General features: G+C 38.7%; 1 long non-coding RNA gene and 2 pseudogenes across 1 annotated transcript; 1 reads left to right on the top strand and 2 right to left on the bottom strand.

The window, feature by feature from the left end:
• Positions 1-35,629: 35,629 nt before the first annotated feature.
• LOC143668354 (uncharacterized) lies at positions 35,630-122,560 on the bottom strand. Its single transcript, XR_013168413.1, has 4 exons — positions 122,286-122,560; positions 120,052-120,221; positions 36,795-36,922; positions 35,630-36,135 (listed from the first exon to the last, which is right to left on the bottom strand). It is a non-coding gene; the product is annotated as an uncharacterized LOC143668354 (long non-coding RNA).
• LOC143668352 (matrin-3 pseudogene) lies at positions 110,633-113,892 on the bottom strand (annotated as a pseudogene).
• A 5,684-nt stretch (positions 122,561-128,244) lies between the features above and the next one.
• On the top strand, positions 128,245-128,790 carry LOC143667967 (ER membrane protein complex subunit 4 pseudogene; annotated as a pseudogene).
• Positions 128,791-144,179: the final 15,389 nt, after the last annotated feature.

The following is a 144,179-nucleotide window of genomic DNA, read 5'->3' as shown; positions in this document are numbered from 1 at the left end:
TGTGAGAATGCAAGATTTGTTCAATCATCATCAAGAAACATGGCAATTGGAACACAGCTCTACATTTTCAGGCAGTTCCCTCCAGCCTCTCCACTACATCTTGAACAACAAGGTGATATCTACTTAATGTGTAAGAATACAATGATATAGCTTTCACAATGAGACTCTGTGAATGTGAAAACCTTGTGTCTGATGCTCCTTTTATCTACTATATCAACAGAAGAGTAGAACATATGGAATAAAAATGAATAATAAGGGGAACAAATGTTAAAATAAATTTAGTTTGAAATGCTAGTGGTAAATGAAAGTGAGGGGTAAGGGGTATGGTATGTATAATCTTTTTTTTTTCTTCTTATCATTTTATTTCTTTTTCTGTTGTCTTTTGATTTCTTTTTCTAAATTGATGCAAATGTTCTAAGAAATGATGAATATGCAACTATGTGATGATTAAGAATTACTGATTGTATATGTAGAATGGAATGATATCTTAATGTTTTGTTTGTTGTTAATTTTTTTTAATTAATAAAAAATGCTTTAAAAAAAGAATGTAAGATTTGAGAGTTGGCTCAACTCTTTCTAATGACAAGTCTAGGATAAGTCTATGGATACAGATGTCTGAGTCAAGAGGAGGGAGAGTTTCTGAGGTGAGGAGCTCAAAGTACTGCACAGTTAGGACATAGAACGGACCGTCCTCAGGAGCACTGTCAGCACTGATCACTGGGAACGAGCCAAGAAATTCACATTGAGTATTCAGTTCCTACCTTCCCTGAGCCCCAGAGAGACCATCACTTCCAGTGTCAGAGCTTTTGTTCAATGAGTATCTTTAAGGAAGGCAGTGGAGAAAGGCAAACTATTGGAGGTGCAGGATTTCCTAGAGAGACCCTTTTTCAGGGTGGTATGTAACAAACCATTGTGTCAATAGCTTAAATATTTCCTATCTTTCAATTCGCATGCCATCACAGATTCTCTTGGATTAGTTGACCTTCCTGTTAAATCTCTCAGTCAGGAGAACTCCACCCTTATTTGTTTTCTCTCCTTTTTTCTTATGTATTGCCACATTCTATTCCTATCTCCTAATTTTCTTGCTGACCCAGGCTTTGAAGAATGAGAAACGCAATGGTATTAATTAGAAGGAAGCAACTTGATGTAGTGGAAAGGACACATGCCTTAAATTATGTTTAGAATGTCCCCATTCCCTTCTTCATTCAGTTAATTCCTAAACTCATCCTTAAATTTGGCTTAAATATCTATTTCTGCCCTCCACCAGAACTTCTTCAGAACAACCACCCCTCATCCTATGCTTTCAGAGCACCCTATTCTCCTTCACGACTCTTGTCACAGTTGTAATTAAACAAAAATAAATTAATTAGTAGCTTAAAGTCTATCTCAGTTGTTCTTGTGAAAACAAAGACCATCTCTGTGTCCCTAGCTCCTGGCATAGTGCCTTACAAAAGAATGTGCTCAATAAATATCTGTAGAGGAATGAATAAATATATATTGAACTGACAAGACAACTCCATTCTAATCCTAGATCTGTTCCTACTTAGCTCTGTGATCTTGGAAAAGTCACTCTAGCTCTCTGGGCAAAAAAAGTCTTTGCTCATTATAATACTGTATGATTTCTGATTTCACAGCATGTCAGCTAAATCCAGCTTAGCATCTTGAAACCCCAACTTTATATCTGCACTAACAAAAACTGTTCTCCTGGAACTTCCTAACATAGCTTATTTCTAGATAAATTAATTTCCTCTGTGTGTCAGTAATCTATTGATGAGTAACAAATCATTCTCACATTTAGTGGCTTGAACCAATCATTTTTAATCTCAAAGTAAGAAGAAAAAAGGTAATAAAGATCAGAGCAGAAATCAATGAAATAGAAAATAGGAAAGCAAGGCAATAAGGTAGTGGTTCAGACAGATGTTTGAGGAAAAAATACCATAGGCAGAGTGTACTGCTAGTCTGAGGATCCTACTATGGCATGTCCTCCATATGGTAAAAGAACAGCAGGAGGCCCTGAGTGGCTGGAGCAGAGCAAGCAAGGAGAGATTTGACACTTGGATATCACCAATAGTTGGGAGGCTTATTTGCCTTATTTGTGGGCATCCAGATTATATTGGGCTCCTTGGACAACATGAGGGCTTCAGCTTTTCCTCCGAGTGAGATGAAGAACCATTAGAGGGTTTCAAGCAGAGAAGTGGCATGATTCAAAGCTTCAGTCCCCTTCTTCTATGTGAATTCTAGTTTGTTCCTCTAGTTATGCAGGTTTGTATTTTCTTAAATTATGAAATAGAGAAATCTAACTTAATATGAACAGAGATAGGCTATTTGGGTAGTTTTTAATTTCATGTTTATAGATTGAGAGTTTTCACTTTCAGTTCCCAGGGACTTGAGACAGACAGGGGTGACTGCTCTATTCCAGTCAGTTTTCTGGTTGTGTACCTACCTTCCCTGAGCTGGACTGAGGCACAGATGGTTAGATAGCTCAAGGAAGATGATGGGATGATGATGGTGGTGATGGTGATGATAGGTAGATGATACATAGATAGATGATATGAAATAGGAAGGGGAGGAGAGGATGAAATCTTCCTCTTCTAGGCAGTATATAAGAAGGATTGGTTGATTTTTTCTTTCTTCGTGTATCACAAATATAGAGTTCAGAAATTGCATGGTTGTGCACATGTTATCTTAATTCTACCCCAATTAGAATTAAACTGGAATCATCAGCTATATTCTAGTTTAACAAAATAGTAATTGAGTTTCTTTTTATCTCCCAAAGAAGTTGGGAAAACTAGAGAGATTTGACACTTGCATATCACCAATAGTTGGGAGGCTTATTTGCTGAGTAATGAGAGTAGCTGACAAAACTGAACTTTGGCCTTTTCGTATAGGACCCTTTCTTTCCTGAATGCTTAATAATGCCTGGATCATTTCTTTTGTATTCTGGCTTCATGCAAACACAAATTATACTTTTGTTGTCTTCGCTGAAACCCATGAAACAGAAGAGGGGAAATCTGAGTCCCAAAGAAGGTAGTTTCAGCAGACCTGCCTCTTGCATTTGTGTGATGGAAACTGAGAACACATGTATTTTCTAACCTGATTTTATGAAGTATCACCTGTGGGCAATCAGCACAGACACATGATATGAACAGGCAAAGCTACTTCTTTAAAATCATACACTTTAGAACTGGAAGCCATCTGTGAGATCATCTAATCCTCCCTTATTGTACAAATGCAGAGAGTAAGTAAAGCCCAGAAAGAAGTGCCTGCTCACACCTGGTTCCTATGTACCAACTATAGGAACCACGTGGCATGAGAGAAATAATGTAGGCTTTGTGGAGGTTTGTATGAGAATTACGGCTCTACCGCTTATGAACTGTTATGTTCTTGGGCAAATTACATGATCTTTGCAAATTACATGATCTCTTTGAGCCTTACTCCCCTCAATAAATAGTAGTTGCTGCCAATACTGAACAGAATAAAATCCATCTCAAGTACTCAATGTAACTACAAAATTTTAAATTTCAACCAACAATAAACTTGTTTCAAGCAATATTCAATATAATCAAATTCTGCTATAATTCAGCATAACATTTATATAAAAGTACTGTGCTTTTTGAACTAACTATAGTTAGTTCAAAAATAAATAAGAACAAGATATAGCTCCTGCTTTTAAGGAAGCTGCTGTGTATTTGTACGCTGTGTCGTGTCACTGGAGAGGAGCGGACAGAGTTCTCTGGGTCCGAAGATGAGTTTCCTATGGATGAGGGGCTCAGAGAAATCTTCATTTGAGATGATTCTTGGAGGGTTTTATAAAAGAGACTGGGGACATTTATTATGTAGTGGACCCCTCGGGCATAGGCACAAACATAGGGTATATTTATATTTAATAAGCTCCTCCACTTAAATAGGCAGGGAAACGTAAAGGGGAAAGCTTGAAAGATAATAACAATTGCTAACTGTGCCAGTTTTGAAAGGATTATGTACACTAGAAAAGCCATGTTTGTTATTTTTTTGCCTGGGTAGGCACCAGGAATCGAACCCAGGTCTCTGGCATGGCAGGCAAGAACTCTGCCTGCTGAGCCACATGGCCCACCCCCAGCCATTTCTTTTAATCCTTATTCAGCACCGTAGGTTGGAAGCTTGATTAGATTATCTCCACGGAGATGTGATGCATGCAGTTGTGGGTATTAACCTTTGATTAGAGGGAGAGGTGACTTCATCCATTCCAGGTGGTCTTGATTAGTTAACTGGAATCCTTTAAAAGAGGAAACATTTTGGAGAAAGCTGAGAGCCACGAGAGCCCACACAGCCAGGAACCTTTGGAGGTGAAGAAGGAAAATGCCCCTGGGGGAGCTTCAAGAAACAAGAAGCCTAGAGAGAAAACGAGCAGATGTCACCATGTTCACCATGTTCCTTCCCAGTTGAAAGAGAAACCCTGAACATCATCGGCTTCCTTGAACCAAGGTATCTTTTCCTGGATGCCTTCCTTAGAGTGCACATTTCTATAGACTTGCTTTAATTTGGACATTTTCACAGCCTTAGATTCTGTAAACTTGCAACTTAAATGCCCCTTTTAAGAAGCCATTCTGTTTCTGGCAGCTTGCAAAGTAGAACACTAGCACTTATGGAACCCTGGCTACAGGCTGCGTACTTCTCATGTATTCATTATTTTGGTCATCATTGAACTCCATGAGGTAGATTATTATTATCTCCATTTTATAGATAAGGGACTGAGGCGGGAGGTTAAGTGTATTATTGCTTTAGAGACCTCACAGCTAGCAGGTGGTGGAGGCAGAATGGGACCCCCATCATCTGACTCCAGAATCCAGGCTCCAGTTTTGACATTAGACTATGAGCCGGACCTTCTCCATTGGCCCCTCCAAATCCACTCTCCTCCTTCTTCACCCTCTTCCGGTCCCAGGAGATGGGACTCTACCAATGGGCTCCATTGCCCTCTGACTTCCAGCTGGAATAACAAAAGCAAATTGCAGACTGGGTCTCAGGTTTGCAGGGGCTCCGCTGCTCTACCGGAGACCACAGCGACCAGTCTCAGCTACAACTATGGGTCTTGCTTTTTTTCCTGTCTCCTTCCTTTGCCCTGGGGCGGCTATTGCTAGCCTTAGGGTGCTTCACCACTCCCCTTAGTCTCTATAACCACGTTTCTATCTTTGAAAGTAGTCCTCTTTATTCCCCTTTTGAGATATCAGCTATTTCTTGCCAGGACCCTGATCAGTAGAGACACTCTTATCAATTAGCAATTGCATTTAGCAATTTAAACAAGCAAGGAGTAAATTTTTCTTGCAACAAGTCTGGAGTAAGATGTTTAAGGCTTTTGCGGCAGTTCATCAATGCCATCAGGGTGAGGTTCTATCCATTCTGTTTTGCCAACCTTAATCAGTGACTTTTTCCCCTAGCTGACAAGATGACCACCACACCTCTAGACAACATGCCTGTGTTTCAGAATGGAGGAGGTGGGGAGGGTGAAGGGGAAAAGGGAAACTCTCCCCAAGAGTTTCAGTTCTCATTAGCCAGAACTATATCTCATGTTTCCACCTTCAGCTGCAAGAGAGGCTGGAAAATAGAGTACTTTAATGTTTCCGTCTCAGCTCCCATTACTAGTAGGGTTTGAATGTTGTTGGATGACAGGGGTAAGGAAGGAGTATATGGGGATGTTATTCAGATGCAGAGTACTAGATCACCTCTGTAAGGGTGGACCTTATGACACTTCCTAGAGCAAAGGATGACACAGGCAAGGAAGTTCAAAAAGGTGATATGTGAACCAACCTATAGTGCCTGCCACAGGCTGTACAGATAGATAGATTCTTGAGGGGTTTTGCGTAAGGGAATCACCTAAGAACTATTCTTTAGAAAGATAAACATGATGGGTGGGCCACTGTGGCTCAGCAGGCAGAGTTCTCGCCTACCATGGCAGAGACCCAGTTCCCGGTGCCTGCCCATGCGAAATAAAAAGAAAAGAGGGAAAAAAAAGCGATAAACGTGATGCACCAGGGATAGGCAGATTAGGGTAAGGGAACACTGGAACTACTTTGAAATCCTTGGCAGGAGACAGATTGTCCAGGTTTACACAGTCCTCCTTGACCCTTGCCTTCTGTAGATCTTCCATCATGCATCATGACAAGGGCCTCCAGTGCCCTGGCTGCTGACAGCTACGCCAGAACCACTGGTCCCAGTACGATCTTGGATCACGTTCTTGTTGGCTCATTGTCGCTGTAACTTCTCTTCTCACTGTCCTTCCTCCTGTTGCCAGCATCAGACCTGAGACTTAACAGGGATATAATATATAGAGTAATGGCTAAACTCTGCAGTCAAACTGCCTGGGTTTAAATATGAGCTCGTGACCCTGTGTAGGTTACATAAACTCTTTCCATTCAGTTTTCTCATCTGTAAAAATGAGAATGAAAATAATACTTGTTTCATAAGATGTGAAGATTGAATGAGATAAATAATGAGAAAGCTTAGGTACTGTGAAAATATTAATCAGCTTTCTATGATTCTGTCCTCTAGCTGAGACTTTGACTTCTTATTAACCATGAGATAGGATTTCCTACTGCTCTGCTGAATCAGTAAACATTGGTTCTGGGTCTTTTGTAATTTTTGTGTAGAGGCATAATACATATAGACAATAAAGTGAATAGCTTGATGAATTTTCACAAACTAAACACACCCATGTAAATTTGCACCTCAATCAAGAATCAGCAACCCAGAAGCACATTCATGACCCCTTCTTTCACTAGCCCCACTCTTGGGTATCCTGGTTTTACAGCATAGATTAGTTTTACTTATTTTTGTGTTTTCTATAAATGGAATCACACAATATGTATTTTATATGGATGGAACTATATGGACTCTTTTGATCTGGCTTCTTTCCTTCAATATTGTATTTGTAAGATTCATCTATATTGTTGCATGTAGTTGTGGTTTATTCATTTTCATTGTGGTGTAGTATTCTATTATATTGATATCCCAAAAGGTACTATACATCTGGATAGTTTCAGTTTGGGGGGCTTTTATGAATAGTACATGTCTTTTGATGAATAGATGTGTTTTTCTGTTGGTGGTATACCAGAGAACGGTATTTGGGAGTTCATATGATAACTATACATTCTGCTTCAGTAGATACTGCCAAATAGTTTCCCAAGGTAATTATAACCAATTTATATTTCCAGTAGGAGTATATGAGAGTTCCAGTTGCTACACACCCTTGTCAACTCTTGGTATTTTCTGTCTTTTTCATTTTAGCCATTCTGGTGAGTACATAGTGGCATCTTATGGAGGTTTTCTTTTGCTGATAGAAGCTGGGCACCTTTCCATGTCTTTTTTTGGCCATTTGAATCTCTTCTTTGGTGAAATGTATGCTCAAGTCTTTTGCCCATTTTAAAATTGGGTTGCCTATATTTTTCATATTAATTTATGGGTGTTATTTATGTTATGTGTACAAGTCCTTCATAAGAGATAGCTAATTTCTGGTGGTTCTAAATGTATTGTTTATTGTCTTAAATTTGAACACAAAGGAAAAAAAGAAGCCATGTGTTGGGGCAGACCAACAGCCCCCCCTAAAGTCCCAGCTGACAGTCAGCCTCAGCTTCTAGAGAAAAGATGTTTCAAGACAATGCCAGCACCCAGCCATCAAGTCATGCCCCGGGCAACATGAAGTAGAGAGAAGTCATCCCAGCTGTTCCTTATTTGAACCCATGAGCATAATAAAATGATTGCTTTATATAGCCAAGTTTTGGGGTGGTTTCTTGGAATACACAGTGTCCAACCTAGCTATGTGAACCAATAAATTCTCTTTTTCTCTGCTTAAAAAAAAGATTTATTGGAAATATTTTCTCCCATTCTGAGACTTGCTTTTTACTCTCTTGATGAACAGCAGATGTTTTAAATTTTATTGTTGTCCAATGTATAACTTTTCTTTCTTCATGCTTGCTACTGTTTGTATTTTTTGGAAAAAAAAATGTTTGCTCTTCCAATATCACAAAGATGTTCACCTATACTTTCTTCTAAACATTTTATAGTTTTATCTTTCACAGTTAGATCTGCAACTGATCTGAATTGAATTTTCTGTATGATTTGAGATTAGAGTTCTGGTACATTTTTTGTCATATGGCTATGAGAGGATGCTTTTTCAAAAAGATTATGAACTTCAATGTCACCTTTCTCATAAATCAAGTGACTATATATATGTGGTTCAATTTTTTAATTAAAAAATTTATTTTTATTAGAACAGTTGTAAGTTTACTGAGAAATCGTACAAGAAGTATAAAGTTGCCATATACCAGTGTGGTTTGATTTTTGGACTTCATATACTGTTCCGTTGGTCAGTTTGTCTATCTTTGTACTAAACTTGTATAATCTTAATTATTATATCTTTATAATGAGTCTTGATATGTGAAAATCCTCCAGCTTTCTTTTTCTTTATGATTGCTTCAGTTATTTTCAGCCCTTTCCATTTTAATATGAATTTTAGAATCAGATTGTGAATGTCCACAAAACAATGCTTGGATTTTTATTAGGATCATGATGACTCTATACACTAATTTGTGAAAAATTATCCTTAGGTTATGGAGTCTTCCAATCCATGAATGTGGTATATTGCTTCATTTATTTAGATCCTCTTTAATGCCACTCAAACTTTGGTTATCAGTGTAGAAATCCTATACAGATTTCATTAAAATTTATTCCTAGCTATATTGACTTTTTATTGCTAGTAAAAAAGTATTGTCTTTAAAAATTGTTTTCTATTAGTTTGTTGCTAATGTGTAGATATGTAATTGATTTTTTTATATTGACCAGATATAACTGATAACATACAATCTAGTGATCTTGTAAATTCACTAATGTATGATATTTGTGAAAATTTTTTTGTAGGTCCTTCATTAGTTTAAGGAAATTCCCTTCTATTCCTAGTCTTCTAAGATTTTGTTTAAAGTCATGAATGTTTTTACTGCATTTCTCAATGTTTCCACTTCTGTTTTGACTCAATTTTAGAACCCAGTACTACTTTCATTTCCCAGGGCTTGGCTCTACCCCACATTCACAAAAAATCCACTAACAAAAACTGGACAAGCAAGGACCTCAACTGACAGTAAACATGGAAAGAAGTAGATGAATGTGAAAGAACATGATCCTCTTTAATATGAAATATTTTTTGTACAGTCTCCAATGTGTTGGAATGAGATAGAAACAGACTTTTCAATTTTTAAATTTCTGCCACCCTTTGGCAAACACAAAAAAATAAAACCTCATACCTTTGTTTAATATTTATATTATAGAAATAACAAGCTATTTTCCAAATATAAAATTTAATATTGATTATACTTTTTTCAAATTACATTCACAAAATTCCTCCATATCCAAAGTCTCATACATCCTCCCTAGAAGGGGACCCTTCCCCAACACTCTCTTCTAATTGAAAATCATTAAAATTATCATCCATATAACACCACTACATGGTAGAGAGGCAGATCAGCTGGTTGTATCCTTAATGAAATATGGCTGGCCAAAGTTGCTGTGGACCCTGTGCAATATGTTCTTTGAATTTTACTAATATTTAAACAGTTCTATACTGCACAATCATGCCATTCTTTGGACTTTGGCCTTGAATTTAAATGAGCTCTAGTGCCCTCTAGTGAACATGAGAGCATGTACAAAGAGTACAGCTTTAAGTTTTCTGTTCATTCTAAGGACTACTTTGTGAACCTCTGTTCCATTGATCAAAGGCAGACTTAAAGTCTTGGAGCCAGACAGAGCTGTGCCACTTATAAGCCCTTTTACTTTAGAGTCCTTATCCAATAAATGGTGATAATAATAGTACCCACTTTACTAAGGTTGTTGAGGCATAATAGAATTTTTATTCTATTGGTACATAGTAGTATGCAATAAATGGTGTCTGGGGTTATTATCAATAAACTTAACAGTAAACTGAAAGTGTAGAGACGGGTATATGGGATGTAGTATCCTCAAACAACCTGCCTACAAGTACTAGTACCCTTTCCTCTGCCAATTACATTCTATCTCCTTCCTGATCTCTTAAGGCAACCACTCAACTCAATTGTTTGTTTTCAGATTTGCCACCATGTTTTAATAACAAGTCTACGTGACTTTCTCTTTTTCTTTTTTTTTCAGATGTAGGTAGTATCTATTGACTTTCCATTATGACAGGTGAAAATATTGGTCTCTTACAGTATTCCTCCCAATACTTTCCCCCACACTTCTCATCCCTCATTCTCAAAATATAGCTATATTTGAATTTTGGATTAAATAGTATAATGTCAACATTATTGACTTATTTTCTTAATTTTTGGTGATAGTTTCATTTTATGCTTACTGGGCTTTCTACATACCCATAACAAAGTCACCCCACAACTTTTCTGCATACCTCTAGCTAAGTCAGCCCACAACTCTTTGTTGGACTCTTCAGAATGTACTGAGAAATGCAGGTGCTCTATTTCATTTTCTCTGAGCTACGTCTTCTGCAACCTCCTGTGCTCCTGCTCCAATCTGACCTGATTGCTCTCTAGGCTAACGTTCTATGATCTCCCTTCACCCTCTTCATAGGTATTCCCGTTACCTTTCTCCTGTGTAATTGCCTGCTGTTTTTTGGTTTACTCTTTCGTTTTGGTGAAGCACATCCTCCAATAACTTCTTGAAAAAAGGTACGTGAAAAAGCGACTTTTTGAGACCCTGCATGTTTGAAATATTATTTTAAGCTCATATTTGGTTGTAAGTTTGGTAAGGTGTTATGTTTTAAGTGGGCAATTCTTTTCCTTCCGAATTTTAAAGGCATTGTTCCACTGTCTTCTAGTTTCCAGCGTTGCTATTGAGAAGTTTAATAACATTACGCTTTCCTATACAGATATTGTGTATACCTGTTTTATTTTCTCTCTGGAACCTTATAGTATCTTTCCTCTGACAATAATATTCTGAAATTTCACATGATTTACCTTGTTAAGGGTCTTTTTTCAATCACCAATCTGGGAAACCAGGGGATCTTTTAATCTTGTATTCTTCAATTTTCATAAATTGTCTTCATTTATTTGATAATTTCCTCTGTCCATCATTTGGAACTCCTGTTATTTGTACATTGTATTTCCTTGACTGCTGCTATAATTTTTTTTTTTAACTTTCTTGCTTATTTTCCATCTATTTTTGTTTTACTATCTAGGATATTTCTTCAACTTTACATTCTATCCCTTCTTTTAAGATTATAGTTTTTGCTATATTTTTAATTTCCTAGAGTCCTTCTTACTGATCATTTAAAAATAGGATTCTACTTTTGTTTTATGAGTACAATATCTTCTTCCTCTGAGGATGTTAATGACAGTTAATTTGAAGTTTTTATGTTTTCTCAGAATTCATTTTTTCTCTTTATTTTCTCCTCAGTCTTTTTCTGTTAGTGTCAAGTGATGCTTGTCTGTCTGCTCATATTTATGAGTAGATTAGATAAGGCTTGTCAACTGTTGGGTGTTGCTTTGGCCGATTTTCTTGAAGTGTTTTTTTAAAAAATGTTTTTATTAATAGAGCAACATAGAAACATGCAAACATTCTTAACATGCAAACATTCCATACATGGTATACAATCGGTGGTCACAATACCATCAAATATTTGTGTATTCATCACTGTGATCATATTTTTGAACATTTGCATCACTCCAGAAAAAGAAATAAAAAAGAAAAAACTCATACATCCCATACCCCTTACCCCTCCCTCTCTTCGACCACTAGTATTTCCATCAACCTAATTTATTTTAACCTTTGTTCCCCCTATTTTTTTAATTAAAAAAAAATTTTTTTAAGCATAACAACATGCAAACACAAACATTTTTACCATATGATCATTCCATTCTTGGTATATAAACAATAACTCACAATATCATCACTATAGCTGAATATTCATCACCACAATCACCTCTCAGAACATTTGCATCATTTGTTTACTTTTTATCCATATTTTTTATTCATATGTCCATACCCTAGTTGAAAGGAGCATCAAACACAAGGTTTACACAATCACACAGTCACATTGTAAAAGCCATATCATTATACAATCATCTTCAAGGAACATGGCTACTGAAACACAGCTCTATGGTTCAGGTACTTCCCTCCAGCCACTCCAATGCACCATAGACTAAAAAGGGATATCTATATAATGTGTAAGAATAACCTCCAGGATAACCTCTCAACCTGTTTGAAATCTCTCAGCTACTGACAGTTTATTTTGTCTCATTTCACTCTTCCCCCTTTTGGTCAAGAAGATTTTCTTAATCCCTTGCTGCTGAGTGCCATCTCATCCCAGGATTTCTGTCCCACATTGCCCGGTGATCCAAGTCCCACATAGAGGGGAAGGGCAGTGAATACACTTGCTGTGTTGGCTTAGAGAGAGAGATGCCAAATTTGAACAACAAAAGAGGTTCTCTGGGGATGACTCTTAGGCTGAATTTTAAGTAGGCTTAGCCTATCCTTTCAGGAATAAGTTTCATAAGGGTGAACCCCATGATCAAAGGTCTCAGCCTATTGATTTGGTTGTCCCCACTGCTTCCTAGAATATCAGAAATTTTTCTTGGACTGTTTTGTTGAGGAATTGCAACTGTCAAAATCTTTAGGTCTTTCCTCACAGACTGATCAGACTCCTCAAAGAAGAATTTCCCAGTTACCTGTCTAGAACTAGAATTGTTATTGGGTACTGGAGGGAAGGTCGTTCTTGTTGTAAAGTGGAGGAGAACTAAGCTGAATTGTGTTTTATTTATTTGTAGAAAGCAGAACACGTAAGTGATGGACATGGCTATTTAGCTGAGGAGATTTCCAAACACAGTTTCTCATGGCTGCTAATAGTAAAATAGGGGGATAAAAAGATAATCAGAGTAGAATTGTTAAGTAGAAAGGAAACAGCATTTGATTTGGAAAATTCTCAATGTATCCAGACAATAGCTCTAGAAATAAGAGCAAGGGTGTGGCTGGACAACAATTTGCTGAAGAGATTAAGTGTTCTGACTTATGGGTCCAATCAACCATTTCAGCAGGAATATTACCATATTTGACTGAAGGGGACAAAGACTGGAATAGATGAAGGAAAATTGTCAGACTTCTGGGAGTCTGACAGACATGAAATAGGCTGATAGGTTTACTTGAGTGAGAACATGTGTTATCTTTCCAGAAAAGGAAAGAATGGATTGGCCCTAGAGGTTGGGGCTGCCACCTTGAACTGAGAGGACAGGGCCCTCAGCCCCACTCCACCATGAGCTAAGAGCCCTTAAATCTGATGAAATGTGTCAGTACTTGGTTGCAAACTTGCTTTAGACCACTAATTGCTTTATTCCTTCCATTTTCTCCCTTTTAGAATGGGAATGTCTACCCAATGCCTATCTTGCCACTGCATTTTGGACACAGATGGCTTGTTTTATAGTTTTAACAATCCACAAATGGAGTAGAGTTTTACAACAAGGTAGATTATACCTAGAGTCTTACTCATACCTGATTTAGATGATTTAGAAAATGAGATTAGAGACTTTTTTGAGTTGATTATATTTACATGAAACTTTGGATGTAGAATTGATGCTGGAATGGGTTAAGATTTAGGGGGCGTTGGATGGGATGAATATATTTTACATGTGGGAAAGACATGAATTTTAGGAACCAGAGGATGAACAGTTATAAGAGGGGGTTGAATTGTATTCCCGAAGACACAAGTTGAATACCTCAAACCTGTGACTACGGCCTTATTTGGAAATAGTCTTTGCAGACGTAATCAAGTTAAGATGAAGTCATGCTGCAAGAGGGTGGGTCCTAATCCGATATAACTGGTGTCCTTATGAAAAGGGGAGAAGAGAGGCACAGTGAAGATAAAGGCAGAGACTGGAGCTGATGCAACTACAAGTCATGGAACCACAAGAATGGCAAGTCCCATCCAGAAGCTATGAGGAAGCAAGGTACTGGCACAAAAGAGTCCCATTGATCAATGGAGTCTAATCGAGAGAATGGAGACAAGCCACCAAACCCATGGTCAAACGATCTTTATCAAGCCCCACAAATTCACTGAACGGGGACAGAATAGTGTTGTTGTTATTGTTGTTGTTGTTTTAATTTTTTACTAACTAAAAAAAATTACAAGAAACACAAACATTGCCAACACATACACTCAGCAATTCACAATATCATCACATAGTTGCATATTCATCATCATGATCATTTCCCAGAACTTTAGCATCAATTCAGAAAAAGAAATAAAAAGACAACAGAAAAATATAGCAAAAAGAAAAAAAAAAATTTTACAGGCCATACCCCTTACTGATCCCTTTCATTGATCACCAGCATTTCAAACTAAATCTATTTTAACATTTGTTCCCCCTATTTTTTATTTTTATTCCATATGTTCCTCTCATCTGTTGACAAGGTAGATAAAAGGAGCATCAGACACAAGGTTTTCACAATCACACAGTCACATTGTGAAAGCTATATCATTATACAATCATCATCAAGAAACATGGAACACAGCTCTACATTTTCAGGCAGTTCCCTCCAGCCTCTCCATTACATCTTGGATAACAAAGTGATATCTACTTAATGCATAAGAATAACCTCCAGGATAACCTCTCGACTCTGTTTGGAATCTCTCAGCCATTGACACTTGGTCTCATTTCACTCTTCCCCCTTTTGGTCAAGAAGGTTTTTTCAATCCCTTGATGCTGGGTCTCAGCTCATTCTAGAGTTTTTCACAATTCCTTGATGCTGAATCTCGGCTCATTCTGGGATTTCTGTCCCATGCTGCCAGGAAGATCCACACCCCTGGTAGTCATGTCCCACGTAGACAGGGGGAGGGTGGTGAGTCTGCTTGCTGTGTTGGCTGGAGAGAGAGGCCACATCTGAGCAACAAGAGAGGTTCTCTTGGGGGTGACTCTTAGGCTTAATTTTAAGTAGGCTTGACCTATCCCCTGTGGGGTTAAGTTTCATATGAACAAACCCCAAGACTGGGGGCTCAGCCTATAGCTTTGATTGTCCACACTGCTAGTGAGAATATCAAGAATTCAACTTGGGGAAGTTGAATTTTCCCCTGTTCTCACCATTCCCTGAAGGGGATTTTGCAAATACTTTTCCACTCACTGATCAAATCACTCTGGGATTCATCAGGGCATCACCTGGACAAACCAACAAAATCTCATGTCCTATACAAAGTTCCATGTACTTAAGGTGTTCAATCAACTATCTACATAAGTTATATTAGGAGATGCACTAGTCAAAGTATTGATTTGTACCAAATAAACATTTTTTGCTTTAGTCTCACACATTAGTTGAAATTTTAAAATGTTAAGTGCCATCTATTTTCAGCACACTGCAGTAATGACATCTTTTGTTCTTCCTCATGCAAAAACATTTTTTAAATCTGTACATTTAGTCACTATCATTATACACTCTAGGCATTCCTAGATTACACCATCTTGATCTTTATCATCTATCTTTCTTTGTGATTTCATTTATGCCCCAGCCCCCCTCCCTCTATCATTCTCATATGCAGCTTCATTCAGTCTTTTAACATAATTGTATTACAGTTAGGTAATACTGTGTGTCCATTTCTGAGTTTTTATATTCAGTCCTGTTGCACAATCTGTATCCCTTCAGCTCCAATTACCCAATATCTTACCCTATTTCTATCTCCTGATGGTCTCTGTTACCAAGGAAATATTCCAAGTTTATTCACTAATGTCAGTTCATATCAGTGAGACCATACAGTATTTGTCCTTTTGTTTCTGGCTAATCACACTCAGCATAATGTCCTTAAGGTCCATTCATGTTGTTATATACTTCATAACTTTATTCTGACTTACAGCTGCATAATATTCCATCTTATGTAAATGTCACAGTTTGTTTAGCCAACTGTCTGTTGATGGACATTTTGGCTGTTTCCATCTCTTGGTAATTGTTAATAATGCTGCTATAAACATTGGTGTGTAAATGTCCATTTGTGTCCTTGGCCTCGTGTCCTTTGAGTAGAGACAGCATATAGATGGGTCCTGTTTTCTAATCCATTCTGCCAGACTATGTCTTTTGATTGGAGAGTTTAATCCATTAACATTCAGTGTTATTATTGCATGGGTAGTACTTTCTTCTACTATTTTGCTTTCTGGATTTTATATGTCATATCTAATTTTCCTTCTTTTTACCTTTACTCATAGTCTTCCTTTCTACACTCTTCTCCACACCTCTCTCTTCTGTCTTCGTATCTGTCTCTAGTGTTCCCTTTAGTATTTCTTGCAGAGCTGGTCTCTTGGTCACAAATTCTGTCAGTGATTTTTTTGTCTGAAAATGTTTTAATTTCTCCCTCATTTTTTTTTTTTTTTTTTTTTTTTTTTTTTAAAGGAAAGACAGAGAGAAGGAAGGAAGGATAGAAGGAAGGAAGGAAGGAAGAAAGGGAAACATTTTTAAACATTTTCTTGTTTTTATTGTATTCTGTTTCTCCGTTTTTGTTACATGGGCTGGGGCCGGGAATCGAACCGAGGTCCTCCGGCATAGCAGGCAAGCACTTTGCCCGCTGAGCCACCGCGGCCCGCCTCTCCCTCATTTTTGAAGGACAATTTTGCTTGATATAGAATTCTTGGTTGGCAGTTTTTCTCTTTTAATAATTTAAATATATTATCCCACTGTCTTCTTGCCTCCATGGTTTCTGCTGAGAGATCTATGCATAGTCTTATTGGGCTTCCCTTGTATGTGATGGATTGCTCTTCTCTTGATGCTTTCAAGATCCTCTCTTTCTCTTTGACCTCTGAAATTCTGATTATTAAATGTCTTGGTGTATGTCTATTTGGATCTATTCTCTTTGGGGTACGCTGCACTTCTTGGATCTGTAATTTTAAGTCTTTCATAAGAGTTGGGAAATTTTCAGTGATAATTTCCTCCATTAGTTTTTCTCCTCCTTTTCCCTTCTCTTCTCCTTCTGGGACACCCACAACATGTATATTTGTGTGCTTCATGTTGTCTTTTGATTCCCTGAGTCCCTGCTCATATTTTTCCATTTTTTTCCCTATAGTTTCTGTTTCTTGTCGGATTTCAGATGTTCTGTCCTCCAGTTCAGAAATCCTATGTTCTGTCTCTCAAAATCTACCATTGTAGGTTTCCATTGTTTTTTCATCTCTTCTACTGTGTCTTTCATTCCCATAAGTTCTGTGATTTGTTTTTTCAGACTTTCAGTTTCTTCTTTTTGTTCTTTCCTTACCTTCTTTATATCCTCCCTCAATTCATTGATTTGGTTTTTGATGAGGTTTTCCATGTCTGTTCGTACATTCTGAATTAATTGTTTCAGCTCCTGTATGTCATTTGAATTGTTGGTTTGTTCCTTTGACTGGGCCATATCTTCAATTTTCCTAGTGTGATTTGTTATTTTTTGCTGGCGTCTAGGCATTTAATTACCTTAATTAGTTTATTCTGGAGATTGTTTTCACTTCTCTTATCTAGGGTTTTCTTGCTGGATGAATTTGTTGTCTATCTGTTCTATGACATTCTGTTCAGCTTTATCTGGACCTTTAGCTTAAGTTTTGTTTAACAGAGGAGAATTTTTCAGTTCTTGTTTTCTTGTTTCTTGCCCTGCTTGTGTGGTGCCTTTCCCCCACACACACTTAGGAGGGTCTACTTAGAGATTATAGACCCCAGCCAGATTTTCCCAGACCAAACTAGCCTCCTATCAGGAGGAAAGAGTCACCTGCATTGGTTTTCCCTGAGGATGAGACCCAGCAGGTTGAAAGACTTTCCTGTGAAGTCTCTGGACTCTGTTTTTCTTATCCTGCCCTGTGTGTGGCACTTGTCTGACTGCAGGTCCCACCAGGATAAGATGATGTGGTACCTTTAACTTTGTCAGACTCTCCCTGCTAGGGGCATGGTGGAGACAGAGGAGAAGTTGTAGGCTGGTTTTAATGGCTACAAATTACCAAGGCCTGGTGTCTGAATTCCTTGGTGGAGGGATTCCACCTGGGTGGGGCTTCACCCCTCCCTTGGGGAAGGCACCGACTCCAGATAAGCCCCCAAAAGGGCTCACTTCTGCCTATGCCTGGGACAGTTGCAGCCTGAAAAGTCCTGCCGCTGTATCCAGAGGCAGTCAAGCCTTTGTAGATACACAGCCACAAAAACCTCTGTTTCCTTCTTTTTTTTTTCACCTTTTTCTGTCAGCCCTACCCCCTTGGCGCCGGGGCAAAAATGAACAACCTCCATTTTGATCAGGTTCACCTAAGCTGGGGGCCTATTTTTAGTAGTCAGAATTTGTTAATTAGTCCCACAATTGGCATTTGATTGTGCCCAGTCCCTGCTGCTGGTAATGTCCTTTCCTTTCCCCTCTGGGAAGCAGCCTGTGGGGGAGGGGCGCTGGCTGCTGCAGCTTTGGAAACTCACGGGGGGTGCTCACACCTGGTCCAGCTGGTCCAGACTGGGGTACGCTGTGTGTCTGGTCACTGACGTGGCCCCAGGAGCTGTTCTGTACTGTTTCTGGTTATTTAGTAGTTGTTCTGGAGGACAAACTAAAATGTGCACATTGTTAAGACGCCATCTTGACCCAGAAGCCAGAATAGTGTTTTTAATAAATGGGCCTGCGACAACTGGATATCAATAGTCAAAAAAAATGAAAGAGGACCTCTACCTACACCCTATTCAACAATTAATTCAAAGTGGATCAAAGACCTAAAGTACCATAAAACTCCTCCAAGAAAATATAGGGAAATATCTTCAAGACCTAGTGGCAGGAGGTAGCTTCTTAAATTTTATACCCAAAGCACAAGCAACAAAAGTAAACATAGGTAAATGGGAACTCCTTAAAATCAAATGATTCTCTGCCTCAAAGGACTTTGTCAAAAAGGCAAAAAGGCAGCCAACTCAATGGGAGAAAATATTTGGAAACCACATATTGGATAAGGGTTTGATATTTAGTATGTAAAAAAGAAATCATACAGAGTAGTGCAACGGTGGCTCAGTGGTGGAATTCTCACTTGCCATGCTGGACACCTGGGTTTGATTCCTGGAGCTTGCCCATGCCAAAAAAAAAAAAAAAAAAAAAAAACCCAAAAAACAAGAAATCATACAACTCAACAACAAAAGAACAAACAACCCAATTATAAAATGGGCAAAAGATGAATAGACATTTTTCCGGACAGCAAATTCAAATGGCTAAAAAAAACCCATGGAGATGTTCATCTTATTAGTTATAAGGGAACTTTTTATTACTAATATGAGTTATATTATAACTTGTAAATTGTAATGTACTATAATGAGATGCCATCTTACACCTGTAAGAATGGCTGCTACTAAACAAACAGGAAACTACAAATGTTTAGAGGATGTGGAGAAATTGGAACATTTAATCATTGTTGATGGGAATGTAAAATGGTACAACCACTGTGGAAGACAGTTTGGTGGTTCCTCAGAAAACTAAATATCGAATTGTTCTACCAGGAATTCACTACTCGGTATATACCTGAAGAGCTGAAAACAGTGACACCAACAGACATTTGAACAACAATGCTCATAGCGACATTATTCACAATGGCCAAAAGATGGAAACATTCCAAGCACCCATCAACAGATGAGTGGATTAACAAAATGTGGTGTATATATATATATATATATATATATGATACAACTCAACAACAAAATCATATACATATATATACATCATATATATATATGATGGAGTATTATGTAGCAATAAGATAAAATGAGGTCCTGAAGCATACGACAAGATGGATAAACCTTAAAGACAGAATGCTGAGAGAAATAAGCCAGACACACAACGATAAACACTGTATGATTTCACTAATATGATCCTGGTAAAGGTAAACTCAGAGTCTCATAATGTAGAATATAGGGGATCTAGAGATACACAAGGAGCTAGAGAAGGGTGAATGGTCTCCTGATGTGGTTGAACTCAAATGTATAAGAATGGCGAGAGATAGTGGTTGTTCATTATTGGGTTTATAAGTAGTACTGCCATTTTGAATGTGAATATGGTTGAAAGGGGTTGTATAGAGCCGTGTATCTCATGGATTAGCAGTATAATTATAAATAAGTTCTTGCATGAACTACTTCAAAAGTATGAATCTCGTACAAAGAATCAATAATAGAGGGATATGGGGGGAAACTACTATAGCATGCTATGGCCTATATTTAACAGGAAGACATCACCAGTACACAGCAATACTAGGGGTAAATATTGGGGGGGGAGGAACTAGAGTTATGGGGAAGTTGGCATTTTCTCTTTGGTAAAGGTGTGTTTATCAGTTATTTTTGTTTTTAGAGCAATGAAAATCATCTAAAATTGAGAGTGATGATGATTGTACTGGTAAGTGAAAATACTGTGAGACATGGATGTTTTATTTTGGACATTATCTGTGATGCCCAATGGATGGAGGTTGCAGAAGGGTACAATGACTGAGAAGCAGAAAGACAAAATGTGGTGTAAAAGTATGATGGAATATTGTGTGGCTACAGAAAGAAACAAAGCTGTGAGGCACACCATGAGGTGAATGAACGTTGAGGACACTATGTTGTGCGAAATAAGCCAGAAGGGCAAATACTGTACGGTCTTTTTTAAAGAATACTTGGAAAACTGGGGCCTAGATTGTAAGCTCTTATAGCAGACACATTTATTCCGGAACTTTAAGTGCTATTTCTAGAGTCTGAAATGCTGTGCTATATGTATATAAACTGGCGTTTCCCTGGAACTTTGGGTACCTGTGTGACACCTAAGACTCAAAGTTGGAGTTCTGCAGCTCCAAAAGTCAGCGTTGCTACATACAACAGCTAAAGAAATGCAAAAAGAGATCAGGCTTCAATTAGAAACAGGAATGAAGCCGATCTGGTGGGGTCTAAGGTAAAGCAGAGCAGAGGGTAAAGGATGACAGTGTCTGTGTTTTAGAACTTCACCTACTATGTGAGATCAAAGGAAGAGAGCTTTATTTTGTCCGAAATCTAAATTTTCTGTAGCACACAGTCTAACTCAACCTGTCTGGATAGTTCATCTAAACAACCCAAACACAAAATGGAAGCCCAGAGTGGAAATGAGGGTTTGTAATTCTGTATAGTTTAATACCCGAATATATTCCAGAGTATGTTGGGCATATTCTTTGATGAGGGTGTGTTCATCGGTTATTCTTCTCTTTGGAGCAGTGAAAGCTGTGAGTTTTATGTCCCTGGATCTTGATCTGTTCTGTTTTGTTTTGCCTCTGTAGTTTTTTTTCACCCCTTTCCTTGCCTCTATCTTCTTTTGCTCTTCTGAGATGAAGGTCACCCCCGAGGGGGCTTTTCCAAGCCAGGACTTCTCAGCCAAAACAGGGCCAGGGACTCACAAAGGGGATGCAGACCAGCTCCAAAGAGCTCTAGGGAGAGGATCAGCAAAGATGCCAAAAAGCCTTTTTGACAACTCCCCAAAGCTGAGCTTTCTTGCTCAGCAGATGGCACCGCTCCCTTCAGCACACTGTGGCCTGCAGACCTCAGGAGGCCCTGAGTCTTGACATCTCCACCACCTCCACCCCTGTCGGGGATGGTGTTGAAACAATGGCCACGGCGTCTCTGTCCAGGTTGGCTGAAACAGCAGCTCAGAGCCAGAGACTGGTGAGCCGAATTCACTAATCAAAAGCCATGGTCAGTGCTCAGCGGTGCCTCGCCCTGTTCACATCCCTTTCCATCTGCAGCAGCCAGTCAGGAACTGGACCCAGAGGCGGCCCACCTCGAGAGTAGAGAGAAAGGGGTGGGCGCTGGCAGCTGCTGTGGCATCAGGTACCACTCATCCTTCATTACTGTCGTTTCTTAGCCCTTTTCTCCTGCTCTTCCCTGGATGCTGTATAGCACCGCCCTGGCTTCTAGAGCCTCTGAACGGTTGTTTCGGACACTTTCTGCCTGTTCACAAGCTGTTTTGGTGGAAGTGAGCCCTACAACTCCCTATTCCGCATCGTTCCCAGGAGCTCCCCTGCTGACGTCTGTATTTTGAACTTCTAGCCTCTAGAACTGTGACAGAATAAATTTCTCTTGTTTTAAGCTGCCAGTTTGTGGTATTTTTTTAACAGTAGTCTTAGGAAACTAATACACCATCTTAACAGTTTTTGAATCTTCTGATACATGAACATGGGCTACTTTCCATTTATTTAGGTCTTCTTTAATTTTGTTCATCAATATTTTATAGTTTTTAGAGTATAATTTTTATACTTTTGTTAAATTTGTTCCTGAGCACTTTATTTTTGCCATTGCAAATGGAAGTTTCTTAATTTTCACGTTCAGATTTCATTGCAAATCTATAGACTTTTTTCTTATTGAAAACTTTTTTAAATTTTTATTTTGAAATAATTGCAAACTTAAATGACAGTTGCAAAAATAATACAAAGTCCATACAGAGAACTCCAAGATACCCTATCTAAATACCCAGATCTATTGGTTTTTAACATTTGACCATATTTGTCATTTCTCACTCTTCTTTTCTCTCCCACCCTTCCTTCCTTCTTTCCTTCCTTCCTTCTCCCCTCCCTCTCTTCCTCCGTCCCTCCACTTACTTGTTTTCTAAACACTTATTTATTTTCTAAACATTTGAGAGTACTGTATTATACACCATGCTTCTTGAGCACTTGATATTCTATGCACATTTCATAAGAACAAGGATATTCACTTATGTAACCACCTTAAGTACAGTTATCAAGCTCAAGAAATTTAACATTTATATAAAGCTAGCAGTCTATATTCCAATTTTTTCACATATCCCGATATATCCTTTTGGGCCCTTTCTCCTCCATTATTAGTTCTAGTCCAGGATAATGTATTGCATTTAATTTTCATCTTCTCTTTAGTGAATCTTTTTATTAAAAATTGTGGAAACATATTTACAACATAAACTTTCTTACCTTAGCCACTCCCAAGTATACCACTCAGTTGGATTAATCACATTCACAATTTGCGATACAGATTGCTTTTTTTTGTATGCTGTACGGTGGGGGCCACATTTCATTATTTTTCCATGTGACTATGTTATTGCAGCGCCATTCGTTGAATTTTTTCTTTTACAGATTACTCTTAAATATGAATTTGAATACCTTCCCTCTGATATACAATCTCCACTTACCATGGACTGCTGCTTACTTTACTTCTCCATTTCACTCATTTTTACCTACTTGATACCTGAGGACATTTGAGTTTTTGAGCCTGGTTGAAAGCATTTAAAAGGTTAATTTTTATAGATGGTTAGTAAGGAGAATTAGCAGGCACTTTTAGGTTCCTTAAGCACTCCATTGGGAATTATTTGGGCTTTCTCCTCAATTTCTCCATATAGAGTTTAACATATTCAAAAGTGAGTAGACACTTATCCAGTGTACGGATAGAGGAATACATGAAAAAAAATAGGACGAGAATATGGAGAAAAATGCCCCTACATAAACCATGGGCAATATTTATAGTACTACTTTAATAATCTTTCATCAATTGTAACAAATGTAACTACTGTTTAAAAAAATAACAAAGAAAGTGTTAGGCTTCAATTGTAACAAATTTTCCACACCAAAGCTAGTGGTCTGGGGAGGGGTGGGGGCAGTGCATGAGAATCCTGTATTTTATGCATGCCTGTTCTATAAACCCACAACTTCTCTAGTAAAAAAACTGAAGAAAAAAAAAAAAGAGAGAGAAAGTGAGCTACAGCCCTTGGCCTTATATGATTTAGGTTACCCTAGGCCTAGATTTCTAAGATAGAGAAGGATGATGTGATGCATATTGTTCTCATCTCCTGACTCTGAACATTGTCAAAATTTAGGTTACTCTCAGCAAAGATGAGCAAATATGAACAATTCCAATATTGGTGAAGATGGGTTAAAAATGGTAATTTAATGTACTATTGATGGGACTGTAAAATAGTGCAGGCTTTCTGAAAATCAGTTTTGCAATGATTATTTTATTGTATTCTTTATTACAATAAAGATTCTAATCTTTAACTTTTTAATTTCTCTTTTATAGATCTACCATAAAATACTTATTCAGACAAAGATTTACTTATATAAATCTCATTAGTATAATTTGAAAGTACAACAACATTGAATTCAATTAAATATTCCATAGTAACTAAATAAACTGTGGATATCCATTCAGTGAAATAAAATACAGATATCACAAATAGTGGTTTTAAAGAACATTAAATTTCATAATAAAATGCTCAAAATGTAATATTAAACAAATAAAGCAGCAATCAGAATTACAGATGTCTTATTATTCCAGTGTTGGCAAAATATAGTTAACTTCATAGAATATAAATAAAGCCATCAAAAAACTAATATTGATTATCTCTAGGTGATGAAATTGTGAGTGAATTTTTATATGCTCTTTGTATCTTTCTTTAGTTTCCAGATTTTCACAAAGAACATGTGACTTTTTTTTAATTTCAAAACACCAGGATACCATTTCTTTTAAGAGTTATTTTCACTGTTGTACCTTGAAGAACCATTTTTTTTCTTTACTGTAAGAAAGCAAACATTATAAGTTTTTTTTCTTAAATCAAAGAAGAAAACAAAACATGGACTATAGTTTTCCTTCCCAGAGAATCTCTAACGGCAGTTCTGAAAGAAGAAAGAGAAAAGGAGAGAAAGAGAAAAAAAAAGAGAGAGAAAAGGGGAGAAGGAGTGGGAGGAGGAAGGAAGAAAGGAAGAGAGGTTGCATGCATGATGAGCAATTTTGCACACAGTATGAAAAGCTTACTTAAGATTTTTTAAAATTAATTTTATTTTAAAATGTCAAAAACAGGGTGCATGGGTGGTTCAGTGGTAGAATGCTCGCCTTGCATGTGGGAGATCCAGCTTTGATTCCCGGACCATACACATAAAAAAAAAAAATGTCAAAACCTTTACATTTTCCAAACCTTTACAGTCAGCTGTATACGCACCAAGCAGCAACACCCCTTACCCCTTTTCCTTTAGTCCTGGTAACCTCGAATCTACTTTCTGTCTCTATGAACTTATTGCCTCTAGAAATTTATGTAAGTGAAATCATTCAATATTTGTCCTTATGCACCTTGCTTATGTCACTCAGCATAACGTTTTCAAGGTTCACCCCCCCAGCAATAAAACTTTACTCCTTACAGCCAAATTATATTTCATTGTGTGTATGGCCTTTATTTTTTTAACCATTTATTTGCTGAAGGACACCTGGATTGTTTCCACTATTTGGCTTTTGTGAATAATGGTATAGAAGTATCTCTCCGTGTGAGTCTCTGTTTTCAGTGTGTTTGGGTGTATACCTAGGAGGGGGATTGCCAGGTCATATGGTAATTCCATATTTAACTTTTTGAGAAAAACAGCTTACTTAAAAAAATTTAGTTAGAGAAGTTGTGGGTTCATAGACAAATCATGCATAAAATACAGGATACCCATACACTGCCCCACCCACAAGCAACTTGCATTGATGTGGATCATTTGTTACAATTGCTGATAGCACTTTTTATAAGTATACTTTTTTTAACAGTAGTTACCGTTTTTATAATTGATGAAAAGTTATTAAATAGTACTATTAACTGTTATCCATTGTTTGCATTAGGTGTATTTTTCCCGTATATCACCCTATAATTAACATCTTGCATTCATATCACGTATAAATAAAGTATAATTTATGAAAGAACATTTGTGTATTTGTAGTATTAACTATAGTCTACCATCTACAATAGAGTTTACTATGTTAAACAGTCCTATGTTTTAATCCTTTAATTTTTATTCTAGTAACATATTCGACCTAAATATTCTCATTTTAACCACATTCACCTATATAATTCAGTGGTGTTAATTACACTCAGAATAATATGTTACCTTCACCACCATCCTTTTCCAAGCCTTTACAATCAGCCTAAATAGAAATTTTGTACAAATTAAGCATTTACTCCCCATTCTCTAACCCCAATCTATCTCCTGATAGCCTATATCTAGATTCTGGCTCTATGAGTTTGCTTATTGCAATGAGTTTGTATTAGCAAAGCCATACAATATCTGCCCTTTTCTGTCTGGCTTATTCACTCAGCATATTGTCCTCCAGCTTCATCCATGTTCATTCCTTCTTACTGCTGGGTAACATTCCATTGGTTGTACATGTCCCTTACATTCTTAGTTACATTTATTCCTAGATATTTGATTCTTTTAGTTGTAAAAGATTATAATAGATTCTTCCATTGTAAATGGAATTTGTTTCTTAATTTCATCAGATTACTCATTACTAGCATATGGAAACACGACTGATTTTTGCGTGTTGATCTTGTATCCCACCACTTTGCTGAACTCATTTATTAGCTCTAATAGCTTTGTTGTAGATTTTTTGAGACTTTCTACATATAGGATCATGTCGTATATGACTTTTCTTAAACTTTTTTTATTGTATAATATAACATACATACAAAGCAAAGAAAGAAAAGAGCCATAGTTTTCAAAGCACACTTTAACAAGTAGTTACAGGACAGATCCCAGAGTTTGTCATGGGTTACCATACCATCATCTCAGATTTTTCTTTCTAGCTGCTCCAGAACATTGAAGACTAGAAGGAATAGACACTTTTTATCATGACAATCGACTTTGTGTGTGTGTGTGTAAAAAATAACATATACAAAAAAGCAGTAAATTTCAAAGCACAGCACAACAATTCATATATGACTTTTATAAACAGAAAAAATAAAGATTATTTTTTAATTGCTGGTAATTCTCTAGACTGCTAGGCAATGCCCCATTTCCCCTCAAGGTAGTTGTGACCCAGCTATAATTAGTGTAAGAAATTATTTCTGGTTTAGTAGCAAAGATAAAGAGATGTTCTTTGTCTGGGCATTGTTTTTCTTCAAAGGTATAAATGTTCAATAGAGGTGACCTGCTTACAGAAAACGTTTCCATTGTCTAAAGAGATCAGTGCAAGAGGGAAATAGTGCCAGAGAGCTTGTCATGCAATACAGAACAGTTCAACACCAGCTTAGGGCAGCTTAGATCCTTACTTTTCAATTCTATCTTTCTAGAATTTTAGACGTGGCAAGAAACACTTTGATCCAGAGTTACAGAGCTCCAAACAAGAGACATTCCCAAATCACCTCTACTTGTCTTGCTTTGGCTCTTCTCTTATGAGAGAAAAATCAGGGGAAAATAATACAGATTAAAGTAAATTTAATAATATTTAAAGCATTCCTTTCTTGACCTTTTCATCTTTATATTCCGGACGCGTGAATCTACTCTTTTTGTTTTCCTCTTTAAAAATAAGCTTACCTATTGTACATGTATATAATAATCTAATGATAGAATCTTAGAACTGGAAGGAATCTTAGAAATCTTCCAGTATAACTTCCTCTCAATTTACAGGCAAGTGTGAATCGAGAAAAAGAAATGAGCCTGTTCAACTATTTTCTCCAACTGTCTATATGTGATTAACCTAGTCATCTATGTGGTTTCTCCAGCTAATAATTCCCCAGATTAGTGATTTCCAAACTTTTTGAGCTGTGAAATATTTGTCTTCCCCTCCTAAATGGGTTATACAACTTGTTTTTAAAATGTTTCTAAATGAAATGAAATGAAAATAACCAGCTATTCATACTCTTTGACTCATTAATTCCAAATATAGAAAAGTATGCTAGGGAAATAATCAGAAATGCCTCAATGACTCATGAATATAAAAATTGATCATGAAGTTATTTAGAGTAGGGAAAAGATGAAAAACACGTAGGGTATTTGCTGTGTACTTAGTAACTATGCTAAGCATTTAATATGCATTATCTTATTTAATTCTCACAACAACCATATGAGTTAGGTGCTGTTTTTAGTCATCTTATGAATCAAACAGGGGGAATTAAAACTCAGAAAAGTTCCTTAACTTTTCCAAGATCACATAACCAGAAGTGTTAGGGCTGGTTATCAAGGTGTGTGGGTTCTTATCCATTATGCTATGACACTCTGAAAATAGATACGGAATGGTATGTCACTGATTTTTTTTTTTTAATCATGTTTTGAAGTATGTATAATGATATAGGAACATACGTGCAACCTATTTTTGTGGTTGTTGGAAGAAAAAAAAGCAGTTAACCAAGCAAAATAACCAGAATGATCCTAATTATGTTTTTTAAAAATGTTTGTCTTAAAATACTTGGGAACCAGATAGATGCTAAAGGGTTTAATATCCTATATAAAGAAATCATACAATTCAACAACAAAAAAACAAGCAACCTAATTAAAAGGTAGGTAAAGAACTTGAATAGACATTTCTCGAAGGAAGATATACAAACAACCAATAAGCACGGGAAAAGATGCTCAACATTATTAGCCATTAGGGAAATGCAAATCAAGGCCACAATGACATACCACTTCACACCCGCTAGAACGGCTACTATTTAAAAAACATAAAATAAGGGGTGCACCTATAGTTCTGTGGTAGAATTTTCACCTGCATTGCAGGAGACCTGGGTTCAATTACTGACCCATGCACCACCACCTCCCCACACAAAAACAAACAAACAGCATAAAATAACAAGTACAGGTGGGGACGTGGAGAATTAGGAATGCTGATACATTGTCGGTCAGAATGTAAATTGTGCAGCCACTGTGGAAGACAGTTTGGCAATTCCTCAGCAAATTACGTATAGGATGCCATATGATCTCGCATTCCTACTACTAGGTATATACCCAAAAGAATTGAACACAGGGATTTGAACAGATATTTGTATACTGATATTCATAGTAGCATTATTCACAATTGTCAAAAGATGGAAGCAACCTAGTGTCTTTCAACAGAAGAATGGACAAACAAAACATGGTGTATAAATACAATGGAATATTATTCAGCCATAAAAAATAACAAAATTCTTATACATACTACAATATGGATGAACCCTGAAGATATCATGTTGATTCAAGTAAGCCAACACAAAAGGACATATAGTGTATGATCTCACTATATGAAATCATTAGAATATGCAAATGTAAATGTCAGAAATTAGAGTACAGTTACCAAAGGCTGGGGTTGGGGTGGCAAATGGGGAGTTAATGCTTAATTGGCAGAGTTTCTCCTTAGGGTGATGGAAAAGTTTTGGTAATGGATGGTAGTGATGGTAGCACAACATTCTGAATGTTAACACCACTGAATTTTATACTTGAAAGTGGTTAAAATGATTAATTTTAGGTTGTATGCATGTTACCAGAATAGAGCTGTACAGCACAAAGAGTGAGCCCTAGTGTAGGCTATGGACTACAGTTAACAATTTAATTATAACAATACTGTTTCACGAATTGTAACAAAAGTAACACACTAATGCAAAATGTTAATAGGACAACCTGTGGGTGGGCAGTTGGGAACTCTGTACTTTCTGCATGATATTTCTATAAATCTACAATTACTCTAATAAAAAAAAATTTAGAGAAAAGTTATAAAAGGAAAAATGATTGTTTATCTCAGCACAGAAAAGACTAGAAGGAAATACACCAAATTTTTAATAATGGTTGTCTGAGGAGTAGAAGAATGGATGATTTTAACTTTGTAATTTTCTCATTTTTCTAAAGGTTTTAAGATTATCCACATGAATTTATGTTATTAAAAGCTTATTATTAAAATATGTTAAATATGTGATTAAAAAGTGATTTGAGAATTCTAGTGCACTGTCTGAAAGGACAAGGCCCTTTAATGTTAAAACGCTTAGCCTGTGTGCCCACAAGTCGGGGCATTGTTATGGGTAGGAGTGAGGACCTGCTGGTTTTCCTGTTGTGCCGGTGCCTCCTTGCCCAGAAGTGGCTCCTCCTTCATTGCTTCTGTTGATAGGTTGTAGACCTTTATCTCTCAAAGCCAAAAGGTATGGGCTCAAGGGGGACTTGGAAGAAACACTAAAAATTCCAGAAGCTTTTTCCCTTTAGCAAAATAGGATTGGGGTTTGGCCTCTCCTAAATTAGATGCATTCTCTTTGTTTTATGTTTTTACAGATAGTTCAATTACTGCTCCTGTTCTTTCTCTGACTTCAAACCATTGTTGAAGTACATTCTATAGCAAGAGATTACTTTTTCTCTAGCAGCATCAGCGTACTCTGAGGGTTTGTTAAAGCACAAAATGCCAGTCACCAATCTGACTCAATAGGCCTGGTCAGGCCTAAGAATTTTTATTTCTAACAAGTTTATGGGTGAAGCTGCTGGTATAGGGACCGCACTTTCGAGAACCACCAGTATATATATTAGGTCAGTACATGAGAGCAAAAGAGGGTGGGGGCTGGCACCATGGGATCAACAATTATATCCTGACCAAAAGGGGGAAAAGAAGTATAATTAATAAAGTATCAGTGGCAGAGAGAGTTCAAGTAGAGTCTAGAGGCTACTCTGGAGGTTGCTCTTACGCAAGCTTCAAGTCGAACTTGCTACCTATCATAACCTGCCAACCCCCAACCAGGACCATTCCAGCCAATCCTAAAGAACACCTAGGCCAATATATAAGATTCCACAAGGGTTCCAGGCACTAGAGCAACTCTCCAGAAATTTACAACCTCCAGATGGGTCCCTGATCCAGATAAGTCCTGAACCTAGCCCAGCCTCTCCAGAACATCAGATAGTTCCATCTCCTTACCCCATATTAGTGATAGACCCTTCCAATATAAAAAATTTAGAATTTCCATAGCCCAAACACCCCTAAAGAGAGGGATGGAAAGATCAAAGGTGATGGTGGAATTTTAATTGAAGATATGACTTAGCAAATGAATATGAATGCGGAATCATTAGATTGATATCTCTTTTAGTCTCCAGTATTTTACAGCAGCTAGAAATAAAAACCTAAAATTGTGAAATTGTAACCCATGTTAAAGTCTGAAATATGTTCTACAACTGTGGTGCTGTGCTTTGAAATTTATAGCTTTTTTGTATATATGTTATTTTTCACAAGAAAAGAAGGAAAAAAGTCTATTGTGATGATAAAAAAGTATTTAAACCTCTAGCCTCCTCTATTCTGGAGCTGCTAGAAGGAAAAACATGAGAAGACTGCACGGTTAGCCCATGACAAACTCTGGGATCTGTCCTACAGCCACTTGTTGAAGAGTGCTTTGAAAACTTTTGCTTTTTTATTTTTTTGCTTTTTATATATGTTATACTATACAATAAAAAAAGCTATTAAAAAAAAGAGAGAGTTGCGGGAGATCACAGGATGTTGACAGAAAAGGCACAAAAGAGAATCAACACTTAAGGGATCTCTTTTAATTTGAGCCTTTCATGCAAAGTGAAGCTAGATGGGGTAAAGTCAAGGTTGAGAAGCGATGAAGAGTTAAGAACTTAGGCTGACCACTAGTACAGGCCCGAGTTTGAATTCTCTCTGCCTGATCTTGCTGTGTAACTTCAGGCACGTTATTTAACCTCTCTAAGCCTCAGTTTCTCTAAGTGTAAGACAGAGATACTTCATGGGGGATCTGGGAGAATTGACTGTGTATGGAGCAGTGCTATCAGCTCAAGTGAGTTTTTTTAGGCACTCACGCAGTATGGTAGAAGCTCTTTTATTTTTTTCTCATGAGAAAGGGAACTCACAGGAACAAGCGGCAAGTGAGGGCAGAGTATGGGAGCATGCAGGCTCCTTTCATCTTAGTCCCTAATGCAAAGGAGTGCCTCCCCCTCACCCTTCACCATTCGCTGGCTATTTAGGAGTTACAATCTAATCTCCGAAACCAGAGAAAGTAACAGGTGAGTTTTCTACACCTTTTTATCATGATTATTCATTTAGTTTTTAACCAATCATGGATTAGGGTAAGTTGAATCCTGAATTTACACATCTGACTCCCTTTCTATAGAGGGAATCAACTGAATAAGCTTTATGCCCTAAGCACCTATCATTTTCTAGTAAACTTAATCCTTCATTATCATGTGCTAAAGTAGTTTCAGAGAAATGTGGGCCAGGTTAGGAAGTCAAAACTTGCTATTTTGTTCAAGACTTGAACAAAGGGACTCCCATACTTCCTAATTTGAATGAGAGAGAAGTCCACCATCCCTTATAACTGGAATAGTACAAATAACAATGCATGATCCAAAATAGTGCTCTCCAATTATTAGCTCTTGTTATTGGTTACCTGGTCCTATCATACATGACAGCAATCCCTTGGAAGAATTTTCACTAAATGAGATGTGTGGATTTGGACATTCTGAGTTCTGCTGCTATGTACATTGCCTAGTGATTACGGATTCGACACGTTTAATATGTGATGTGAGTGTAACTGTCTAGAGAGGTGGAGTGGAGCCCAGGGAGGAGCAGGGGGATCACGGTTCTAGTCTGGGTCTCGGTTTCCTTATCTATGAATTGAAGTGAGTTGGAGTAGAGAATTTCTAAGACCACCTCTACCTCTACGACACTGGTTTCTCATTGCCAGAGCAACTCTATGAATTTAGGCTTTTTTTCTCTTAAACACAAGGTGGCAGTAGAAGACAAGGCTCTTGGCTGCCATTTTCTAAAACCAATAGGCTGAGCTGGCATTCTCTAAATTGCACTAGATTATAAAATACAGTGTTCATACAGTTTAAGATCACTTAAATTCTTGATGTTCTCTATAAGACTGAAGTTTGATGTCCTTAGACTTATGCTTATATCAGTATAATCGGAATTTTCCTACCCTTCCTCTATATCCACTGAAGGCATAGAGCCACCTCCCAACACTCCATCTTCCTCCCTCGTCTCAATTCCATTCAACCCACAACACCCTTCTCCAAGGCCCTTTCCATCACTGTGGCAGATTTTCACCAAATACTTGCCAAGTTCTCTCCTGTGATAGCCTGGAGGCCTGGAAAACAGGGTGGCAGCTGTGTTTTTCCAGGATCTGGGAGGATTGAAGGTGTGGAGTCTTGGTAGTACACACCCAGGGAAGCACATTTTAAATTTGACACCCATGTATTGCTATTCTATTCAAATGTGCTCTAGTCACAGGCAATGGTAGGAGAGGAAGATCTGGCAGGTGGAATAGTGATCCTTAGTTGGGGATAGGAAGGAGTGAGGAGGAGGTGGGAGACAGACCTGTGAAGGGAAATGGGAAACAGTGAGCAGAGGAAGGGGAAACAGTGAGCAGAGGAAGGGGAAACAGTGAGCAGAGGAAGGGGAAACAGTGAGCAGAGGAAGGGGAAACAGTGAGCAGAGGAAGGGAGCCTCTGCTCAGAACCTGGAGTAGGTAGTTCTGAGGCTCACAGGGGGCAGAAGCCAAGGGCTTGGGTGACCAGTAGATCTGTGACCATTAGGAGAGGAATTTTAAGCTGAGGCTAAAGGGAGCTGGCATGAGGCCTATAGAAAGATGATCCTTCTGCAGGGATTTGGGGACTACTGAGCCAGAGCTGGCCGAATTAAGTATTATAGCTGAAAGTTGAATGAAAGGCCTAAAAAAGAGAGTTAAGGGTGAAGTTAAAGGACTGGCATGTAGACTAGAAGTAAATTGACATGTAAATACCAAGAAGTTGCATAATGGTTTGAATCTATGCTATATGATGGTGAACAACTTGAAACTGTGTCTATAATATCCTCGAAACTGCATTCAGCTCATTTCCTGAGATTCACTCCCATCTTGGTAAAGAATAACTAGTTGTGAATTTATACAGATTCTTTGAGTATCCCGTATTTGACTGGAAGGTGAGAAAACAAGAGGCAGCCGTGAACAGCGTCTTGGTTTTCAGAGCAGGCATCCTCCCCTTTGTTTCTTTTCTTCTTTCTTGAGAGAATATAGTCAAGGAAAGCCACAGCAGGAAACCAATGTGTCTGGAATGGGCCATTTTCTCAAAATTCTTTGACTTTCCTAGGCTCTCCCACTTCTGCATAGTTTTTGAGAATCAAGGGACAAAGAGAAAAAGACTTAATTTTTTCAATTTGGTGGCCTTTTTTGGTAGCCACTATCCAAACTACCTCCAAAATGAGTTGGAATAGGGAGGGGGGAAGAAAATCCAATCTGGTTCCAAGGGCCTTGGAGTGAGGGCAGGACACTGCAATGGATATGGAACCACATGTTTCTCTGACAACTTGAGGAGGTGTTCCCATGGAGGAACAGGTAGCAGAACATTTGGTGAAGGCTTGACCACAGACCTGAAGTATTACTAGTAGCTGGGGAGAGCTTTATGGAGGAACTGGGGTGGAAAATGGTTAATATTTTGCTAAAATACAGGGAAGAGAGAAGGTGTGTTGGAGCATAATTCACTTATTTGGTAATGTCATGAAAGTATCAAAGACAGGGAAAGTGCCCACATCTGCCAGAACAAAATTCTATACAACGCTTTGGTGTTTTACAATATGACATCCCCCCTCAGGCCCAGCGGCAGTGTTAGCTTAGGCAATGCTAAGTTCCCAGCTTCCATTTGGGTTGCTGGAGCAGGTTGACTTCTTGTGTCCTTGACTTCAAAGGGCCCTCTGTGGAATTGTTTTACTATCAGGCTTTTTATGATGACAACTGAAAGTTTAACATATATGCTTTAAGTTTTGAAAGGAAGAGAATTCCAGCTTTAAAAAAAGCTGTTCAAGCTGACTGGGGGAGAAGGGGAAGCTGGTTGCTGGTTCTAATTCTATTGTTTTGGGGAAAAAATAATACTTCTATCTCATTGATCACATTTACAGGTATTATGCTTCAAGAGGGAAAGGAGAGCTGGGTAATTGCTGAAGTAAAGCCTTTTAAGAAAATAACTTCATTGTCATTAGCAAATATCCATAGAGATAAAATCTGTCCTTACCTGTTACAAAAATTTGGAGGACTTGAGACTTTGGTTTCTCTTATCTGGGACAGACGTTGATTATTTAAAAAAATGAAAAACTACCGTATAGTCATTAACTGAACATTAAAAATGTTCTGCTTTTACAGTTCCTGGAAAGGGCAGAACCCTAGAGTTTATGGAGGACCAGTGACCAACATTTAAAACCAAGTAAGGCTAAAGAGAAACAAGGAGCAGTTTAAGTAACTTAAAAAAAAATTCTAAGAGCCATTCACTGGCTATATATTTAAATGAAAAATATGAAGCATAGTAAAATACTGCAGCCACTTTGGAAAACAGTTTGGCAGTTCCTCAGAAGGCTAAACAGGGTACCATATGACCCAGCAATTCTACTCTAGATATATATGCAAGAGAAATGAAAACATCGGTCTACACAAAAACTTGTACAGGAATGTTTATAGCAGCATAATAGCAAAAAGAAGAAACAAATGCCCATCAACTAATGAATGAATAAATAAAATGTGGTATATTCATATATATTAGGATTCTCCAGAGAAACAGAACCATATATATATGGTTGCATCCTGCACTGTAGACTAAGAGGGGAAGCGGGTTATGGTCCTTCTTAGAAGTTACCACAGGTTCTTCCCTCTTCCCTCACTCACTGAGGCTGAGGATGACTACTATTACTGCTATTACTATTGCTCAGATTTATACCCTATTCTCTATTCTTGTTTCTGCCATTCAATCCTTCTTCTTTTCCAGCCTGGTCAATTGCAATAGCTTTGGAACAAGTTTTCTGGGCTCTAATCTTGTCCCTCTGTGAAAGTGATATTTCGAAAGCCCAAATCATATCATGTCCCTGATCGTTAGGTCCCTGTGTTGAGACCAGATGAAGACACAGGCTGAGCATGCTGTGGCATGAAGGACTGGGGTTCTCTTGCAAGGTTGTCACACTTTGATCTGAGCCCCTATCCACGAACCTGGAGAAGTCCCTGCACCAAACGACCTGAGTCAGCTGTCAATCTGTCATAATAGCATCTGCTCATAATATATGAAAAGAAGTGTGTGTGTGTATTTTTAAAGGGTAACCAACTAATAGATGTCTGCAACAAAAAAGTCACAGAAATCCAGAACCCCAGTGTGTATTCCCAGTTTCAGCCCTGGGGAAAATCCAGTTCAGACAGACTGCTGATATAACATCTTTTGGTCAAGAGCTGCCATCCCAGTGATGCTCTCAACTCTACCTGCTCGATTTATTCCTGCAGTTTCTTTGGCAGTGTTCAATAAGTGCACTTCAGCAAGGTCTCCAATCCTGGTTCTGTAAGTTCCTGGTCCTTGATCTTCACATGAATTTCAGCTGCACCTCCAATTCCAGCCCCACATCCAGGAAAAACAGGAGACATCTATGATGAAAGTTTTACAGGGAGGCTTGGGAACTCCCTCGGAGCTAACCAATGTGGAAAGTTTGCTTTTCAATCAAATTTTCATCCTAGGTAAAATTCAGTGATAAGTTATTTGCATTCATGCTTGAGGAAAGCCCTTCCTACCTTTTGCAACTTCTGTTCATCTCACTATCATGAAAACTGTCTTCAAATTGGCACCCTGGTGTTACATAACAGACTTGATAACTTTCTCATCCCCAATCTTAGTTCCCAAAGGATCATTTTAAGGGCAGCAATAAGGTTTCTTCTGAAGTGACAGCTACCTGTCTCCTCTGTTATAAAAGGACTCTGAGCTTTGATAAATTAAAAATGGTAGCCATGGTGACAGGGTGGGAGAAGCCAGTGTGTTTGTCCACCCTGCACCACACCTTTATTATCCAGGAACTGACAAATCACCCCAGTGCACTGGCAGTGGGTACTGAAAGGGTGTAGGCAAATTACTTGGGACTATTAGAGATAGAGAGGACAACTCCCTTCCCTCCCCATCCCAGGCAATAAATAAAGCTGCATCCCAGATATTAACCCTGCAAGCCCAACGAACTGTTCTCAACTCTCTTAATAAGCCCTGAATAGGGGACTTTTCAGAATTCCTGTTTTGCCAACCTGTAATTTTTTCATTTGACGTGCTAGACAGAGATCTGATTTAGGATTCTTATCCATGCAAGTGAAACTTAAAGAATTTCTCTTGGGTGGGTTTCTGACTTACTAGAGAATCCTTCTTGGGTTGTTTTGGACATTAGGTTATCAGTCAGTGGCTGCAGAACTTCTTGAAAATTTCTTCAATATCATGGGGTCTGTCTTGCTAATTTTCAGATCAGTGAAGTCCTATGTGGGCTAACAAAGAGAGGAAAAAAGACCAGACGTTTGTGGATTAAGACTCTGGGCCAAAACTTGTCACCATATGACCTTGGGCCACTCATTTATCCAAGGTTTCTTGGCCCTGCCATGTGTAAAAGGAGATGGAATGAATTACCTATCAGCTGACTCACTGGGATAGAACAAGTGATGCAGCTGGGAATGGTACATGATGTCTTTTCATTTCCAAAGTAAAGCCATGCATTAACTGTGATAACTTTATTTAATTCCTATTTTTTAATCCCAAAAGGACAGCTTTTAAAATGAGAGAAATTTATTTTGGTTATAAATACTTAAATAATTTGAGTGTCTGCTCAAAAATAATTCTTAGAAATTTCAAGACGATTATTTTAGTAATACATGTATATCCATGTTTCTAGTAAAAAAAGTGAGAACTAAACTTAAGAATCATCAAATACCAAATTATCTCAACTTCTGATAAATATTAGGAAAAATCTGTGAACCCGTTAGAGGTATTTTTGGTATTTTGGCATATTTAACTCAAATGTCAAAAATCTTCCTGGCGGTAGGCCCCTGAGAATAGGGGCTCCATTTTATTCCGTTGTATGGTTTCCTCCACTGCCTATCAGCATCTTTCAAATAGTAGGAGCTCAGTAACTTGTGGTTGTGGTTGAATGAGAGCCTTTTTCTGATGATTTTAAAAGGGTGAAAAAAAGCAGACTGAGTTCTCAATAAGGCACAAGGTTTTCTCTCTCCTCCCCTCTCCTCTTCTCCTCTTCCCTTCCCTTCCCACCACTCACCTCCCCTCCTCTCCTTCCTTCCTTCTTTCCTCCTTTCTCCCTTTCTTTGTATGTTACATAATCTGCATGATATAGAAGGATAAAACAATGACTCTTCAAAAGGAAAAAAACCTCACTCTTCACATTTTGTAGGACTTTATGGGGCCTGCTTGAAAATGAACATAATCCTTGTGCTGTAACAAGTGTGGGACCAGGCCTCCAAGCTTCTTCCTATGTACTCTTTCATTGCCTAGTGAACATGGTGATTGATAGATGTCAGGGAATAAAATTCTTGAAAGCTACATTAAAGTTCTTTTATTGAAAGTGACTTAACCCCAATTAAGCCAAAAGAACATATTCCATGGATCACGAGGGGAAGGGCAGGGGCACACCAGACCCCAGAGATTACTGGAATTAATAACAAGAATGGAGCGAGAAACTCTCTGTCTCCCAACACTGCACTTCTCTCTGCCTGTTGTTAAGATTCAAGCCACATGGCTGGGGACATAGCCAGTGACTGCTAGGAATACAGCACAGCCTTGCCCTTTGAGAGGAACTGAGAACTATGCTCTAGTTCTAAGGCCAGAAATCTCAGAAGAGGCTTCTGATTGGACCTGCTCTGCCCTCAGGGAAGGCTTCTGTTTGGCCCTGCTTGGGTCAGGTGCCCACCAAGTGTGCAGAGAAACACTGAAGTTGATGGCACCCTAGAAACATGACTGGATAGACAGGGTGCCTTTCCCAGAAGAAGGGCGATACTAGATAAACAATCAAATGCATCCCCTGGGACCAACGAGTAGTTATAAAAAACGTGGACTGAAAGAGAGCAGTTACTGACCAAGAAGCCCTAGTTTATTCTCAAATTTTCAGAGGGTGCATTTAACTTTGGTAACTTCAACTCTGTGCACTTGGATATATAGAAAAAAAGAAAATAAATAGACAAAATAGAAAAATAGCAGTATAAACAGAACGATTAATTCAGCCTGACGTTGTACTCATTGAGCATAGGTCTTAGGGTGAGAATGAGTGGATAGCATGAATCTCAGTCGGTCTCACCCCCATAAAACAAGCATCTCTTACTCTGAGTGAGTGTACTGGTAGAAAATATATATTTTTTCATTGAACTTGGCACTTAGATGAAAGCCAACTCCTTTATCTAGGGTTAAACCAAAAAGCAAAGATCAGTTTCAATGCTGGAGGGACACTGGCTGTGTTGGGTTTACAAAAAGAAAAGTTGTTAAAGTAATATCTTCCTAGGAAACTTTTCAGGGCAGTTTTGACTACATGTGATTTTTACCATATACTCTGATTTTAGAATTTAATCCCCACATAATTGTAAGATAGGAATCATGCAGCTAATTCTTAAATCCCATAAGGATCCATCCAGAGTGGTGCTGAAGACACGAGAAACATGGGACAGATCCCGTTCAAAGCAAACCTTTCATCTTCAGATAACTCTGATAGTTAAAACGGCGTTCCCTATATATTGAGTCAAAATCTGAGTTCCTGTAATTTACACCCTTTGATATCATATCTGCTTCCCAGGGCCACACGGAACTCATCTAATCCCTCCTCCTCTTGGCAGCATTTCAAGCCTTTGAAGAGATCAGTCATGTCTCTACAAGTCTCCTTTTCATCTCTTCCTGCCTTATTTTCACCAACTGCACTGGTGGTGGGGATGATGATGATGTTAGCAATACTAGTAATAATAGCTAATATTTATTGGGTGCATAGTATACACCACATGTTATTCTAAGCATTTTATATATGTTAATTCATATAAATCTCATAGTGATCCCATGAGGTAATTATTATCCCCGTTTTACAGATAGGGGAACTGGGGCACAGAGAGGTTAAGTAAGTGACCAAGATTACACAGCTAGTAAGTGGCAGAGCCTAACTTTGAACCCAGGTGGTTTGGTCCCCGAGCCTTTCCTCTTTGCACCATTGCTAGATGACACTCCCCTGAGTGTGATCCAGGTTGTCCCTGTCCCTTTTCGAATGCCATCCAGAAGGGGACACAGTCCTACAGGTGCTGTCTGCCTGTGGTCTGCGTTTTCCTACTTAGTAAACTTCTGTTAACGCCACCCAAGTCTGCACTAACTGGAGTTCATCAACTTTCCTTACCAATGTGATTATGCTCGTCCCATGTTCCATGTGTGGAATTAATGCAGATCAAGTCAATTAGGCCAACTGAGTTGGGGGGTGGGGGTAGGGAAAGAAAAGGAAAAAAGAGGTGGGGGTGGCATAGGGGAGGGAAATATCGATTCACAAATAGGATAACCTAAATGTAGGTATGACTAAAAGCAAGGCTTGAACAATTTCCTCTGAAACTGATTTCTTTATTTGTTTTTCACTTCTGATTCCCTGGTGACAGTGCCATTCGCAGCCCCCTCATGTAGTTCTCAGGACTCTATCCTTCTGGATTTGAATTTTTCCAGAAAAGAACAATCATCCTTTTCTCAGCATTCTGCGAAAGGCCAGTCTAGACTGGCTTAGAGGAATGTGGTATGTTGGCCACTCAGTCAGGTCATACATTTTCACTGCAGCTACCTGGGCTGTGAGAGTGAGAAAGAGAGGATTCCCCACTAAGGGAATATGGGCCCAGTTAGCAGGAGATGATCAGGAATGGATGTTGGATAGGCAAAACTTGGATCCAGAGCTCTCGAGGGTTTTAAAATCTTAATATATTTATTTTTATTTTTTTGGGGGTGTATAGTCCGGGAATTATATATATTTGTATTTTGAAGTATAGAATCACAGAACATTGCAAAAATAGTAAATTGTTCCTTCACCCAGTTCCTCCACCCCTATGGCTATATCTTACATAATTATAGTACAATACCAAAACCAAGAATTTGACATTGGTACAATGTGTGTCAGTTACATCATTTTATCCTATGCATAAAACTCTGTAACCATGACTGCAATCGATGTGCAGGACTATTCCGTCCTACCTCAAAGTTCTCCCTTTACAACCCCCATTCCTCTATGTCCCACCATCCTTAAGACCCTGGCAACTGCTGAAAAACAGTTTCTATCTCTATAATTTTGTCTACTGAGAACATTATATAAATGGAATCATAAAGTATGTGACATTTTGAGACTGGCTTTTTTCACTCAGCGTAATACCCTTGAGATCCATCCAAGTTGTTGTAAGTATCATTAGTTTGTTCCTTTTTATAACTGAGCAGGGCTCCATGGTACGGGTGTACCACAGTTTGATTAGCCATTCACCGATGGTCAGGGGCATTTGGGTTGTTAGCAGTTTGGGGATATTTGGGATAATGCTACTGTTCTAGTTTGCCAGCTGCCAGAATGCAATACACCAGAAACAGAATGGCTTTTAAGAAGGGTAATTTAATAAGTTGCTAGTTTAGAATTGTAAGGCTGAGAAAATGTCCCAATTAAAACAAGTCTATAGAAATGTCCAATCTAAGGCATCTAGGGAAAGATACCTTGGTTCAAGAAGGCTGGTGATGTTCAGGGTTTCTCTTTCAAATGGAAGTGCACATGGCAAACACAGTCAGAGTTTCTCTTTCATCTGGAAAGGCACATGGCAAACATAGTCAGGGCTTCTCTCTCAGCTAGAAGGGCACATGGTGAACATGACACCATCTGCTAGCTTTCTCTCCTGACTTCCTGTTTCATGAAACTCCCTGGGAAGCGTTTTTCTTCTTCATCTCCAAAGGTTGCTGGCTGGTGGACTCTGCTTTTTGTGGCTATGTCGTTCTCTGCTCTCTCATAATCTCCCACTTTCTCCAAAATGTTTCCTCTTTTATAGGATTCCAGTAAACTAATCAATACCCACCCAAAAGAGAAAGTGGGAACATGCCTCCACTTAATCCGGTTTAACAACCGCTCTTGATTAAATCACATCTCTTTGGGGGGTGATCTAATTACAGTTTCAAACATACAATACTGAATAGGGATTAGAAGAAACGACTGTCTTTACAAAATGGGATTAGGATTAAAACATAGCTTTTCTAGGGTACATATATCTTTTCAAACCGGCACAGCTGCTATGATCAAACAAATCTTTCTACAAACCTGTTTTCGTTTCCTTGGGATAAATGTCCAGGAATGTGACTGTTTGGTCATAGGGTAAGTGCGTGCTTAGTTTTTAAAAAGAAATTGTCAAATGTTTTGCAGAATGACTGTACTATTTTACATTCCCAGCAGCAATTATGAGAGATTCAGTTTCTCTGTATTCTTGCCAGCATTTGGTATTGCTACTTTAAAAATTTTAACAGTTCTAATAGGCATGTCACATTTCGTTGTGATCTTAATTTGCATTTTCCTCATGGCCCATGGTGTTGAACATCTTTTTGTGTGTTTATTTGCCATCTGAATATCCTCTTTGGTAAAAATGTCTGTAAATGTCCTTTGCCTATTTTCTAATTGAATCGTTTCCTTTTTTCACTGTTAAATTTTGAGAGTTCTTTCAGTGGGTCTTTAAATGTTCTTAAATGTCATTCTTCCTGGCCCACGAATTATTCCTATTTAGCTCTAAATCCATTCTTACATCAAAACTTCTTCAACATGGACATTCTTTCCTTATATCATATTTCAGAATATTCTGATGTGTCTTCCCACTTATTCCGCTATTTCCTATGGTCAAGGCTTCAGAATGAGAAACCTGAACTTTGATGTCTCGAGTTCCTCCTGACTGCTTTGTGAGCTAAAACCAAGCTCTGAGAATTGTACCTCTTCCCTGAACCCACATGCCTCAGGATGCAAAAAATAAATGCTAGTAGGTTCCTGTGCATTGTCCCTCTGTGCACCAGCCAATTTGTAATGCATCTCCTATCCCCGAAGGCAAAGAGTAAAAGGGAAAGGGCAGGAACTTGAAAAATGTGACTCCGTGAAAACAGTGGCCCCTTTGAACATCACCAAGGTGCAGCCACAGAAAGGAAATAAGAGAATGTGGGAGAGAGCCCTCCAGGAAGAAGTCTTGGATACACTGCACACCAGGGAGGACAAAAGGTTTCCCTGACGCACTTCGAATCCCTGGCAGGTTATTTTTAACTGCCACATTGTAAAGTAAATGTTTGCACTTTGATAAGTGTCCTGTCCACTGGCTTGTTCTAAACTCTGGCCTGGGAGTTCGCCCTAAGAGCCTAGGAACGATATGTGAGAGAGAAACTAGGCAAGTGAAATATAATAATCATTTAGCTGCCAGCCCTGATATTCATGACAGATCAAACAAGCAACTTGCATTGTGTTCCACTGCTTGCATCATCTGGTCATGAGTTGTCAGTGGAATTTATGGAATGGATTGTTCCCTTGGAGTCACCCAATATCCGTGAACAATGGGAGTACACATTCTAAGTTTTATATAAGAGCTAATAAGGAATGTTCCAGCCACCCAGCCAGAAGCAGGGTGTCTGGCTACCTGCCTACCTGCCCTCCTTCACTCTCCTCCTTTTCTTCCTCCACATTGTTCTCCTCCTTCCCTCCTCTCTTTAAGGAAGAAAGAAGGGATAGGAAGGAAAGAAAAAGGAAGATCAATCCATCATGCAAAGGTCAATACAAGAGATGGGATATCAAATAAGGAAAATAATGGGTACACTCTTTTTTTTCACTGCATATGGTATTTATTTCTTTTTTGGTTTTCTCAGTGAAAGCCCTACTAGAAAAGGACATTGAAATATGAGGTAATTATTATGAGGTTTTACTTTATTAATATATTGAAATTTAGGAGCTGAGAAAGTACCCTTCTCCACCAGTAACATTTCAGGATTTTTTTTTTTTTTAGTTGCATGTAACAGGAAACCCAACTCAAACTGGATTAAACAAAAAAAGAGATTTATTTGCTCAGCACCAGAAAGTTCAGAAGTAGTGATTTCAGTGTTGGCTTGATTTAGTAACTGCCAGACATGTTCTCTCCTCTCTAGCTTCTGTGGTATCAGTTTCATTCTAAGGCTAGCTCCATGTTCATCTCCAGAAAGCCACCAATTCCTTCCCAAAGCTACTGAAAAGGAGTCCTGCCCCTAATGCTGGCTGGATCTCCCATGACCAACTTCTCTGGACAGAGAGATTTCATCGGCTGATTGTCACAGGCTGACTGACTGAGGCTTGTCTTTCTTGACCCAATCCCTGCATCAATGGTGGTGGAATTGCCCTATTAGCATAGACAACATGACTGCTTCACAGGGAAGGAAATGTGGGGTGCATATTGGGGTAACAACCCTAATGCCACTACTGCATCACCTAAAAACCTCTTTCTAATTCCTGTACGAATGATTAAAATTCCTTGAAGAAGGCTTCGAACTACTCATTCTGACAAAATTTAAATGGTAACAGTGAATTTCTTTATACTAAAATGTGTTGATGGCATACATTTTTACAGTCACAAAAGTCGGATGAGCTAAGAAGTGATTTGATTTCTCTTTAACTGAATTAAACTAACTCATGAAACACAATTTCTACATAGAAAAAATGGAGATCTTTCTTATTTAAGATAAATTCAATCTCTGTACTTTGGGTTTAAAATCTAGTCATTTTTGAGAAATTCTTAGTCAACTAAAGGTTCTTCTCCTCCACCCTTTCTTTTGACTTTCTCCCTGAGGCTGATCTCAGTTCCTGGGGTAAGATATAATCTTGACATTAAAGGGATGGAAAACTGTGCCATCCTCCTTGCGAGTTTGCTTCTTTTGAGATGGCTTTGGTTTTTGACATTTGTCCTCACAGCTGTCATTGCTGATTCCATGGTCTGTACCTGGCTTTGGATCCTAGGTTAATACAACATATGGATTATTTCAGCCCATCAGCTTTCCTTCAGTCAAATACTTGCTCTGTTTAATGGGAGAAAGGTATGGGAGAAACCTTGGGTAAACTACAGATGCTCTTCTGTACTGCTCCAATGCCAAAAGAAGCATGGAGGGGATAGTGATGGGTGTATCTCAGATAGTTCTCTCCCCAGCCCTACCTTGTGGCCACTTCTACTCTACTGTAGCCACTAAAGCTGGCATAGAAGTCTCTGGAAAAATATTTCCTCACAGCATTCTCGATTGGAAGTGGAGGCATAAGTCCCCCTGCTCTGGGATCCCCAAACCCATCTGAGGATTTCTATCACCCCTGAAATCAGAGTTCAGACTATCCATCAGGGGCTCTGACCAACAACTTACTCACTTTCACTTTTTCCCAAATTTCTTGTTTATCCTCCAGACCAAAAGATTTAAAAATTCTCCTTTCTTCCTTGTGTGAGGAGGGGGACTTAGACAATTTTGCATTCTTTTGAATCTATTAGTTATGGTGTAAACTTTCCTACTTAGTAGTTTTGTAGTTTTAGTCTCACTTTAACTGTTGTCATGGGATTTGGAACTACTTTCTCAGCTCTAGCAGTGGACTTGGATAAATAAAAAAGAAAAATTGCTAAGAATTTCCCTGGAGTATATTTAATCAGCCTGAAATAGTGATTCTTTATCTTTCTGGTGCAGTAGGAGTCATGCAGTTGGTATGGCTTTCCAATATCTATTTTCAACACCATCCTACTTAGAAGGTAACATGTACAAGAAACTTTTTACAGTGTATCCATGAAATTTCAGGATTTCCAGAAGATTAATCAAATGGTGACCACTGAAGCACTGAACATGGAAAATACAATCCAAAGAGATAACCTAATAAAATGAGAGATAGTTCCATGTCCTAACATCAACATCATAAAAAGATTCAACTATATTCACTTTACAAATAAAACAAATATAACTCATCCTTTGGAGACGTTTGTGAGAATTTTACAATACTGCACAAATAATATAATGGTTCTGTGCAGTATAAAGTAGCAGCTAAGAACACAGTCTTTGCAGTCATAGACTTCAGTTTAAATCTCAGCTCAGCCACTTTCTTAAACCTGAACAAGATACTTAATCTGATCTAATCTGTGATAATGATTGGAAGAATTGGAACCTCAGTTTCCTCATCTATAAAGTATAATCTTGTTTTCTTCATGGGGTCGCTGTAAGGATTAAATGTAGATCCTGCAGAGTGTTCAACTTAGCACGTAGTAAAAGATTACCAAATGACAGCATGCCCTGTATACAGTCCTTAGCTAGCCATCCAATTTAGCCAGCATTTGGAAAATATCTAAAAGATAATTACCCCCTACTCCATTTCATAAAGAGAATCCTGAAAGCTATGTTGAAAGGCAATCACATAAGAAGACCAAGTCATCCTGGATTTAAAATGACAATGATATTGAAACCAACTCATGTTCTGTCTGCTGACTTGCTCTTGAAAGCTTCCTTCTTTTGCAGTAAGTAGCTAGCAAAGTATGAACTCTTCAATCCTCAATTCCACTGAAAGTAAAATAATTTCCACAAATTTGAGAGTCACTGCAGTTCTTTTCCAATATGCAGTGAGAATTAGGGCCAGGATTATTATTTTTCTCAAAAAGCAGGTCTTGATGAGCTATAGTTTTGTGTTGTTTTGTTTATTGACAACCTTATAATAGCTTTGCTTCACCACTTTTTCTTACTATGAGGATGCATATATTTGGTTTTTAAAATTTCTTTCTTTCTTTCTTTCTTTTTTTAGTTTTGAGGATGCATATATTTGGTTAGAAAAGTGGGAAGCCCATCTAGAAAAGGAAAAAGCATAATTAGTAAACAGAAATGAACCCTTAAAAACCCTAAGGGGTGCCTATTGATTTCCCAGAGAAATTCAGTGGCAGATGTTGTACTGGGACCCAGAACCGATACTTCATCCCTCTAATGCCCGTTTCCAACCTGCTACCTCTTTGTTGCTAAGATGCCAGCTGCTCCAGAAAGTCAGCAGCTTGGAGGCTGTGGGTGGAGGACAGGGATGAAGAGTCTCTGGCCACCTGTTAGACATAGCCTTTGAAAATACTGCCATGTGTAAGTCAAGAATGAGCTCACAACTGGCGCAGAATGTTGAAAATTGACACATTCTGCAAATGTTTTGTATGAGTAAAAAAAGTAATAAGATATAGAACCACCTCCCTCTCTCCTAAACCAAATAAGGTGTTTAGATGTGGAAAATAATAAACAAATATTACATGCACTTAGTTTTTTTCAAAGAAATTTGCACACCAAAATGGGAAATTAAGGGAGTACTACTTTAGCCGAGTTCTTTCTTTTGCAACGGCAGAACATACTCCTGTATCTAGAGGTAGTGTCTTAGAGTACAGCAATGGATATCTGGAGAACTAAATTCCAATCTCTGCTCTGCAATGATTCAGCTCTATGACCCTGGGAAAGATAAATAAAATCTTGGTATATCATTTTACCCCTGTAAAGTTATGGAATGAAATTCGGAGGCCCATGTGCTGGTTTGAAAGGATGTATGGACCCTAGAAAAGCCATGTTTTAATCAAAATCCCATTTCATAAAGTCAGAATAATCCCTATTCGATACTGTAAGTTTGAAATTGTAATCAGGTCATCTCCCTGGAGATGTGGTTTAATCAAGAGTGGTTGTTAAGGTGGATTAGGTGATGACATGTCTCCACCCATTTGGGTGGGTCTTGATAAGTTTCTGGAGTCCTATCAAAGAGGAAACATTTGGGAGAATTAAGGAGATTTGGAGAAAGCAGAGAAAGCTGCAGCACCACGAAGCAGAGTGTCCATGAGCCAGTGACCTTTGGAGATGAAGAAGGAAAATGCCTCCCAGGGAATTTCATGAGGCCGGAAGCCGGGATAAAAAGCTAGCAGATGAGATGAGAAGACAGTGGGATAATATATTTAAATTATTAAAAAAGAAAAACTGCCAACCAGAATTCTATATCCAGCAAAATTGTCCTTCAAAAATGAGGGAGAAATTAAAACATTTTCAGACAAAAAATCACTGACAGAATTTGTGACCAAGAGACCAGCTGTGCAAGAAATACTAAAGGGAACACTAGAGACAGATACGAAGACAGAAGAAAGAGGTGTGGAGAAGAGTGTAGAAAGGAAGACTATGAGTAAAGGTAAAAAGAAGGAAAATTAGATATGACATATAAAATCCAGAAAGCAAAATAGTAGAAGAAAGTACTACCCATGCAATAATAACACTGAATGTTAATGGATTAAACTCTCCAATCAAAAGACATAGTCTGGCAGAATGGATTAGAAAACAGGACCCATCTATATGCTGTCTCTACTCAAAGGACACGAGGCCAAGGACACAAATGGACATTTACACACCAATGTTTATAGCAGCATTATTAACAATTACCAAGAGATGGAAACAGCCAAAATGTCCATCAACAGACAGTTGGCTAAACAAACTGTGACATTTACATAAGATGGAATATTATGCAGCTGTAAGTCAGAATAAAGTTATGAAGTATATAACAACATGAATGGACCTTAAGGACATTATGCTGAGTGTGATTAGCCAGAAACAAAAGGACAAATACTGTATGGTCTCACTGATATGAACTGACATTAGTGAATAAACTTGGAATATTTCCTTGGTAACAGAGACCATCAGGAGATAGAAATAGGGTAAGATATTGGGTAATTGGAGCTGAAGGGATACAGATTATGCAACAGGACTGAATATAAAAACTCAGAAATGGACACACAGTATTACCTAACTGTAATACAATTATGTTAAAAGACTGAATGAAGCTGCATATGAGAATGATAGAGGGAGGGGGGCTGGGGCATAAATGAAATCACAAAGAAAGATAGATGATAAAGATCAAGATGGTGTAATCTAGGAATGCCTAGAGTGTATAATGATAGTGACTAAATGTACAGATTTAAAAAATGTTTTTGCATGAGGAAGAACAAAAGAACGTCATTACTGCAGTGTGCTGAAAAGAGATGGTACTTAACATTTTAAAATTTCAACCAATGTGTGAGACTAAAGCAAAAAATGTTTATTTGGTACAAATCAATACTTTGACTAGTGCATTTCCTAATATAACTTATGTAGATAGTTGATTGAACACCTTAAGTACATGGAACTTTGTATAGGACATGAGATTTTGTTGGTTTGTCCAGGTGATGCCCTGATGAATCCCAGAGTGATTTGATCAGTGAATGGAAAAGTATTTGCAAAATCCCCTTCGGGGAATGGTGAGAGCGTGGGAAAACTCAACTTCCCCAAGTTGAATTCTTGATATTCTCACAAGCAGTGTGGACAACCAAAGCTATAGGCTGAGCCCCCAGTCTTGGGGTTTGTTCATATGAAACTTAACCCCACAGGGGATAGGTCAAGCCTACTTAAAATTAAGCCTAAGAGTCACCCCCAAGAGAACCTCTCTTGTTGCTCAGATGTGGCCTCTCTCTCCAGCCAACACAGCAAGCAGACTCACCACCCTCCCCCTGTCTATGTGGGACATGACTACCAGGGGTGTGGATCTTCCTGGCAGCGTGGGACAGAAATCCCAGAATAAGCCGAGATTCAGCATCAAGGAATTGAGAAAAACTCTAGAATGAGCTGAGACCCAGCATCAAGGGATTGAGAAAACCTTCTTGACCAAAAGGGGGAAGAGTGAAATGAGACAAAGTGTCAATGGCTGAGAGATTTCAAACAGAGTCGAGAGGTTATCCTGGAGGTTATTCTTATGCATTGAGTAGATATCACCTTGTTATCCAAGATGTAATGGAGAGGCTGGAGGGAACTGTCTGAAAATGTAGAGCTGTGTTCCAGTAGCCATGTTTCTTGATGATGATTGTATAATGATATAGCTTTCACAATGTGACTGTGTGATTGTGAAAACCTTGTGTCTGATACTCCTTTTATCTACCTTGTCAACAGATGAGAGGAACATATGGAATAAAAATAAAAAATAGGGGGAACAAATGTTAAAATAGATTTAGTTTGAAATGCTAGTGATCAATGAAAGGGATCAGTAAGGGGTATGGCCTGTAAAATTTTTTTTTCTTTTTGTTATAGTTTTCTGTTGTCTTTTTATTTCTTTTTCTGAATGGATGCTAATGTTCTGGGAAATGATCATGATGATGAATATGCAACTATGTGATGATATTGTGAATTGCTGAGTGTATGTGTTGGGAATGTTTGTTTCTTGTAATTTTTTTTAATCAATAAAAAATTTTAAAAAAGAAAAAAAATAGCTAGCAGATGAAGCCGAGTTCGCCATGTGCCCTTCCAGCTGAGAAAGAAGCCCTGACTGTGTTCGCCATGTGCCTTCTCACTTGAGAGAGAAACCCTGAATTTCATCAGCCTTCTTGAAACAAGGTGTCTTTCCCTGGATGGATGCCTTTGATCGGATATTTCTATTGACTTGTTTTAATTGGGACATTTTCTCAGCCTTAGAACTGTAAACTAGCAACTTATTAAATTCCCCTTTTCAAAAACCATTCTGTTTGTGGTATATTGCATTCTGGCAGCTAGCAAACCAGAACAGCCTAGGATCCCGGTAAAGAAGATTATGCACGGAAAGACTTGGTCCAGTGCTTGGCATGTAGTAGATGTACCATAATGTTCATGACCTCCCTTTCTGGACTGGCTGGTTTGTGTGCAGAGTGCAGAGTTCCAGGATTTTAAAGCTGGGTGGAGACTTTGGGGTTATTACATTTCTTTCATCTGTCTTTGCATGTCTTCACTCTGTCCCATTATACATTGATTTTAGAGACTCATCTCTCATAAGGTAGCCTTATTTTCCTGCATTTCCCAAGTTGTTTGGCAGTGAATGGATGCTTATTGGAGCCACCAAGTTAAAGTATGAGTACTTAACATAGTCACAGTACCTATTGTCTGTTAAGTTGTCTATCGTCCCCTTGACTGAGAATTTCTTGACAAAGACTCTCACTTTATGTCTACATCCCTGGGACCTAGCACAATGGCGAGTATAAAGCAGATGCTCAATAAAAATGTTTGTTGTTGTCATTGGCAACTGAAACCTAAAGAAAGATGTAGCCCAATCCAGTTGGATTTTCAAAAAAATATTTGCTGTGGTAACATATATACAACTCAATTTCCCATTTTAACTAGTTTTAAGTATACAATTCAGTGGTATTAATTGCATTCACAATGTTGTGCAACCATCACCACTAACCATCACCCAAGCTCTTTTATCACTCCAAACAAACTCTGTACTCATTAAGCAATAACTCATCATTCTCCTCTCCTGCCAGTCCTTGGTAATATCTAATCCTCTTTCTGTCTCCATGAATTTTGCCTCCTCCAGATATTTCATATATGTGAGAACATATGTTATTTATCCTTTGGTGTCTGACTTATTTCACTGAACTTAATAACTTCGAGATTAATCCACACTGCAGCAAGTATCAGAGCTTCATTCCTTTTTATGGCTGAATAATATTCCATTGTTATGGATGCACCACCTCTTGTTTAATCAATCATCTTTTGGCTATTGTGAAAAATACTGCTATGAACATTGGTGTATCACCATCTGTTTGAGTTCTGTTTTCAATTCTGTAGGAGTGAAATTTCTGGGTCATATAGTATTTCTGTATTTAACTTTTTGAGGAACTGCTAACTGTTTTCCACAATAGTTGCACCATTTTACATTCCTGCCAGCGGTGTGTGAGGGTTGTGTCAGTGATTCTGGCTCCTCCATGCATTAGCTCCTGCCTGCTGTGGTCCCACCATGTGGCCCTCCTGCCCTGGGGTGGTGGTAGCTTCTTACTTAGTTGTTCTGGGTGGGCCCTTGTTTGGCTAGTCAGCTCATCCATCAGCTATGTAAGCAATTCCCTCAATTATATTCCCTTTGTATTAAATAATTAAAATAATTACTATTTGCCTACTTGGACTCTGACGTATGCATCACTCCAACTTTCCCATGATTTTCAAGCAGTTAACCCATCAATATTTATTGAGTACTGCCTCTATGCCACAAGGATACTGTGCACTGAGGATAAAAGAGTGAGTAAGATATGTCCCTGCTCTGGAGAGGCCTTCAATCTGATTGGAGACAGACATGTAAGCAAAGAACCATGAGATAGTGAAGCAAATACAAGTAAAGGTAAGTTTTTTCACAGTGTTGTGAATGTGGAGGGAGAAATGATTAACTGAGGATGTAGGGAGAGTCAGGAAGGAAGAGCTGTAAAGAGGAGGTAGTTTGACAGAGTGTTGAGATTATAGGTTCTGAAAACTTCTTGGTTCAAATCCTACCTCCAACATGTGTTAGCTGTGTGACAGGAGATGAGGGTTTTTGTGTTTTACCTCATTAGGCCTGTTTCCTTATTGGTCAAATGTGGATAATAATAGCAACTACATTATAGGATTGTGAAAAGATTGAATGATTTAATAGATAAAGCATTTAAAACAGTGCCTAGCTCATTCAAGCCCTCAAAAATATTAGCTGTTATTGTGATTATTGTTGTTTGAACAGCTGAGAGAAGTATGGGTTCAGCTATTAAAGATAGTTCTTTGCACACTGTAGGTGCTCAACAGATATTGGTCAACTTAATGAGTGAACAGATTGAATAAATGAGTGAATGAATGAATGAATTTACCACGTAAATGATGAGGGATGGGAAGTAAGAAGAGCATTCCAGGTGCTGGGTGGAAGCATAGTTTATGGAACACCACAAGTCTGATTGCTTCGGACATATGTGTCAGTCTCTTCTGGGTTTAATTCATGTGAGTTTTCCACTGTGAACTCAACACTGATTGCACTGACCAAATCAAACTTCAGGCCCGCAAAGCCAGATTGTCTCCTTGCACTTTCTAATGGTTATTCTTTTCAAATTAAATAAGATTTCAAGGAGGGCAGTCCTGAATGGGGCTATGCTAAGAATAGGGTTGCTAGATTTAGTATATAAAAGTACAAGAACAATGCAATATTTGAGACATACTTGTACTAAAACATCATCTGTTGTTTATCTGAAATTCAAATGTGACTGGAAATCCTGTGTTTTATCTGGCAACCTGAGCAAGGACTCATGACAGCTGATTGGGAGGAGCCTGTGTGATCTGGGCCTGCAGGAGGAATGATGGCAGCAAGAAGGGGCTGGGGAGGCAGATGGTACCAGCCTGGCTGTACGTAGAGCAGTTAGGCTGCTGTGCTTCTCAGCCCTAGCTACATGGTAGTTGTAAAAACAAAAGTTTAGGGGCGGGCAGTGGTGGCGCAGTGGCAGAGTTCTCACCTGTCATGCCAGAGACCTGGATTCGATTCCCAGTGCCTGACCATGCAAAAATACAAACAAAAAACAAAAGTTTGGGGTGCACGGGTGCACGGGTGGTTCAGTGGTAGAATGCTTGCCTTCCATGCAGGAGACCCGGGTTCAATTCCTGGACCATGCACCCCCCCAAAAATAAATTAATAAAAACAAAAGTTTGGCCATGTAATGGACTGTTTGTGTGTGAACATTTGTCAAAAAAAATATTTAAAACAAACAAAACAAAAACACAAAAGTTTGGGAAATGGGTGATGATTATGGTGTAACACAACATTGTGACCAAAGATAACAGCACTGAATTATATATTTGAATGCGGTTAAAAGGGGAAATTTTAGCTTTTATATATATTACTAGAATATTTTTTAAATCCATGGTATTGTACAACAAAAACAATAAATTGTATAACTATAGCTAATATTACAATTATAGAAATGTACTTTCACCTGTTGTAACAAATGTACCACACCAAGGCAAGGTGTTAACAACGGGATGCTATATATGGGGAGTCTGTATTTTATGCATGATTGTTCTATGAACCCACAACTTCTCTAATTAAAACACCACCACCAAAAACAAACTCTGCCCAAACTCTACTCCAAATCCTGGGGTTGTGGTCAGGCATCAGGGTTTATAAAAGCCTCACAGGATAGAGAACCATTGCAGTTAAAGAAATAAAAAAGAGATGGTGTTCAGGGAAGCCAGAGACTGACCAGTAGAGTCCTATTAGAAGGTAATTTCCTCATCAAAAAGGTTTACAGATCCAGAAACTTTGGGTACCCAGAGCTACCAAGTTCAAGGGAGTGGACCCATGTTATTCAGCCGCATAAAGCATTGATGCATAAACCTACCTGTCAAAGTATTTATGTGTAATGATAAATATAACTGCCAGGTACACAAGGTGTTTGAATCAACTGCCCAGCCTTTTCTCTCTCTAAATGGGAATCAATTGAATCCACAGGGAATCAGAGCCAGGACAGTCAAAGGATCATAAGGATAAAGCAACAAGGTCTTCTATACCGATGCATTTAACTCTTCCATGGGATTCCAGCCAGGAAAATTAGCTCTTCAGATCTAATCATATCATATCCCTTTGATCCTTGGTTTATCATATCCCTTTGCAGACCAGGCGGGAAACCCACTAACATATTCTTTCTCCTTGCTAGCCTCTTTTTTAACCTCCACACTGATCACCCCTTTTGTTTCTTAATCATCCGTTGTAACACAGGTAATCAAGTCAAAGCATTAGCTATGCTGATATAATCACAATCTCCTGGAATTGTAGCCTGGTCACCTCTGTTAGAATTGAGTTTTACTGAAACTTTTCAGAAGTCACATACAGATTAATATAAAATGGGTAGTTTTGTTAAATGGCTGATCTCATTCACTGCACAATAACTACTTCATTAAAGTCTCAGGAAATTGCTTTCACAGTTATGAGGGTACTTTTCTGATGTCCCCATATATTGTGTATAGCAATCAGGTTATACACAATACCCCACCTTGCCCCCTCCCTACTGCCATGCCCCAAAATACAACTGATAATTATTTACTCAATGTTAGTGATGTACTGGCTCAACATGTATTTTGTACCACCCCATTCCCACACTGTTATGAAGTTAGGTTTTGTATTCTACGTATCTGGTGGATTGTATGAAAGAGGGAGTGGAGGAAAACTAACACAAAAACCCACTTCCGAGGTCCAACATTGAGAACCCTCTGTAATGGCTTCATGGTGGGCTCAGGTGCAGCTTCAACATCTGTCCTGTTAAGAGGAGGGAGGGCCCCTCTCAGGAGATGGCTGTGAACCTCCACAAGGAGAGTCTGCTCTCTCAGCACTTCCTAAAGCTTCTGCAGGTGTTTGTTTGTTTTCAGATTTAATTTCTTTTTTAATATTTTTATTGCAAAATCTTCACAACCTACAGTCCACCCATAGTATACAATCAGTGACTCATAATATCATAGGTGTGTATTCACCACCATAATCCTTTTTAGAACATTTGCATCACTTTAGAAGAAGAAATTTTAAAAATCCTCTTACACCCCATACCCCTTATCCCTCCCTCTCATTGACCACTAGTATTTCCATCTGCTCAATTGTTAGCCCTTTATCCCCCATTATTTATTTATTACCCTTATTTTTTTACTCATCTATCAGACACAAGGTTTTCACAATCATGCAGTCATGTTGTAAAAGTTATATCTTTATACAATCATCTTCAAGAATCAAGGCTACTGGGGCAGGCCACGGTGATTCACTGGTAGAGTTCTTGCCTGCTATGCTGGAAACTCGGGTTCGATTCCCGGTGCATGCCCATGTTAAAATAAATAAATAAATAAATAAATAAATAAATAAATAAATAAATAAATGAATGAATAACGCTTCCCTTCCCCTTAAAAAAAAAAAAAGAATCAAGGCTACTGGAACACAGCTTTACAGTTTTGGGTACTCCCCTCCAGCCAATCCAATACAATACAAACTAAAAAGGGATATCTATATAATGCATAGGAATAACCTCCAGGATAAACTTTTGACTGTTTGAAATCTCTCAACCACTGAAACTTTATTTTGTCTCATTTCTCTCTTCCCCTATTTGGTCAAGGTGGCTTTCTCAATCCACGATGCCGGGTCCTGGCTATCTTGTGAGCCCTGTCCCATGTTGCCAGGGAGATTTTTAGCCCTGGGAGTCATGTCCCATGTAGGTGGGGAGGGCAGTGAGTTCACCTGCTGAGTTGACTTAGAGAGAGGCCACATGTGAGCAACAAAAGAGGTTTTCTGGGGATGACTCTTAGGTATAATTATAAGTAGGCTTAGCTTCTCCTTTGCAGAAATAAGCTTCACAGAGGTGAGCCCCAAGATTGAGGGCTCAGCCTATTGAATTTGTTATCCCCACAGCTTGCGAGAATATCAGGAATTCCCCAGATGGGGAAGTTGAATATTTCCTTCTTTCTCCCCAGTTCCCCAAGGGGACTTTGCAAATACTTTTTTATTCTCTGCTCAAATTACTCTGGGATGTAACGGGGCATCACTCTAATCTCAACAAACCAACACGATCTCACGCCCTAATCAAGAGTCCATGTAATTATGGTGTTCAAATAAACTGACCATACAAGATTAATTAGGTAAAGCACTACACAAAATATAAATTTTGCATCGAAATAACATCTCTTCCTTTGGTCTCACACAGAAGTTGAAATTTTAAAATATGGGCCATGTCATCCTTTGCATTGTATTTTACTTTACTTTAGTCCTATCCAGATCCAGCTCCATTCATATCTCTAGTCAAAGTCTGATCAATTTTTTCAGCTTTTTTTAACAATTGCTATATGGGGTTACGCTGACTTTTAAGCTTCTGAGCTTTAACTCCAAGTCTCAGGTGTCACACATATAACTGAAGTTTTGGGGAACAACCAGGTTATACACAAATAGCTCAGTATCTCAGAATTTGAAAGTAACAGTTACAACTTCAGAATAGATGTCATTGCTGTAAGAGCTTACAGTCTAGGATGCTTTACAGTAGATCCCAAGCTGATAACCCATGCTCTTGACTTCGGTTCTCTGAGTTTCTATATTATAGTTAGTCTGTATGAGTGAGGCATGATGATATTTGTCTTTTTTTTTGCTGACATTTCATTCAGCATGCTGTCCTCAAGGATCATTCACCTAGTTGTATGCCTCACAACTTCATTCCTTCTTACAGCCCCTCAGTAGTCTGTGTGTATACACCACAGTTTCCCCTTTTGTTCAATCGTCATTGTCCTCTTAGGCTGCCTCCATCCATTGCGAATTGTGAAGTCTACTGTCATAAACATCAGTGTGCAAATGTCCATTTGTGTCCCCACACTCAGTTCCTCCAAGTATATATCTAGCAATTGGGTTGCAGGAGCATATGGCAATCCCACCCCTAGCTTTCTGTGGAAACACCACCCTGCCCTCCAGAGGGACTGCACCTCTCAGCTTCCCTACCAACAGTAAATTAGCTCATCTCTTTCTCCACATTTTCTCCAGCACTTGTATCTCTCCGATCGTTTTTAAACAGTTTTATTTGTACATCATACAATACAAGTATTTTTTACAATCTAAGTAAAAAATCAGTGCCTGGGATAATCACATAGCCATGCCTTTGCCACCACAGTCTACATGAAGACATTTCATTTCCTTCAGCAAAGAATCCCATACCACTCCCCCAAATCCCCCACTTATTGACATTTAGTTTTGGCATATTTCATTTGTTACATTCAGTGGAAGCACATTACAATGTTACTGTTAACTATAGATCCCAGCTCACATTGATTGTATTTTTTCTTGTCTATCATCTCATTTTCAACACCTTAAAATATTGACATTTGTTTGTTCTCCCTCACACAAAAACATTTTTATTTTTGTACATTTAAGCACCATGATTGTCCCCTCTAGGCATTAGTGAGTTATACTATCTCAGTCTTTATCCTCTACCTTTCCTTCTGCTGTTACACATGCCCCCAGCTCTTCTCCCTCAACCACACTCACACTCAGCTTCATTCAGTGTACTTATATTATTGTGCTACTATCAGATAGTATTGCGTTATCCATTTCTGAATTTTTACAGTAAGTCCTCTTGCACATTCTGTACTCCTTTAGAACCAAATGCCCAATCTCCACCTTCTTTCTAGCTCCTGATAACCTATGTTCTTAATTTTAGCTCTTAAAGTTCACTTATTTATACTAGTTCATATTAGTGAGACCATACAATATGTGTCCTTTTGTTTCTGGCTAATTTCACTCAGCATAATGTCCTCAAGCTTCATCCATGTTGTTACGTGCTTCATGACTTTATTCTGTCTTATAGATGCGTAATATTCCATCATGTGTATATACGACAACTTGTTTAGCCACTCATCTGTCGGGCTGTTTTAATCTCTTGGCAATCATGAATAATGCTTCTATAAACATCAATATGCAAATGTCCATTTTTGTCCTTGCTTTCAGTTCCTCTAAATATATACCTAGTAATGAGATTGCTGGATCATATGGCAATTCTATACTTAGTTTCCTGAGAAACTGCCAAACTGCCTTTCAGAGCAGTTGCACCATTTGATGTTCCCACCACAGTGGATAAGTCTGTCTCTTTCTCCTCATCCTCTCCAGCACTTATCATTTTGTTTTTCTTTTTTTTTAATAATGGCCATTCTAGTGGGTGTGAGATGATATCTCATTGTGGTTTTGATTTTCATTTCCCTAATAGTCAATGAAGTTGAGCATCTTTTCATATGTCTTTTAGTCTTTTGTATTTTCCCTTCTGAAAAGTGTCTGCCCATGTCTTTTGAATATTTTTACATTGAGTTGTTTGTCTTTATGTTGAGTTGTAGAATATCTTTATATATTCTGGATATTAAACCCTTTTTTGACATGTGGTTTCTAAATATTTTCTGCCATTACATTGACTGCCTTTTTTCTTTCTTGACAAAGTTCTTGATGCACAAAAGTGTTTAATTTTGAGGAGATCCCATTTATCTGTTTCTCTTTTCATTTGGGTATTAGGACTAGGAAGCTACCTCCTGTCACAAGATTTATAAGATATTTCCCTACACATTCTTCTAAACATTTTATGGTCTTAGCTCTAATGTTAGGTCTTTGATCCATTTTGAGTTAATTTTTGTATAGGGTCTGAGATATAGATCTTCTTTTATTCTTTGCATATGGATATCCAGTTCTTCAAACACCATTTATTGAAGAGACTGCTCCATCCCAGTTGGGTTGGCTTGACATCCTTATCAAAGATCAATTTTCCATATATGAGAGGGTCCATTTCTGAATACCCAATTCAATTCCATTGGGCAGTTTATCCATCTTTATGCCAGTACCATGTTGCTTTGACCACTGTAGCTTTGTAATATGCTTTAAAGTGAGGTAGTGTGAGACCTCCCAGTTCAATTTCCTTTGTCAAATTATTTTTAGCTATTCACGGCACCCTGCCCTTCCAAATAAATTTAGTTATTGGTTTTTCTATTTCTACAATGTAAGTTATTGGAATTTTAATTGGCATTGCATTGCATCTATAAATCAATTTGGGTACAGTTGACGTATTAACTATATTAAGTCTTCCAATCCATGACCATGATGTGCCCTTCCATTTAGTTAGGTCTTCCATGAATTATTTAGCAATGTCTTGTGGTTTTCTGCATTTAGGTCTTTTGTATCCTTAGTTAAATTTATTCCTAAATATTTTATTCTTTTGGTTGCTAATGTAAATGGATTTTTTCCCTTGATTTCTTCTTCAGATTGTTCATTACTAGTGTACAGAAACACTACTGATTTTGGGATGTTGATTTTGTACCCTGCCACTTTACTGTACTTATTTATTAGCTCTAGTAGCTTTGCTATAGGACTATCATGTCATGTGCAAACAGTGAAAGTTTTACTTTTCCTCTCCCAGTTTGGATGCTTTTTAGTTCTTTTTCTTGTCTGATTGCTCTGGCTAGAACTTCCAGCACAATGTTGAATAATAGTGGTGACAGTGAACATCCTTGTCTTGTTTCTGAACTTAGAGGGAAAGCTTTCAGTCTTTCCCCTTTGAGGATGTTGATAGATATGGGTTTTTCATATATTCCTTTTATTGTATTGAGAAAGTTCCCTTCTATTCCTATACTTTGAAGTGTTTTCATCAAGAAAGGATGTTGAATTTTGTCAAATGCCATTTCTGTCTCAATCAAGATGATCATGTAGTATTTCTGCTTTGACTTATTAATGTGCTGTATTATATTAATTGATTTTCTTATGTTGAACCAGCCTCACATGTAGAGTCCACTTGGTCATAGTGTATAATTCTTTTAATGTGCTGCTGGATTAGATTCGCAACATTTAGTTGAGGATTTTTGCATCTATATTCATGAAATTACATAGGTTTGTAATTTTCTTTGCTTGTAATATCTTTGTTGGGCTTTGGTATTAGGGTGATGCTGGCTTTTTAGAATGAGTTAGGTAGTTTTCCTTCCTCCTCAATTTTTTTGAAGAGTTTGAGCAGGATTGGTACTAATTCTTTCTTGAATGCTTGGTAGAATTCACATGTGAAACCATCTGGTCCTGGACTTTTCTTTTGGGGGAACTTCTTTACTTTTTATTAGTTTTTTAATTTTTAAAAATATATAACAACAAACAAACACAAACATTCTTAACATATGATCATTCCATTCTACATAAATAATCAGTAATTCATAATATCATCACATAGTTGCATATTCATCATCATGATAATTTCTTAGAGCATTTGCATCAATTCAGAAAAAGAAATAAAAAGAAAACAGAAAAAATTTCATGCGTACCATACCCTTTACCCCTCCCTTTCATTGGTCACTAGCATTTCAATCTAAATTTATTTTAACATTTGTTCCCCCTATTATTTAATTTTATTCCTTATGTTTACTTGTCTGTTGATAAAGTTGATAAAAGGAAGCATCAGATACAAGGTTTTCACAATCACACAGTCACGTTGTGAAAGCTATATCATTATGCAGTCATCTTTAAGAAATGCGGTTACCGGAACACAGCTCTACATTTTCAGGCACTTGCCTCCAGCCTCTCCATTACATCTTGACTAACAAGGTGATATCTGTTTCATGCGCAAGAATAACCTCCAGGATAACCTCTCAACTCTGTTTGGAATCTCTCAGCCATTGACACTTTATTTTGTCTCATTTTGCTCTTCCCCCTTTTGGTCGTGAAGGTTTTCTCAATCCCTTGATGCTGAGTCCCAGCTCATTCTAGGATTTCTGTCCCACATTGCCAGGAAGGTCCACACCTTGGGGGAGCTTCTTGATGACTGATTCAATTTCTTCACTTGTGATTGGTTTGTTGAGGTTGTCTATTTCTTCTCGAATCAATGCTGGTTTTTATGTCAGGAAGTTGTCCATTTCATCTATGCTGTCTGTTTAGCATATAGTTGCTCGTAGCTTGGAACTGTCTTGAAGTAGAAGCTACAACAGTGCCAACAGAAGTGACCAGCAGTAAAGGTAGCAAGTCTTTCATTTGACTAACTCTCTAATGACACACATTCTGTTTGGACTCTGTAGGTAAAGAGGACCCACAGCCCAGGTGTTTGTGGGTGATTGAATTTAGGGCTTGGGTTGTGTGATTGTATTAGAAATTTTGTGTCACACAAAGAAAAACTAGGCAGGAAAGGCTCCCAGGTAGAAATGTCGTTTATTTATAGCATTTGGACGGTGAGTTAAGTTTAATGCAAAATAGGCCAATTAAAGATAAAATATGAAGAAAGATAATAATAGTCATCATTTATTAAACACTCAGGTATGACTCTTTGAGCAATGCACTTTAATTTTGTAGTAACTTAGTGAAGTAAAGGAGATATTTTATCCCAGTTTTATAGTTGAAAATGAAGCTCTGAAAATTAAGTAATTACCTCAAAATCATAGAGCAAGTATAAGACAGATTCAGGCTGGGACCTAAATCAGTTTTATAAATTAAAGACAACTTTAAGGGGTGCAAGGGTAGTTCAGTGATAGAATTGTCACCTGCATGCAGGAGACCCAGGTTTGATTCCTGTCCCGTGTATTTCCTCCCCAAAATTCAACAAACGGTGCTGCAATAATGGGATGGTCACATGGAAAAAGAATGAAATGTGACCCCCCCCATATAGCATACAAAAGAAATCTATAAAATTTATCTGCAAATTTCTTTTGTCGTTGTTACAGTTTTTTTTATCAACCAAAATATTTGAACATGGAATCCAATATAGCAAAAAGATAAAACTTGGATATTTTGAATGACAGGTTGAAAGCCACTGTTCTAAAGCAAATGGAGGTATTATATGTAGACTCTTGAGATAAAATTACTACCACATGTGGGCATTCAATTTAGATCTAATATTACTGATAATTGCAGAGTGCTAAGCCAGCAGTTTTTCTGTGAGGTTTGGTATCAACCTTAAACAGAATTTTGAGAGTGAATTTTGCTTTCTGTGTCAAAATTTATTATGATATGGGTGAATTTGTCACATATATAAATAATTGGAAAAACTTACTCTATAACCAGAATTTTACCACACGTCACCCTTCTTCTGTCGTTGATATCCTGCCTAGCCTACTAGCCCAAACAACAACAAATTGGAAACACTTTACATTTTAATGCCCGGATGCATCCCAGAGTATGTTGAGCAGATAATCAAAAAGTATTGGCAAAGTCTCTTGGCATGGGAGAAAAAAAATGAAACTATTAAACTTTACTATCAGGGAAACCCCTGATATATCTCACCACCAGGGACTCCCCAGTCAATAGGCCAAGTTCCTGTTCTTGAATCTGGCTCTTGTGAAGCTTACTTATGTAATGGAGGAGCTGAGCCTAACTATAGTTATGCCTGAGAATTACTTCCAAAGGACCTCTTTTGTTGCTCAGGCGAGGCTATTCTGAAGGCTGCTCTTATACAAGCTTCAGCTAGATATTGCTATTTACCATGTATTCTAGTTTGCTAGTTGCCAAAATGCGATATACCAGAAACAGAATGGCTTTTTTTCCCTTTTTTATGTTCTCTCTTTTTATTATAAATGACTTTAAACAGAAAAAATAGATAAGTATGAACCTAACACCAAATTTTGTCAAATATTAACATTTCATAGATTTGCTTCAGATTTTTTAAACTGCAGATATAAGTTTAAGCTACCTATACAACTTTCTTCAATCCCATTTGCCTCCTCTTCTTAGAGATAACAGTATCCAAATGTGACATTGATCATTTGCATGTACATTTTATACTTTTACTAAAATTGAATGCATCCATATACAATATACAGTACTGTTTTGCACACGTGATTTTTATATAAATGGCTTCATCCTCCATGTGGCCTGAAATTTGCCATTTTTGCTCAAAAGTCTGCTTTTGAGATTCATCCATATTGACACATGTAGCTTTAATTCAAACTTTTCCTCTGATGTACAAAATACATACCTTTGCATAAAAGTAGCATCCATGCTAGAGTTTCTCTTGGGTATATACCTGGAAGTAAAGTTGTTAGGTCAGTGCAAATGTGCACCTTTAACTTTGTAGATAGGGCCAAATTATTCTCCAAAGTAATTCTAATTTAGTTTCCTCTAGCACATGTGAAAGTTTCCTTAGTATCACATCCTCATCAGTGGGTGGCATTATCACATTTTAAAATTTTTGCCAATCTAATGGGTGTGAAATAATAGCTCATTATGGTTTTAATTTGTGTTTTTTTATTGCTAGTGAGGTTGAGCATCTTTTTTAAAAAACTTTTTTATTGCATAATATGATATATATGCAAAGCAAAGAAATAAAGATGCAATAGTTTTCAAAGCACTCTTCAGCAAATAGTTACAGGACAGATCCCAGAGTTTGTCATGGGCTACCACATAATCCTCTCAGATTTTTCCTTCTAGCTGCTCCAGAATATAAGAGGCTAGAAGGCTTAAATATCTTTTTATTATCACAACAGAATTTTTTCCCTTCTTTTTTTGTGAAAAATAACATATATACAAAAAATCAATAAGTTTCAAAGCATACAACCACAATTAGTTGTGGAACATATTTCAGAGTTTAACATGGGATACATGTAAAAAAAAAAATGGCTTTTAAAAGGGGGAATTTATTAACTTGCAAGTCCACAGTTCTAAGACCATGTAAATGTCCCAAATAAAGCAAGGCTATAGTAATGTCCAATCTAAGGCATCCAAGGAAAGATACCTTAGTTCAAGAAGGCTGATGAAGTTCAGAGTTTCTCCCTCAACTGGAAAGTCACATGGCAAACATGGTGACATCTGCTAACTTTCTCTCCCGGTTTCTGGTTTCATGAATCTCCCCCAGGGAAATTTTCCTTCTTCGTCTCCAAAGATCTCTGGCTGTGTGGGCTCTACAACTTTTTCCAAAATAGTTCCCTCTTAAAGGGCTCCAGTAAGCAACCCCACCTTTAATGGGTAGAGACACACCTCCATGGAAACCATCTAATCAAAAGTTACCACCCACAATTGGGTGGGTCACATCTCCATGGATAATTTAAAAATTCCCACCCATCAATGCTGAATGAGGATTAAAGGACATGGCTTTTCTGGGGTCCACAAATTCAAACCATCACACCATGGTTTGCCAAACCTCAACCAAGACCATTTCTGTCAACCTTAAAGAACACTTGGGGCTCTATCTGAGATTCCACAAAGGTTCCATCCACAATGATTACTTTCCAGAAACCTACAACCTCCAGAGCTGTTACTAGGCCAGATGAGTCATGAAACCCAGAGGGGCCAGCCTTTCCAGAACATCACTAATCCCATCCCCCTATTCCATATTATTGACAGCCCTTTCCAACATTTAGAATTTCCAACAAATAACCCTAAAGATTGGGAGAAAGATCAAAGGAGAAGGTGGGGTTATAACTGAGAAGATAGGATTCAACAATGGAGTATGACTGCTGAATCCTTATATTCATATTTCTTTTAGTCTCCAGTGTCTTGGAGCAGCTAGAAGGAAAAACCTAAAATTGTGGAACTACACCTCATACAAAACTCTGAAATCTATTCTATAACTAATTGTCATGGTATGCACTGAAATTTATTACTTTTGTATACATATGTTATTTTTCACAATTAAAATAAATCCTTTCATTTATTATCTTTTCCAAGTGCTCTAATCCTCAAAATCCCTGTGGTGTAAGTGCTTTATCATCTATATTATCCCCATTTTACTGATGAAGAAACTGAAACAAAGAAGATTAAGTAATTTCCTCAAATTCACAGAGCATTGCGTCCTTTACTCACACTTGTACCCAGTAACACCAGGTACCTGATCGAGAGGATACCACAATGGTTATTAGGGAAACAGTAGCCCCACCAGGCCAGAAGGTCAACACCCAAAACTGTTGAAAATTTTCTATTTGAAAGACTTGAACATTCCAAAGGGGCCCCACAAGATTAAAAATTCTTTCTTCTTGACAACTGGCATTTATTCAAGAAATAAAGTAGTAATCAAACAAGTCAAAAGAATGACTCCCAGCATAAGGAATTTCAGGCAACAGAGAAGCCAGGGGACAAGGGGCTGTTTGGTCAGGAAGGCCTTGGAAACTGATCATGCAGCAGCTACCTACTTGTCTTAAATCTAATAATGTGTGAGTCTGTTGTGTCCATTCCCCTTCCTCTGCCTACATGGAGCACCCTAAAGTCTGTGTCACATCCACACATCTGTTGGTATTAATAGTTCTAAAAGGAGAAACTGACTCTTAACATGACATGTTCCACTGTCCTTGTTTTGAGTCCCTCCATGGGACCATGGAAAAGATTTACTCTTTGGTTCGATTTTATGAGAATTAAAGAGCCTTTATAGTAAATGACCTATAAGCTTCCCAGGTCCAGCTCAATTCCCCTTGCCTCCAAGGTACTTGGCAATTATTCTCTGGTCTGAATATGCACAGCACTTCCAATTTCTAATTCATGTTTCATATTTGGTATCTGCTACCTTGAGTGGCTATTGATCTTTCTTTTTTTTATAGTCCTTTCATTTTCAACTAGAAAATTTAAAAAGTAGAGTCTTTTAATGAAGCGTTTCTGTATCTTTGGGGCCCCTCCAAGACAGTAGGTGCTTAGCACATTGGCTTTTGATTATGGTACTGATGAAGAAAATAATGAACATTGCCACTGGATGTCACAGTTATTGAGAAGCATGATGCATAGTGGGCTCTGGGGTTAAGCTGAGTCTGAATTCCAATCTTCCCCATATTTGATATTGGACTTTGGGCAAATGACTTATCTTCTATGGACTTCATGCTCCTCCTTCAAAAATTGAGAACAGTACTAACTGACCTCTCAGGATTGTGTTTGGATTAAATTTGTCAAGTTTAAACTAATTAGCACCTTGGGAAACATTGCCAACTGGAAGTTATGGTTATACTGACGTGATTAATAAGATTTAGAGGGACTACTCTATAATATCCTGACCAGCATCCAATTCCTAAACTTCAAGTGTAGGAAGAAGAATATAGATCTTGCAAGACATTTAAAAATAGCTATTTTATCAACTTGATTTAATGTTTATAGTAATATTGCTGATGACACTAGAAACCCTTCACTGATGGCTCATGGTCATTTAATAAATGACTTATCACCATAAAATAAGTGGCAGAGAGTTGGCTGGAAGGCATGTCACAAATAATTCTATATGGACAACTTGGTTATCTAGTGTCTGCTGCACCCATCTCCCTCCGTACAGCACAGAGATTTTTGAGTGGTTGAAGTTAGTTTGGGCAAGGATTCCAGATAGGGAAAAGTAAATATGTATAGCAGGAGGTCAGGGCAGAAGGATAGGCCAGAGGGGAAGGAAGAAATGCAGAACTGATAATGGAAAAATAATGGGGGTGGAGGTGGGTTACAGAACCTTAATAACAGGGTGAGCCAGACACACCAAAGTTTCTCAGGCATCTGAATGCAGCCAAGCCTTACAACTCAAAATGTCTGGGCCACCTGGCAGGGAATTTTTGGAAATAGAACTATTGAGTAAAATCATTAATAATTTACTTTCCTTTCATTTTCTTCACTGCCAGGACTTTTCTCTTTCAGCTTCTTTACTAATAATTGGAAGGAATAAATTTGCTGAAAAGCTTCTGTGTGCAGTAGACCACCTGATAGAATTTTCGTCATGCAAAAAAAATGATCTCAGATGATCAGTTGAAAGATTTGCCAAGAATCTTTTGAATCTAATTAACCCTTCAGCTAAGCACACAGAGGCTCATGTTAGGGTAGAATGAAGGTGGAGAGTATAAAAATAAGCTGTACTGATTTCTTTACTTTTGAAAATATTTCAATTTTGTAATAAGCATGCATTCTCAACTTGCTCTCAACTAAATGGGAGGCTGGAAATCTGTGCTGTAGTGGGTGAAGGATATAGGTTCTGAGATTAGATGCTTGATTGGATGTCTAGCTCCACCACTTACTAGAGATTTATTAGAGATTATGGCTTAATCCCTCTGTGTCTCTGTTACTGCATCTGTAAAATGGATATAATTATCCTCATCCTACAGGTTGTGAGGATGCATCCAAATAATTTAATAAGGCAATGTCCTTATTCTTTCCCCTTCTTCACTCTCTCATTCCCACTCTCTCCTCAAACCTGCCCCAGGAGTTTTCTGGGTATCTGATCAGGAACAGCCTTTGGTAGATTTACAAAGAAGGGAGGAGACCTGAGGGAGGAGAGAGAATGAACCATACGACTACCTGGCAGAAGGTGTTCCAAGCAAAGTGCAAAGACCATGGAGGGAACGTGCACTTGGACAGTTCAGAGAATATCAGGGAAGTTGGGGTGGGGTGGGCCAAATAATCCTGAGAGATAGGGGTAGGAAAAGGGGCCAAAGAGCTACAGAAGACAGATTTTGTAGGGTCTTGAAGACTGTTAAAAGAATTTGAAATTTTACTCAAAGTGGGTTTGGAAGCCATTTAGAGGGTTCTAAGCTGAGAAGTGACATGTTTTGATTTAGTTTACAATGGATCACTCTGGCTGCTTTTAGAAAATATGTGATAGCTCAGGGATGAGAAGTAAGAAGGAGGAAGGGTATGTGGGCAGAAGCAGGGATATCAGTTAGGATCCCACAGAATAATCCAAACAGGGGGTGGTACGGTCAGAGAAGGTCAATAGCAGTGGGGTGGTGAGAAGTACTCAGATTTTGAACATGTTTTGGAGGTAGAGCATTTTAGGCTTTGCTAATGGAGTCAGTGTGTAGTGTGAGAGAAATAAAGTTTTTGTTCTGAAAATTTGGAAGGATAGTGATGTTATTTGTCATAAAATGGAACAGTTTGGGAAGAACACAAGAAGTTTCATTTTAGCCTTGTAAAATTTGAAATGCTAAAGAGAATATATGAGTTGAATATATGAGCTTGGAGTTCAGATGAGAGGTGCAGGCCACAGACATAAATTTGTCATTGGCATCTAGGTGACATTAGATCCACTCTGGAGTGAGTATAAATAAAGAAGAGAAGAGGTCCCAAACTGAGTCTTGAGGATTTCCCTGTTTTATAGCCAGGGAAATGGAGAGGAACCAGCAGATATTGAGAAGGAGCCATCACTGGGGTTGTAAGAAAACCAGCGTAGTATGGCATCATCCTGGAATCCAAAGAAAGAGGGGGATTCAGAGAAAGAGTAATCACTTATGTCAGAAAGTTGGTAGATCATGTTATATAAATAATGAGAATTGACCACTGGATTTAGCCATGTGGAGGTCATTGAAAACCTTGTCAAGAATAGTTTCGGTGAAGTGATGGGAACAAAAGCCTAATTGGAGCATATTTTAATTTGCAAGCTGTTGGAATATGATATACCAGAAATGGAATGGCTTTTAAAAAATGAATTTAATAAGTTACAAGTTTACAGTTCAAAGGAAGTGCAAGTGTTCAAATTAAGGCACCAACAAGAGGTCACCTTCACTCAAGAAAGGCTGAGGGGTCAGCTGGATAGTCACGTGGCTGGCAGCTGCTGGTCCTTTGCTCCTGGGCTCCATTGCTTTCAGCCCCTGTTCCTGTGAGGATTCTTCATTTTGCTTCTCTGGGGCTGGCTTTCATCTCTTGGCTTCCCTTGGCTCTCTCCAGGTTTTGGATTGCTTAACATCCCATGACAATGACTTCTAGTCTCCGTGTATCCAAACATCCGTGTTTCTGTTCTCCAAGCATCAGCATCTGTGTCAGCTCTGCTCTGAAGTTTCTGTGGCTCTGTTGTTTCTGACTCTCTACAAAATGTTTCTTCTTTTAAAGAAATCTGGTAAGCTAATCAAGACTCACCTTGAATGAGCAGAGTCACATCTCCAGCTAAACAAAATGTTATACCCACTACTGGGCATGTCACATCCCATGGACATAATCTAATCAAAATTTTCTGCTCTACAGTATTGAATTAGGATTTTTAAAATGGCTGCCCTCCACAAGTTTGAATCAGGATTAAAACATGGCTTTGGGGGGGTACATAATATTTTTAAGCCATCATATTGTGGGCTCAAGAGAGAATATGAATGGAAAAATTGGAAATTGTCAATATAGACAATTTTTGAGAAGCTTTGTTATAAGGAGAGGAGAATAGCTGAGTGAGAATATGAAATTGGAGAGGTAGTGTTTTGTTGTGTTTTTGTTAAGATGGGAGACATAATGGAATTTTTTATATGATGAGAATGCTCCAGTTGAGTGGGGAAATGTGATCATGTCTGAGAGGGGACAATTGCTGGAGTAGTGTCTTTGACTAAGTGCTAAAGGATGGGATCTAGTACATAAATGGAAGAGACAGTTAGAGGGAGGAACTCAGATGGTCCATCCCTAGGTACAAAAAGGATGACAAAGTATATATGGATAGAGAGGTTAATACTGTGGTGGGAACTTGTGAAAGTTGTTTTCTGATTGCATCTGTTTCTTGGTGGAATAAGAAACAAAGTCAGTGTGAGGCTGGTAATGGGAATGTTGGAGAATTCAGGCGAGAGACAAAAGTGTGAAATTGACAGGAGAGTGAAGAAAAGTGTGAAATTGACCAGGAGAGTGAAGAATGTATGGATCAGGGATTGCCAAGTGAGTGGATTTCGAACTGCCAGGGAGCATTAAGGCCTCTCTTGAGGTTGAAGTTCATAAACTTGAAAAGAACCCAGCTACTTTCATATGGACAGATAAAAATATGGAGTAGGTACAGAGCTCAATTTAACCAAGACTGGAATTTTTCCAACTGAGTATGAATAAGAAAGAAAAGAACAAGATTTCTGAGGGTTTATGCAAATGACTGAATATGATGATAGTCCCTGGAAGCTAAGATGGGTAAGAAGGGAAGTGAATACATGAAGTGGGTGAGAAGCTGTGAAAAGACAATAGGAGCAATGAACAGTGGGTCTTTATGGAATCAAAATATTGTTGGGGTCATATGACCCAGCATTCCATTTCCAGTTATATACCCATGTACACTATGCAAAAAGCTGTACACTAATGTTTATAGCAGCACTATTCATAACAGCTAAAAAGTGGAACACCCTAAGTGTTCATCAACTGACGAATGGATAAACAACATGTGTTATATCCATATAATGAAATATTATTCAACCATAAAAAGAAATGCAATCTGATACATGTTACAAAATGGATGATCCTTGAAAACATTATGCTAGGTGGAGGAAGCCAGAAACAAAAGGGCATATATTGTATGAATTCATTGATATGAAATTTCCAAAACAGGCAAAACTATAAAAACAGAAAATAGATTGGTGATTGCCTAAGAATGGGTGGGTTGTGTGGTGATGACTGAGGGTTGCAGGGTTTCTTTCTTTTTTTTTTTTTGTAATGGAAATGTTCTAAAATTGATTGTGGTGATGGCTGCTTAACTATGATATACTAAAACCTATTGAATTGTATACTTTAAAAGAGTGACTTTTATAGTCTAAGAATAATATTTCAATAAAGCCAATTTAATAAAAAAAGAGGAGAGATTGGTCAGAGAGTAGGATGCTCGAAACTGAGATTATGGGTAGTTTGTATGTTGGCAATGACAAGAGCTAGGGTCTAACCATGGAAGTAAGTGGCCAAGATGGCAAGGAGGAAGTCAAGGGAGGCAGACACTTGAGTATTGAAGGATCATCATTGAGGTTATGAGCATCAACAAGATGAGTAGTAGCAGGAGAAATGTTGGTGTGAGGTCTGACAGTGAGGCTGGGGGTAAAAATCTTCAGGAAATAAGGAAAATGAGCTGAGCATTTGCAGATGACTACAACTTGGAAGCATGGCAGATGGCGGAAGCTGATAGCAGGAAGTTCAAATCCCTGGAGTGGTTAGAGAAAATGTTTTGGAACTTGGGTATTTGTAAAGGACTTAAAAATATTCTTAAGTATTAAGGGTCTACTGCATTTTCATCTGTTTATGCACCTAAACAAAATAGAGCCAGATATGGGGATAGCCCGAGTACCCCAGCTGCTGTATATAATAATCTTCTTTCAATGTGTTTCCACAGAATATATTGCATAGTAATAGGACTGAGGTCTATGCTGATCAATATTTAACCTTTCCTTGATCACTGTCAATATATTGGCTTTCAGTGTTTTTAGTTATACTAAAACAGGGAATGGCTTAATTTTTTTGAAGTGAGTGGAGTAAGTGTTGCCTGTTTTTTTTTAATTTGATGGGTGAATGTGTAATTGTCTTTGGCTTTGGACAGATATGGGTTTGAATTTTGGCTCTGCTTGTTAAAATTTTGAGACCTGTAGCAATCTACTTAACCTTGCTGAATCTTGGTTTAGTTGTTGGCCAAATACCTACTCCATAAGTATTGATGAAAATTAAATATTATGTGTGTGAAGCTTCTAACTGGTGCTGGGCACAGCCAGGATGTTAGTTCTCTTTTTCCTTCCTTAGCCTTTATACTGATGATGCTTCTATTGCTTTTTTCCATCTTCCAGCATTTCTAATATCTGCCTTCTGATAAGAAAGCGTCTCCTAGGGATGGCTGAAATAAGCAAGCTAACCTCCAGATCAATATAGAGTCACTCTAATAGTTTACATTAGTGTGCCATGTTATACTTCTCAAAGTGTTCTATAAAAATTTTCTAATCATACCCTTTAAAATAACACTGTGAGGTATATAGAAAGAGGAATTAATATTCCCATTTTATGGAGGAGAAAATAAGGTACAATAGCAACTAACATTTATGGGGCTTTTACTAAATGATGTTTTCCTAAACACTTTACATGTATGAATTTATTTAATCCTCACAACAATCCCATGAAGTAGGTATTATAGTCTTACCTCTCATAAAGGGATACAGGCACAAAGAGGTCAAACAACTTATTTAAGGTCACAGAGCTTCTAAGCACAGGGGGCAGGGTTTGAATCCAGCCGTGTGGTTCCAAAGCCCACCTGTTTAACCACAATACTGCATATGATATAGGATAAGTGAACAAATCATTGTTGAAAATTCTTGAGTTAAGAAATCCTTGGGTTAGTTTACTTTCTCCCCTTGGAATCTCAAGCAGCTTGGCCATCTTGGTAGTTGACAACGGTGACTAATAGAATGCTATTGTTGTCCTCTACAGGAAGAGGACTTCTATACCTCCTGCTTGAGTCTAATTGCCATGCTTCTTCCAGCTCAACCACTCCTGAGAATTCTTTTGCAGAGACAAAGAGGTCAAGCAATCAGAAATAACACCAATATGAATAACTATTCTTGTTACATTATGGTTCTGCTTGCTGCAAGCCAAGTTACAAGGTTAATATTGAAACCAATACTACAGTACCATAAACTTTCTCGATACCATAAGTATATAAACATAGAGCAATGTTGTAAAACTTTGGGAAATAGTTCTTGAGGTTAAAATTGATCCCTCAATGATTCTCTGACTGAAGTGGACTTTTCCTTAGGAAGGAGAAGAATGTCTGGTCTAAGATTGAAATGTTAAGACTGAACTCATGAAACTCATCTCAGAACAATAAAACTATCTAGATTTTCACATTGTGGTCTCTTTACCAAGTGCTGGAGGTCTGTTAGCTAAGGTACTATTTAGAAGTGAATGAACAAACATTCAACAGATTTGGAGATTTGTTATTTTTCTTCTTACTGCCACTGATTTTAGATTTTAATCATTAGACTTTGTTCCAGATCAAGAATAAGGGAAAAAGAGAAGAAGATGAAACTAACGCCTGACCATTTACAGTATCTCAGTAACTTGAATATAAATTTGATGAAGGAAGAGCTGGAAATTATTAGCTAAAATGAGATTGGATGTATGTGTTTTGTATGTGTGTGTGTGTATTTATTTTTCTATGATTCCTCTTTCTATTTGATTGATAACAAAAAGTGGAACTATCCTATATACTTATAAAATATATGGAATACATGCAACTTGTAGATTTTTTTTATTTTCTGATCATCCAAGCTCTCTATTGATGTGGTTAATGAAAAGTTCTCTTTCTCTTATTTGTATAATGTCTTATAGATACATTTTCTATATATGTGCATTATAATGGATGCTCTCTCTATATGTATAGAGCACATACATAATATATTATATGCATAAATAAATAGAGTGGAATAGTCCAGTGAATGAAGACATTATGACTTATATATAAATTGAGAAATTCAAAGGGTCTTTCTCAGGACATTGAATAAGCATGCTAAATGAAATTATTTGAGGAATGAAGTAAAAAATAAATAGATACTTTTAAGTTTAAAGAAAATGCTTGCCCAAGTCTTTGATCTGAATGGAGAGAAGGAGGGAATTGAGGATAGCTGGGGTCCAGCTAACCTTGGCCTCTTGCTCTGAATGGGACTGATCCCCCTCTGGCCTTTGAAGTTCAGTAGAGTTCACTGGGGTGAGGCCCACAATGACTGCAGGGCTCAGGGAATTCACTAAGAAGGAAAACAAAATACCAGTGCCCTTTCTGAGGAGGCAGGGATTCCTGGGCACATGTAAATACACGCAAGCAAACACACACATACAAACATACCCCAGGAACTAGAGTCGTGTTTGCCCTTGTCAAAGGTCAGGTGTTCCCATGACTCCTACGTACATTCAGAAAATCTGGGAAACAGGATTGGAGCTAGGACTACCTTACAGGCCTCTTTCTAAGAGATGAGAGCCCAGTGCCCAACTTCATAGATAGTTCAAACACCAAAAGCTCAAAGAATACAACTTGGAGTGCAGTGGCCCCTTGTCTGTCAGTCATATTTGCTGAACTTGTTCCTCCATCAGGGCCCTTAAATGCAGAGAAAGGATTAGGGGGAGGGGCAGGGAGCAGAGTTATGTACACAGAAAGAAATAACCGGAATTGGGTCTAGAATCCTCTTTTTCATTGCAATCTAGTCATAGACTCCATCTAGTTCCTCAATCTGTATTACACATACACAAACAAAAAACCTAGTATCGTTACAAAGCAAAATGCAAATAAAATAATTTTTAAAAATTTTCTCACTATAAAAGTACTCTAAACTCATTGTAGAAACTTCAGAAAATAGTAAAAAGTATAATGTGGAAAAGAAAGATCACTTATAATCTCACCACCTAGATTGTTTTATTTCCTTTCAATCAACAACTATAAACTAAAGTCTCAAAGCATGAACCCAAGTTTGGATCAAGGATTCAGTCACAGAATAAAGGAAGACCTTTTGTCTGTAGGGACAGGGATGTGATCTGCAGCCAGACCTTCTTTCTAGTTTTCTTTTTCTTCCTGAGGGCCATAGGAGCTCAGGCTCAGACCTCGGGGTACTTGTAGCTTAGGGCTTCCTACCATATTTTGCTAGTATATCCAGTGGGGAATTTTTGGCTGCAAGTAAGAGGACCCTTAACTAAATGTGGCTTAAATAATAAGGACATTTAATTATCTCACATGACAGGAAGTTCAGAAATAGACAGTTTTGGAATTCATTCAGCAGTTCAGTGCCACTTTCAAGGATGCAGACACTTAACCCTCTTTCTAGGCAGCAGTGTCTCTCCCAAGATCACAGGATGGGAAGCTCCCGACATTTTCACATAACAGCATCCAAATGAGAGAAGGGCAAATAGGTTTCTTCTAGTGGGCTTCCTTCTTTTTATCACAGAAGGAAATCTCCCAGCAGATTTCATAGGCTCATTTGGCAAGATGGGGTTACACGGCTGTGCCCTAGATGCAAGGGGGGCTGGGAAAGTCAGTATTGGGCATGTTTTCTATCTATATTTGGAGATGACTCTGCTGGTCAGGAAGAGGTATAGAAGGATAGGAAAACAACAGTGTCTATGACATGGCAAAATAAGAAGTTGTGAATGAAATGGAGGACTGAACAATTGTGGATAATTTTTTCCATAATATAATTTAAGTCCTTAAAAAATTGTGTGTGATTTTTTGGAAACCTAGCTCATTCCGAAATTAAAGGCTTACTTACTATGTATATGTGTGATAAGTGCAATAAGATCAGTAAAAATCATGAGAGCACAGGAATACAGAGGGAAAAGCCACATCTAGGGGCTTGGGTTCCTGTATGCATTCATTCATTTGCTAAATCTTTCAGTCAGCTAATATTTACTGAGTGGCTATTATAGGTGCAAACACAGTACTAGGTCCTAGAATACACCGGTGAATAAGACCAGGCAAGATTTCTGTCTTTGTGGACTATGAGTAATCTAGGAGAGGAGTCAGAAAATTAATGTCATTATTTCAAAAATGACAGACCGTGATACCTACTATGAAGGAAGTAGGCAATATGCTGTGACAGAGAAGAATAAAGGAGTGGGCAACTTAGACTGAATGGGGTCCAAGAAAACTTCTCTGAGAAGGCAATCTTCCACTTGCGACACAAAGAATGGGAAGGATTTATTTGTAGAAAGAGCCAGGTAAAATTCTTACCAGGCTGAGGGAACAGCAAGGGCAGACTCCCTGAGGCATAAAAGAGCTTAGATGCCAGAAAGTGTCAGAAGGGCAATGTGGCTAGAAAGGACTGAGAGAGGCAAGAGTGGATTAAGTTGGAGGGGGCAGGCATGACCTTTCTGGCCAAGATAAATATTCTAGTTTGTTAGCTGCTGGAATGCAATATACCAGAAACGGAATGGCTTTAATTCCTACAAGGGGAATTTAATGAGTTGCTAGTTTATAGTTCTAAGACCGAGAAAATGTTCCAATTAAAACAAGTCTATAGAAATGTCCAATCAAAGGCATCCAGGGAAAGATACCTTCGTTCAAGAAGGCCGATGAAGTTCAGGGTTTCTCTCTCAAGTGAGATGGCACATGGCGAACACAGTCAGGGCTTCTCTCTCAGCTGGAAGGGCACATGGCGAATATGGCATCATCTGCTAGCTTTCTCTCCTGGCTTCTGGCTTCATGAAGCTCCCCGGGAGGCGTTTTCCTTCTTCATCTCCAAAGGTCGCTGGCTGGTGGACTCTCTGCTTTGTAGTGTTGCTCTCTCTGAATCTCTCATTCTCCAAAATATTTCCTCTTTTATAGGACTCCAAAAGCCAATCAAGACCCACCCAAATGGGTGGAGACATGTCATCCCTTAATCCAGTTTAACAACCACTCTTGACTAAATCACATCATCCAGGGAGATGATCTCATTACAGTTTCAAACATACAGCATTGAATAGAGATTATTCTACCTTTATGAAATGGGATTTATATTAAAACATTGCTTTTCTTAGGGGGCATACTTCCTTTCAAACCAGCACAATAAAGAATTTGGATTGAATTCTGACTGCACTGGCAAGAAGGTGTTGAATCATTTTAAGCAGGGAAATTATGGATGACTAGCAAAGCTATCTCAGATATGGGACTTGATCTGAATTTTGAAATTCAGAAAGAGATAGAGGGAGGGTGGGAAGGAATTTCAGGTAGGCAAAAAGCAAATGTGTAAATGGGGAGTTGTGCAAGATGTATTTAGAGAGCAGTGAGTCAACCAGCTTGGCTGGGGCTAAAGGTTGTGTAGGGGAGCATTGAAATAAATGACTGAAAAAGTAGATTAAGGGCAGATCATGGAGGACATTGAATGGACAGAAGACTTTGTTTTAAAGTACAGGAAGAACATGCCAGATTTCCTCAATTCATCCTTCCAGAGTACTCTCTACCTGTTCTTTGCCCCAGCAACTGACTACAAGATGCTTCCTTGGGGCACCTACCCAATCAAGATGGAAGGGTGAGACATCAGGACTTCATCCCCTGATAGCAGCTTTGAATAACAAGCAAGAACTGGTAGAAATATCTTTCTTAAAGTTTCAGAAAGCAGTTAAAGGACTACAGTAACACAGCAAGTACCAATTCAACAAAAAGCTACTTGAAAGCAGTAAGATCTTGGGTGCCCTAGCTGGCCACTCTACCCCCTGCGCCAGCCCACGCTCCCAGTGCAAACCCCTGATCCCAGCTCTGAAAGGAACAGAGTAACCCTTATGCATGTGAGTCTGGTCCGGTCTGTCCAGTGGTGGCCTGAGGGACTTTAGCTCTCTTATAGATTTCTGTGGGAGACCAGTTAAGTTGTGTTGCCTAGGGCAAGAAATTCCTGGCTGTAGAACATACTGAGCAGTAGCCAAGACTGAGAGGATTTTCTCCCAGAAAATGTCCCATTTCCATGTAAATGGAACAATTCCTAAAGGCCATCTGCACATGCACAGATACATGCAGAGAGAAGATCAGGGAGGTCTCTGAACTTTGGCCTGGAGCTATTCTGTAAACTCATTATGTAGTTAAACTCTGAAGAAAAGACTAGAAAGGGTGATTTCTTTTTGTTTGTTTGTTTGTTTGTTTTTTGGTTGTTAGCTCCAGGCATTCAAGGAAAACTGTCATAACGCTACCTGTATACAAACTGTACAAACTCATGGAACAGGTATCTCAGAGTCTAAATTTCAGAGATAATGCATTAAAATATCAAAATGTCCAGGTTTCAACAAAAGGTTACAAAACATACAAATAAACAGGAAGCAATCGCCCAGGCAAAGGAGAAAATTAAAACATTAGGAACCATCAATGAGGAGGACCAGACCTTAGATATACCAGACAAAGACTATTAAAAATTGGTCCAAAAATGCTCAAAGACTAATGGAACCCAGGGACAAAAAAAACTAAAGGAAATCAGGAAAATGATAAATGAATATCAAGAGAATATCAATAGAGAGATGGAAATTATGAAAAGGAGCCAAATAAAGCTGAAGACCACAGTTACAAAAATTAAAAATTCCTTAGAGGAGTTCAACAGCAGATTGGAGCTGGCAAAAGAATTAGAGAACCTGAAGATAAGACAATTGAAATCAGTTTGAGAAGCAGAAAGAAGAAAGAATGAAGAGAAGTTAATAGGGCCTGAGGAATCTGTGGGACACCATCAAGTATATCAATATATACACTGTGGAAGTCATAGAAGAAGAAGAAAGAAAGAAAATACTGAAAGCTGAAAACTTCCCAAATGTAACAAAAGACATGGATATCCACATCCAAGGCACTCAACAAACATCAAACAGGTTAAGACCGAATAGACCTATGTCATGGCATGTCATAATCAAACTGTTGAAAGCCAAAGAGAGAGAATTCGAAAGCCACAAGAAAGAAAGAAGCAATGTGACATACAAGGGAGCCTCGATAAGAACAAACGCTGGTCTCTCATCAGATACCATGGAAGCAAGAAAGCAGTGGGATGACGTATTTATTTATTTATTTATTGGGATGGCATATGTAAAGTGCTGAAAGCAAAAAAATTTCCCACCAAGAATTCTGTATCTGGCAAAACTGTCTTTCAAAAGCGAGGGAAATGAAGTGGTGGCTCAGCAGGCAGAGGCCTCGCCTGCCATACCAGAGACCCAGGTTCGATTCCTGGTTGCCTGCCCATGTTAAAAAAAAAAAAAAAGAGGGAAATAAAAACAAAAAAAATGTGGTGTGTGGGGGACCCACTCCAAGCACTGCTCACTGGGGTGGGGGGAACCCAAGTCCTTCTGATTGAGGCCCTGTGGTGGGGTACAGGAAGCAGGGTATATAGAAAAATGACTGAAAGTTTAAGACCTTCCTAAATAAATAGAAGCTGAGGGAGTGCACACTACCAGACGGCCCTATAAGAAGTGCTAAAAGAAGTCCTGCAGGTTGCAAGGAAAGGACAATAGATAATACACCGAAGTTGCACGAAGAAATACAGATCTGTTACAAGGGTAATGACAGGAGTAAATATAAATGCCAGTACTATTGTACTTTTGATTTGCAAGAACTTTTTACTTCCTACAGGATCAAGGAGGCAAATGCATAAAATGTAGTAAGTCAATGATTTGGTATTCAATGTAAAAGCATGTAATTTATGACAAGAACTACATAAAGGTGGAGGGATAGAAGGGTATAGGAACATGTTTTGTAAGTACTATTGAAGTTAAGTTGGTATCAAAGAAAAAGAGGTTTTTATAGAAGAATGTCGGATGGATAAATAAAATGATATGGAAAAGTGACGAAAATGTTAAAACTGGTGAATCTGGATATTGGTGCCGAGTGGGGTGGGTAGAGGTATGTTGGTGTTCTCTGTGTGGGGTTTATTATTTTTTTTGGTAACAATATAGGTCTGGAAATATTTCAAAATAGAAAGTTAAAAACATTTTTCAAAGAGACTTCCTTGCTTTCTTGCCTCTGGTTGTCTTCAGCTAACGAGGAGTCCCATAGGACATCAGGAGAAGGGAGGGGAATGAAGTTGGGTTATTTCTCCCCGGCCACTCTTTGTGGGGTCCTCTTGGTCTGGATGTGTCCCTCCACAGAAAGTGTTTGGTTTTCTGAAGGTGGTCTGCTCTACATGACCCTCAACCTGCTCCTCGGGTAGTAGCTCTGGTGTCACTAGCCCTGGGTTCCTGCACTCCCACTTACGGTTCCCCTAGTCTTACATCTGCGTGAAAAGTCCCTTTGTGAAAGCCAGGCTACTACAGGAAGCCACTAAGTGTTATTGAATAGATATACAATTGATAAACTATTTTTTTTTTGAAGACAAACATGTCAGTGGTGTATAGGGTAGCTGACAGGGAAAATATTGGAGTTAGGCAGATTAGTAAGGTGGTAATAGCAGAGATCTTAAATGTAAAATCAACAAGAGCAGTGATCATGGAAGCGGCAATGAAGTGGTAGACATAGGAGAATTTGCAAACACGGGGATGGTGGCTGAGAAGCTGGCTGGTTAACCAGGCAGGAAGAGAGAGAGGAGGAATGCCTGCCTGTTTGGCTTTATGGCTCAGGTCCCTGTGAGGGTCAGAGAGCCACCCGGGCCTGCTGTTCTCTTTGCATTTAGCACCTTCCCCTTTCTCTCCACCTCATCTCTCATAAGAAGGCACATCAATAAATAATGATGATAACGTATTTGCGTAATGCTTCAAAGTTTTCGGAGAACTGTCACATATATTACCTCATTTGATCTTTAAAGCAGCTCTATGAAATAGGTAAGTTAAGGATCATTGATCCTTTCTATATTTCAGGAAATGAAGCTGAGTCATGGGACGCAAATGCAGGCTTTCTGACTATAAATGTAATGCTCATCCCACTACAAGGCGGTGGAGAATTTAATGTGTATGTCCTCTTTACCTCCCTTCCCCAAGAAACAATAATAATACTGATGTTGGTGATGATGATACTCTGTGTGATAACAATATTCTGTGTCAAATATTATGCTAAACTTTGCATTCGTTATCATAATCTACTTTTATTTTCTCAACAGTCCCTGGAGGTAGGAACCATTATTATCACCTTCCCTATTTTCAGGCAAATAAATTGAAGCTTACAGGAAGGAGGTAACTTGCCTAAGGTCACACGGCTATTAAGTAGTAAAGACTGGGGAATGGCTCTTGAACACCAGCTTTATAGTGCGCTGCAGAGCTGGTGAACCAGGGGGAAGACGGTAGGATAGGTCATGACAGGGAGCATTGCTCTATCAACAAGGCCCTGGGACTAAAAGGCCTGGGGAAACTCCCAACAGACCAGAAGCACTCCAGGAATGGCAAAACTTTCTACTTCCATCAAATCAGGGGGTGGGGGGCTGAGGTAGGGTTGTGACAAACATGTTCTCATCCGTCCACTGAACTTTTGGGACTACAGCAGTTCCCATTTACACATACTGAGTATCTGCTATGGATCACTCACTGTATTAGGTGCTGAGGATACCCAAGCCAGTAAGTCATGTCACTTCCTTCAAGGAGTCAACAGTCTAATGGGGGACAGAGTCATGTCAGCAGTTAACCTCTGGGTTAGAGTTGCGACAGAACATATGGGAAAGCATAGAAGAGACATGTAACCCAATCTTGAAGGGCTCGGTAGTGGCTTCCTGGAGAAGGTGATCACTGAACTGACTCTTGAAAGATGAGCTGGAGTTAGTCAGACAGAAGAGGATTGCTGGGGGCTGAGGGTGGGAAAGGAAGCAGCTGCATGTGAAAAGTTCTGATGGCATGAGAGAGTGTAGTTTACCCAAAAAGTGTAATGGATTTGGTATGGCTGAAGGGGAGAGAGTGGGAAAAATGAAGCAGGAAAGACAAATGAGATCAGAAAGTGAATAGCACAGATGCCAAGCCCAGGATTTTAAGCCATCCTAGAAAAATAAGGAGCCACAGAAGAGTTTTACATCTGGTAGTGCTGCAGTCAGATTAGGTATACTTGGGCTCAGGGTAGCCTGCGAAAGATCATTAGCGGGACCACTGATGGGCAGAGACTAGCCACTGGCCAGGAAGAACAGACAGGAAGTTGCTGCAATACCTCAGGCCATTCTCTTTAGTTCCTCAACTGGCAGCTGCTTGTAGTGCAAAAAGGGTCTTACTGAAATGTGTGAAGAGATCTCACTATTGACTCATATAATCTCTTTACTTAAATGAACCAAAGGCATGGTCAATGAAGAGACCCATTAATAGTCTGGGTCCAAAATAGTCTCTATTTTTCCAAGGTTGGCTTCCTTTTCTAACCCCAAATCACATGCCAGCTCCCACCCCTGGGCTCAGCCAGACCTCTTTTTCCCTCAGCTCCTTTGGCTAGAGAAAAACCTCTTCTCTCTGCTGAGTCTCAGATTCACCTCTTGATTGCAGAATGAGTGAACTCATACTTTACATGTTTAACCCCTGACCTGAGGAGCATACCAAATCCAGCCCACAGAAATTTTCTGAACTAGTCTCAGTGTACACTCCCTTCTTGATCTGTGTGGTTCCCCACTCTTTTGCTTTCAGGATTGTGTGCTTTTTCTAGTGTCCATTCTTACATATATTATCTGTAGTTTTTTCCAAAACAGACCCTCTTTCTCTTATCTCCTCTTCTGTGTTCTCTTTTTTGATTAATAGACTTTTCTAAGATTTGAACATCCACATGTTGCTAATAACCTGTCAGTCTATCCCAGTAAAATAGGAATATTCCCATGGCTAAAGCTTAATCTATATTAAAATCACTCATCACATAAACAAGAGGTAGGTGCTCTCAGATTCACATACATTTGGGCACGGCTCATGTGCTACAAAAAAGAAGAGAGAAAAATAGCCTGGAGCATGCATCAGAGATGCAAGGCTTATTTCTAGGCCCATCTTTGCCTGAATAATTCAGAATTTCAACATTTCTTGCTGGGAGCTTTATTTAAGGATTAGAGCAGCATAGGCAACTTGTCTCGGCCCAACTTATTTTTATTATTTTTATTTTCTATTAATGACAACAACAACACCTCTATCAGTCAGAAGAGACAAGGTTCACTCATTCTGCAATCAAGAGGTGAATCTGAGACTCAGAAGAGAGAAGAGCTTCTCTCTAGCAAAAGGAGCTGAGGAAAAAAGAGGTCTGGCTGAGCTCAGGGGTGGGAGCTGGCATGTGATTTGGGGTAGGAAAAGGAAGCCAACCTTGGGAAAATAGAGAGTTCCAGACTATTAATGGGTCTCTTCATTGACGTTGCCTTTGGTTCATTTAAGTAAAGAGATTATATGGGCCAATAGTGAGATCTCTTGACACATTTCAGTAAGATCCTTTTTCACTACAAATAACCTCCAAACTGCAATGGCTTAAACCACCACAGCTTCATTTCTTGCTCATACTACATGTCCGTGGTGTATCAGAAAGGTGGCTGCCCTTTTAGATACTCGGGGGTTTGGGCTGAGCAGCTACTGTCTCAAATGTTGCCAGTCACCATGCCAAAGAGAAAGGAAACGCGGACAGTCTTTGCCTGAGAGCACACATATATGTTCTGTGCAAAACACATTGACCAGAACTAGTTACAAGGCTTCATCCATCTGCAAGGGTCCCCGCCTGGGACTCACAGGGAGAAATGTTTCCTCTGCAGCCAAAGTGGAGAGCCAGGAAAACCTGCTGAACAGCATTAGTGACTATCACTGTGTTCACTAGCATACAGCATGTGACACTATTAAGCCAAACACAAAGCAATTTAGAAAGAGGAGCTGCTACCTTCTCAGACCTCTTACTAGCCACCTAAGGGTCTTGAGTCTTCTCCATAGTAGATTTCAATACGATCATTCCCAGTGGTCCACAATGATTTCCTGTTTTTATATTATGTCCCTTATGACTTTTATAATGGAGCATGTTTCCCTTTTGCCCTTGCCAGCAAGAAGCTTACGTACAAATTTGCACTATACTACACTCCAAATGGTCCTTAGTACCTGCTGGTGTTGTATTGGAAACAACCACAGAACGATTTGCAAACTATTTTCATGGTACCAGATGTGTTAGAACAAGTCTGTCTGAATACATCCACCTTAAAATAGGGACACAAATATAATTTTAGCACATATGTCATTGAAAAACAAAACAAACAATGAAAATAAGTTCATTCAACCTTGCATTTCAAAAAATTTAAGTTATAATTGCAACCATGAACTAAGTCTCAAGACAAAGAGTTAAGTATGTTGACTTTTTTTGATCCTAATTCTCTTACAAAACATTAAGATAACTTAGTGTTTTATCCTTTATCTTTAACCGCTTTTGAAAGATAGCTAAGTTGATTTTGCAGTTCATTTGCATGTTATTTGCAAATTGTTGGGTGGTTGTTTCCTACAGCCAACCAGACTGCCAAAGACTTTGATGTGATAGGAGGAGACAGGAGCTGGTGCTAAGCCGCAGGTGTGTTGGAGTGAGGCCTTATTTTATATGTGGAGTCTCTTTGCTAGGGAATATTTTGAGTTATGAAGAATTTGCCTCCCTATGAAACCTTGTGACTGTGGAAACCTGGATAATGAATACTCAGATAATGAGAATCCCTTTGCGTGGAATGCAGTTCTTGTAGTTAGACTTCCCCTTGGCTCTTGTTTTATCACTTTTTTCCTTTTTGCTCAGATTCCTTCAACTATGTCCCTAATTCTTTTGTATTTTATTTTATTTTATTTTATTTTTTTTAAATTTTTTTATTAATCAAAAAAAAAGAAAAGAAATTAACACAACATTTAGAAATCATTCCATTCTACAAATGCACTCAGTAATTCTTAGTATCATCACATAGATGTATGATCACCATTTCTTAGTACATTTGCATCGATTTAGGAAAAGAACTAGCAAAACAGCAGAAAAAGATATAGAATGTTAATATAGAGAAGAGAATTAAAATAATAATACTAATAATATATATATATATATAAAAAGGAAAAAGAAAAAAACAAAAACAAAAGATACAAACACACAAACAAACAAACAAAAAACCATATTTCAGGTGCAGCTTCATTCAGTGTTCCAACCTAGTTACATTACACTTAGGTATTATTGTGCTGTCCATTTTTGAGTTTTTGTATCTAGTCCTGTTGCACAGTCTGTATCCCTTCAGCTCCAATTACCCATTATCTTACCCTGTTTCTAACTCTTGCTGGTCTCTGTTACCAATGATATATTCCAAGCTGATTCTCGAATGTCGGTTCACATCAGTGGGACCTTACAGTATTTGTCCTTTAGTTTTGGGCTAGACTCACTCAGCATAATGTTCTCTAGGTCCATCCATGTTATTACATGCTTCATAAGTTTAGTCTGTCTTAAAGCTGCATAATATTCCATCGTAGGTATACGCCACAGTTTGTTTAGCCACTCGTCTGTTGATGAACATTTTGGCTGTTTCCATCTCTTTGCAATTGTAGATAATGCTGCTATAAACACTGATGTGCAAATGTCCGTCTGTGTCTTTGCCCTTAAGTCCCTTGAGTAGATACCTAGCAGTGGTATTGCTGGGTCGTAATCCATTCTGCCATTCTATGTCTTTTGATTGGGAAATTCAGTCCATTAACTTTTAGTATTATTACTGTTTGGATAATATTTTCCTCTACCATTTTGGCTTTTGTATTATATATATCATATCTGATTTTCCTTCTTTCTACACTTTACTCCATACCTCTCTCTTCTGTCTTTTCGTATCTGACTCTAGTGCTCCCTTTAGTATTTCTTGCAGAGCTGGTCTCTTGGTCACAAATTCTCTCAGTGACTTTTTGTCTATAAATGTTTTAATTTCTCCTTCATTTTTGAAGGACAATTTTGCTGGATATAGGAGTCTTGGTTGGCAGTTTTTCTCTTTTAGTAATTTAAATATATCATCCCACTGTCTTCTAGCTTCCATGGTTTCTGCTGAGAAATCTACACATAGTCTTATTGGGTTTCCCTTGTATGTGACAGATTGTTTTTCTCTTGCTGCTTTCAAGATCCTCTCTTTCTCTTTGACCTCTGACATTCTAACTAGTAAGTGTCTTGGAGAACGCCTATTTGGGTCTATTCTCTTTGGGGTGCGCTGCACTTCTTGGATCTGTAATTTTAGGTCTTTCATAAGAGTTGGGAAATTTTCAGTGATAATTTCTTCCATTAGTTTTTCTCCTCCTTTTCCCTTCTCTTCTCCTTCTGGGACACCCACAACACGTATATTTGTGCGCTTCATATTGTCATTCAGTTCCCTGATCCCCTGCTCAAGTTTTTCCATTCTTTTCCCTATAGTTTCTGTTTCTTTTTGGAATTCAGATGTTCCATCCTCCAGTTCACTAATTGTAGCTTCTGTCTCTTTAGATCTACCATTGTAGGTATCCATTGTTTTTTCCATTTTTTCTTCTTTGTCCTTCACTCCCATAAGTTCTGTGATTTGTTTTTTCAGATTTTCTATTTCTTCTTTTTGTTCAGCCCATGTCTTCTTCATGTCCTCCCTCAATTTATTGATTTGGTTTTTGAAGAGTTTTTCCATTTCTGTTCGTATATTCAGCATTAGTTGTCTCAGCTCCTGTATCTCATTTGAACTATTAGTTTGTTCCTTTGACTGGGCCATATCTTCAATTTTCCGAGCGTCATCCATTATTTTCTGCTGGTGTCTGGGCATTTGATCAGATTTCCCTGGATGTGGGACCCAGCTGGTTGAAAGCTTTTTCTGTGAAATCTCTGGGCTCTGTTTTTCTTTTCCTGCCCAGTAGGTGGCGCTCGTGGCACTCGTCTGTCTGCACGGCAGTCGGCCTGGGAAACCGCGCGTGGAGGCGGGGGTCGCTGGCCGCTGCGGCTTGGGAGAGTGCCGGTCCTAATTGCCCAGCTGGCCCGAAACACCAAGCGTGACGGGAGGGCCCCACTATCCAACGTTCCCAGTCAGGCCAGGGAGCCACGTGCGTGGAGGGGACCCCAGTCGCCAGCCGCCCTGGCCGGAAAACGCGCGCCCCTTGGGTATCTCACCGCAGCAGATTCTCCCTGCCCGTTCAGCTGTTCCAGAATGGGGTACGCTGTCTTTTTGGTCTCTGTCGTGACTCCGGGAGCTGTTTCATATTGTTTCTCTTTCTTTAGTTGCTTTTCTGGAGGAGGAACTAAGACCCGCGCGTCTTACTAAGCCGCCATCTTCTCCGGAAGTCCTCTTTTGTATTTTAAAGGAGCTGCCTCTAATCTTTTTTGAGATAAAGCAGGCCGTAAATAAATAGATGGAAATAAATACTGACTACTGAATTTTTTAATTACCCCCAAACTTTTTTTTTGCAGAATCATTTGCTTTGGGAAAGATAAGGGGTCTGTGAACTTTTTTTTAAGGCACTGAGGAAAGCTGAGTGACAGTTGTTGCTTCAGTGAAGCTTGACTATATTTTCCTGCCTTTGAGTGATAAATCAAGACCTGCATTTGTGTATCAGTTTCCCAGGGCTGCAGCTCATTTGGATTGCCTATAGGGTGTCACTGGGTAACTTCCTGCCTTCAGACCTCTCTCTGAAATAGAAACTTCCCTCCAATGGAGGGACTCTTGATTTCACTTATAAATCAAGTTAATTTTTGTACTTTGACTTTAAGAAAATGACCTCTCGCCTCCTCCCAGTAATTTCTTCCCCTTGGTTTCTGTTGCTAAGATAGGCTTTCTTGTAGTGGAAACATTCAGAAAATTTTAAACTTATCAATTAAACCATAAAACCCTGCAATTCAAGAAACATGCCTCTACAGAACAAGATAGCACTTCAAGTGGGTTAGTTTGTGTAATCCTCATGCCAAATTGATGTGACTAACCTTATGATCCCCATTTTTAAGCTGAGGAAATGGATGCTCAGAGAACGTGTATAGATTGTCCAAGACCACCTGTTCTAGTTCACTAGCTGCCAAAATGCAATATACGAGAAACAGAATGGCTTTTAAAAGGGGAATTTAGTAAGTTAAAATTTTACAGTTCTAAGGCCATGAAAATGTCCCAATTAAAGAAAGTCAATAGAAATGTCCAATCTCAGACATCCAGGAAAAGACCTTGGTTCAAGAAGGCTGATGAAGTTCAGCGTTTCTCTCTCAAATGAGAAGGCACATGGTGAACACAGTCAGGGTTTCTCTCTTGGCTGGAGGGCACATGGCGAACACGACATCATCTGCTAGCTTTCTCTCCTGGTTTCCTGTTTCATGAAGCTCCCTAGAAGGTGCTTTCCTTCTTCATCTCCAAAGGTCACTGGCTGGTAGACTCTGCTTCTTGTGGCTATATGGTTCTGCTCTCTCAGAACCTCTTGCTTTCTTCAAAATGTTTTCTTTTTTATAGGATTCCAGTAAACTAATCAAGACCCACTTAGAATGGGTGGGGACATGTCTCCACCTAATCCAGTTTAATAACCACTCTTGATTGAGTTACATCTCCAAGGAGATAATCCAATTAAAGTTTCCAACATACAGTACTGAATATGGATTAGAAGAAACGGGTCTTTACAAAATGGGATTAGGATTAAAACATGGCTTTTCTAGGGTACATTTATTATTTCCCATTAGTACACCACCATGTACTGGAAATGGGATTCAAACTCATGCTGGTTTGTCTCCAGAGCTCCTGACCTTTATATCCCAAGTTGCCTCGATGTCTTTTATCATGCTTTTCATCCATGTTATGAAACTTGGAAAAAAATAATATATCTTGTATTTAGAAAATAACAAAGGCAAGTGATATTTAATTTCAAAATTGATGGTTCTCTATGTATTCCAACTTAAAATAAAACTATGGACTTCTCCCTGTGGACCATGTATTAGTTCCTTAACTGCTAAAATAATACCAAACATTGGGTTGGCTTAAGCAACAGGAATTTATTGGCCCACAATTTTAAGAGTAGGAGGAGTTCAAAATTGAGGTGTCAGCAATGCATTACTTCTCCCTGAAAATAGTGGTATTCTGGGGATGACTGCTGACCATCCCATAGCAATGCACATGGTGGCATCTTCTCCTTTCTATTTTAGGTTCTGTTGACTTCCAGCTTCTCTCGCTCTTTATGTCTGAGTTTCTTCTGGTTATAAAGGACTCCAGTAATCCAGATTAAAGCCCAACCTGATTCAGTTCGGCCACCCCCTAAGTGAAGTGAACTTGGAGATATCCTATCACAATGGGTCTACACCTGCTAGAATGCGGGGCAAGACCAATAACATGCCCAAACCAGGTGCACGATGCAACCCCCAGAGTCATCTTAAACGTAAGCAACACAACGATCCTTTGCATTCGTATATCCCACTTCCATTGTGAGGCGCTGTCATATCATCATGATGAGCAAGCATTATCCACGTTTTATAGATGAGAAACTAAGTCTCTTAGCCTTGTCCAGGACCCCACAGATATTAAGGTCCAGAGTTGGGATTACAACGCAAGATTCCGGATTCCCAGCCCGGTGTCTTTCCTCTACTATAGTACACACCATTTTTTGACCCAAAAAAGGAATTCTCAACAGTGTAAACCTGATGACTGTGTTAGACAAAAGGCAGGTAAGAAGAAGAAGAGGAACCACATTTATGTCCTTGTGCCTGTCTGTGCAACTCAGGGGAATCTGTGGTTTTTTTATTTTTAATCCAGCAATTAGCTGCAAGTTCAAAAAAATGCTTATTAATTTCATAGAATATGAGAACCAGATACAGTTCCTGGAAAGAACTTTTATTTATTTTATTTTATTTTATTATCCTCATTTTACATGTAGTTTAAAACCAAAAATGCCCACCAGGTCATGAACAATGATAATTCTCAGTGAGTGAAAAGTAACACATTTCTTTATCTACATAAATTTTTATCTTCTTATTTTTTGTTTATAAAAAACAGAAATATGTTCACTTACAGAGAACATATTTCTCCTCAAACCAAGAACTGCACAAAACAGCAAAATGAATTGTTTGTCATGTTGTGTCAACTGTGAATTATTGAACTGTCCCTGCCTCCCCAGACTCCTACCTCCTCATTGTCCAAGAAGGAAAGTAGTCATGAAAGGAAAATAAGTGATTCAAGAATTTAGACATTAAAATGCAGGTAAAATTCAACTGTGATAGATTTACAGGATGAGTTCTATTTTAATTAAAACTACAGATAGAATTGCATGTAAATGGAAGTCATTAAATGTTCAGTTTTATGAAGCAAGTCTATCTCCCTAGCTGGCTGAGTGCACCTACTCTTTTTCTCATGTGTAAGCTATGAATTCTGTTGACCCTGTAAATCCATATGTAGGTGCAGAGTTCTTAGGATCCCTGAAAGGAAAGGATCAAACCACAGAGGGGTTAGGTATCAAGTTTCTCCAGAATTTGAAAAATTAGGCGGACAAGTGAAGAAGTGTTAGTTTGGGTTCAAAGACCTGAGGGAGTCTCAAAGGAAGCAGATTGATGGGCATGGACTTTGAAGCTAGAGTCTTGACTCCCAGCCCTAGCTCTCTTGTTTTACTGACTGTGAAACCTTGACCAAGTTATTTCACTCCTCCCAGTCTTAGTTTTCTCATTTATATAAAAAGTCACTGTGACAAGTAAGATGGAGGTAAAGTTATTGGAACACAGGAGGCACCCAAAAACTGATAGCAGTGATGATGACGATGACGAATTCATTTAAATGATAAATGTTGAACAGTGCTCTGTGCAGGCACCATGCTGGGATTGGGGAGAAGCCAGTGAACAAACAAACCGAAAATCCCCCTTTTCTGGCGCTGACATTCCAGCGGGGAGAAAGACAATAAACAGGATAAGTAAAAATACAGTAAGTTAGATAATGATTTAAGTACTAAACAGAGAGAGCAAAAGAGAGAGAGAGGGAAAGGGAAAAAGAGAGGAAGAGAGAGAGAGAGAGAGAGACAGGAAGGAAGATACATAGTATTGGATATTAGGTGAGGTTGAAATTTTAGATGTTTGGCCAACAAAGGCCTTCTCCAGAAGCTGAATTTCTGTCAAGACCTGGAGGAAGTGAGGGAGAAAGCCAACTATCTGGGGGGAAAGCATTCGCAGCTGAGGGGAGAGCAAGTGCAAGAACCCTGCGGTGGGAGGGTGCCTGGCTTACTCCATGCGCCATCTGGAGGCCAGGGGGCTGGTATCAAGTAAGCTGGGGGGACAGCAAAGGAGACAGAATCAGAGAGGCAACAGACCTGGTCCAGCAGCGCCCGTGATGCATAGGGAGGACATTGGTTTCAATTCTGAGTGTGATGGGGCAAGTCATTAAAAGGGGCATGGCCTGATCTAATTGAAATTCTAACAGGGTTACTGAGTTGCCACCAAAGACACTTAGGATCGTGCGTAATGCCACTGCTGCTGACATGCTGGGAAAGATGGAGAAAGGGCTGCGGAGGTAGAAAAACAAGGCATTTGAACTTGGAGGGCACAAACCGTGGAGAAACAGAACATAAGACCACACTCAAATGGCAGCTTCATTCTTCCTAATTTAGAATGGGGCCGGGGGCATTAGCAGAGAGGGGCAGAGATGGGCCTAGGTTCCTACCCCTTCAAAGTCCACACCCAGCTGCTGCTGTGGACAGACACGTCCCTGCTGGAAGCTCCCTTTATTAACCCTCCTCGCCTCTGCCACATTGCAGACCCTCTGCGGGCACTGGCTCACTTTCTAATTGCCTTCCACCCCAGTGATATTGGCAACAAAATAGTGTGTATGGAATCCATGTGAAAAGTCAGATACATTCCCAAGAGTGTAAATTCAGTGGAGACTTTTTGGGCTAGGTTCTATCACAGTGAGTCTCTCCTCACCAGTGTAGCTAGAATTCCTATTATGAAACCATGCAGAATATGACAAGCTGGACATCCACATTTTTTTTTCTTTTCACTTTGAGGATTTGATGATCTTAGGGGACCTAGAGAGAGCCATAGGAGTCAGAACCAAGAAAGGAGATGCAGTGATGGAATGCTCATATTTCATAAAATCTAAGATCACATCTTAGATGTCCCATTATTCTATGTATCATTAAAAAAAATATGCCACTAATAACTGTTACATTATGTCCTAACAGTATTCCTGAATGATATGTGATCAGTCATATCAGTCTCTGTTGCTCTGAAATTTCTTTCACCTCTTCCGTGGGATTTGGCAGTTCCTGCTTCCTTCAGTAGTATTGTTTGGGATGTGATCATTCTTTTACCATATATCTCAGTAGCAAAACATAACATATTTTCATCCACTTGTGAGTGGCTTTTTTTTTTTCCTTACATCCCACAAAGCATTTGGTTGTTGCTTTGCAAGAAAGTTTGTAATTATGGTCATTCTTTCAGTAATGAATATTTATTTAACTTCTAATTTATGTTCTGTTGCTCTATTTCCAGGCCTGATGGTCAATAATTTTTATTTCAATGCTGAAATATAGTAAAATCTTTTAAAAGATATTTTATACAACAATTAAACTCGATTTAAGTGATGGTAACTATGGTCAAATATGCCTAAGTGCAGTATATTGGCTGTGTTAGTTAGATTCAGTTGCCAACTTGGCCAGGTGAGCGTACCTAGTTTTGTTGCTGAGGACATGAGCCAATGGCATGTGAACCCCATCTGTTGCTAATTACATCTGCAGTCGGCTAGGAGGCATGCCTGCTGCAATGAATGATGTTTGACTTCATTCATTCATTGGCTGGTGCTTAAATGAGAGACGGCAATCCAGCACAGCCTAAGCAGCTTGGCATTCCTCATCTCAGCACTCACAGTTCAGCCCAGGCCTTTGGAGATGTAGAAAGAAGTCACCCTGGGGAAAATTGTTGAAACCCAGCGGCCTGGAGAGAAGGCCAGTAGAGACCATCCTGTGCCTTCCACTTAAGAAAGATCCTCAGTGGAAAGTTAGCTGCCTTTCCTCTGAAGAACTAACAAAATAAATCCCCTTTTATTAAAAGCCAATTTGTCTCTGGTGTGTTGCATTCCAGCAGCTAGCAAACTAGAACATTGGCAGACAGCAACTATAAGATGCTATCGACGTAAGACACATTTGATTTCCGTAAGGTTAAAATGTGGGGGGAGAAGTGTGTCAAAATGACCGTAAAGATGGGCCCCTATGCAGCTGTGTCACAGGGTAAGCAAGGGCTGCAGCCGATCACAAAAACCATTCACGGAAGATGGACAATGGAGGAGATCAAATAGGCTTGTCACATGCTGGGGCTCAAGACCATTTTGTGTTATATGAAGCTGAGAAGCATGAAAGAAAAAGAGGGTAGCCTCACCAGGAGGTATCAAGAAAGATAAAAAGAGGTCATATATTTCATCTTTTGCATATTATAAAATATTAGCTGTTTGAGGGCTGGGATGGTATCATGTACCACTTGGTATCTTGCGGTGTTAGCTTACTAGATACACATAATAGGGACAGAACAAATGTTTTTAACAGGAGTGGGTGAATGAAAGTCACATACAATAAATGTTTCCTAAGTGCCTAGTGTATGTTAGATAGTGAGGATGTGGACAAGCACAGCTAAGCTAGTGCCTTCAGGAGCCTCAGAGTCCAGTGGGGAAGGCAGTCAAGCACACACCTGGACAAATCTGTGCGGTACGAAAAACATAACTACAGAAAAGCATAGCATGCTATTAGAGTCCAGATATGTCCTTCACCCAACCTAAGGTGGCTTTCTAAGGAAATACAGATTTAAATTGAGGCTTTAAGGCTGAATAAGGATTATCCAGACAAAAGGGAAGGAGGTGACAAGGAGCAGACACTTTCCAAGGAGGAGGACAGAATCTGCCCAGGAGAAAAGATGGACAAGAGCATTCCCGGTCAGTTTCCACAAACTCTCCTTTTATTTTTCCTCTTAAGACAGCTTTAATGTAGAAGGTGTGGAAGAAGGAACAAAGGGACAGAATGTTTGGGCACATCGCATGATTCAAACAACCTTGAATTGTGGGGATAGCCCAGGGGTCAGGGTTTGGAGGCACCAGCTGCCCACTTCTTTAGCTCACTTAATGCTTCTCTACTGTTTTATATGCCGATAGTAATGAGTCACTAAAAATACTGAGAATATGGATCGGTGGAACAGAATTAAGAGTCTATTCTTAGACTCTTAATTAATTAAATAAATTTAAAAATCCTGGAACAACTGGATAGGGGCATGCAAAAGAACAAAGTTGGAGACTTTCTTTATACCTTACACAAAAATTAGCTCAAAATGGATCATAGACCTAAAATGTGAGAGCTAAAACTACAAAACTCTTAGGAGAAAATGTAGAAACAAATCTTCATCACCTTGGGTTAGAAAAAAGGTATGATACCAAAAGCATAGGTAACAACAGAAAAAACTAACCCTAACCCTAACCCTAACCTTAACCCTCACCCTAACCCTAGGTAACAAAAGAAAAAACTGGTAAAATAGACTTCATCAAAATTTAAAAATTTTGTGTTGCAAATGCTACCCTCAAGAAAGTGAAAAGACAACCCACAGAAGGGGCAAAAACATTTGCAAATCATATTTTGATATATCCAGAATATATAAATAAGTCTTATAACTCAGTAATAAAGAGACAAAAACACAGTTAACTATGATCAAAAGATTTGAATAGACATTTCTCGAAAGATATATAAATGGCCAATGCGTATATAAGACGTTCTACATCAGTAGCCATCAGGGAAATGCAAATCGAAACCACAATGTGATATTACTTCATATCTACTAGGATGGTGATAATAAAAAGACATACCATGATAATAAGTGTTGGTGAAGATGTGGAAAAGTTAGAACCTTCATACATTGCTGGTAAGAATATGAAATGGCGCAATCACTTTGGAAAGCAGTCTGGCAGTTCTTCAAAAGATTAAACATAGAATTATCCTATGACCCAGCAATTCTACTCTCTAGGTAAAAAACCAAGAGAAATGAAAACATATTTCCACGTAAAAATTTGTACATGAATGTTCATAGCAGCATTATTTATAATAGTGAAAAACAGTGGAAACAACCCAAAACTGATGAATGTATACATAAAAGTGGTATATCCACACAAAAATGAAATACTGTTCAGCCATAAAAAGAGAATGAAGTACAGATACATGCTACAACCTGGATAAACCTTGAAATCATTATGCTAAGTCATAAAAGAAGGCAGTCATAAAAGACCACATATTGTATGATTACATTTATATGAAATATCCAGCATAGATACAAGCATCTATAAAGACAAACTGCAGGTTACTGATTGACTAAGACTGGGAGTTGGGGGGGGTGGGGAATGGGGAGTAATTGCTAATGGGTATGGTATTTTCTTATTTGGGTGATAAAAATATTTTTAAATCGATTGTGATCATGGTTGCCCAACTCTACGAATATACTGAAAAACACTGAAGTGTACATTTTTAATGGATGCATTTTATCTCAGTAAAGCTGTTTGAATAGATGAGTGGAAACGCATCCACAAATTCAAAATACTGAGCTTCTTGTGCTTCTCGTACGCTAGGCCAATTCCCTTCTCAGCTCCTTCACACTGGCTGTCTCCTCTGCCTGGAATGCTTTTGCTCCCTTTTCAGCAGGGCCACAAGTATGGTTATAAAAGCTGTTTATTATACAAAATCACAGGCTACAGCGATGGGCTGGGGCTGAACCCAACAGGGAAGCAGCTTGCCAAAATATGCATCTTGGAGAGACTGCGTCACCTTGAGAAATGAGCACTGTGCTGGTTTGAAACTGTTGTGTACCCCCAAAAGAACCGTGTTCTTTAATCTTCTCTCAATATTGTTGGGTTAGACCTTTTGATTAGGTGATTTCCATAGAGATGTGTCCCCACCCATTCAAGGTGTGGTTGCTTACTGGAGCCCTTTAAGCTTCAGAGCCTACACAGCCAGAGACCTTTGGAGATTCAGAAAGGGCTTTGGGGAAGCCCTTGAAGAAGCCAGGAGAGAAAGCTAGCAGACATCTCTATGTGCCTTCCCAGCTGAGAGAGAAACTCTGAACATCATCAACCTTTTCTTGAGTCAAGGTATCATTCTCTGAATGCATTAGCTTGGACATTTTTATAACTTAGAACTGTAAACTTGTAATGCAATAATTTCTTTTTTTAAAAGCCTTTCCATTTCTGGTATACTGCATTCTGGTAGCTTTAGCAAACTGACACAAGCACCTTCTCCTAAGTCCCCCAATTAGTGGCCTGTTAGTGCAGGGACCACTGGGATCCTTCTTGTCTGCCAGCTGAGTCCTAAGTCCTTCTTTCAATCCTTGTTCGCCTCTTTGGAGAAGCCTTTCCTTACCATTTCAAACACAACTCCCTCCTTTGTAATTTGAGTATATGGATTTTGAATATACTTCTTTCAGAGCATTATCACCCATTACTGTATTCATATCTTTAAGTCTGTTTCCCCAGTTGCAGTGGACTGAAAAGTGCTACCTGCCCCACCCCAAGTTTTCATCCACCCAGAACTTCAGAATGTGATTTTTTTCTGGAAAAAGTGTTTTTGCAGGTGCAATTAGTTAAGGACCTCAAGATGATACCATACTGGATTTATCAATAACTGGAGTCATAAAAAGAGGAGAGGACATAGAATCACACAAGGAGAAGGCCTTGTAAAGACAGGCAGAGGTTGGAGTGATGTAGCTACAAACAAAGGAATGCCAAAGATTACTGGGCATCACTGAAGCTAGGAAGAGGCAAGGAAGTTCTGCTTCCCTAGAGCTTCAGAAGTAGCAAGGCCCTGCTGACACCTTGCTTGGACTTCTATTCTTTAGAACTGTGAGAGAATAAGTATCTGCTGTTGAATGCCACCCAGCTTGTGATACTTTGTGACTGCAGCCCTAGGTACACTAGTATTTGTTGAATAAAATGTTTATTCATCACCTATTGTATGCAGACATTATGTTAGGTATTAATATTACAGAAATGTAAAAGACTATAAAGGATTTGAAAACCAACCCCTCACATATCAGGAAAAAAAAGCAATGGGCCATCAAAGCAAAATCAATTTAATCCTAAAGTGTGAATATAATCAGGATTTGAGAAGAGAAGAGAAATGCTTATGTTAGGGGCTCAGAATTATGTATACACACCTTCTCCCTTAGTTTGTTGGTTTAGAGATTTCCCACCCGGCTGTAAATGGTGTGTTATCTGAACTCATTTAAACTGTGGACAATCACATTCTTGGAATAAGTAAATTCTATGCAGGTGAAATTGTACAAACAATGTCAGTGACCTCTTTAGCTGCTCAAGTATTGGTCCAAAGGTTTAAAATAATAAGCTTCATCTTTTTACTCTGTCTTGTTGACAGGCAGTATCAGCAGGACTTGGGGTTAGAGAGAGTATAACCCTCTTAGATGAATAGTCCAAGAAAATTATTGTTAAACCTTATACAAATGTAAGATTTTTATAAAAAACGTGAATATCATGATTTTGTATAAACTGAGTGAATAATCAACATGCAATTTAAGATTAATGCATTTAGTTAGGTCAATGTGTTGAAATAAGTTACACTGTTAGCAGTGCTTCAGCAAAAACACCCCAATCATTCAATTTATGATCGTAGATTAAAATAGTTTATAGCCTTGGCATGGCCAATAGATTCAACTTTTTACAGAACCAGGTCTATTACCTGAGCAGCCAACAACTAGCATATACACTGACACTGATTCCACAGAACTAAAAAGTGGTGAAAGGGCCAGCAGGAACAGCAAAGGAGGAGAAAGTGGGGTTCCAAAGTAATCCACAAACCAGTATATCAGACCTTCACCTCAGTTAGCTGAAGGCCGACACTGCACGCTTGTCAGGCTCAGTTCAAGGCCTCCCTTGGGCCTATTGCAACTCCTCCTTTTGGAGCAGAGCCCCTGGGTGACTACCAGCACCAAGCAAACTTCGCAGGGCTCCTCTCATTCACTAGAACTTGACTGACCTCCCAGGGAGAGTCATTTAGGAGCAGGAGAATCCAACCTGGTGGAGTTTTTTGTTGCTGTTTTGTTTTGTTCTATTTTTAATCATTCTAGGCTTGTCTGATCTACGTCAGTGGATTTATATGTTTGTTTGTTTGTTTTCACATGGGCAGGCACCGGAAATCGAACCCGGGTCCTCTGGCGTGGCAGGCGAGCATTCTTGCCTGCTGAGCCACTGTGGCCCGCCCGATTTATACGTTTTTAATGCAAAGATGTGAAATATATTAGCCATATACTAGAATGTAAACTTCAGGAAAGGGGTCAGTTTCCTTCACTGACATCTCCCCCAGGTCTAAAACAATGCCTAGCACATGATAAATACTAAAAAAAAAAAAAAAAAAAAGAATTGTGGGATGAATTAAAGAATGAGTGTTTAAATGTTTTTGTCTAACATTAGTTTAAAACCAAGAAGAGGTTACAGGGCACAAACAGAAATACCTATGACAAAGGTATTATTACCTTTGATTGATGCTTATCTCATCAGGTAAAATCCATTTAGAGGAGAGAAGAATGGATTTTATTTGAGTTGATAAGAAGAAGTTTCATGACTGGATTATTTGGTTAAAAAGAAGGAAGAGTTGAAAAGGAACTGAAAATATAGGATAGGGACTTGAGAACCTGGTACAGAATAGATGCTCAGTGAGTCTCATTGAATGAACAAATCAGTATTTTCTGTGCAAAGCTCTGGATGAGGCATTTTGGAGTAAGTGAAGATGGAGACATGATTCCTGTCTTGAAAAGGTTACAGCCCAAGTTAGGATGAGGAGAGGGATTGTGTGTGCAAAGCAAGCACAGGCATAAATATCTCTGCTGAAAGACAGCGTGTGATATCCCAGGCAGCACATTAAAGTCATATGAAAATAATAAAGCCCTTATACATCAACTTACGTTTTGTATACTACTTGATTCATTTGAATCTCTGATAATGGGGAAAGGAAGGGTTGCTTCTTAAAGGACAGATGGTGGGGCGGGGGTGTGTGATGAGAGGCCTGGAAAGCCGTGGAGGAGACAGGATGTGAACTTGACTGTAAAGGATGGGTAGTAATTATAGCTATCCTTTATTGAATATAAATATAATACTATATGCCAGGCATGGTTTAAGCACTTTGAATCTACTTCTTCTTCACAACAGTCTTATATGGTAGGTATCATCTTACAGAAACGGAAACTGAGGCATGGCATGGTTAAATATTTGGCTCAAGGACCCTGGGGCCTGCCTACTGAGCAGACTTTTGTAGGTGGCTCAAGGGGTGCAATCAAGAGAGAAGGAAAATAGGATAGCTGGTGGAAAGACCTTGAGGTTAGAGAGTGTCTGGGAAATAGTGAATTTACAGAAGGTTGGTAGGAAAGTACAGTAGGATGAAAATGATAGAAATGCAGGAGGAAATGACCATCAATAGAACATAGTTAAATTCACCATGTTACATTCATACCATGGAATATTATACAATAAATAACCAGTGTTATAGTAGAGTATATGTTGTGATTGGATATATCCTCATGATGTATAATTTATGATTATATACAATAAGCTATCACTTTTGTAATCTTACAATAATCCAGGGATTTGTGCTCATCAGTTCCTGTGGATTATTTCATTAATCTTCACTGCATTTTATCCCATTTTGCAGATGAGGAATCTGAGACTTAGAAATAAGTAACTTCCTGTCAATTTATTTGACTTCTCCAACTTTCAACTACCCCACTTTAATGTGTCTCTGTTAAGGTGCCAAAAGCAGGTTTAGGAGTATGTATAGTGTGATATTTCAGTAAGAATAAAAATTATATATTTATAATTGTATATACATGAAATTTTAAAACTAAACTGTAAACAGTAGTTACAGGAGGAACTGAAGGAAGAGGGTAGGCTCATGTCCTTTTCCCCTCACACATTTTTGTATTGCTTTCTTTACAATAAGCGTATACTAATTTTTACCATATATTATTTTCATAGTAAGAAATAAAGCAAAGAGCTAGAAAGGCCACATTTACAAATTCCCTATAGGGATTTGGTCCATTTTACATTTATTAAGAACTATTGAGGGTTTTTGAACATATGTGCAATTTTGTAGAGTAATTATTGAAGAGAAAATATGGGTCAGGTTTGGTTTCTCAGTTTCATTTTGTTGTATTTTTGCTCATTTCTCCCATTTCATTATTATTGACATCCCATAAGTATCCATTGGCATTATATCACTGGATTGAACATTATTTTGCTCGATTTGTTTCCACAGCAGGTACCCACCCTCTGACATCCATCAATCACTTGTCCAGTATGTTTATTGGCCATTCCCCCTTCTCCGCCCCAACCCCTACTCCAACATAAAGTGCCGTTAAGAGTTGTTCTATCTATTCTGTAGCCCAAGCACCTGAAACAATTTCTAGCACAAAGCAGGTGTTGAGTAACTTTGTTGAACGAGTGATGAGTCTAGATCAAACACTGAGGTAAGAAGATTTTAAAGGAAAAAGTCAACTGCTCTGAGTCGAACTTTGGGAGTTGAAGATGTACCATGGGATAGTGGCCTTTGGATGGAAACCGGGTTCTTTCATTCATTCATTCAACTAATGAGCGCCCTTTCTGGGCTGGCAAGGTCTGAGCGCTGGAGGGCGTGGACAAGCCCCAGAGCCTGCCTTCCGCAGCTTATCGTCTGGTTCAGGCCGAGCAGGGCGTGCTCCTAGCCTGTCTACCGGGTAGTGTACGAGTCCAGGCCAGGCCCCCAGGCTTGGCGGAAGCTCCCTCATGGCTATCTCATCTCTTCCGAGCAGATTGAAGAAGGGGGCAAGGCAGCCTCCGGGAGCTCCAGACTGCAGGCCGGGGACGAGGTCGTGCACATCAACGAGGTCGCACTGAGCAGCTCCAGAAGGGAAGCCGTTTCCCTGGTGAAAGGATCCTACAAGACCCTTCGGCTGGTGGTGCGCAGGTAAGGCGGCCGAGGACTCCGCCCTGCTCCTCCCACCGCCGCACCTCCACCTCCCTCTCTCCCTCCCCTGCCCCGTCTCCCGAAGAGAGCTACGGTTTGGTAGATTGTTTTTAAACTTCCCAGGGTGTGTCTTTAAGATTTTTTTTTCCCCTCTTAACGTCTTGTAGGATCTGCGGAGGAAGTGGGGTGAAGACAGAGATTATTTCATTTCAGGCACTGTTCACTTGTCTTTTGAAACGCTGACTTTCCCAGCTATTTTTTTGTTTGGCAGAGTTTATGCCTCACTGTGCTTTCTAAATTTCTGGACGAATTCCCTCTTCCGGTTTGTTTTATTTTATTTTGTTTTGTTTCAATGGTGGTTCCTCTGATGGAGCAGGTTTAGCTTGTGATGCGTTTTAAGGCCTTAACATAAGATGCTGCCTATTGTGCTCCTTGATCCGTGAAGATGGTTATCTGATGATAGAGCTTTTACACTGTGACTATGTGATTGTGTCTGATGCTCCTTTTTTCTTCTTCTTCTTTTTTTAATGCTCCATTTATGGCAGGTATGGACAGATGAGTAAAAAAGTATGGATTAAAATAAATAAATAATATGGGGGATAAGGGGGAAAATAAATTGGGTAGACTGAAATACTAGTGGTCAGTGAGAGGGAGGGGTGAGGGGTATGGGATATACGAGTTTATTCTTTTTATTTCTTTTTCTGGAGTTTGATACAAATGTTCTAAAAATGATCGTGGCGATGAATACACAACTAAGTGATGATATCATGAGCCACTAATTGTATACCATGTATGGGCTGTATGTGTGTGAAGATTTGTCAGTAAAAATAGACCAGAAAAAAAAAAAAAAGGGAAAGAAGCTGCCTACTCCCAGGAACCAACTCTGGTTGGAGGGAATTAGCTATGGAGAGGAGAAGGGATTGTTTTTTCACATGTTAAGCACTGCTCAAGGTGTTTTACTGATGTTAGCGCTTTTAATCTACGCAAGAACCTCATGAGATAGATATCATTATCCCCATTTTATAGGCAAGAAGTTAAGTAAGTTACTAAAGGTAGCAGAACTGGTCAGTGGAAGAGCCAGGATAGAGTTTAGATGCTTTTGGTTCCATTTTTCTATGCTGCTTGACTGTCATGACCTTGACCTCCTAAGCCCTAAGCCTAGATGTTCTGCTTATTTATATCATATCAATTATATTATTTATATTATATTAATATAATATATTAATATTAATATATTAATATAATGTTTATTATATTAATGTTTATATTATATTTTTGTGATATATAGATACAATATTTATATTTATATTATAATTTATACTTTAATATAATTACATTATATGATTTAATATTAATATAATCTATAATATTTATAATGTTTATATATTATATAGATATAATATTTATTACATATAATATTTATATTATATTAATATAATATATTGATATATTAATATTTCATCATTAATCAGGTTTAGACTGCCTCACTTGGCAGCTTAATATTATAGTATTTGAGAATGTTCAAACTGATGGGGACTTTAGAAGTCATTAATCAAGCCACACCATCTCCAAGATGTGAAAAGTAAGCTGATCTTCCCCTCACACCGGATGGACTCCTTCCTATAAGACCACTTACTTCTGCATTCATTTATTCCTCCAAGCAAGGATCATGAAGCGGTCCTTAGACTCCTTGCACTATAGAACAGCAGCTCCTCCTAACCACAAAAAGACAGAGGTGGGTGTGGCCCCAGCTGGTCTCCCAGCTGCTCAGCTCAGCCTTAGCACCATTCCCAGCTGCTCAGCTCAGCCTTAGCACCTCTCTTCAATGTGCTGGGCTTTGTCTCGTCTCTCCTCTGGCCCTTCTGCAGTGGCCATTGGTGCAGAGTGACTCAAAGCTTAGGCTTCAGAGTTAGAACAGACCTGGGTTCAAATTCCAGGGCTATTGCTTTCTAGCTGTATGACCTTGGGAGTACTACTTAGCCTCACTGAAGATTCCATTTCCTCATCTTTAAATGGGGATTCAGATACCTATTTTACAAGGTGATTGGAAAGATTAAATGAAATGGTCTATATGGTAACTCGTGGTAACTATAGACACTGCTGCCGTAATTTACATTATTAATGGCTAACTCTTGGCATAGGCCCATTCCTTGTGAGTCAAGTTTAAGGGAAGCAATCATCTCAAACATGGTGGCTGATTTCTCAACCAGATGAGTAGAAAAATTCAGAACCATTAGGCCTGCTCCATGGGCCCAGAAGGTATTGAAGGTTCTAAACTCACCGTGTCAGTGGAACCCAAAACCCCACTTTGGAACACTGGCATCTGTCTGTTGGAGACTGACTACTGATGGGTTGTGATGGGACTCTAGTAAGAAATTGATTTACAGAGTGCTGCCCTGCATCCTGTTGGCTTCTGGTTGTGCCTTCTAGTTTGTAGTGATGTGAGATTTGAATCTTTGGAGACAGACAGTCCAGGGTTTTAAATTTGGCTTTATCATTTGCAAATTGTGTGAACCTGGGCCTCTCTCAGTGTGAATTTCTCATTTGTAAAATACCGATAATTCCTGCCTCAAAAGGATGTTATAAAGATTTAATGAGTAAATCGTAAATACATGATGGGTGTATTTGATCAATATTTGATCATTATTATCCCTGAATAGGTTAGAGAGGCATTTCATGTTATGGAAGAATAATGCTATATTGCCAAATATACTGGCTGTTTGGTTATCTAGACACCTCCCTTTCGTTCCCTTTGTGAATTCCCTACCAATTAGGAATGGGACCAGCCTTACAGGTCTAGAAAGTGGCCATGAAAATTCCAGGAAGCTCATTAACAAGTTCACATTTGCCCAAAGCACAAGAAATTGAAGATAAAAATCAAAATGCCAATGCTTTAACTGATTTCGAAAAAGCCAACTTATAATTGGGAAAAACATCCGAAGTGAACCGAAAAACATTTATTCCTATAGGAAAACTAAATAAGAAGCTTAATTATGGACAGGAAGTTTCTTGATGATATCAGGCTCAGAATGGGTCTGACGACTCCAGTACTTGCTGGCATCTGCCCTGAGGGCCAGATGGTCCATCTTTGCGTTAGAAACAGGACTGCCAGGTGGCCAGGATGCTTGCATTGGCAAGGCAGGGCCCTTTCCCCTCTGGACTACAGGAATCACTCTGCTGAAGTGCTCCTCTTCATTCTCATTTCTTCTCTGTGCCTCAACACCAAATCCCTTTCCTGATTGACACATTCTTTCTTTAGATATGCTAATACAATCGATAAGGTTACTGAGGAGTTCTCGCACTCTCAGCTTCTGGTGTGGGAAACATTTTGTCTCTGAGATGGCTTTTGAATATGTCTTATGTCATCTATTATGTGTCAGTTTTTTTTATAGTTGAACTCTCAGAGTTGGAGGAAAAGGAGGCTGTCTTTACTTCTCACACATGCTTAGAAATGGGGATTATGACTTGCCAGACTTGGATGGCGTTTCCTCCACTGCCTTCCAGAGATCCTGATAGAAGCTTCTTTACTCTGGATTAATCTGGCTTTGTATTTAGTAGAGCTGTCCCTTGCCTGGGAAACCTTACCTTTATACCTTGGCACACATCATTTTGCTATTTCTTTCTATTTATTCATGATGGGTGACTTCTGGTGATATATCATTTATTACCTTTTATTTTTTTTTCCTAAGGGATTTCTATACTTTAAAATGAGGTGGCTGTCTGGAAATATAATTGGGGTCAATTTCCTGGGAAAATCATTTGTGTAGTCAAAATTTATTTAGCAACAGCCCCTGGTGTACTTGCATTTGCATCTTTTTCTCTTAGAGTCGGGTTTGGATTCTTAGAAGCAACACTTAATGTTCGGGCTTCCACATCCATCATAAAAATGCCAAGAATGGGCAGGCCACGGTGGCTCAGCGGCAAGAATGCTTGCCTGCCATGCCAGAGGACCCAGGTTCGTTTCCCGGTGCCTGCCCATGTAAAAATGCCAAGAATGCAGAATGAAGTAGTGGTGCTTATGTAAGTTTTGGAAATATCTTACCCAGTGACCAAAAACAATTAAATGTAGAAATATCTTCTTAAAAGGCTACAGTGAAGAGAGAAATGCGAAGTCCCAAGTGAGTTGTGGGTCAAAGACATTAGAAGATCTGCTGACCCATAAAGAAGTCAGAGTTTAGGCCTCTCTGGAGGAGGGCATGAAGTAGGCTCTGTTGACGCGGGGAGAAAAGAAAAGTGTCTGCTGCTCGGGATTCAAAGAATGAAGGTCTACTGCTAGTGGTGAGTAAATGATGAAATAAGTGAGCCAAAGAAAAGACCTTCCAAAAGGAAAACAAGCACCTCCCAGGTGAAGAAAAGTCAAAGAAGGAGAACCTTTGTGGAATACAAGCACAGTACAAAGGAAGTTAATTACAGAAAGCAGCCCTGTACAAAACTAAGTCTCAATATTTCAAATCCTCTCTGAAAGCAATGGAGACTTTATGTGGCAGATTGTGTCAAATACATAACTTAGAACTACATGACATTTAGAATGGAAAATAGACTAAGGAAAGGGTCTTTTAGGTTTCATTTAAGATTATTCACTCCTGCTTACAGATAACTTTAGATTGAAATTTTTTAAATATGAGGCTACATTTTCCCTTCAGATGGGGAAATCGAACGACTGTTGTGGTTAATTGCTGTGTATGTCACTAAACACATATCCATACCCTGAGTTTGGACTCAGATTCTTGTTCTGAATTGGACAATCAGAATTGCGTTGTAACCAAAGAATCCTTAATCCTGATTCTGATTGTTCTTTTTCATTTTCCTTGGCAACTCCATCCTCCCACCCTTCTGCATCATGATGCTATTTTTACCAAATACTGTCGTATTCCCAATTTTGATAGCAGTGTGTTTTTTTCTTTGTTTGTGGGCAAAGAAAATCTTTGACTTGTATTTACGATAAATGTTCTGTCCTTTTTGACACAGTTCTTGCTAACCAGCAAATGTCAGATCCATTCTTTCTGCAGGAGAGGGTGCGTGTTGTTGGTGAAAGTTTGCAACTGCCTGGGTTTAAAGCCTGCTGGCTTTAAGCACTTTATAAATCCGTGACTCTCAGCAAGTTGACTCATCAGCCTGATTTTTGCCTCATAAGAGTATCATGAGAATTCAATGAGAAAACATATGTGTGATTTTTGGCTAGGTGGTTAAGGAATGAACACTTCTGAAAATAGACTGCATATTTTTAAAGTAAATTACCTCTTATGAGAAGTTCATTTTACTCTCTAGAACATAGCATATGCATGGGGGTCCCAGTTGACATGGAGACCGTGGGGGGAAAAGGATCTTTCTGAGCGTAGGAGGCAGCATGCCTGATTCACAAAAGTGAGCAGAGGAATGGGGAAAACCGAGCCCCTTTTCAAACTGGACTCTTACTCCTAAACGTTCCCCCAATCTCTGCAAATTTGATGTAACTTTTTTCTTTCCATTCATTTATTCTTGGTTAATTGAGTTGATGAGGTACTAGAAGGGAACATTTATTTTATTTATTTATTTATTAGAGAAGTTGTAGGTTTACAGAAAATCATGCATAATATAAAGCCCCCATATACCATCAATACTTCGCATTAGTGTGGTACATTTGTTACAATTGATGAAAGAACATTTTCATAAGTAATTTTATAATTGTACTACTAAATATAACTATAGTCCATAGCTTCCATTAAGGTTCATTGCTGTAGTGTAAAGTCCTATGGTTGTTTTTGGTTTTTAATATTTATTCTAATAACATATATACAACCTAAAATTTCTCCTTTTAATCACATTCAGTATATAATTCTGTGCAGGCACGTATATTCACCATGTTGTGCTGCTATCACTGCCATGCACTACCACAATTTTTCATCAATCCAAATAGAAACTCTGTGCAGCTTAAGCATTAACTCCCCATTCTCAACACTTATTCAGGTCCTGGTCCTATATTCTAGCATTCTGATTCTATGAGTTCGCTTATTCTAATTACATCATATCAGTGAGATCATACAATTTTGTCCATTTGTGTCTGGTTTATTTTATTCAACGTGGTATCTTTAAGGTTTATTCATGTTGTTGCATGTTTCAGAACTTCATTCCTTTTTGCAGCTGAAAAATAATTCATTGTATGTATATGCCACATTTTGTTTCTTCATTCTCCTGTTGATGGACACTTGGTTGCTCCCATCTTTTAGCAATTTAGAATAATGCTGTTATGAATATCAGTGTGCAAAAATCTGTGTGAGTCCCTGCTTTCAGTTCTTTTGAATATAGATCTAGAGGTAGGATCATAGGGTAATTCTCTACTTAACTTTCAGAGGAGCAGCCAAGTTCTTTTCCACATGTGCTACACCAGTTTACATTCCCACCAACAATGCACTACTGTTTCTATTTTTCCATATCCTCCCCAACATTTGTTAAGTTTTCAGTTTTTAATAGTAGCCATTCTAGTGGGTATCTCATTAGGGATTTGCATTTCCCTAATGGCTAACAATATTGGGCATCTTTTCATGTATTTATTAGCCATTTGTATGTCTTCTTTGGAGAAATGCCTGTTCAACTCTTTTGCCCATTATTTAGTCAAGTTCTTTGTCTTTTTTGTTGTTGAGTTGTAGGATTCTTTTATATATTCTGGATCACATAGGTGGTTTCCAAATATTTCCTTCCATTGTGTGGGCTGTTATTTTATTTTCATGAAGAAGTCTTTTGATCCACAAAAGGTTTTAATATTGATGAAGACCTATTGTTTTTTCTGCTGCTTATGCTTTTAATGTAAAGTCTAAGAAACCATGGCCTATCACAAGGTCCTGAAGATAATTCCTGATGTTATTTTCTAGGAGTTTTATAGTTTTGGTTCTTATAGTTAGATCTTTGACCCATTTTGAGCTGATTTTTTTATATGGCGTGAAGTAGGAGATCTGCCTTTATTCTTTTACATATGGAAATCCATTTTCCCAGGACCATTTGTTAAAGAGGCTATTCTCTCCTCATTGACATGGCTCCCTTGTCAAAAATCAATTGGAACAACAACAAAATAAAACGTCAATTTGCCACATATGTGAGAGTTTATTTTTGAACTCTCAATTTGATTCCATTGGTCTGTATGTCTGTCCTTATGCCCATACCATGCTGTTTTGATTACTGAGGGCTTGTAATAAATTTTAAGATCTAGAAGTGTGAGCCCTCAAACTTCATTCTTCTTTTTCAAGATTGTTTTGGCTATTAAAGGCTCCTTATCCCTCTATATAAATTTGATGATTCGCTTTTCATTTTAGCCAAAAAGGTTATTGGAATTTTGACTGGTATTGCATTGAATCTGTAAATTGATTGGGTAGAATTAACATCTTAACCATGAACATGGGGTGTCTTTCCATTTATTTAGGTCTTCTTTTATTTCTTTTAGTAGTGTTTTGTAGTTTTCTGTGTATAAGTCCTTTATATTTTGTATAGATTTATGGCTAGATATATTTGATTCTTTTAGTTACTATTCTAAATAGAATATTTTTCTTAATTTCCTGTTTTGATCATTCATTGCTTGTGTATAGAAACTGCTGATTTTTAGGTGTTGTTCTCGTATCCTGCCAGTTTGCTGAATTCATTTATTAGTTCTTTTAGCTTTGTTGTGGATTTTTTAGGATTTTCTGTATATAAGGTCATGTAATCTGCAAATAGTGAAAGTTTGACTTCTTCCTTTCCAAATTAGATGCCTTTTATTTATTTATTTTTTACTATAATTGCTCTGGCAAGAATTTCCAGTACAATGTTGAATAACAGTGGTAACCTTGGGCATCCTTGTATTGTTTCTGATCTTAGAGGAAAAGTTCTCAGAATTTTCACTGAGTATGATGTTAGCTGTGGGTTTCTCATATACGCCCTTTATCATGTTAAGGAAGTTTCCTTCTATTCCTATTTTTCTAAGAGTTTAAGCAAGATTTGTGGTACTTTTTTTTTTTTTTAAATTTTTTTATTAATCAAAAAAAAGAAAAGAAATTAACACAACATTTAGAAATCATTCCATTCTACAAATGCACTCAGTAATTCTTAGTATCATCACATAGATGTATGATCATCATTTCTTAGTACATTTGCATCGATTTAGGAAAAGAACTAGCAAAACAGCAGAAAAAGATATAGAATGTTAATATAGAGAAGAGAATTAAAATAATAATACTAATAATATATATATATATAAAAAGGAAAAAGAAAAAAAACAAAAACAAAAGATACAAACACACAAACAAACAAACAAAAAACCATATTTCAGGTGCAGCTTCATTCAGTGTTCCAACCTAGTTACATTACACTTAGGTATTATTGTGCTGTCCATTTTTGAGTTTTTGTATCTAGTCCTGTTGCACAGTCTGTAGCCCTTCAGCTCCAATTACCCATTATCTTACCCTGTTTCTAACTCCTGCTGGTCTCTGTTACCAATGATATAGTCCAAGCTGATTCTCGAATGTCGGTTCACATCAGTGGGACCTTACAGTATTTGTCCTTTAGTTTTGGGCTAGACTCACTCAGCATAATGTTCTCTAGGTCCATCCATGTTATTACATGCTTCATAAGTTTAGTCTGTCTTAAAGCTGCATAATATTCCATCGTAGGTATACGCCACAGTTTGTTTAGCCACTTGTCTGTTGATGGACATTTTGGCTGTTTCCATCTCTTTGCAATTGTAGATAATGCTGCTATAAACACTGGTGTACAAATGTCCGTCTGTGTCTTTGCCCTTAAGTCCCTTGAGTAGATACCTAGCAGTGGTATTGCTGGGTCGTAATCCATTCTGCCATTCTATGTCTTTTGATTGGGAAATTCAGTCCATTAACTTTTAGTATTATTACTGTTTGGATAATATTTTCCTCTACCATTTTGGCTTTTGTATTATATATATCATATCTGATTTTCCTTCTTTCTACACTTTACTCCATACCTCTCTCTTCTGTCTTTTCGTATCTGACTCTAGTGCTCCCTTTAGTATTTCTTGCAGAGCTGGTCTCTTGGTCACAAATTCTCTCAGTGACTTTTTGTCTATAAATGTTTTAATTTCTCCTTCATTTTTGAAGGACAATTTTGCTGGATATAGGAGTCTTGGTTGGCAGTTTTTCTCTTTTAGTAATTTAAATATATCATCCCACTGTCTTCTAGCTTCCATGGTTTCTGCTGAGAAATCTACACATAGTCTTATTGGGTTTCCCTTGTATGTGACAGATTGTTTTTCTCTTGCTGCTTTCAAGATCCTCTCTTTCTCTTTGACCTCTGACATTCTAACTAGTAAGTGTCTTGGAGAATGCCTATTTGGGTCTATTCTCTTTGGGGTGCGCTGCACTTCTTGGATCTGCAAATTTAGGTCTTTCATAAGAGTTGGGAAATTTTCAGTGATAATTTCTTCCATTAGTTTTTCTCCTCCTTTTCCCTTCTCTTCTCCTTCTGGGACACCCACAACACGTATATTTGTGCGCTTCATATTGTCATTCAGTTCCCTGATCCCCTGCTCAAGTTTTTCCATTCTTTTCTCTATAGTTTCTGTTTCTTTTTGGAATTCAGATGTTCCATCCTCCAGTTCACTAATTGTAGCTTCTGTCTCTTTAGATCTACCATTGTAGGTATCCATTGTTTTTTCCATTTTTTCTTCTTTGTCCTTCACTCCCATAAGTTCTGTGATTTGTTTTTTCAGATTTTCTATTTCTTCTTTTTGTTCAGCCCATGTCTTCTTCATGTCCTCCCTCAATTTATTGATTTCATTTTTGAAGAGTTTTTCCATTTCTGTTCGTATATTCAGCATTAGTTGTCTCAGCTCTTGTATCTCATTTGAACTATTGGTTTGTTCCTTTGACTGAGCCATATCTTCAATTTTCCGAGCGTCATCCATTATTTTCTGCTGGTGTCTGGGCATTTGATCAGATTTCCCTGGGTGTGGGACCCAGCTGGTTGAAAGCTTTTTCTGTGAAATCTCTGGGCTCTGTTTTTCTTTTCCTGCCCAGTAGGTGGCGCTCATGGCGCTCGTCTGTCTGCACGGCAGTCGGCCTGGGAAACCGCTTGTGGAGGCGGGGGTCGCTGGCCAATGCGGCTTGGGAGAGTGCCGGTCCTAATTGCCCAGCTGGCCCGAAACGCCAAGCGTGACGGGAGGGCCCCGCTATCCAACGTTCCCAGTCAGACCGGGGAGCCACGTGTGTGAGGGGACCCCAGTCGCCAGCCGCCCCGGCCGGGAAAACACGCACCCCTCGGGTATCTCACCGCAGCGGATTCTCCCTGCCCGTTCAGCTGTTCCAGAATGGGGTACGCTGTCTTTTTGGTCTCTGTCGTGGCTCCAGGAGCTGTTTCGTATTATTTCTGTTTCTTTAGTTGCTTTTCTGGAGGAGGAACCAAGACCCGCGCGTCTTACTAAGCCGCCATCTTCTCCGGAAGTCCAAGATTTGTGGTACTTTTTGGAATGCTTGGAAGGATTCCCACGTGAAGCCACGTGGTCTTGGGTTCTTCATTGTTTGGAAGGTTTTTTTTTTTGGTTATCATTCCAAACATGTATAACCAATGGCCTAGGTTTCTTTATTCATATTCACTTCAGTAACTTGAATCCACAGATATAAGCAGAATATAAGCAGAAAGTTACAAGTAAACACAGATTATACATGCAAATTTCTTTCCACAAAGGTCACATGTGCAGGTACATGTATTAGAAGCGTGCGTCTAGAATCATGGCCAAACTTTTTAAAATGCAGAAATGTAAAATTACATCTTGAAATATGAAGAGATGGTCTACACACTTCAAAACTCAAATATTGCTTATACCAGAGATGTATGACAACTACAGGATTCAAGTGACAAGTAATAAGATCTCAAGAAATTAATACTGGTCAAAGAGAACAGGAATAGTTTTTACATTTCGCTGAAAATACATTGACTACTAGAATACGAAATCTAGCGGGAAATTAGGAAAAATATTACAAAATCTAAAGCCAATTACTTAATATTTCTTATTATCTAAACAACAGCATGACATTAAAAGAAAACTGCACCTGCATCTTAATTGCCAATCTCGTATTAACAAAGTTCTTCCAAAAGGAAATGCAACTAAAAAGCTTCAAATTCCAAATTAAAAGTCTGCAAGGCTCAGATTAAAATGTGGAATGTTTCAGATGAAAGTAATAATAAAAATACAATTGGTTTTGTTCTTTATTGAATGGAATCCAAAGTTCTTGACATTTCTTTGAAACCTGGAACTACTGAATTTAATTTCTCTGTTTCTACATCTTTTTCTTAGCAGTGCAAGTTATCTTAAGTAGCTTACGGAGTCGCTGTCTACAAAGTACTTCTGTCTGTTGCCATTCTGATAAAACAAAAACTATTCTTCATTAACTTAACAGTATATGCATTTTTGCTATAACACTTAAACACATGAACAGACATCTATTATTGTTTCCACTAAAACAAAAGAGTACAATATTTCTTCTATCGGTGCTGTATTTAAAAAAGGTTAACATTAAAAACAAAGAACCATTATTTTCTTTTGAAATCATTAAGCTTCTTGAACATCTTAAGCTTCCTTCTTCTGCCTGCGTTCTTCTGCCAATTTATTCAGAAATTTCTTCAATTTCTGATAATGAGGAAGGCTGCTGCAATGAGTATTCTTTGCAACTTCTTCATTTGTATAAAAGAGTGAACACAGCTTACAGTAAAAACCTGTTTTAGGTATCACATAGTCTATACCAACGGGAACATTGGGCTGATATGGTCCAGTGCTATACTCATCTGGAATTGTATAGTCCTCCTTGTTTTCATCACTTTGGCCATCTGCATTCTCACTTGCATCTTTGTTGGGATCATCAGCACTCTCAGCAGATTCGGCTCCCGGTTCTGTGTTTTCCTCATTTTTAATTCCATTTTCCAACGCTGCTTCGTTTTCTTGGTCAAGTTCCTCCATCTTGTCCACCTTTTTAAACTTTTTCTTTGCTGCAGCTGAAGAACTTGCATTTGCATCTTTTTTCACAGCTTTGTCTGAAGATTCCGTTTTCCCATCAGAAGCCACATCACCTAAATTGGCAAGATCGGTCTCATCTCCCACAGAACTCCCACTTTATAGCAGTGCTGCGGCTTCTTCTTCGTCTACAAGTAGCTCATCTTCAGATTCAAGAAGCATGTTAGGTTCCTGTTCTGTCTGGTCATCTTTTATGTCTTTTTCTCCATCTTCACCTGACTTCTCCTCTTGTTCTTTACCTTCACCTGTACTTTCAGTCTTCTGGGAACCATCAGTTTTGGATTTTTTATCACTTGGAGATTCTTTGCCATCTGGAGAGTAAGATCTTTTTTGAGATTTATCTTTTTTCAGTAAGTCAATGCCTCTGTTGGGAATCCTCAGTACCAGTTTTTTATATTTCTCAGACAAATCAACCTTCACACATCTCCCCTGAAACCAAAGGGCCTTTTTCAAACAATGATCAACCATTGCCATTGCATCTTCTCTGGTCTCCATCTCAATAAAGGACTGACTTTTCATCCTCATCAGTATATAATTCTTTATTTTCCCATAGGGCTCGGCAAGTTTGAGGACAGCACTGTCAGAATAGCCAGAATGGGGTAAATTGCTGAGATGTATCACACGTCCAAGCTCCTGCTTTTGATCAAACTTCTGATCTGGCTTCCCTTCAGGTTTCTTTATTCTTTTATACTTCTGGGACAAATGAACTCTCACTGGCTTGCCAAATACCAACGCTGGTGTGGTTGTATAATAATCAACTGCAGCCTGAGCATCTTCTGTGGTTGCCATTTCAATAAATGCCTCATTAATCTTATTTAAAATCAGATGATTTGAAATAACTCCAAATGGTTCCACCAGCTGTAACAGTTGGTACCTCAGGTTTTTCCCTCGTTGAAAATCCATGATGTGAACAACTCTGCTAGTTTCCACTCTGCCTTTTTGCATGTGTCTTGGTCCTTGCAGGTTTCCATTTCCAGCACCCAGATTTCCTCTTGGTCCAACTGCTGGTCCCCCAAGATGACATGAGGGAGGTGGAGGTCCCAGAATTCCTGGTGCTGGGTTTGTAGACTGCTGCAGCATGAATGGATCTCCCATTGTGTGTCCTGTATCATTGTCAGGATTCCATTCTGGGTAGATTTCAAGAAGAAGCTGGCATCGATGACTGTGACTTGCGTCATTGATATGTTGACTCCACTCCTTATTAGAATGAACTGGCAAATCACATATAGAGCACAGATGGGGATAACCCTTCGGTAAGAGTCCACGAAAGTCTTCAATATTGCTACTTGGAGGAGTGCCTCTCTTTTTCTCAAAGAGAGATCTCTCTTGTAAGGGGCCAGGACCACGTCCCATTCTCTCATACTCACTATCAAATTTATGATAGTTATGCGAGGTCTCACCAAAAAAAGAATCATCCCTACACCTTTCTCCATCTCTTAATCTGTCATCTTCACAATCCATTCTGTCATAATAACCAGATTCTTGAGAACGACTTCCATGGTCATAATCAAGCACTGGGTTGAGACTAAGACCACGATCATCAAAACTATCTCTTCTAAAGTGCCTTTTTTCTTCCCAATCATCCCTAGGTACTCTGTATGGTGGATCCCGTGTAGCAGATCTGCCATCTCTACCATAACTCAATGTAGGGCCTTCTTCAGTTCTCCTCCTTTTAAGCTGTAGAAGGATTTGGAGCAAATTCTCAGGAGTAATCTTGTCCTCTGGATAACGACTCAGTTCATCTAAGTCTCTAGCAGACAGACCAAAGCTGGCCAAAATGTTACTGGCCTGGTCTGCATCTCCACGGTGTTGAGAAGACAAAGGAAGTGGACCTCTACTTCCAATGTTAAATATAGACTGCAAATTATGGGAAGAAGTACTAGCAGAAGACAGTGCACTATGAGCTCCTTGTTGATTCAATGAAGAACTCATTCCAAGATTCATTAAGCTAGCAAGGCGTGCAGTACCCTGGTTCATCCTTCCAAGAGATGCTGGCATACTTAAAGACTGGGTAGCAGCAGCAAGAAGGCCTATTCCTGCTGCAGACAGGTCACGCCCATGACCCTGCGAGTCCCTACCGAGAGATGACTGCTGGAATGACTTGGACATTGTAGAACTATGTCTTGACTAGTTTAGAGATTTTAAAAAATTATTTTAAGACGGCCAAAAATAAAACTCACACTAGAAAGCTAGGTTAACTTTGCTTCAAAAAATGGTAACACCAAGAAAAAGGATCAATAAGGACTGTAGAATCTTCTTCAAGCTGAGAACCAGCGGACAACTCTTAGGGAGAGGGAGAGGGAAAAGGAGCAGCACCTCTCTCTCTCAGAGAGCGGGACCTGTTTGGAAGTTTTAGTTTACTGATTAAATCTCTACTCATTATTGGTTTGTTGAGAACTTTTATTTCTTCTTGACTCAGTGTAGGTAATTTGTCTGTTTCTAGGAATTTGCCCATTTTCTAGGTTATCTAATTTATTGGTGGACAGTTGTTCCTAGTATCCTCTTATTGTCCTTTGTCTTTCTGTGGGGTCAGTAGCAACTTACCCCTTTTCATTACTTATTTGCATCCTCTCCCTTTTTTACTTTGCCAACCAGCAAAAGGCTTGTTGATTTATTGTTTTTTTTTCACAGAACTAACTTATGGTTTTATTGATTCCCTCTATCATTTTTTATTCTTTATTCCATTTATCTCTACTCTAACGTTTGTTATTATTTCCTTCCTTCTGTTTGTTCTGGGTTTAGTTTGCTCTGCTTTTCTAGATCCTCCAGTTTTGAAGTTAGGTCTCTGATTTGAGATCTCTTTTTTTTTAATGTTAGCACTTACGACTATAAATTTCCCTTTCAGCACTGCCTTAGCCACATCCCTTAAGTTTTTGCAGGTGAGCATTCTATCACTGAACAACACATGCACCTTCTAAATCTCATAAGTTTTGGTATATTTTGCTTTTGTTTTCATTTACTTCAGGATACTTCCTAATTTCCCTTTCAACCTATTGTTTGTTTAAGAGTACATAGTTTAATTTCCATTTATTTGTGAATTTTCCGTTTCTTCCTCTGAGTTCAAACTTCATTCCATTGTGGTTAGAGAAGATATATCATATGATTTCAATATTTTTTAATTTATTGAGAATTGTTTTGTGACTTAACATATGGTCTATCTTGGAGAATGATCCGTGTATCCTATAGAAGAATGTGTATTCTGCTGCTGCTGTATGAATTGTTCTATAAGGTCTGATTGTTTTACAGTATCATTCAAGTCTTCTATTTACTTATTGATAAATGTTCTGATCAATATTCATAGTGGTGTACTGAAGTCTTCAACTATAATGTAGAACTATTTCTCCCTTCAAATTTGTCAATAGTTGCTTTATGTATTTTATATATTTTATGTCTCTGCTGTTAGTATTTACTAGTTATTGAATTGACCCTTTATCAATATATAATGTCTTTCTTTGTCCCTTGTAATAATGTTTTTCCTAAAGTGTATTTTTTCTGCTGTTAGTATAGTTACCTCGGCTCTGTTTTGGCTACTACTTATGATATATATATATATATATTTGTTTAACGTTCTTTCACCTTCAATCTACTTATGTCTTGGAATTTAAGGAAGTCTCTTTTGGAGAGAATATAGCTGGGTCATGTTTTTTGGTCCTTTCTGACAATCTCTGTCTTTTGACTGGAGAGTTTAATCTATTTACATTTAAAGTAACTACTGATTATGCAAGATTTTCTTCTGACATTTTGCTATTTGGTCTTTGTAAGTCATACCTTTTTTGACCCTCAATTCTTCTGCTAATGTCTATTTCTATATTTATTTGATTTTTTTGTATTGCACCATTTTGAGTCCCTTCTCATTTCTTTTTGAATATATTTTTCAGGTATTTTTTCTTTGTGATGACCATGGGGTTGAAGTCTAGCATTCTAAATCTATAACAATCATATTAGATTTTGTACCAATTTATCTTCAGTAGCATATACATACACTGTTCCTGTACTGCTCAGCCTTCCTACCTTTTTTTTAGTGCAATTTTATTGAGATACATTCACATACCATATAATCATCCAAAGTATACAGAGTTCATAGTATCATCATATGGTTGTGCATTCATCACCACAATAAATTTTGAATGTTCTCATTGTTACAAAAAAAAGAATAAAAATAATAATGAAAAAGAACATCTAAAACATCCCATATCCCTTAGCACCATCCTACTGTTTATTTATTATCTCTATTTTCTTACTTATTTGTCCATACACTGGATAAAGGGAGTGTCAGGCACAAGGTCACACTGTAAAAGCTGTATAGTTATACAATCATCTCCAAGAATCAAGTTCAAGAATCAAGAATTACAGTTCAACAGTTTCTGATATTTCCTTCTACCTATTCTAATACACTAAAAACTAAAAAGGGACATTTACCTAATGCATAAGAATAAACTCCAGAATGACTTCTCGACTATATTTGAAATCTCTCAGCCACCGAAACTTTATTTTGTCTCATTTCTCTTTCCCCTTTTGGTCAAGAAGACTTTCTCAATACCACGATGCCAGGGCCAGACTTATCCCTGAGAGTCATATCCCATGTAGGGAGGAGGATAGTGAGTTTACTTGCAGAGATGGCTTAAAGAGAGACTGCCTTCTTTTGATACTTGTTACAAATTATATGTTTGTATAATGTACATTCAAAACCATAGATTTCTCATTATTTTTTATGCATTTGCATTTTAGTACCTGTTAGAAGTAAGATATGAAGTTACAGCAAAAAATACAATAGTAATGGCATTTATAATTGTGGACTTAGTTACCTTTATCAGAGGTATTTCTTTATGTTACTTTGATCTACTATCTAGTGTCCTTTCCTTTCAGTCTGAAGAACTCCCTTTTGTATTGCAGTGGCAGGTCTAGTGGCAGTGAACTTCCTCAGCCTTTTTTTTTTTTTTTAATCTGGGAATGTCTTAATCTTTCCCTCATTTTCTTTTAAATTTATGATACATAACCACATACAAACACAAACGTTCTTACCATATGATCATTCCGTTCTTGTTATGTAATCAATAACTCACAATATCATCGCATAGTTGTATATTCATCATCATGATCATTTCTTAGAACATTTGGATCAATTCAGAAAAAGAGATAAAAAGAAAACAGAAAAAAAATCATACATACCATACCCCTCCCTTTCGTTGATCACTAGCATTTTAATCTACTAAATTTATTTCAACATTTGTTCCCCTTATTATTTATTTATTTTTAATCCACATGTCTTACTTGTCTGTCAATAAGATAAATAAAAGGGGCATCAGACACAAGGTTTTCACAATTACACTGTCACATTGCAAAAGCTATGACATTATATAATCATCTTCAAGAAACGTGACTACTGGAGCACAGCTCTATATTTTCAGACAGTTCCCTCCCACCTTTCTATTGCACCTTAACTAAATAGGTGATATCTATTTAATGCATAAGAATAACCTCTAGGATAATCTCTCAACTCTGTATGAATCTCTCAGCCATTGACACTTTATTTTGTCTCATTTCGCTCTTCCCCCTTTTTGTCGAAAAGGTTTTCTCAGTCCCTTGGTGCTGAGTCCCAGCTCATTCTAGGATTTCTGACCCACATTTCCAGGAAGGTCCACACCCTTGGGAGTCATGTCCCACATAGAGAGGGGGTGGGCGGTTAGTTTGCTTGTCGTGTTGGCAGAGAGAGGCCACATCTGAGCAACAGAAGAGGTTCTGTTCTTTTGGGTGTGACTCTGAGGTCTAATTTTAAGTAGGTTTAGCCTATCCTTTGTGGGGTTAAAGTTTCATATGCTCAAACCCCAAGACTGGGGGCTTAGCCTATTGCTTTGGTTGTCCCCACTTCTTGTGAGAATATCAAGAATTCTCCACCTGTGTCCCTCATTTTTGAAAGAAAGTCTTGCTCCTATAAAATTCTTAGTTGGCAGTTGTTTTCTTTCAGCACTTTATGTATTTCTTACAATTGCTTTCTTGCCTCCATGGTTTCTGATGAGAATTGTTACTTAATCTTATTGGGATTCCTTTGTACATAACTTGTTGCTTTTCTCTTGCAGCTTTCAGAAATCTCTCTTTGTCCTTGGATGGTTTGATTACTATGTGTCTGGGCACAGTTCTCCTTGAGTTTATCCTGTTTAGGGTTCATTGGGATTCTTGAATATCCATAATCATTTTTTCCCCTTAAATTTGGGAAATGAAACAGCAAAGTAGTGCTTCTCAACCTCATTGCCTCTTCTTTTTCGAAATATTCGTGATGATTAAAAAACAAGCCAAAACCAAAAACTAAAACAAACTTTTTTTTAATTCATCTAGGAAAAAATTTTAAATGGAGATTCCCCACTGACCTTTGGCTCACTGCTGGAATTCAGAAGAAAAGTACTGTATTACAGCTCACCCCACAATCTGAGTTTCTCCATCAGCCTCTGGAAATAAAACTATATGTTGCTTTAACAGCTGTTTCTTCCCTCTTAATGAAATCGATGATGAAATTGAGTTCACCACAACCCTCAGGCCCAACATTCCCCTGAATTAATGATACCACATTTCTGAGAGTTAGAATAGTTTCTTTCTCTAAACTGGTGAGATGATATTATTGGATTGGAATGGGATAGCTGGCTCAAACACTTGCTATCTCTGTGTCGGATTTCTGTGAACTTTTTATATCTAGATTGAGTTGAGAGACTGCAACTCACCCAGGATATGCAAGTCAATGATTCTGAAAGAAGCATCTTGTAAAGAAAGGAGTGCTTTTTAAAGCCCTGTTAAAGAATACAAAATTAACTCTATTAACTATTAATAAAAAGGGCTTTGCAAGTCAATTCCTTTACCAACTTATCGTTATGGTTTTAAAAGAAAATTATTTCTTGGAGTATTATCTCAATCCCTTCCCCACATCCTTTATATCCTTTTGCCATCTTCCCTCTCCCTCATCTGCCTGATTCTATTCCCTAAAAAAGCATCTGAATTCTTAAAGCAATTTACTCTGATTAATGGCCAATGTCACTTTTTAAATATTTTTTAGCCAGTTTAAAGAAATAATTCTTTAAAAGCTTTTTTAAAGTAAATCAATCAGAATTCCCTATTTGCAAAAGCAGCAAAGTTTGAAGGGAGGGTGGAAATTTTATAGAACATAAAATGTGCCAGTTTTAATCCTAAAAAACACCTAGGGTAATATATAATATTCTACAAAGGTTCCATGCACTAGGGTAACTTTCCAGAAACCTACAACCTCTTGATGAGTCCCTGGACCAGATAAGTCCTGAAATGGAGAGGGGCCCAGCCTCTCCAGAACATCAACTAGTTCCATCCCCTTATCCCATATTATTGACAGCCCTTTCCAATGTTCTAAAAAATTGGAGTTTGCATAGCCCAAATACCCATAAACAGTGAGAGAAAGGTCAAAGGTGATGGTGGAGTTATATAGAAAAGGTAGGGTTTAATAAATGAATATGATTGCTGAATCATTATATTGATATTTCTTTTAGTCTCCAGTATCCTAGAGCAGCTAGAATTAAAAACCTAAAATTGTGGAATTGTAACCCATACCAAAATATGGTGTTTGCATACCTGCAACCCCATTATTAGGTATATACCTGGAGGAACTAAGAGTGGTCAAGCTCTGAAACCTGTTCTACAACTAATTGTTGTGATGTGCTTTGAAATTTATTGCTTTTTTCTATATATGTTATTTTTCACAAAAAAGAAAAAAAGTCAATTGTGATAATAAATATATATATTTATTCCTTCTAGCCTGCAGTATTCTGGAACAGCTAGAAGGAAAAACCTGAGATGATGGAATGGTAGCCCATGACAAACTCAGGGATCTGTTGTAACTACTTGTTAAAGAGTGCTTTGAAAATTACTGCTTTTTTCTTTCTTTGCTTTGTATATATGTTATATTATACAATGAAAAAGATTTTTTAAATGTGCCTTTTTTTTTTCTTAAAAACTGGCAATCTGTGATCCAGATCAGGCAGGACCAAGTTGCCAGTTCTCAGATATGAAATTGCAAATGGCATGGGGAAGAGAAAAGACCATACCATCTAGATTCCTACCTCAGCTCCACCGAGTGCTGGCCATGGTACCACAGACAGAACTCAATCTCTCTGAGACCAATGGAGGAGAACAGCAATACTATACTCTATACCGAGTTGCTAACAGGATGAAATAAGATAGTGTATATGAAAATGCTTCATTGTAATAAAATATTAAATCAGTGTTCCATTAGAAGCATCTATTATACATTCTCAGCTCAGAAAAATTTACCTGACTGCATTCTCTTATAATTGTTCTATTTCATGACATTGATTTAGACTTGTTTGTGCAAATGAGAACATACAAGTTTTAATGTTCCAGGTTACAATCTTTTTGCTAAGAGGAAATGTAGTTTTAAAGGACAGTATCAACCTGATCTGAATTCAAAATGGGGATTTTGAAAAAAAGAAGACCATATTCTCTGGAGAACTTACATTTTAAGTATTCTGATTCTGAAAGAAGTAGAAGCTTTTTGGTGGGCAGTTAAGCAACAGAGAAGGACCTTCAGACTGCAGGAAGGAGGTCTCCCCATCTTCTGGTACACCTCTATTCCAAGGATCAGATTGGATTAACTGGTCAGATTTGTAGGCGCATTTGACACAGGCTAAGCAAATTGAAAACATAATATTCTTTAGACAGTACAATATATTGCCTTTGGGAAAATTATGATGTCAAAAGATAACTATCTGATGTTAAGAATTACTGATTGCATATGTAGAATGGAATGATTTCTAAATGTTGTGTCAATTTCTTTTTTTTCTTTAATTAATAAAAAAAAAAGATAACCATCAAGTGGGCAGGCAGCAGGAGCTGAGAACAAACAGAAAAGTGCCATGATCTTTTTTAGGCAATTAAAAACTGTTCTTAAAATTCTAGATATTTACATATGTATACAACAAGTGTGGCCTTCTTCCACCTCACCTGGACTGAGAGAGGCCAGGTGAGAAATATTTGTGCCCCATGTAGATTCCAAGAAGTGCTTCCTATGTTATATATTTTTAAAAGGCCCCGTGCTGTGCTCTGTGGTTAAGTATTGTATGGAGATGCAGGAGGGGGGTCCGTGAATACCAAGTGCCCTCAGAGAAGAGCACTGGAGCTCTAATGGCGTCGAGGTTGCAGCATTTAACTCTTGTGATTTCTGGATGGGAGATTTTCATGTCTCCTATGGTAGCTGTCACCTGCTCATGCTATGCCATCCATTCCTAATACTTGTGATGACATTGCCCCCATTCCCCACCCCCCATTACTTCACTTGTCCTTCTGCTCTTCTGAGTTCTTTATTTGAACAAAGGGATGGCAAATACTTGGAATGTGAGTGCAAATCCCAAACTGCAGTACAGTTCGCACCCCTTCTTAGGACCCAGTATTTGACTACCCCAGAGGGGAAATCAGTATCACTGAGAACTGTGGTAATGCACTCGTCACTTTTTTTTTTTTTTTTTTTCATTTGAGCAAGTGGTTGAGAGGAGGGGAAGGAGGCAGCTGCAGTGAACTTCGACCTCCAGAAACTTTTCCAAGAGGCTTGGCATCATGGGAATTTGTTCAGTATGCTTTGAGGAGGTATTTCAATCCTGCTGGGACTGTACTCAGGGCAGTTTTTGGCTTCCCTGGAGTTCTAGGCTTGAATGTCACTATATAGATCTATAGTATTTTATTTCCTAACCAGTTGTTCTTTCCCATGGAAAAAATCATGTAACACATTATTAGGTTTCCCAAGAGGTATGCAACAAGACTCCCTTACTGTAATGAGAAAACGGACATTTTTTTTCTTGTAGCCCATAATGAAAACCGCTATTTTTATTCAATGGATTACATATGCTCTATGCACTGAATACTAGCCACAGACAAAGGAATGCCCTATTGTTTCCCCACAAAGGAGGTTTGATGATAAAAGACCTGGTTTCATTCCTGGGATAACATGGTTTCATTTTGGAAAGATGTGTTTCAAACAGCAGTCATTGTTCTGGACCTATCCTTTAAAGGCACTCAGATGTCAGTCCGAGCCTCTAAGACGTGAAGTCTGAGCCTCTGAGACGTGAAGTCTGAGCCTCTAAGACATGAAGTCTGAGTTCTGAGATCACAAAAAAGTTGGACAGAATCCTTCCCCCCACACTCCCCGGATTCTAAATGTGGAACATCAGCTAAAGCAGATAAGTTTGGATGATTCCAATTTAGAATGAGAACCAAACATTTGGAATTCTGCATCCTTGAATCAAAATGGCTTAAGCCACTCCTTCTCTAACTTGGCTACACACTGGAATAACCTAGGGAGTTTAAAACAAAACAAAACAAAAAAAACCACTTATAACTGTGTCCCAACCTCAGAGACTTTAATTGTTTGGTTTTTTTTTCTCCCATGGGCAGGCTCTGGAAATCCAACTCGGGTATCTGGCATGGCAGGTGAGAATTCTGCCACTGAGCCACTGTTGCACTGCCCAGAGAATTTAATTTAATTGGTATGAAGCGCAGCCTAACATTGGAATGTTTTAACACTCTCTGGGTGATTCTAATGTGCGGCAAAGTTTAAGAACCACAGGTTTAAGATATAAATTGAAATGACGAAGAGAAAGAAACAGTAAGTAACTAGAAGCTAAGAGGTAGAAGAAAGACATGTGGAGTTGAAAAGGGATATAGAGGGAGTAGCAGGATGAGAATCAAGAAGGCATACCAAGAAGGCAGGGAGTACAGCAGAGCCTTGTTAACGGTGGAGAACTCAAGTGCTCGCCTACAGCCCCCGGCTGCTGAGGTTTCAAGACCTGTCTTGGATCCAAAAAGGTCCTTGGGAAGGACGGTTCCAACAGCAGCTCCCCTTCTTGGATTTCTGTCAGATGCTACTTCTCATGAATGCTATGTGGAGGTGTGATTTTTCTCAATGCTTAGTAAATAATGTCACCCCTGATAAATGCAGGTAGGTGGCGTGAGGGGAAGGGGCTTGTCAATGGGCAGCACCTGTCCTGGGCCTCCCTCGTGCACATTTGTGACCTAAGCAGCTATCACCTGCCATTGCTCTGTGAGTTCATTTCCTCGACAGGTGAGGTTGGTCAAAGAGCATCCGTCCGACGGCAGTCGCCTCGCTCACTCTATTTGTCACACGGCGACTTCGGGTTGGTGCCCACGTTTAACAAACCAGAACATACTACATGAAGACAACTTCCAGAGAGAAGTTTCAAAACAATGCAGTACTGAATTCAGTACTAAACTGAAACAAATGTGTGAGCATCTTTTTCTCCTTAAGAGATATTCATTTATCTCCTCATCCTCTAATTTTTTAAAATTGTGCTTTGTCTCACCTTAGCATAAGGCCCCAATTTCTTGGGAGTGAGGGGTAGAGAAATGGCTTCAGGAAAGAATTGTTAAATACCACCCATTGCAAGTTCTTAATGGGAAATGAGACTTTTTAAAATTTAGTTTATTTTGTGTTATCAAACCAAAACAACATACAAACGTGAACATTCTTAACATACAGACATTCCGTGTATGGTGTACAATCAGTGGCTCACAATATCATCACATAGTAGCATATTCGTCACTTTGAGAAATCAGATTTTTGAGGGTCCTGGCAGTGCTTGCCCTGTTGTGGACAAGTCTGCTGTGTTACTGCCCCTCTTCCTTCTGGATTATATAATTTTTTAAATGTCTTATTTAGCTGCCACTATTCCAAGTCCACAGCTGTCCTATATAAGGTTCTAGGGAAAAGTATAGGTTTGGGAGCACAGGGAACTCTCACCAGGCTATTAGTCTTCCAAAGGGAAAGAGAAACCCCTGGTTCCTTCTGACTTCAGATGAGCTGTAGGGTTCTTTATTGCTTATTAAAGTGGCTACCACAAATATGCATTTGTCTCCTTATGATTCTGTTGCCTCGGGCACCCTAGGATGTGGCTGTTTTAAAGAGCCTCATTAGCCTTTGGTAAAGTTATACCTCTGAGATCAGCATCTTACTGCCTTGGCTTCTGCCACTAAAATGTTTATTCAACTGCCTGGTTTAGTCTAGAAGCCCATGTCATGCTCTCTCAGTGAGCTGCCAGATTGCTTAGCACAGTGTCAATGCATTTGAAAAATGTAATTTTTCCCACTCCCCCCCCCTTATCTTTTGTCAAACTGCCGCCTGATGCTGTGTTTGCTTAGTGGGTGGGATGTGTAATAGTCCCCGTGGGGGACCGCTTCTTGGTTTGTGTGTTTATTGCTAATGTAGGAAGGTTGCTATGCTGTTTTCATGAAGACTGGTTCTAAAGAGCATTTTAAAAGGATTCTTTGGAATGTTTCTTTAAAGGTGTCTCTTAGGAATCAGCCGTTGTTATTTATTGATTGTAAATAAGCAGGGGCCCACACACCCTGGGCACTTAAAACAATCTTTCTTGGAATTGCCACAAGGAGTCGGACATTTTCACAACCTTTTGTCCTTCACTCTTGTAACTTAAAGGAGTAAACAGTGAAAGAGAATCATTGTCTTTCATTAGTGGTTGATGTCATTGAATTTTTAAAAATTAATTTTAAATTTTAGCAACTGTATACTTTTTGCTTTGCTCTCACTTCCTTCAGGTATGTGCTCAAATGTCAGAATTCCCTGAATAGTCAATTTCAAATTGCAGTTCTCTTCCTGCCTTGCTCCCGGCACTACTTATTCTTTATTTTTTACCTGCAAGACACACAAACACACACAAACCCTTCTATTTCCTCTCATTACGATATAAGCTTTTGATGGCAGAGAATTTGTTTAGTGTGGTATCCCCAGTACCTGAAATGTTTCCTGCTCTGTAATATATGCTCAATGAAAATTTGTAGAATGACAACAAAAATGTCCCAAATGGAAGCTGTGAGGCAGTTGGAGCACGGCTCCAACTTTGAATCCCTAGTCCAGTGCCCTTGGCCAGGTTATTTAACCTCTGCCATAGTTTCATCATCTGTAAAATGAGGATAATAACAACGCCTCCCTCACTGGTGTATAAAGTGCTGTATAAATTTTGGCTATTATTATTATTAACAATATCATTAAACAGGGTTAGTCCTTTCTCCAGCAGGAAGAGTGCATTGGGACAGGCAGGTGGGCTAGGCTCGTTCTCACTGTTCTCTCTGTTTCTATGATCAAGTCTCATCCTCCAAACTGACCATGCTTTCGTCTGTATCCCCCACCAATGAAAGGATCCCGCTGGAAGGCATTTTTCCCCTCGGTGAAATTGAGGTTGACCTAGTTCCCACCCAAGGGCCCTGTGACCCCCTAGGTAAGGGAGACCATCTGCAGCCGTGGTTTGGGAGTGAGGTCCTGGATGCCTGGTTTCAGGGATGCTTCTCGGGCAGGGCCCACCCTTCTCTGGAGGCCCAACTTCTCCAAGCCTCATTGGGATTGGAGGTTTGGATTCATTTCCAGTTGCCACCACCCACCCCTCAGGGGGGCATGCTATGCCAGGGGTTAGGTGAACTGGCTTTGAATTTCAACAAAACTTGGTTTGAATCCACTCCTGTAGCTAATGGGAAATCTTGGTTAACTGACTTCACATCTGTTTTCTAATTTGTGAAGTGAAGACAATCTTTCCTCCTTTGTATGAAGCTTGTGACAATTAAGATAATGTGCGTAAAGCACTCAGTCCTGAGTTTGGAGCACTTCAGTTCATTTAGTTAATAGTTATTGAGTAGGTGCTACTCCTGGTTCTCAGCAAATACTTGTCAAATGGATGTGTTTTCCACCTTTCCTGAGAGAAGTGAATTTTCCCCTACTTTCAGCCCAGTTTTTACGCACCAGGGCCCAAAAGACATGGATTAAGATTCAAGGTGCATTGGGATTTAAGAATACTGCCAGTCACTTTACTACTTCCTGCAATTGGCAGGTTGTCTTTGTTCTTTTTCTCCATTTTTGCTCCTTGTTTTCCTTTTTCTTATCCTCCTTTACCATACTTTTAATTTGTTCACTTACATTCTCCATCCTCCTTTCTGTAGATACTAAGCTTTAGTCTTAGGTTTGCAAATCATATTGCTTGGTCCTACTCATTCACTGAGGAATGAAGATAGGCTGACCCCTAATCTTCTTACTTTGAAGGATCATAGGCTGCTTTGTGAATTCTGTAAAGTCTCAGGACTCTGCTGCACCAGGGCACTAAATTGTTTCCCAATGGCTTTAAAAGCAGTATCAGTTTTCAAAATAGCTTTATTAATCTAGACAGCTACCAGGCACTTAAGAGAGATGGTTCCACTAATATTCTGATACTGTAATGAGACCATAATATATTTGCTAGTATTAAAGTCCTTCAGAACTGTAATTATTATTTGAAGTAGTATTTTCGTTGACTTAAGTTTTGAGGAATGATTCTAAAAATGATTAGAGACTCATTCATAGCAATGATCTTTTTAAAAACATGCATAAAATGAAACTGCTAATAGATTGGTTAAGTCATACATATGGAAGAGCTTCCTCTATATGCTACTGTGGAACTTAAGTAATATTTAGAGGCTATAAAATGGTCAAAATGTTTTTTAAGTATGCTCTCATTAAATGTTTATGAAGGTTTTATGTTTAAGTACAGGAAAGTTTACCCTTGCAATATACACTTTTGTATGTGTAAAGTCTTTTAAATAGCCTTATCCTTATTTAAATAAACTGAATAAAAATGATTTAAAAAAAAATTCCTGCCCGTGAAAGTTAAATGAAAACTGTATGGAAATTCAAGTTGTCAGGGGGAAAAAAAAAGCAGGGACAAAAGGTAACTCACCAATGACTATAGATGTAAAAAAACAGTACTGCGGTAGGAAATCATTGCCAAACCATCCTCCTCAACCCACAGAGGGGTCAGTCTGGAGAAACTGCTGCCTGCTTTATGGAAATTAAATCATCCCCCAATTAAAAAACTTAGCCTTATATCACAGGACTAATAAATCCCAGAATTAGGAGGAGAAATCAGGCCTTCTAACCAAATCAGTCATCTCACATCCCTCTGACATAAATCAGGTGTGCTGGTTTGAAGCTGTTATGAACCCCAGAAAAGACCATGTTCTTTGATCCATTCCTGTGAGTATAGACCTATTGTGGGTGGGAACTTTTGGTTACATTATTTCAATTTCATTCAAGGTGGGTCTTCATCCTTTTATTGAACTCCTTTATTATAGGATATAGGACAGAAAAAGCCCAGAGAGAGTCTAGAGAGAAAAAGCCTCAGAAAACCTAAGAGAGAACCCACAAGTTACAAAGAGGAAGCCATTGGAACCAGAAGCTGAAAGCAACACAACCCAATAGTGAAGGACCAGGAGATGCTGGCCATGTGCCTTCCCATGTGACACAGGTGTCCCAGATGCTGGTGGCCTTTCTTCAAAGTCCAGGTATCATCCTGTTACCTTAATTTGGACATTTTTATGACCTAACCACCGTAAATTGTAAGTTAATAAATCCCCATTGTAAAAGCCAACACATTTCTGGTATACTGCATTCCAGCAGCATTAGCAGACTGAAACACCAAGAAATACTTAAACATAAGATTCCAAGGCTAATTTTGGGGGTGTAGTTGATTGAGTTATGTACCCTGACAAAAGACATGTTCTTAATCTTAATCTAGTTCCCTGTGGGTGTGAACTCATTGTAAATAGGACCGTTTGAAACTGTTGTCAATAGTCAAGATGTGGCCAAATAAACCAGGGTGGGTCTTAATGCGAGAAGTCCACAACGGAGCCCAAAGCCAGAAGTCAATGGAAACTGGAAAAGCAGACAAAGAAGAGAGATTGCCATGTGATGGGAGGTAGATGCAAGCCAAGGAACTCCAAGGATTGTGGCAAGAATGCTACAGACTGTGGGAGAAAAGTATGACCTTCCTTTTGGACTTCCACCTCTGAAACCAGAGACAAATTCCCATTATTTAAGTCAAAACCAGTTTGTAGTATTTGTAATGGCATTTCTGGAAAACTAAGACAGGGTGTGTTCATGTCTTATTTGAGGATTCTCTCTTCTTGCTCTCCAGCATCTTTCATGGTTTCCCATATTTTTCCGATAATAGTTTTTCCTCAAATTGGGGGCTTCAGATATCTTCCACTGTGGTACCTGTTTCTTGTACCCTTCCATACATTAGACTTTCTGCGGGGAGGAGAGTCTACTTTTTAACAGACTTGCCCAGTGATGCTTAAGTCCCCTGAAACCTGTAGCCTATAGCACTAGGAGCTGCAGCTTGACTTTCTCTGGCTGTGTGAGGTCATTCCTATGACTTGAACCTATTCTTGTCTTGTTGGTCCACATAAGATACAAAAGGATAGGATGCAGGTTAATTTGAACAACTCCATGGTTATTCCTGGAAATGAAAGACTTTAGCTTCAAGCTTCTTCTTGACCTTGATGTATAGGTGTGATAATTTAAGTTTGTATGTCAACTTGGCCAGGTGCTCTTGCCCAGTTGTCTGAACCAGCAAGTACTGGCTTGTTACTGTGAGGACATTTTGTGAACCTAAGTCATCAGTAAGTTGATTGTATCATGACTGATTACATCCACTATCAATGAAGGAGATTATCTTCAGCAAAAAGAGGTTTTTAATGCAATCACTTGAAGGCTTTCAAAGGAGAAGGGATGATGGTGAAGAAGTGGTGGACACCAGCAGTGCTGAGGTTTGGCAGTCATTTTGGAGTGAGAGGCTTCATGCCTTTTGGAGGTGACTGTTGCCATGATGGCCCAAAGGGGCCTGGCAGCCAACCAAGGTCAATGCTTCAAGTAGGCCATTGAGCTGAGCAGTCCTGGAAGAGGCAGCAGGGGCTGAAGTGACCAAGGTGGTGGCCAGGAAGATTCCTTGTACCTAGTTGGTTATTTGGACAAACAAGTGCCTGATACCACTGTGCAAGAAAAAGACCAGATCCTGGTGGAGAAGCACTGCTGGGACATTGCCTTGGGTCCTCCCAAACAGATTCCCGTGAACCTCTTCATCTTCACCCTGGCAATACTATCTCCATCTCTGCTACTATGCTGATGTGATGATGGCCTGGAGACCCATTCAGGCACTTATGGCCATTTCAGTCACTTTCAAGATGCTAGAAAGTTCAAGCCAGAAGTTTCTTCAGGGTTTGGTCTATCTCATAGGTAACCTTATGGTTTGGCGTTGGCTGTTTACAAGTGCCAGTCCATGGGACTACTGCCTACTCATGCAACCAATTGGTTAGATGTCATTCAGCCCTTCAAGAGAATGGAGTTCAGCAGTGGGAGACAGCTTTTGTGACTCTGAGAAAGAAGTACCTGGCACCTTATATATTTGGGTCTCATTTACATACTTCTTTAGACCCAGTGGCTCCTGAGTATACAGACTCTTACAAATTACTCTCATGCCGAAAAGAATCAAAAGTTCTCTTTACTCCACAATGAGGAAAACAAATCCTAGAAGGACAGCGTCCATATTGCTACAAACACAAAGAAACTATACCACAATCTTGACTGAAATTAATGTAGAAAACTTTATTTATGTTTCCAATACAGAGCAAAACAACAAATAAAACCATCGTTCTATGTAAACAAAGAATAGTTGCTGCTAAATCAAGAACTATGGCAGTATCTCCTCCCATAAATTAAATGGTCGAGAACAAAATAGTTGCACACTTTCCTCATCTATTTTCCTTAACATTTCACTTCTATTTAACATAAGCTGTGATATAAAAATTCTGTTGGAGACACTTGTGGAAGATGTGAGAAACTAATGCTGGATTCAGATTTTATATGATGAAAATGAAGCAGACAAAATGAGTACCAAAAAAAACCCAAAACAAAACAAGCACACACACACACAAAAGGAGAAGTGATGACTTAAGCAGTCAGAAGACAAGAATTTTTATCTCTGCTGCAGCCAGCCGGCCTCTCCTGGAGAATTCATTGAAAACCTTCACCCGAATTGCCAGCATGCAGCCTGCCCTATGGAATTTGGACTCGTTCATCCCCACAGTTGCATGAGACACTTATAAAATCTCACGTTTACAGATATCTCCTGTTGGTTCTGTTTCCCTAGAAAACCCTGTCTAATAGGTGAATTTCAAAATGCAGGGTTTCAATTTTAAGCAGAATTTGGGATGGTTCTTATTTTCTTAGAACTTCTTCGCAATCATTTTAGAAAACAATCCAAATGCACAGAAAGATTTGAGATACCAAGAGTTTGCAGCCTGCTCTCTTTCCAAGGGCAAAACAGCCTGCAGTAGTTGCTAAAAATAGACCTTTCTGGTTCAGGTCACTGAGCAGGAATGGCTTCGGTGTCACTCTGTTTATACAGCTTTACATCTGGCACCTTCATAACCACAGGGCTGACTCGATGAAGCTTGAGTACCGACATCAGTCTGTGGGAATTCTTGGTAAAATACAACCTGGGACTGTAGCCCAGTAAAACTCAGCAGCGTCCCCACCAAGACTGGTGGTGTTTGGATTAAGGGCCCTTTCAACCTTTGCTTCTTGACTCCTTATTCCCTTTCCATCAGTCTCTCAAAGTCAGGGGCAGAGGTCAAGACTTCAAGTCACTCTAAAAGATACTGAACCCACAGAAAAATGAGCTCACCCTCAGGAATTTAAGACCCACAGTGTTTTTTGTTTTTCTTCGTAATTTATCTTGTATTTTTTGTCTTTGCAAACTTGTAGACTTAAAGGCATCATATAGTTGCAAATTTAACTTTAAGGCTTTAAATGTTTGGAAAAGGGTTTCTTACCTTTGCTATTTTTCAAAACAGCTCTGCAATGCTGACAGATCTTTTCTTTGTGTGTGATAATTTAGGTGCTCCCCTGTCCTGTCCCTCAAATGCACAGAGCACGTGGGTGGCAAGAGAATTTATAGTTACTTGAGATTAACATTCTAAAATTAAGGAAATGGAAATGGGATGAAAGAATGAGGGCACTTGGCAATGAATATACATGAGGTGATTGAACTGAACTGCCAGGCATTCACATTCATAGGATTCCAGAGTAAATGCTGAGGAAGTGGATTAAATGGGATCAAATTTAGAATACTATTATAGAGATCAATTTTTACTTACAAGTTGGCCTGCCATCTTTAAATAAATAATTCTAGCAAGCCCACAGAATGTTAACTTTGGCCGTTCTAAACATATTCATCTGTATCCTATGATTTAATTCTCACAACAACCCCATGAAGTAGATTATTATTATTATTATTATCATTACTGCTTCTATTACTGTATTTTACAGATGAGGAGACAGAGACTGTCAAGAGAGCAACTTGACCAAGGGGGGACACATCTATGACATGTGGATATGAACTCCAGCGTATCTGACACAAAAGCTCAAGCCTTTAAGCCACTGTATTTTCAGATGAGTTGGTTTATTTTCAGATGAGCAGTGGGTTCTTCAGCTTCCGGGCAACCACAGGCTGGGCTCCACCAGCACCTTTATTTGTTTTGCTTTTAATACAGTACATACTGGAGCCTTTTGTTTTCCCAGCAGTGTTGATTCACATTCCCTTAAATAGATTAACTTCCCTGCCTTGTCTAACTCATATGATGGAAGCAAATTCACTTGCCAATAGAAATAAAGTTGAAGGAAATATGACAGCAAGAAGGGAGGAGTGAGTGAGGGTTTTATGGTTTATCAAGGCATGAATACAGGCTCATCATTTTCTACTTCCTTCTGCTCCCCCTCCCAAAACAAACAAACAAAAAACCCCGACTTGATTCCAATCACAGTTTGTTCTATAATTTTATAGGTAGTTGAAATACCTAATAAATGTTGAATTGTTGGAGTATTTCTTGTTTTGTAAGAGAACATCTGAGTGTTCCAATGAGATTTTATCATTTGTCTCCCAAATAGCAGATGCTTGATAAAAGTTGTTGACTTCTTTCCCCAGAGACCAGAAGTGTCTTTGTCTATCACAGGTATGGGCCCTTCTCAGGTCTAATACAATTGTGAAGGAATTAAAATTTGTCTTTATGCTCTCTTCTTAGAAGCCCCTGGCTTCTCCACATTTTTGTACCCACTTTCCCTCAAATCTCTCCTCCCTGAGAATTGCTCACCCCCTATGTTTGTTTGCTAAAAGCAGCTGGAATATAATAGACCTGAAATGGGTTGGGTTGCAGTGGGGATTTATTCACAAATTTACAGTTTTAAGGCCATGAAAATGTCCCAATTAAGGCATCAACAGGACGATACCTTCTCTGAAGACAGGCTGCTGGCATCTGGGACACCTCTGTCATATGGGAAGACACATGGCCAGCAGCTGCTGGTCCTTTGCTCCCAGGTTTTATTGTTTTCAGCTCCTAGTTCAGTGGTCTTCTCTCTGAGCTTGTGTGTCCTGCCTTAGCCTCTCTGAGACATTTTTTTCTCTCTGCTCTTCCAGGGGCTTTTTCTCTAAGCTCTCTCCGGACTTCTCTGCATGTTTTTTTCTGAGCTCTGTTGGCCTTTTCTGTCTTTTATCTTCTCATAAAGGACTCTAGTAAAAGGATTCAGACCCACCTTGAATAGATGTGGATCACATCTCAATTGAAATAACCTAATCAAAAGGTCCTACCTAGAATAAGTTCTGCACCCACAAGGATGGATGAAAAGAACATGGTCTTTTGGGGGCTACATACCAGCTTCAAACCAGCATACCCTCCCTTTTGTCTTCTTCCTGGTTCCTCGTCCAAACTTGCCTTTCCATTTCTTGCTCCCTTAGAACCTTGCCAGGGGATGACTTGCTAATCTCCAAAAACTGTGACTTCGATTAGTAAAAAGTCCTTTGAAAACAATAAAATCTTATACTCATATAAAATGGGGGTAATAAAGCTATTATTGATATTTTTAAAGGATATTTTGCAGGTTATCAATATTTTCACATGAATGAGTGAGTTCCTAAGGTGTAATTTTGAGTGACAAATTGGTGGGAGCTATCTGTGGATTGATGGGTGGGTCCTGTCAATAGAATCCTTCAAGCCATGGGCAGAGGGTGACCTCAACCTCAGAAAGCTGACCCTGATCACATTGTCCTATGTGTTCAGGAGCATCCTTAAAGCTCCCTGCATGGGACACTGCTCCCAAATGGACTCTCTAATACAGTTAGCAGGACGCTTAGTGGCTGGTGACAGTGGGACCTAGGGAGAGGGTTAGAGGATGTGTCAAATAATCCTGATTGCATAGTTAATATGTTCCTTTAACAATTTTGGAAATCACCTTATAGGGATATTGTAATAATTCAAATGTGAATATCCATGCCTTGAAATATTGAAACAGAAGTGATCAGTACATTTCCAGTACAACTAACTTTCTATCAGTGTGTGGATTTGCCTCTTTATGGATTGTCCATAGAGAGGGTTTTATCCCAAGCTGGTTTTCCTCTGCCACCCACGTCCTTCAGAAATATTAACAGAAGTTTGAAATCCAGTATATGCAAATTGGGGCTTAGCTCTGTCAAATGCCCTCAACTGGCACAATAATGAGACCATATAATGATTGAGATTTTGGATTGGAGTGAGCTGGAAACTTTAATAATGTTATCACATCACAAGGAGGGCTGCCAGATCTAGCAAATAAAAATACAGAACAACCAGTTAAATTTGAATTTGAGATAAACAATGAATACTTTTTTAGTGTATGTCCTGGATTTTGTCTGGTGACCCTAGTCACATGACGACTTAGATGTGCAGAAAAAATGTGAATTCTTTGTTCTGTCTAAACTGAATACGTTCTGCACAAACCCTCACCTGTAGGTTGGCAAGAAAACAAAATAATAGCTTTTAGTCCTAGCCCAGTTAAAAACTAGCCTGGTCAAATTATTTGAACAGACCCTTAAGGTAATGCTTATTCTCTAAAATAAAATGCTCCCTTCTCATATGCCTTCTTCCATCTCCACTGCCCGGCTGCCATGCCAAAATGGCGTCTGGAATTTGAGGCAGTGATGAGGTAGGAGTCTAGGTCTTTGCACACAGTGTGCCATGATCTTCTCAGCTCTCTTGCCTTTGGACACCTGAGCATCTGAGCCATAGGCCTAGGGGTCCACCCCAGGAGAACCTCACCCCATTATAGCTGCCTCAATTCCAAGTCTGCTGGCTGGCAGCCAAGTCTGAGATCCTCCCCTTTGACGAGACCACTCTTCCCTCTAAATTGAGCTGAGTCAGGTCCTTTCCACCGTTACCTTCTAGTCTCAAGGCAGCAATGTCCCGATGCCCTCGACGTTTCCCTCACTCAGCACACGCTCTTGCCCTCTACTCCATGAGGCAACAGAGAAATGAAACCAGAACTTGGCTCTGACTGATTGACTTGCCAACATTCTCTCCACATGCCCACAATATCCTGGGATTGAAAGGGCTAGGCTTTCTAGCTATTTATTACTCTAGGCTTCTCTTCTGTAGCTGCAAGCTTCCTGTTTTAGGTGGAAAGGATATCTTCTTTGCACTATGGGAAGATTATGGTGATTGGAATCCTCTAATCCTAACCCTGATTAGGTTACAGTGGTTCTCAAAACTGTGGTCCCTGACCAGGAACTTGCATGGCATGCAAGTTCTCTAGTCCTACTCTAGACCTGCTGAATCAGAAACTCTGGGGGTTTGGCCCAGCGATCTATTTTAATAAGCCTTAGAGGTGATTCTGATGCATGCTAAGGTTTAACAACCATGCCAACATGTTTGTAAAGATGTCAGCAAGTTCTCTCTCTCTCTCTCTCTCCCTCTCCCTCCCTCCAACCTCTCTCTTGAAGTCTTGTTAAACAGATTAAATATTTCCTTTCAATATAATTGATTGTTTAGCAAGATAGACTCAAAAAAATGTTATGGTTTAAAAAACAATTCAGTGATTAAAACCAAAAATTAAAGCTGTGATTTTAAAATGGCTCAAATTCTTAAGCTACTTAATGATTTCAGGAAAGGTAGCATGACTAGCTCAGGTAGTTATCCATAATTCTGAAGGTTAGGGCTCAGATCTAAAATTTGAAACAGACGCTCCTGGAAATTTGGGTAATTCTCAAGATTTTTAGTAAGTTTTTAAGCTAGTTAAAGTGCAAGAAGATCTGACTCTACTTAGAATTCAAATAGCATAGTTGGTCTCATTGTGGCAGTTGAGATAACAGGTAATAGAAACTTGGAACTTTTTCAAGTTACCATGCAAACTTGGAAATTTTGAATATCTGCATAAATTAACTAATGTGGTCTATATCCTTCTACATAAAATATATTGGCAAGGCATAATTTTCTCCTCACCTGCCAAAAGGATGAGTCACTGAGGACAGCTGGCAATTTACTATGCCCTTTGGTTTGAATAGGAAGAGTCTTCCAGCCCTTTCTTATTGTTTAGCCTTTCCAATCACTTGGCATTGAGATGACCCCGCGTGCCCTAGAGGCAGCACTAAGCAAGGAGTGGTATCAGCAGATAGTACTGGCATTAGACTCCTCCTGTCAGCCCAATGATATGCATGTTACTCACCCAATAAATAACATATTCTTTACTATGAACAATTCATATTTTCTCAATCTTATTAAAGGCTAAATAAAAACATCTTTAGAAAACTGCTTTAATCTAAGAAAAAGCAGTGAATTTACTTTATAGAACACAGCTTGGACAAGTTCCCTAAACTCTTTTCAAAATAAATCACTACCACTAAGCCCCTCTTTTATGAATTCTGTAGTCACCGATGCTTTAATCCCATTTCCATGCTATACAAATTCCCTGAAAGGGAGAAAAATCTTTAAACATCCAATTCTGCATCCAGCCTCAGGACTTTTTATTCACACAAGGCAACATTCTCATAAGCCCCAGGAAATTAGTTTCTGTCAATAAAGGTAGGTAAGACCTATGCTAATAAAAGATAGGTAACTTTTTTTTTATTGTGTTCATTAAATTGTTTAAAAATAAAAGCTGGTAATAAATATCAGCTTCTGTTTCAGTTTGTTAAAGCTGTGAAAATGCAATATACCAGAAATGGATTGGCTTATAACAATGGGGATTTATTAAGTCACAAGTTACAATTCTGAGGCCATGGAAGTGTCCTAATTAGGGCATCAACAAGAGGATAACGTCACTGAAGAAAGGTTTATGGCATCTGGGTTCCTCTTCCCATGGCAAGGGGTCTGCTGGTCCTTCACTCCTGGGTTCTGTTGGCTTTAGGTTTCATGTGTCCTTGATTGCTTCTCCAGGGACGTGCATCAGAGCTCTCTGTGTCCTGCACTCTTCACTTAGCATCTCTGGGGCATTTCTCTCTCTCTGCATCCTTCACTTGGTTTCATTTCTCTGTATCTGTCTCTCTGTGTTTTCTTGTCTTAAATCTTTTCATGCAGGACTCACTAAAAGGATTAAGACTCACCTTGAATTGGGTGGGTCACATCTCCATGAAAACAACCTACCTGAAAGGCTTCACCCACAAAATGGGTCCCCACAAGAATGGATTAAAAGAATATGGCCTTTTCTGTGACACATAACAGATTCAGACCAGCACAACTTCCAATACCCTACCACCACCCCAGTCCTAGCCATGCGAGGTATGAGTTCCTAGTCAGATTCTAAATGGAGCAATATTCAATGTACCCTGGTTAAGAAAGGATGTTTTATTATCTTCTTTTGAAAGAGTTAGGAAAACACACCATTTACTGTTTCTTATGGGGAAGCCTTACCAACTATGTGGGGAGAGTGTGTAGTCTGCTGGAAAGTATCAGGATGTTGGAATCATAGCCCTGCCTTTGAGTGTAGACTCTGTCAACTTATTGGCCATGCAACTTTAGGTGCATGACCTATTACAGACCCAGTTTCCTTTAGCTGTGCAGTTGGAATAAATTTTATCTAAATCTGTACCACAGAAGGTTTCTGTCATACTTAACCAAGTACACAGAGGCAACCATGTAGGAAATGGTAAGTTATGGGAAAGAATCGGTATGTGAGAATAACGAGCATCAGAACCTGAAGAAGTACTTGGGTAAGTTTGTGTTTTGGGGTTCACTGTGTCTCTTTACAATTTGTACCTTCATTAGTTAAACTCAGTTTTATTTCTTATAGACCTGGAGCAACTAAATCTGTTATCAATTTCTTGTATTAAGGTTAGAACTAGGCAAAAATAGACAAAACTACCTGATGACAAAAAAGAAGTCAAAACTAGGGGTGGGGAGTCTGGAATAAGCTGGAAAGGTCTTGAAGGTAACTTATTTGGGTACTGAAAGTGTTCTATATCATTGAGTTGTTTACATAAGGATTAGTGCACTTTACATTCTCTGTGAATGCTACACCTTAACTTTTTTTTTTTTAACTTTTTTATTGTACAGTATAACATATATACAAAGCAAACAAATAAAAAAGCAATAGTTTTCAAAGCACTCTTCAACAAGTGGTTACAGGACAGATCCCAGAGTTTGTCATGGGCTACCATATGATCCTCTCATATTTTTCCTTCTAGCTGCTCCAGAATATAGGAGGCTAGAGGGCTTAAATACTTTTTTATCATCACAATCGGCTTTTTTTTCCTTCCTTTTTTGTGAAAAATAACATATATACAAAAAAGCTATAAATTTCAAAGCACAACACCACAGTTAGTTGTAGAACATATTTCAGACTTTAACATGGGTTACAATTTCACAATTTTAGGTTTTTACTTGCAGCTGCTCTAAAATACTGGAGACTAAAAGAGATATCAATTTAATGAGTCAGCATTCACATTCATTTGTTAAATCCTATCTTCTATGTATAACTCCACCATCACTTTTGAACTTTCCATACCTCTCTTTAGGGGTGTTTGGGTTATGGCAATTCTAAATTTTTGATATTGGAAGGGTCTGTCACTAATATGGGGTAAGGAGATGGAACTATCTGATGTTCTGGAGAGGCTTGGGGTAGGTTTCAGCACTTATCTGGACCAGTGATCCATCTGGAGGTTAACAGGTTTCTGGAAAGCTACTCTAGTGCCTGGAACCCTTGTGGAATCTTATATATTGCCCTAGGTGTTCTTTAGGATTGGCTGGAATGGTCATGGTTGGGGGTTGGCAGGTCATGACAGGTAGCAAGGTCTACCTGAAGCTTGAGTAAAAGCAACGTCTAGAGTAGCCTCTCGACTCTATTTGAACTCTCTCTGCCTCTGATACTTTATTAATTACACTTCTTTTCCCCCTTTTGGTCAGGATGGAATTGTTGATCCCATGGTGTCAGGTCTGGATTCATCCCTGGGAGTCATCTCCCGTGTTGCCAGGGAGATTTTCACCCCTGGATGTCTTGTCCCATGTAGGGGCAAGGGCAATGATTTCACTTGCAGAGCTGGGCTTAGAAGGACTGAGGCCACATCTGAGCAACAACAGAGGGTCTCTAGAAGTAAGTCTTAGGCATGCCTATAGGTAGTCTAAGCTTTTAACTACCTACATAAGCTTCGCAAGAGTAAGCCTCATGATCAAGGGCATGGCCTATTGATTTGGGTGTCCCTAAAGTTTGACACAGTATCAGGGGACCCCCGATGGTAAGGTTTAATAGTTCCATACTTTTTCTCCCCTGCCTCAGGGGACTTTGCCAATACTTTTTGATTATCCGGTTAATATACTCTAGGATGTTTCCAGGCATTACAATAATCTATACAGGATTAAAAACCTCTTTTTTTTATTAATTAAAAAAAATTAACAAAACATTTAGAAATCATTCCATTCTACATATATAATCAGTAATTCTTAATAGCATCACATAGTTGCATATTCATCATTTCTTAGTACATTTGCATTGATTTAGAAAAAGAAATAAAAAGACAATGGAAAAAAATAAAATGATAATAGAGAAAAAAAAAACTATACGTACCATACTCCTTACCCCTCGCTTTCATTTACCACTATTTCAAGCTGAATTTATTTTAACATTTGTTCCCCCTATTATTTATTTTTATTCCATATGTTCTACTCTTCTGTTGATATAGTAGCTAAAAGGAGCATCAGACATAAGGAAAAACCTCTTATTCTGTGCTCTCTGTGTTTCAGTTGTTCAAATGAGCTGTACAGATAGGTAGAATTCGATTATGTGCTACAGAAAATTTCAGTTCCAGATCAAATAAACCTTTCTTCCATTGATATCAAAGAGTATGTGTGGTTCTAAAATACAGACACTGTCTTCCTTACCCCTATGTTCTCAATTACTTTACCCCAACCTGTTTGGCTTTGTTCTTATCTCTGAATATCAGGTTATATATATAAAACAGCCTCTCAAAATCCAGAAATAATAATCACCTTTCCAGACTTAATGTGTCTGCTTTAAAAGCTTATAATCTAGGCCCCTTAATAACATTTTAAAAAAATGATTTGAACAAGATGTACATTAGGATCAGGAGTCTACACATATCCAATTCACTATTAAAGTTATCCAATTTCATTTTCTAATTTTTTTTGGTGGTGGTACATGATCCGGTAATTGAACCCAGATCTCCTGCATGAAAGGCAAGCATTCTTCCACGGACCAATTTCATTTTAAAAAGGCTTTTGGGAGAATGTGAAAACTACGTCTTATAGAAGTAGTTGGTCTACAGGCATTTGTCTGATCCAGAAATATATGCCTTACAGATGCTTGTTTAATTCACATTAAAAATCTTGAATTTTACATAATAATCAGGATTTTTGTCTCTTCCTAGAAAAATCATGATATCTGGCAGCACTGGCCTGTAGCCTCACAGTTGCTTAGCAACTGAGTGAACCCACATCAGGAAAGACAGTTTGTCTTGGGGCCCTCCTGCTTCCAATGATCTTATGCCTGCCATTTTGCCCATTTACTCTATCTGCCTGGCCCAGCAGGCATTTCACTTTGCCATTCCTGGTAACCCAAACAACTGGTTGACCAGTTACCTTTCCCGTCTTCAGCCTGTTGTCCAGGCTGAGTCTTTTCAACTTGAGGGCTTACTGACAATTTCTAATACTAAATTGGGGCAGCGAATCACTGTATCTTATTCTCTTTGCTCACACAAAATTAGTAGAAATAGCCAGCACACATGAAATGTTTGTTGAGTGAGTGAAAAAAAAAAGTCACATATGTGCTGACTGCCTGCTGATGATTTATCTCCTGTCACATTTCTTTTCATGACATGTGGATGTGCTAGCCCCATTGCGATTCAGATTGCCTACTTCTGCTATAAATCGAGAGGGGGGGTTAGAAAAGCTAAAGGGAAACTGTTCTCTGCACAGTCATTTTTGATTATGATTTGAAGCAGTTTTTATTATACTAAATTAACATGAGGCTAATTGCTCAACAGCCTCTCTCGTTAGTGCTGGCTGGCGCCATTCAACTGATCCCCTCTGCTGATATCCAGCTGGTTAAGGTGTGGCATAGTCTCATGAAGGAGAAATCTGCAAGCAAGAAAAATAACCACAGTTCCTAAATACTACACATGCCATACATATCCCATTTCTAATTCACACAAATCTAATATGTACAGTAGTGTTTAAGAGCGTATACTTTGAAATCAGTCTGTCTGGGTTCAAATCCTATTGCTACCACTTACTAGCTGTGTGATCTTGGGCAAGTATCTAATCTCTCTGGGCCTGAGATTCTTCAGCTATAAAGTGAATTTATTAATCGTACCTCTCTAGAAGGATTGTTGGGAGAGTTAAAACAAGATACATAAAGTGCTTAGTATCCTGCCTGATACACAGTATGTACCCTGCTACCTAAGTACATGTTTCATTAAGTATATAAACGTTACCATGCTGATGTTACATTACACCTTATTCATTTTTTTTCTTCCATAATAGCAGTATAATTTTTCTGGAGACTGAAATTTGTGTTCTGCAGTGCTTTTTCTCCAAAATTTTCTTTATTGGTCAGTAAGAGTTAAAATGTGAACACATGTAATTCCTCTACTGGTTATTCTTAGCGGTTGAGGACTAAATGGTAATTTGGGATTTCCCTTCTGGGACGTTGGGACTTTGAAGGGATGACGCTGAGTTTAATGCCCTTATTTGTTACCTCCCGGACACTAACATTCTTGTGAAGAAACACCTTGGTTTCCCCACAGAATTAGAGAATGCTGAAGAGGGAGAGGAAAAGGAGGAGTGATAGGATCACTCTGGGCCTGCTAGCCTCTGCAATCACAGGTAGCGGAGTAGAAGCAGAATTTAAATTCTAAGTGTGATGACTCATCAGTAACATCAATGATGAAAAAAATATCATGGCTTGCGGTTTCCACATCGTAAATGGTTTATGTCTCAGTTATTATACAGGCAGGGTTGCATAATAATAATTTTTGACTTTTTACCATGCTAAGAGGTGTACAGGTGTATCTCATCAACTTTTTCAACATCAGTGGGATAAACAAATATTCACCCAAGTACAAAATGAGCATTGGTTCAGCTGCTGTGTCCAGTTTTCTTAGAGAATACTCAAGGATCTGACTCGGACACCTAGTGAAAATCTACTAGAAAAGAAAAACTGAGCTAGTTTTTTCTTTTTCATGCCCAGTTTTCTTTCAGCCAGGAACCTGTATGTGGGAATGAGCCAAGCTGGGTTAAACTAATTGGAACCCCACCAAGTTTATTTACTGAACCCTTTTTCACCTTACATTCATTGTTGCCTTGCCACTGTGATCTGTTCTGCAATTCCTCTTCCTTCTAAAGATATGTGTTTTCTAAAAGTGAGGCACACAGCAACACAGCAAGCAGACTCACCACCCTCCCCCCGTCTACGTGGGACGTGACTCCCAGGGGTGTGGACCTTCCTGGCAACGTGGGACAGAAATCCTAGAATGAGCTGAGACCCAGCATCAAGGGATTGAGAAAACCTTCTGGACCAAAAGGGGGAAGAGTGAAATGAGACAAAATAAAATGTCAATGGCTGAGAGATTCCAAAGAGAGTCCAGAGGTTATCCTGGAGGTTATTCTTATGCATTAAGTAGATATCTTATGCATTAAGTAGATATTACCTTGTTAGTCAAGATGTAATGGAGAGGCTGGAGGGAACTGCCTGAAAATGTAGAGCTGTGTTCCAGTAGCCATGTTTCTTGATGATGATTGTATAATGATATAGCCTTCACAATGTGACTGGGTGATTGTGAAAACCTTGTGTCTGATGCTCCTTTTATCTACCTGGTCAACAGGCGAGTAGAACATATGGAATAAAAATAAATAATAGGGGGAACGAATGTTAAAATAAATTTAGTTTGAAATGGTAGTGATCAATGAAAGGGAGGGGTAAGGGGTATGGTATCTATATATTTTTTTTCTGTTTTCGTTTTATTTTTCTGTTGTCTTTATTTCTTTTTCTGAATTGATGCAAATGTTCTAAGAAATGATCATGATGATGAATATGCAAATATGTGATGATATTGTGAATTACTGATTATATATGTAGAATGGAATGATCATATATTAAGAATGTTTGTGTTTCTTGTAAGTTTTTTTAATTTAAAAATTAATTTAAAAAATATTTTTAAAAAAGTGAGGCACACAGGGTACCAGACCCATCCAAAGTTTTTACATGATTACATTGAGTTTAATTCATGTACTATCTAATACTATCTAATACTACATAGGCATTGGTTCTTCATAAATATCACAATATTCCTTAGTCATTTCTGTATCATTTTGAAAGGGCTGGTGATTTAATTGCTTCAATACACTCTCTTTTTTAACCTGCTAGCTCGTTTCAGCTTCCCTAAAGACTGAGAAGAATCCTCTTCTAGCCAATCTCTAATAATCAGAAAAACAGAGATTTCTCTTCTTCTAATGTAATATATGCCAGTCATTGCTCCTGATGTAATATATGTAATATAATATATGCCAGTCTTTGCTCTAGATGTTTGAGATTCAGCAGTGGTCAAAAACAAACATCTGTGGCCTCATGGAGCTGTAATAGGCAGAGACAATGAAAAACAAACATAATATGCTAATTATACTGTCTGTTAGAAGGTTTTAAGCACTATAGGAAAAATAAGGCGGACCAGAAGCCAAGCAGAAGTTTCTCCTCCATTCATAAAATTCTTTAAATTCCTCCTGGGAGTATTAAAGGACAAACTTTGAATTTTTAAAAAACACACTCTGTGAAAGTACCTTGAGCTTCTGGAGCATATCATAAAAATTCTAGGCCTGGCAGTTAAGTGTCTTAAAGGCACCCATATTATCTTACATGGTAGACTAATCTACCTTACAACTCCCAGGGATTAGTGTAATTTATGGGTAGACACAGACACAAAGGAATTAAAAATGAGTCAAGAAACCACATTTTCTTCATTGCTCTGTGCAGCCCCCACCCCCACTCCACCCCATCTCTAACCCCAAATAAGCACTCTGCAAGGACATGTGCAAATCATTAAGGAAAAATACCAGTAGAAATCTGGTGTTCTGAAATCAAGGCTATCCATCCTGATGGCTGCTGTTTATCAACAGAGTAACATAAAACTCTCCTGCCCAAGGGGCTCATTTTTAAAAAGGGAATACTCACAGAGTTATGCATTCATCACCATAATCAATTTGAGAACATATTCATTGCTCCAAAAAGAAGAATCCCATACCCCTTCTACCACCCTATTATTGACACGTAGCATTGGTATGCTACCTTTGTTACAACTGATAAAAGAATATTACAATATTACGGTTAACTATAGTCCATAGTTTGCGTTAGTCGTATTTTTTCCATGCATCATCCCTCTATTATTAATGCCTTGTAATAGTGACGTTCCTTTGTTCTAGTTTATGGCAGATCATTCTTATACTTTAACCACAGTCATCCGCAACAGGGTTCACTGCAGTTACACACGCCCATGCGTTGCCCTCTAGCATTCCTTCTAGGAGTCACTAGCTTATAGAAAAAAGGGAAAATAAAAGCACCATATTTCTTCAAAAGCACATCTGATATATTCCCTTTTTCCTCTTCACCATAAATATTTTAGGACTGGAAAGAAACTTAGTGATATTCTGGACCAGGATCCTCATTCAGAGATGAGGAACAGAACCCAGAGATTAGTGGCTCGTTCAAGGCCACGTAGATAACCAGTGGCAGAGCTGGGAAGGAAGGACAAGGTTTCCTCTCTCCTGGGTCTGTGCAGGTCCACAACACTGCTTTCAGATTAGGTCATCACTGCTTCTTCAGAGGGGACTCACTCACCCGCCTACGGCTGATTGCTAAAGAAACTAGGCAGGCAGCCAGGGAATAAATGAGAAGTCTAAGATGTTTGTGAAAATAGCCTAGATTCTTGCTAGCAATCTCAAGTAGAGAAGTCAGGAAATAGAAGGTGGGACTAAGGGCAGGGTTTTCCGTATGGTGAGAGCAGGGTGGGCAGCAACATGGCGTGGAGGGGCTGTCTTCTAAATGAGGGGCAGCTGGTGCAGGTGCGGTGGGCGGTGCCTCTGTGCGCAAAGGCGCGTGCGCGGACTGAAGGGCTGCTCTTCCGGACATCGCTGAAGTTCCATCATCCGCGGCCGCCCGACCACCAGGGGGTGTCGCGGACACGCTCTGCACAGTCTCACATCAGTCTTGGGGATGGTAGGCAGGACCTTTCTGCCAATACTACTGTTAGGTGACATCGGAGCCCTTCCTAGGGGCCACGTGCTGTGCCAAGTACTGGACTCGTAGCATCACATTCAGTCCTCATATAAGATTGCATTATTAGGAGCTCCACTTTACCTGGAAGATTTTGTCATTGTTGTTTTTTTTAGGGAGGTGGATGGTCCGCGAATTGAACCCCGGTCTCCCGCATGGAAGGCGAGCATTCACCCCTGAACC

This window comes from Tamandua tetradactyla, chromosome 24 (genome assembly GCF_023851605.1).
Source record: "Tamandua tetradactyla isolate mTamTet1 chromosome 24, mTamTet1.pri, whole genome shotgun sequence".
Taxonomy (NCBI): domain Eukaryota; kingdom Metazoa; phylum Chordata; class Mammalia; order Pilosa; family Myrmecophagidae; genus Tamandua; species Tamandua tetradactyla.
Note: the sequence above shows the minus strand (reverse complement) of the source record. Positions and strands in the feature narration are given on the sequence as shown.